Consider the following 144,179-nt stretch of genomic DNA (forward strand, 5'->3'; position numbering starts at 1 on the left):
GACAAGCCCTAAAGTGGGCAGGGTACAATCCTCTATAGCCTTATGCAAATGGCAGATGTTATCTCAGAACCACTGCATCACATCTTTCAAAACTCCTGGAGCACCGGGGAAGTAGCTGAGGATTGGAAAAGGGCTGATGTGGTTCCCATCTTCAAGAAAAGAAAAGAAAAACAGACCCAGGAAACTACAGACCAATATCAATACCTGGGAAGATCCTGGAAAAGATAATCAAAAAGCAGATCTGCAAACAACTAGATGCAAACAAAGATATAATTAGCAGCCAGCACAGGTTTGTTAAAAACAGATCATGCCAAACCAAACTTATTTCATTCTTTGATAAAGTGACTAAATTAGTAGACCAGCGAAACGCTGTGGACATAGTATACTTAGATTTCAGTAAGGCATTTGACAAAGTAGACCACAACCTTCTGCTTATTTAAGCTAGAAAAAGGTGAGATAGACAACATCACCACCAGATGGATCTGTAGCTGGCTGACAAACTGTATTCAGTGAGTAGCCCTCAATGGTACTACATCCACATGCAGAGAAGCAAGCAGTGGGGTACCACAAGGCCATGTCTTAGCCCCAGTACTCTAATATCTTCATAAATGACTTAGATACAGGAACAAAAGGGGAACTCATCAAATTTGCAGATGACACTAAACTGGCAGGAATAGTCAACACCCCAAAAGACAAGCTCAGGATCCAAAAAGATCTTGACAAACTTGAAAAATGGGCCCTGTCCAACAAAATGAGTTTTAATGTGGAGAAGAACAAAGTTCTACATTTAGGCAGGAAAAATCAAAGGTATAAGTACAGATTAGGCGAGACCTGTCTCAAAAACAGTAACTGTGAGAGGGACCTTGGGGTCCTAGTGGACGATCACTTGACCATGAGCCAGCAGTGTGCAGCAGCAATCAAAAAAGCTAATACAATCCTGAGTTGTATAAACAAAGGCATAGAATCAAGATCACGCAAAATATTAGTACCACTTTATAAAACCCTAGTAAGACCACACCTGGAATACTGCAGCCAATTTTGGTCACCATAACACAAAAAAAGATGTTGAGAGCCTGGAAAAAATTCAGAGAAGAGCAACTAAGATGATCAAAGGCTGGAGACTAAAACATACGAAGAAGGGCTGCAGGACTTGGGTCTGGCCAGTCTAAAGAAAAGAAGAAACAGGGAGACATGATAGCAGTATTCCAGTACTTGAGGGGCTGCCACAAAGAACGGGTCACATTATTCTCCAAAGCACCAGAGGGCAGGACAAGAAACAATGGTTGAAAACTGAACAAAAATAGAAGCAATAGAATTAAGGAGAAACTTCCTGACAGTGAAAATTAAGCAGTGGAACCGCTTGCTTTCAGAAATCGTGAGTGCTCCATCACTGAGGTTTTTAAGAAAATACTGGACAGTCACTTGTCTGAAATGGTATAGGTTCTCCTGCTTGAGCAGGGGGCTGGACTAGAAGACCTCCAGGTCTATTCTAATTCTATTTTCCTTTTCTTTTAAGTACCTTTATTTAGCCAAATTGGCTTTTCCTGCTTCATTCCTGAGCAGAGTCCACTTCTTAACATAATCTTCATGCGAGTCTTAATTTTATGCCCGGATAGACGGGCAAATTCCTCCGCCCCCCCCCAAGCCTCCATCCATCTCCCTACAGGAGATCTCGGTGGGATCTTTGGCCCCAAGTTCCCCATTTTCTGGGCTGTATTCCTTGGGTTGCCCACCATCTGTGCTGAGACTCCAAGGTTCCTTTCCTGGGTCCTCCACAATCCTGCAGTACTACACCGCCTGCGGTACTACATTGCCCCCAACAGGTGGAGGTATCTTCCAACCTGCCATCTGCCACCTTATGGTTTTACAGGCAAATGGTTTGTGAGGACCCTGTCCGCCAAAATTTATCAGAGTATGGGCACCTTTTTTCTAGAATAGGGCTCTCCTCAATGATTCTTAGGCAGTGAAATCCTTTCTTTCTTTTGCACTCACTTCTCACACACTTTCTCTTCTCCTCCTCAAAAGGTCCTGCACTCTGGCCAAACCCACTTGCCTTCCAGGGTCTGTTGGTTGAACAGATCTTTTTTGCAGTTAGGAGAGGAGAGGAGGAGTAGGATCCAGCTGTGGCAGATTCCATCTATACATGCTCTTTCACCTCCTGAGCTTTTAAATTAAAAATTTAGAGGTACTCCCCTTGTTTCTAAGCAGCCTTTGAGTTCAAACTCAAAACTCCCTTTTCTACCCTTGAACTAAATGGGCAGGGTCTGGGAAACCCACCCACAAACACAAGGCAAGATGAAGGCTTACCCAGGCCCAGTCCATTGGTGAGGTTAGCTTGATGTCCCATTCTGGGTGCCAAATTGTTGAAAGAAAAATCTTCAGGTTAAGTTCCAAGCTGGGAATAAATAAAAATGGAGGCTAAGATGTTGGAAATAAAGATGGAGGCTGCTTAGAAGAAAGGTTCCAGTTTATTGAGTTGCCAGAAACTTCAGTGACACAGCATGTGTTTCTGGGGTGGCTGACCACATGGAGCTGGGAGTAGTGGGTTTTTATACCATCTAAGGCTTTTGTGTTTGGAGTTGTTCCTGTTCCTGTGGTATGAACTTTGACCTGAGGTTCCGGGGGCCCTTTTGGTATCTAACGGTGGTGGGTTAATCCTATTATGTCCTAAAGGTTGTATCCTGCTTCCCTGTGGCTGATGGCTATGTCCTGTGTTGGATTTGTGGATGAGGGGGTTACTGGTTCTAATTCTATCACTATACTATTGTTAGCTATCAGTTTTGGTGCAAGGGATTTCAAAATATTTTGTCTTGAATGGGCTTCTGTCCGGTAGTCTTTGCTCATGAATGGGGCTTCAATCTTTCTGAATGGATTATCAAATCTGCATTTCTAGAGAGCTGGCCTGCTTAGTTTCTATTTGGGGCTACTAAGAAAACCTGGGCCTGCTTTTCTGTCTTTAAGATCCTTTGAGGAAATATAATATTCTGCCTTTTTAATATTTCTCAAAATATTAAAAATTTTAAAATTAAAAATATTAAAATAATTTTCCACAGAAGTGACAATGATTGTGGCAAAGACTGAAACACTGGTCTGTAAGAAGAGGACAGGAGATTGCCCACAAGGTCTATAAATTGCTGCTTCTTGTGAAGACACAGAAGGATCTCCTATTGGTCTGATGCTGGGAGATGAAAAGAACGGTTGTGGTGGAGCTTTTTAAAGGAAACTGAATTTGCTAGCCTCACTTTCTAATTAGATGTTCCAAACAAGTTTGAAAAGTAACACGGTGAGTTTATCTTCCTTTCTGAGCAAAAATTAGTAATTATTATAAGTGTAAGAATTTAACAAATTGGAAATAAATGGCAAAATGCTAAATTAATAATAATAACAACATGCCAGATATAACATAGAGAACCGAAGTGTACAGCTGATTGATATCGCTGTACCAGGAGATGCCAGAGTTGAAGAAAAAGAACTGGAAAAAATTATGAAATATCGTGACCTGGCTATGAAAACTGCGCAATTATGGATGAAACGTGTAACAATGATACCCATTGTCATCGGGGCACTGGGAACTATGTCCCAAAACCTTGCAAAATACATCAAGAAACTGCAGCTTCCTGCAATAACTCCAGCAATGCTACAAAAAACTGCGCTACTTGGAACATCCTACATTTTAAGGAGGTACCTGGTTGATACCTAGGATGCTGGCAGCAACCCGTGTCAACCATCAGCGCCAGTCAGTCTGAATGTTCAGTTGACTGAGGTTCATATAATAATAATAATAATAATAATAATAATAATAATAATAATAATAATAATAATAATAATAATAATAATTTTGACCAAATAAAGTTATGTGAACTAAATATTCAGAAAACTCTGGAATATGGAGACTTTTGCTATAAGATTTGGGAAATAAATAAACAGCATTTCACAGAAATCAGAACGTTTTGACTATCTTGAATCAGAACAGGAGCTTGAGACTTTGATTTTGGAAATTGGGCACTAAAAGGGAATAAAGTTTTCAGAAAAACAAGAAAAAAATGTGTAAACACCTTTGCTATTTGGTTACCATGGGGATTTACAAAATGGCACAAAACACTATAATTGTATAAAATTCAGGCAATTTTCAAAGAATGGGTCCATTAATATTTACAATATCAGAAATGTCAGCAATCATGTCTGCTTCTATGGATAGATTATGTCCAAAAAGAAATACAGTATAATAATTATAATAATATATTATAAATATTGGTAGGTTTCAATGAATAGAATGATTTTGTAATTATAGAAATGGCTTGAAATGTTGTGAAATATACATTAAAGCAAAAGGCTTGTTGCCTTTTAGGTTTCCTTATTAGCATTTTAAAAGGTGATATTGATACTTTTAACATGGCAGCCTAAGCGTCTTCTCTATCTACAGTATAAGAACACATGTTTTTCTTTCAGCCAAGGTCATTTCTTTAGGTATGCCAGAACTCGTCTTTTCAGCAACCACACAATAGAAAGAGTATTTTGAAAGTCCTTGAGTAAACTTGCAACTTCAAGAAAGATACTAACCTAGCTGGGAATAACTAATATAACCCATAAATTTATCACTTGTGGAATGTTATCTAGAAGCAATGTTTTCTATTATTCAAACTTCACATGCAATCAGTGTTTTTATTGTTTGATCATTTACTTATTGACGTATCACATACACTAAAAGTTATGTATAATTTGTTTCTGTACCCTATAAAAAGACTTGAATCCTCCCCCTTATAAATGCTTTTTGCTTTGCCTAAATTACTTGATGATTCTTATTTTCAGGAGGAAAAGAAACCTATTTGCAAAGGTAAAGGTGTTTTCTCTCCCAGATTCAGGGACTTGATCTTTAGCTCAATGCACACTTGGCATGCCTGAGTTTTGAGGCAGCACCAGGACTAAATTTATGGACTTGCATGTTGATATGGGTTATGGAAGAGAGATTTCACCCTCATAAAGAATGAAGTTATCAAATTTGTTTTTACTTCTTGTGATTAAGATTGGAAGTCATTTCCTATATATAATTCTTTCCTTTTTCTTACTTTATTCTTTGCGTTTTTATTCCCTTTCCTTTTAAAAACTGATCTGCTTTGTGATCCTACAAGGAGAAAATGTGGTGGCATCCCATTTTTGTTAAGTAAGGAAGACTGAGGCTAATTAGAATACATTACTCCATTCTAGACCAGTGTTTCCTCAGAATATAAGACTTTCACCTATTGCTTTCTTGATTTGATTAAAATGATGCCACCTAGAATCACTTCATGTGAGTGGGTGAATATATAAATTTGACAAACACATAAAAAGCCTTGGTGGAGCAGTGGGCTAATGCCTCCTTAAGTAACACCAGCTGCCTGCAATTAATGCAGGTTCGCATCCCACCAGGCTCAAGGTTGACTCAGCCTTCCATCCTTCCGAGGTAGGTAAAATGAGGACCCAGATTGTAATAATGCCGCTTGGGGTGTGTGTGAAAGCCCTAATAAGCAGGCATATACATAGAATGAAGGCTACTGCTAAGCTTGTAAGCTGCCCTGAGTCTTCGGAGAAGGGCGGGATATAAATGGAATTAAAAAATAAAATAAAATAAAATGGAGTTCTCCTGCAGGGCATTTAGGAATGGATTATAATTATAATTGATTATATTGAGTAATGAATAGCTTTTTTCTGCATTATTTTTTTTGCTTTATAAATTTGAAAGTTCCTTCCTTCCTTTGAAACTTCTATGGTTTCAGTGATTTAAGTCACAGTGTCAGAAGATTTGGCAGCATGCAACTAAAATAAGTAGTTCTTTATTGAGGGCAATGGAATTTTCTGCTTTATCCATAATGTATAAACAAAAGATAAAATTGTAATTAATGTTGTGAAAAAGAAACTTCCACTGTAATCTTAATCTGAAATATAAACTAATCTAATAATTTAGACAAATTTAATAACATTAATTTAGATAAATCATTTATTACTACCTTTATATTTCTTGACATGACTAACTGGAATGGAAGGTTAGCATAATCAGGTATCAGCCACATTTGTATAACATATCTACAAGTTACAATCTCAAGTATAAAATTTGTAATAAATACCATTATTATACAAGCCATATTATCTTCAAAATTCTGAATAAGTACTGCGTAAAAGAAATATCTTTTTCAATATGGAATTTCCAAGTAGAGAAACTACTTTTTTATTTTTATTTTCTCCCTTTTAAGTTTTGAGAGTCTTTCTTTAACCCAAGTTTTGGGAGATTATTTATTTACCCTCGGGAAAAGAATTTGTATCCTTCCCAACTAGAATGGGAAGGATCCAACTCTATTCCTCCCGTCTTTTTTCTCCCTCGGAATTTTTTCCCCTGAAAAACTGAACATTTATACGTCATGTTATGTATTTTTAGCTGAGATAGTACAGGCACGGCTTTAAATATGGATTTTTTGGCCAATGCAGATGCCTTCGCTTTTCATTCGTGCTCAAACTTGCACTCCTACTAGAGACTCTTGGCTCGGAAGGCTAGGGAAAGACAAAGCGCGGCATCGGATAACGGCCAAACGAGCTCAATCTTTCAAATAAACCTCGTTATCTTCATTGCGCTATCAACCCCTCCCGAGGGAGAAGGGAAATCTCCAAGAGAAAGCGCGCGCTTACAAGCGGGATAGCCTATTGGCTGATGCCTTTGCTCATGGGCGTATCGGCGTGGCTTTTGTCTCCTTTAGACTTCGGCTCAGTACGTAAATCGCTTGTTTTATGCGCGACTGCTTAAAGCAGAATGCGATAGGTTCTTTCCGAACGTCAATTAAGGATTCGCTCCGCCTCGTACTTTTTAAAACGCGCATCGTCACTCGGATAAAAAAGGTGATTGGGTTTGAGATCTATCATTCAGTAGTGACGTTGGAAGGCAATGGCGGATGGTTGTTGGCTCAGTCGGGCACTCCTGGGAAGGAGGTGTGTCTCGCACTGCCACGGAAGGCGGGCCCTTTGGCGTTTCCTTTGTGTGTGGGCACCAGTGGCTGGCTGCGAGCGCGCCTGAGGAGGAGTAGAAGTCGCCGTCGCAGCCGCCATTTTGTACGTTTCTTTTCCCCACCCCCTTTCCCGTTCTCTGCCGGTGGAGCTGGGCCGACCTCTCCCACGGCGGAACGTTGCCTCGTAGCGCCTGTCGATTTTTGTCCGGCGGCAGCTGCCCCCTACCGGCGGCGGCAGCAGCAGCGAGGAGGCGTCTGACGGCCGCGGCTCCGGCATGGAAAACTCCCAGCTTTGTAAGCTGTTCATTGGCGGCCTGAATGTGCAGACGACGGAAGCTGGGCTGCGAGAATACTTCGAGGCCTACGGGACCCTAACCGACTGTGTGGTTGTGCTGAACCCGCAAACCAAGCGCTCCCGATGCTTCGGTTTTGTCACATACTCGGCTGTGGAAGAAGCCGATGCCGCCATGGCCGCCTCCCCGCACGCTGTCGACGGCAACGTGGTGGAGCTGAAGCGGGCCGTTTCCCGCGAGGATTCCGCCCGGCCCGGCGCCCACGCGAAAGTGAAGAAACTCTTTGTCGGGGGCCTCAAAGGGGACTTGGGGGAGAACGACCTAGTGGAGCACTTCAGTCAGTTCGGACCCGTGGAAAAGGCCGAGATCATCTCCAACAAGCAGAGCGGCAAGAAGCGGGGCTTCGGCTTCGTCTACTTTCAGAACCACGACGCCGCTGACAAGGCGGCCGTGGTCAAATTCCACCCCATCCAGGGCCACCGGGTCGAGGTCAAGAAGGCCGTGCCGAGAGAAGACATCCAAGCGGGAGGAGGCGGCGGCGGCGGCTCTTCCAGGTCGAGTTGGGGCGGACGGGGAAGAGGAAGGGGCGGAGGTGTCGGCAACCGGGACCACAACGGGCTCTCCAAAGGAGGCGGCGGCGGCGGCTATAACAGTTACGGAGGGTACGCAGGAGGCGGAGGCTACGGCTCGTACGGCGGCGGCTCGTACGGCGGAGGTGGCAGCGGCGGCGACTATGGCAACGGGTACGGCGGCTTCGGCAGCTACAGCCAGCACCAGTCCTCCTACGGCCCCATGAAGAGCGGCGGGGCGGGTGGAGGCGGTGGCGGCAGCTGGGGGCCCCGCAGTAACAGTGGACCATACAGAGGCGGTTATGGCGGGGGAGGTTACGGAGGCGGCTCTTTCTAAGCGGGAAATTCCCACCGATCCTTCTGGGGACGTTAGCTTTGTCTGCATGGAGTATGCTCTCCGTTTGTACCGGGCCAGGCTTTCAACACTTCCCCGACACTTCGCCTAAAGGCACCTTCGTACAAAAGGTTCCAGTGATGCGAAGCAGATCTCGAATGTTCCTGGTGGGGTCGCTCTGCTGCCTGTGTCACTTTCTGAAGATGTACTGGGGTCTTTCACACAACGATTTTGTGTTAGTCATTGATGGACTCTATTTTTTTATTGCTTGGACATTAGTCGTTTTTTATACTAGGAACGAGATATTGTTTTAATTTTGGTTTATTTGGGGTCGGGAGGGAAAGTCATGATTCTGAAGTAAAACTTGGGAGGGAAAGGGGATTAACTTTGTAAGGACTTGGAATATCTACACGTTTTTTTCTACAATGATTCCATGGCTGTAAAAGGGGTTAAATCGTTTTTACATTTTTATTTTTTAAATAAATCATTGTGTTCATTGACCTTTACATGTCTTTTTTCCTAGGGTTCATTCAGTACATTTCAAACAAAAGTTTTTTAAGTGGCTACATGTGTTAAGAAAAATTGCTTTATTTCAAGTAAAGAGCCCAACTCTTGCTTCCCCACTACATTGATTTTCTTACTGCTAAAGAGTTTGTGCCAGTTTTTGAAATATGTTGGTGGATGAAGTTGGTTAAAATACCTTATTCTACATCCACAGTTTTTCAGTTGGGCATTTTGCCTTGCAAACACAGTTGGTCTAGTTTTTTTATATAGGGAGTTATTCATAAAAATGTTCTAACTCATTTAAAGCATGTGTTTTTTTTATACATGTTCAAAATGTCAGATTTCTTAGTTTCACATTGTGTTATTTATTGGCTTGTCTGTAACAATCCATTTTTAAAGGGGAGAATACTTTCCCTTATAAATATTTTGTCTGCATAGTGAAGTCATTTCAACTGGATACTATCTTAATTGTTCTTATTAAAAAAGCCAAGTATTAAATAGAGTGCCATCTGCTGGCAGACTAGTTGACTTGTGTAAGTTTTATTAAAACAAATTGGTTCTCAGAACTGTAGACCACTAGATCTTTAGATGGCAAGGGTTAAATTAACATGCCAATAAAATATATTGGCTGAAATGAAATATTAAAATATAAGAAAGTAAAATTATTGATTGAGCAATTTAAGTATTCAATTTTTAAAATTTGTGCTCGGTGAACAATACATAAGCCAGTAACTTAGGCTAATTGTAAATCAAATTTTCTGTAGTCTGCTTGATGTATTTGTAGCCCTTTCACACAGAATTAACGTTTGTTCTATTAACAATGTTCTAGAGAAACTGACTTCCTGAATAGAAGTATAGGTTATGAATATTGCAAATAAAGAATTGAATTCTTCACATGCTTCAGTGAGTATGTATGAAATGACTAAAATACTGATTTTTTAACTCTTTAGTTTTCAACCAAAGTATTATTTTACTTGAGCTGCTTTATATGTCAACATTTCTAAATCAAAATTTTACATAGTACTAAGGTGTTAAAGTTAAGCTAGGTTATATTTAAAAGTTTATTTGACCCAGTAGATTTTGTTAACTAAGCATTGATAATTTTTAATAGGTGATAGTTATGATTGAAGATAGGAGCTAGCTACTGAATGAGTGTCTTGATGTGTCTTTGAACACACATTTTTATTGTCATTTACTCTTGAAGGTCAGTTATATTAAACTGAAACAACAATAAATTGGCTTTCTTTTTATTTGATGCCTACACTTTTTATGTGTACAGTTATCCACTTGACTTCTACAGCAAATATTCAGTGTGACATGGAAATTCATTACATTATGTGCGGCTTTGTTCTACATAAACATTAGCAAAGTTCTAATTGAGCTAGAACTGTACACATATTTTACCCATCAATATGTTCAATTTTCTAGATTTAACAAATTGAAAATTTGTTATCCGCTTGAAAAGTTACGCTGTCCAAAATCTTGGGTTAAAACTGTTTGAAACAAATTGGAACTTGGAGCAGGTGACTTAACCATGTTGAATAAAAACTATTCTGATTCTTTAATTTCATTAAACTTAAGTAATTTACTGGTGCCTTTATCTTTTGGGGGAAGATAAGGTACTCCTTAAGTCAGATCTCTGGGACTGTTACCATTGCTAGAACAAACCCGCTTCTATTTGTCTTGTAGCTATAACTTGTATAGTAACTTAACTTTATTTCTGACTCTTCAGGACCTTAAAAATGCTTTATTTTAGGCTTGATACAAAAGTAGGCTGATTATGCTAAAATTAAATGCAAAAAAATCCAGTGAAAAATTAATGACATTGTCTTTTTGAAATACGTGTGTGGTTGGTTGCATCATTTTCTTTATCTTCAGCATTAGAGTTTACATTTTTTTGCACCTGAGTATGTTTGGCTAAAAGAACCAGGACTACGCATAGCTCTCAATGATATATGTGAACACTCCCGCCATAAGGAGTAAATAAAGCTGTATTAACAGATTTGGTAAAGATATGCAGTGATGTTCTTAAAAATTGTTATGTGCAGAACTTTTCAAGATACTTTTTTTTGGGAAAGTAAAATTTAATTGCTGCTTATAATGCTTTTCTGTTTTCCAAAAGCACATCATGGTGATAAAACACTGTTTTAATAGTAAAAACAGTTGTATATTGCCTGTGATGCTGTCCTCATGATATTTCAAATCTCTCGTGAGGTAATCTCATGTAATGAACTATAAACTTTTAATACATAGTGATTCTTAAATAACAGGTGCTATCCACCCACAATGAGGTTGATTACTAGCAGGAAATATTTTTGAATCCTGAATGTATAAAATCTACCTATGTATGTGGAAAGTGTACATGATTCAATCATACTGTTCATTACTGTTTGGTTAGGTCAAAATATATGGTTTGGTCTAGTTTTCATGTGACAGGCAGTATTTGCCAACTTTTATACATTATAAAAGTATTGAGTATTACAAAGAAACAAAGACTAAAAAGTTTAACAAATCATAAATTTAAATTCCCCTATCTGAAGCTTCAATTATGTTTTTATTGCATATATTATTCTAATTATATAAGCCTACCTTGTTTTGTATTGGATGCAAGAAGCTTATCCTAATATTTTGTACTTTATGAAAGAATCAGTTAACATTGAAGACCACCATTTGGTATTAATAATGGCAAATCTAAGAATTGTAGCTAACCTGAAACTAGTATGTGAACAGTATCATAGAATCCAGTGACACTTCACTTAATTCTTTTTGCAAGTGTTTCAGGATAAGCTGTAGGCTGTTCATCATGTATGGAGTGTTCACTGAAATGAGCGGCTGTGTCTTTATTGCTCATAAATTTGAACTGTTGTTTTGGAAACTAAGGCTGGTGATGTTGAAATAAATTTGCCAAATCAACCTTAATAATTCTATTTTTAGGCCCGGGACTGTTAAATGTCTACGTGGTGAGTTAACAGCATTATGTTTGCTTTCTGTATTTTATTTTAAAGCTATGTTGAGAGAATATGCAGATCTTTTCACAATTTTGTACTCTCCAGATGTTGTGGACTTAAGCTCCAGTGATTTCCCAGAGTCAAAGTCCAACATATCTGAAGGCAGAAGGTTAGGTAAGTGGATGGCAAGCATAATTAAATTATAAAAATACCAGATTGAAATGCCTTATGTGTCTAAATTCTATGGGCCTTTATAATCTCTGACCATAATATTTATGCAGTTTTGGACACTTGTCTATATTAGCAGATTGATCAGCCATAGAAGCACTATGTTTTCTTCTAGCTTGAAACCCCAAATTTGTAATTTGCATGTCTGTATGACTGGGAGAGAGAGAAAAAGTGCAGAGTTATGCAGAAAAAGGTTTTATTAACAGTTCATTGTGACACATTTCATACAAGATGATGTAATTTCAACATCCTGTCATGGCATCCTGAAAGAAAGGTACAGTTTGAGTTCAGAAATTAAGTGAAAAATCTTACTTAAAACTTATCTATGCATTATGTGAAGTTGTATCTTTGAACTATTATGTGTGATTATTAGCTTTTAGTATTTAAACCTTTTGATTTCAGATCTAACAGAATCTGATAGCCTCAGAGAGCATTCACAAGATTAGCAAGTTTCATTGCTCAAAATCCTATGAATATATGTATATGTCATTATAGTGTCTTCAGTTGAATTATAGGCTTCTGCTTCTCAGAGGCTTGGTGAAATAGTTTGGTGCTTGTTCATAAAGTTGTATTCTAAAATTCAGGCACCCTTTGGTTACATTGTATGTTTCAGTTAATCCCTAAGTGAAAAGTGACAGTTAAATAGTACAAACAACAAATTTCTGTAAATGTGAACACAAATATTAGTGAAGAAAATGGAAGCCAAAAAAGTTTAGTAATTTGAAGTATACATGCAAATAACCATGAAATATAAGAAAAAAGGTTTTCAAATGGCCCTTGGATATTACTTAAATTCAGTGGGGAGATCTCATGCTCTTAATATTTCTAAGAATGCTTCTGCAAGGAAGAGTGAAAAATTCCAAAAAGCAATTACTGAGAGACTTAAATGCAGTGACATCTGGTTGTGTGAAGAGTGTTTAACAAAAGTTAAGATGATTGCAGTAGGCCCATCAAGGCCCAGTATAAAATACTGTTGTGTTGTGGTAAAGCATTAAGATATGGCTATATTTGTTTTGTGACCGTCACCTGGACTTATTTGTTTTATATTCTTGCCATCAGGCACTGCATCTTAACTGGCTACCAAAGACATTTTTATTAGATTTTTATTCTTTTTTTTACTTTATAAGTAACTCAAGACGATGAGCGTACTTAATACCCCTTCCCCCTATTTTCCTACAACAACCCTGAGAGATTGATTGGTCAGACAAAGTGATGCCCAAAGTCACCCCACCTGGCTTTCATGCCTAAGGTGGGAAACTCAAGGCAGTGAACATATCCAACACATCTTCCTCCACCTTCTTCCTCTAACAGCCCTGTGAGGTAGGTTGGGCTGAGAGAGAGTGACTGGCCCAAGCTTACGCTAGCTTTCATAGCTAAGGCAGAACTTGAACTCACAGTCTCCTGTTTTTTAGCCTGGTTCCTTATCCATTAGACCAAACTGGCTGTATATGAAGACAGTTCAGTAAATCTTTATTTCAGTTGTCCATTAGTAGTGATCTATTTTAAAAATGCAATATTACACAGAAAAATAGACTAAATCAACATGATCTATAGTCTGTTCTGCTTTATAGATTTTATTACAGTATATGCGTGTATGGAGCAAACTACTGGCAGCTCAGTATTATTACATCTAATCTGTTGGGCAGATGCTAGGTAACAGCATCTTAAAGATGCTTCTGCAGGGAATAGAATATTTTTGTAATGTATGACAATTTGCAGAACAAATTTACCTACCTCATTAGAAAAAAATGCTTTAATTTACATTTTAATTTAATTAAAAAATGTGAAATTCTTAGGATCCTAAGACAGCTTTATTTTATCTAAAGCTTCCCATAGGAACCAGTATGGTAAAAGTAGGGCATGTGTGTACTAAACTTGTTTTCTGAAGATCTGGGCTATTGATAATTCTGTTGCTGAGTTTCACTATAATGCACCCCTCTGCCCACGTCAAACAAGTTTGAACACATAGGTCAGGATCATATACTGAATGAAATTGAATAATCTGTGAACTTAAACCAGGGTAGATAAACATTTTATACTGGTAGATATGTGTCTGGTTGTTGTTGTGAACCCATTACCAGAAAGTTGGTGAGATTGCTCCCTGCCAGCCCACATTCCCTTTGTTTTCTGGGCAGTTGAACACACAAAGCACTGGATTGTGCTCAACTTCTGTTATTTTTAAAGGGTAGCTGTAGGGTACATGTGCTCTGTGGCATAACTGCAAATGAAGATGCCAGAGGGCAGGTGCTTGGTTGCAGTATGTCACCTTAGAAAAAGAATAATAGGACAGAACCTAGCAAGTACTAAAGTTCATATTTATCTCTGTACTCGAGAATTATATATAAATACCAATTTTGGTTAATTCACTTGCTATGTTGCCAGGATGACATGATCCATATACATATACATGTAATTGTTAGAAAGCTAGAAAGCAGAAGGTTGCAGAAATACAGAATAGTTAATTTGCCTGAGAGACATAAAGTATAAATTCCTTCAAAAATTAGTGAGTAAGCAGCCCCACATGATATGGACTCATTTATTGGCAAGAGCAACAGGAGAAGACATTAGGTACGTAAAGGTCACATTTGTGTACAAGTAGTCCTCACTTAACAGACTGCAAGTGGGACTGGCAGCTTCATTGCTACCGTAGACAATGCAGTTGTAAAATGAAGCATCATGTGACCATGCCTGACTTACATTGTCACTTTCAGGTGTCATTAATTGAATCAGTGGTAAGTGCAATGTTACGCGACCACAACTTGTGACTTCCTGTCAGCTTCACACTGATTTTGCCTGTTGGAAACCAGCTGTGAAGGTTGTAAATGGTGATCGCATGATTGGGATGCTGCAATCATTGTAAATGTGCACTGGTTGTCAAGTGACTGCAGTTTCAAGGAGCCATCATAACTCATCCTTTTTCAGCACCACTGTAACTGGTCACTGAATGAATGCATCCATATTTGAGGTGGTAATTAGTTGTATCTTTTCTAGTTTTATAACTGTTCAGCTAATAAATACACTAATATATAATAACTGCATGAGATGGGATTATGAGTGATTATAACTCAGTATGTGCTAATCTAGAAAAAATAAGGTTGGGTGTTTTTTTTAAAAAAAGCACCTGGTTTGAGTGTGTCAAGTAAATACCAAGATGTAAAAATTGTAACATATTTTAAAGTATAGTTTCCAATATGGAAAGCATATAGCAACTAACAGTCTGGTTTATCATTTGTATTTGTATGACCAAAGCATTCAGTAAATATTTAAGCAAGATGTTTTTCAGTCTTCATTCTATTGCTTTAAACCAGCCTGAAGTATAGCAAGGCATCTATATAATTTCAGTTGAACATGTGGCATTTAATCCCTATGTCATGTGACTTGGAGAATAAAGGTATTAAATAGCCTATAAACCCTTTTGATTCTATGTCTTGGTGAGGCTGTGATTTAGTTGAGCTTAAAATGCACACATCCAACTATTTTCTTTACTCCTCTGACCCTGACAGTCTATCTGAAATGTAAGTTGCATATGTGTATGGAAGAGCAAAGAGAATAAAAAAGAGAGTTGGTGCCATTATTTCAGTTGTAAAGGAAGTCCCTTCCCTCGGACCCGTGCTGTACATTTAACAATCTGTATACAGTGCTGACACAAACGCTATCTGGGTTGCCGAAAATGATTTACCTGCTTTCACTTAAGCTGAAAACTGGCCCTAGCGAGGGAAAATGGATGCGCGAAGCTAATCGTTATTCTCACAATAGAGCACATTTTACCTCAACAAATACCTGCAACGGCCCTGCCGGTTTTTAAAAACGAGATTTGTTCCAAAGAATGCTGGCATTCCCCCCCTTTTAAAACACATCTTTTTAAACGTATGAGTTTTATAGGTTGCCCTAGCCCAGGGGTCGGCAACCTCGGCTCTTTTATGACTCGTGGACTTCAACTCCCAGAATTCCTGAGCCAGCTATGCTGGCTCAGGAATTCTGGGAGTTGAAGTCCACGAGTCATAAAAGAGCCGAGGTTGCCGACCCCTGACCTAGCCTAGAGCTTTGGAAAAGGGCGATAACCTAATCCAAACAAGCGCGATGTAAAGGAGCGTGCGTTCCGAAGCAGGCGTCCCCTTCCTAGCCCTAAAACCACGGGACCAAGACAAAAATCGCTCCCTTCCTTTTTCCGCCCTGCGTTTGCTTCGTCCCCTTTGTCGGTTGTTTTTTTTTTTTTTTAAACGAGCAGAACCCCGCCAAAAAGACGCCTCGGGCAAATGCAGCGGCCGTGGCGGTGCAATGTACCTATCCGCACAGCTGGTGTTGCCAGGAGACCGAGCCGCCTGCTCGGAGCGGGAGAAAAGAAAGGCAGAAGGGAGTGGGCTGCCGAGGCTGGAGGCAGAGTGGCGGCGGCGGCGGCGGCGGCAGCGGGGACCTCTGGGAAGGGAGTGTTCTGGCTGCTGCAAAGTTAACCTGCCGCTGTTGCTTTAGGCGTGAGAGGAAGCGGCGGAGGGGCGAGAAGGAAGGCGTCCAAGCCGAGCCGCAGCCAAATCAGGGCGCCGAGCGGCTCGCTGCGGCAGCGCTGGAGAAGCGAGCGGGCAGGAGGCGAAGGGCGCATGCAGCAGGGCTCCGGCTCCGCTCCGGCGGCGCACAATGGACGACGAAAGGTTGGTTGCGGCTCGCTCGGCGTGGCTCGGCTTAAGAGGGCAGGCGCCTTTTTGCTTGCGTCGGGCGGCAGGGGTGGGCGCGGAAGCCTGGCGGAAGATGCCTCGGCCGGATTCGGTAGCATCCCCCGAAAGTTGGCTGCGGTAACCTCCAAGCGACGCCGTTTATTCGCGTCTCTTTCTGGTTCGCGGCCGGAGAGGTTGCCCCGCCGCCGCCCCTCGTTGGGAGACGGTACCTCTGGTGAATCTTCCCCACCCCACCCCCTTTTAGGGGAGGCGGTGGCGTTTGCCCCGGGTGACTTTTATTATTATTATTATTATTATTATTATTATTATTATTATTATTATTATTATTATTATTATTATTATTATTATTATTATTATTATTATTATTATTATTATTATTATTATTTGAATCAAGGGTTCATTCATCGCGAATCTCTTTCATCAGTTTTACAAATCCCCCTTCACACGCGCACAAACACACACGCGCGCACACTTCCTGTCTCCGGTGGCCCTTTGAAAGTGTCTCCCTCTCTCCTTCCGTTCCTCTGGAGAGCCTCAATTTCTAGGAGATCTTCGAAAGCGGTAGTCATTTGGGGAAGCCGATTCCTTTTCGGCGGGGCAAAGCTTTTTAACTTCGTGCTCCGAGTTTTAATAACGCTCGTCGGAAAGATGGTGAGGTGAGGAGTGCGTACGTGTATGGGTGTGTTTGACCATACAAGAGCAGTGATTAGATTCAGTCCTGCCGATTCGTGCATGAATTCGGCTTTCCCTTTTGCCTCTGTTCCCCCTTCCCCCTTCTTTCAACTATTGTTCTGCAATTCACTTTTTAATCCACATATGCATGCCTGCTTAGTGGCTTGGCAATTACCTAGGTGAAAGGTTAAATTGTTTGGGTTTAATGAATCTCAAGCTGCAGGAAATATGTGTGAGTGGGTGCCTTTGCCGTTGCTATGGGAACATTCTTGTGCAGCTACACCGGGGAGATTCACACAATCTGCTTTCTTAGTGTGGGATGCTAGTGACTGCTGTTCTTTAAGAGTTTTTATCATGGTAGTTGCTGACTGAATAGTAGTTCCCAAGTGGGGGCAGTTTCCTATTACGGATTTCCAAGAGAAGCTTCCATATCATCCATTGGAGGGTCCCTAATATTTAACCATAATCATAAGGTATGACTTAAATACAATGTGCATCACAGTGAGTCTTCTTGCTTTGCACACTACTCAACAACAGCAAATTATGCAATTCATTACATAAGTAAAGAACGGAACTCTTGTTTCCAGCTGTGTGCCAAATGATGCCTTCCAAAACATTGTAATCCGTAATTTTTCTACTTTTTTGATGTTTGGCACTTTGATGTTTATTTTGGATCTTCTTAACCTGCACGTTTTTGAGAAGTCTTCAGAAAAGTACAGTATGTTTACAAAGGTATTATTGCAAACACAAAGCCAACGCTAGCTATGACTTGTACGATGCCAGATGAAGAAGCATTAACATCTAATAAAAAGCTGACTAATCTATACCAGAAGGCGTGAGTTTTGGGGCGCAAGGCCATGAGTTATGAACTCAGAGCTAAATCTAAAAAGTTGGTAGGGCCAGAACAATGACTAAATTTGATGTAATTTATGTTTATATTTAATTACAATTAAATTTAATGGAAGTGTTGTTCTTATGATGATTCCCTTTGTCATGTTGCACCTTTGAAGGGAGTCTGAAGGATCCATTTAGAACTTTTGGGGTCAGTATGCAATTGTGGCAACTTACGCTACAGTACTATTAAATGCTCGAAATGTAATGTATGAAATATGATGGGAAGTTATCTTGTTATTTCCCAGTAGTCAAATTAGAAAAGTGTTTTTTTCCTCACTTTGGAAGAATTTAGATTGATGAAGCAGTGGCCATTCCTATCCAATGCAGACTCAAAGCTTGCCTCTCTTGGAAAAAAACAGGATATGTCAAGCACTTCCTCTTTACATTGTTAACTTGGACTTGTTTAGGAAAAAATAACACACAAGAGACTGCTGTACAGTAAGGGACAACAACTGCTTGCCTTTGCTGTTGTTAGTATGGGAAAGAGTGCTGCTATTCAAGTTATTTTAATGCTTGGGAATTAGCTCTATTAAAGTTGGTAATATTGTTGTTGTTAGCTGCGAAGTCCTGTCCAACCCATCGCAACCCTATGGACAACTTTCCTCCAGGCCTTCCTGTCCTCTACCATCTTCTGGAGTCCATTTAAGTTCACGCCTACTGCTTCAGTGACTCCATCCAGCCACCTCATTCTCTGTCGTCCCCTTCTTCTATTGCCCTCAACCTTTCCCAGCATTAGGCTCTTCTCCAGTGAGTCCTTCCTTCTCATTAGATGGCCAAAGAATTTGAGTTTTAGCTTCAGGATCTGGCCTTCTAAAGAGCAGTCAGGGTTGATCTCCTCCAGGACTGACCGTTTTGATCGCCTTGCAGTCCAAGGGACTCGCAGGAGTCTTCTCCAGCACCATAGTTCAAAGTTGGTAATATGCACCCTCTTTTTATCTCTTTCCATGGCCTGGTTCACTAAGGGAGGGTGAAAATGTTTTGGGTGCATTATATTTTGCAAACCTTTTGACATATAGTTTGTGACAAGGTACAGTGTGCGAACCCAGTCAGTTGTAGTTTATTTGGCAAACTGTGATCTATAGTATTAAACCATGGCTTGACAGTGTAGTAGGCAATATTTAAACAATTTCAAAAGCATGTAATTAGGATACAGTTAATTCTCTACTTACAACTATTCATGTAGTGACAGTTTGAAGTTACAGCAGCACTGAAAATGACTTGTGACTAGTTTTCACACTTGGAAACATTGCAGCATCTCCTTGGTCAAGTGATCAAAACTCAGGTGTTTGGCAACTGGCATGTATTTGTGTTAGTTACACTGTCCCGGGATCATCATTTGTAACCTCAGCTGGCTTCCGACAAGCAAAGTTAATGGGAAGCCAGATTCGCCTAACAACTGCATGATTCACTGAACAACTGCAGTCATTCACTTAACAACTATGACAAGAAGGTAAAATGGGGCAACAACTCACTTAACAACAATCTTGTTTAGAATAGAAATTTTGGGCTCAGTTATGGTCTTAAGTTGAGGATTACCTGTACTCATGAGACGGCTGTCATAACACATGAAGTCCATCATAAAATTCCCACTTACCAGAAGAGCCAGTGGGTATATTGGTTAAAGCACCAGGTAGAGAGTAGGAAACTGAGTGCTAGTCCTGCCTTAGGTGCAAAGCTATCTGGGTGATCTTGTGTAGTCCCTGGCTCTCAGACCTAGAAAGGAGGCAGCGACAAGCCACTAACAAAAAATCTTACCAAGGAAATGGCATGGACTTGTTTAGACAATTGCTAGAAGTCAAGTGTGTGCGCTTATATACAGAAGGAAAATTGGCTTCTCAGACTGATCACTCCTAGAGGACAATTAAACATTAAAATGAAGCTAGCTAGCTAGCTAGCTAGCTAGCTAGATAGATAGATAGATAGATAGATAGATAGATAGATAGATAGATAGATCCATGCCTAAACGCCTTTAAAAGCTTTTGTGAAATGACAGGTTCAGGATTTCAGATCCTGCTTCTGAGTGGGGAAGGCTGTTTATATTTATGGAATAGTCTTCGCTGGAAATCAGATTGACCACATACATTGGCTTTCTCTAAGCTTTTAAAAATCAAATTGTTTTGGAGATCCTAAGGAGGAAGAAATTATCTCAGTGATTTGTTCCTTAATAGATTTTATTTTATAATTTTAAATTTTATGTTGTGATTTTGTTGTTGTAAGTTTATTGTATTATTGATTTCATATTGCTTTTGTTAACTGCTGAAAGTTGAAATAGTGGCAGGTATAAATCGAATAAATCAATAAAAATCAACGTAAGTATTTTAGAACAAGCAGTGATTTTACAGTTGTACCATAGTTAACTAATTACATAATTAACATGGAACAATAGGCATATGGGCACATGAATAAAAAGCAGTTATTTACTTCTCCCCATAAATTCAAATTCAAATAATGAAATGGATTGCTCATTTCAGTGATTAAAATAACCTTTTGCATTAGAATGATAACATTCATTTCCTTGAAAGTACAATAGAGGATAATTGTGTTTTAATCTGATAAGTAAAAAACAGATTCCTGTCAGATTCTGCTATGAAAGGAAATCCATACTTTGGGTATGAGAACTAGAGAGGGGGAAGAATCTTATTGTTGTCCACTCATTTTATATATGTGTGTGTGTGTGTGTGTGTATGTATGTGTGTGGCAATTACTCTACTGACTTTTGACAACAATTACTGTAGCACGTTACACCTAATTTTATATTAGCCTGCAGGTAGAGATGGATGACCTGTCCTCTAGAATTCATATTTTAAGATTAAAATAACATATTTTGTATTAAAGAAAGCATTATTTGGATAGAAAAAAAGGTTGCCCTCCAATATAGCTTGATTCCTGGTGACCTAGAATGGACAAATCCATGCAGTTGTCATGGCAAGATAAGGAATGGCTTGCCATTGCTTTCTTCCAGGATGACCAGGGTGGGCGAGGGGTTTTTCGTTAGTTTGTTTTTTTTACTTCCCACATTAACAACTCTGTACTATCACATTATTAATGCATCTTCTTCTGAGTGTCTTGTATGGCTCAGTATATTTACCACTTGTGAAGTGAAGCCACTTTTAGTGAAGCTACTTGTATAGCATTTAGGTAATTCCAAATGGGTGTTTTTCTAAAATGTTTTTGAGGAACAGAAAGAAGCTTGGTTAGAGAAGGAAGAACACACTTTTGTTTCATTTATCTGTTTTTTTTCTCCCTTGCCCGTTACGCAAAACTCTTTTTTTTTTAGTAAATAGACATGTATGTGACTATGTTGCTCTCATTCTGGAGGGGAACAGTTTCCATTATAGATATATGATATAGATATAAATCTACATTTAATCAGTTCATGGCAAGAATCCTAAGCTTGTAGAAGGGTAATCCACTTTGGCTTCTACCACCATTTCATGTTACTCTGAACTGACATTCCAGTGGAGTGTGTCTGTACATGGTTTATTCCAGTAGAAGGTATGCATGGCATGTAGATTGTTTTAACACATCTGCTATCCTTGGAATATGTTTAATAGCTATACACACATAGATTCTACCCTTCATTGCAATGGATTTTCTGTTGATTATGCATTTTGTAGTCCAAAGTATATTTTAATGTTGCCAAAAATATTGGCAGGTTCCCTGCTTTTCAGTGTCGAAAGCTAGTTAATTTTGTTTCTCGCAATTTGGAAAACTGACCGGTGCCTAAAGCTGAGATTTCCCCTTTTCTGCTAATTATTAATATATTGTCCCAATTAGTGAACACAGGAAAAAGAGGCAACTACCATAGTCTCCTCATTTGTAATGAAAACATTTTTTAAAATTATTTAATGTAATTTTAAATTTATTTGTTAGATGTGTAGCTGCCTTTTGTTCTGCAGCTGAGAGTGGTAAATTAGCACTGGATGAAAGTTCTTCAGATTCAGATATTTTTTAAAAAATAATGCCTTCTCTTAACTTTTAATCTACTTTTCTAATAGCTTTTTGTTTTGTTTTGCAATCAGTTTTCCCTAACAATCTTTTTCTGTTTCTTGATTAGCAAATGATTAACTGAATTATCCCAGTTAATCAGTTATATATTCCTATTAAAGGCAAAGTCATTAATATAACATGCATCATTTATAAATTATTTCTATGATTTTAGCAAAATTTAGGACCTAACTTATTGGAAGAATCTCTTTAGAGAATGCAAAGCACCTCCTGATAGAAGAGAATAAGCACATACTGTTTTTTCTACATATCCAAATAACACAACAGAGTACTCATAATTGTTAATTTCCTTTGATAGTTAGGATTTGTTTGCTAAAGCATTCCAGTCTATGATTTCTGTCTGGGATATGTTTATTGTCATCTTATGCTACGATATCTCCAGAAAACATATGTTTTCCGTTGTCTTTTAGTTAAGTTAGTTTGTTCAGGAGGAAGATATCTGAAAAATTGTTGTAAGGTGGTATTTCTATTAAAGGTAAAGGTAAAGGTTCCCCCGCACATGCGTGCTAGTCGTTTCCTTCCCACCATAGTGGTCCCTATTTTTCTACTTGCATTTTTACGTGCTTTCGAACTGCTAGGTTGGCAGAAGCTGGGATGAGTAACAGGCGCTCACTCTGCTACGTGGCACTCGGGATTCGACCCGCCAAACTGCCGACCTTCTGATCGACAAGCTCAGCGTCCTAACCCGCTGAGCCACTGCGTCCCTGGTATTTCTATTAGAGCTGTTTAAATCATACAACACCAAGAAACTTTAAGTTCTTCAGAAGCACAGTGAAAGGAGAGGGAGAAAAATGCTGTAGGAACCCCAGTTTTTCCATTGGAGTGGTCAGTTTACCCTTGGTGCAAAAGAAAAAGTAAGTTACAAGACAAAATCTAAAAAATACTAACAAGAAAAAAATGGGGCAGGGGGAGTTTGACCCAGCCAAGAACATATTACTAGACGGGTCCTTGTGGTTTTAGACAGAAACAAAAAGAAGCAGAAAGAAGGAGAGACTGCAAAAAAAATCCAACTACCCTAAAACAGAAATTCTTCTTTTGTGGCTCTAGAGAGAGGTCTTGGGAAAAATGTTTTCTAAAATGTAAAAGCTTCTAGCCTTCATTCTGGATCCAATCGTTTTAAATAAACTAATATAATAAAACTTTGATTTAATGGACAATTTCTGCTGCATCGGAATTTTGTCCAAATTTTAATCTGTAATACTATTCAAACAATGGATAAAGTCAAAGAAGGTTTGGTGGATTGGTATAAATAGAGTTGTCTGTTTACTTTCAAATGGTTATTAGTTATCAGTAAAATATGCTTTTTCAGGTAAGAGTAAGCTTTTTGTGTTTAACAGGCTTTTAGTTTCTATGAGTTCAATTATATTAATTATTTATTTCTGAGTTTGGGAACTGAATTCTTTTTGCTTTTTAAGTCCATTTCTAAATCAGCAGTGGTTTTGGTATACTAACTATATTTTTTTAATTCAAGTTAGGGTTTTATTCTACTTCATTTCTTGCTGTGAGCCTTGAATACACTGTTAGAAAGGTATTTAAAGTGTTTTGGTTCTTTGTTTTACTTTTATTTGAAATTCACATGGGCAGTATTTTGATTAACTTGTTGCTATCATTTTTACATTTCCCTAAAAACATATTGGGGAAAAAATCAATCCTAATTAAGTCTAGGTGCCTATAATCTTACAGAATATGGGGCAATGAGATTGTCAGAATCCTGGAAGATCTCGACTATTTTAAAATTGGGCTATAGGAGGATTGGTACTTGTTAGCAGAAAAATGTCTGACTGCTGCTATAGGATGCGGCAAGGATTGCCAACTATTTTGTGGCAGTCATGAGCAATTCTTTGAGTTAGTATTTTTCTGCTTACATCATGTTATGATGGAGTAAAAGAGTGAGGCTGATTTTCCCCCCAACTTTTTATATGGTGTATAGAGTCTTGGTTCTTGTTTTTCAACAGTTGAAGCTTAAATTTTAAAATATTGGAATAACATTCAAATGATGGACTACCACATTGCCAATTTTCAATATTTTCTAATTGCATTTCAGTAGTGTTCGTGAGCTGCAGATTGATTGAGATTAAATGCTTCCAGTCCAAAGAGGCATATTTCTATTTTAATACCCTTTGTAGCATTGCTTCAGCTAAGCCTTGGGGTGAAAAAGTGAATTGTTACTGCAGTCTGCAGTGGAATTGAGCATCCATTATGAATTCAGCAGTATATACATTAGGGCTGTCTCCATTCCTGAGATTATAAATAGTAAAGTATAATTTATTTTTTCCATTGTTTCTTTTTGCGTTTTCTTATTTTTGTATGCTGTGGATTCCTGCTGTGTATATCGTGAACATATAGGGTCAGGGTTTGAGTGGAGTCTATGAATTTGAATCCCACCAAAAAAATCTCCTTGCTTTGCTAGGAAATGATTATATTCTATAAATAATTTCCTTTTTACTCATTAGGTGCTATAGTCTGATAGGGAATTATGAAAATTATGGGCTCAGAAAATATGTTTCTATCCAAGGTAGAACAAATTGCTTCTCAGTTAGTGTTCCAAAAATTAAAAATATAATGTTCATATTGTACTTGGCATTTCTTATTTTAGAACTCATCCTTATTTGCTTCCTTCCAATTAGTTCATCTGTTCAGTTCTCTTGCATTTTATTCTTGGCCCAGGATGGAAGCTGTTGGGTTTGTTATGGACAAAGCAGCACACTTTTTAAATACGTTTAAATTTGCATCATGTAAACTGAATCTTAACTTCCTGGCATTGAAATGGTCACAGTCAATTGCAGGTAATCCTTGACTTATGACTACCATTGAGCCCCAAATTTCTGTTGCTAAGCAAGACAAGTTATTAAGTTTTGCCTCGTGTTTTGACTTTTCTTGCCACAGTTGTTAAGTGAATCACCACAGTTGTTAAGTCAGTAACATGGTTATTAAGTGAATCTGACTTCCCCATTGACTTTGCTTGTCAGAAGGTTGCAAAATGAGACCACAGGATCCCAGGATAATGGAACTGCCCTAATTACACGCCAGTTGCCAAATGTAACTCAGTTTTGATCATGTGACCATGAGGATGCTGCAACGGTCATAAGTGTGAAAAACAGTCATAAGTCACTTTTTTCAGTGCTGTTGTAACTTTGAACACTCACTAAATGAACTATGGAAGCCGAGGACTACCTGTAATGAGCAAACCGGTTAGGGAGATCAGTTGGAAGAAAAAGGCTTTGTATGTTAGCTTTACTAAAACTTTTGATCTAATTGGAAGGTGTTTTACTTGCCTTTCAGGATAACCTGAAAGCACATAAATGTAACTTTAAAGCTTTCAAAACACGAATGTGGGGAAAAGAGCTGTTTTTCTACCTCTTGGCTAAGTGGTAAATTTTCCCCACTTTTCTTCCACGTCAAGCAAAATGTTCGAAATGTTTTATGAGTTAGGCCCTACTGAAATATGTCCCATTTCTTCTCATGCTTGGGTCCTGTGGATCAGTTGCTTTCGGGTCAATAGCTGTGATTTTGCTCTTAAAATTCCACTGAAATTTCTCACTCAGCTCTGATAAGCTGCTTTGAACATCTTAGTGTTGCCTCACCAGCAAATAAGACACAGATTGATCTACTAATTAAAGTGCTGGCTTAGAAGCCACAAGGCTGTGAGTTCTGGTCCCGCCTTAGGCGTGAAAAATTGGCTGGATGACCTTAGGCCAGTCACTGTCTCAGCCCAATCCACTCCACAGGGTTGTTGTTGTGGGGAAAAGAGCCTTGGTGGAGCAGTGGGCTAATGTCTCCTTAAGTAACACCAGCTGCCTGCAATTATTGCAGGTTCGAGTCCCACCAGGCTCAAGGTTGACTCAGCCTTCCATCCTTCCGAGGTAGGTAAAATGAGGACCCAGATTGTTGGGGGCAATTAAGCTGACTTTGTAATAATGCCGCTTGGGTGTGTGTGTGTGTGAAAGCCCTAACAAGCAGGCATATACATAGAATGAAGGCTACTGCTAAGCTTGTAAGCCGCCCTGAGTCTTCGGAGAAGGGCGGGATATAAATGGAATAAAAATAAATAAGAGGAATGAATATTAGGTAACTTTGCCACCTTGAGTTACTTATAAAAAATACTAAAGATGGGAAATAAACAAGCAAACAAATATATGAATGCCTATTTTCTAAGGGGCTGAATGTCCAGCTGCACTTTCTTTTTCCCTCTAGTAGCCATCACTCTTATTTGCCATTGTTGCCATCTCTTTTTCCTCCAATCCAAGGCTATCATTCTAGTCCCACCAGCCAAAGTATATAAAAACCACCTTGATTGCTTTTTTCTCCATCCACTGAAGAAAGCCCCACTGTGGGACATTTTGCCTGGTAGCCTGTGCTGGTATTTTGCACAAGCCTAGGAGGCGGTGAAGGGCGAGGTTTGGAAGATGCTGTAGAAGTTACCTGAATGCCAGACTCTTTTCTCCTGTAAGGGGGAGAAGCCTTGAAGGGAATGCCTGATTTTCTTTGGAACCAGGGGGAACTGAATACAGGTAGTCCTCGACTTACAACAGTTTATTTAGTGGCAGTTCTCACTTTGTTTCTCTGCCAGCTGCATAGTAATCTTATCAATGTAGCCAAGGTGATTGTCACATGTCCAGCCATGTTATGGTTTCATGCCTAGAACTGCTATTAACTGCGCATGTCTACAAAAGTTTTCTCACTTTACTTTTTTTCTTCTCTTTGTGTTCTGTCTGATGAGAGGATGTAGTCAGTTAGGAGTTTTCTTTGCTTTTCAATTAAAGTTTTATATGCAGTAGAATATGCCTCGGTTTTGTTTATTTTTACCTGATGTTTACCATGCGTCGAATGAACCACGGTTCATCGCCCTCTGATAGGGGAGTATTAATTTATTTTCCCTGACAAGTTCAAAGTTACAACAGCATTGAAAAAAGTGACTCCTGACCGTTTTTCCATGCTTACAACCGTTGCAGCCGGTCACATGATTAAAATGTGGATGCTTGGCAACTGGGTCATATTCATCCTGGTTGTAGGGTCCCAGGGCCATGTGATCCCCTTTTGCGACCTTCCTACAAGCAAAGTCAATGGGGAAGCCAGATTCACTTAACATCCATGTTAATAATAACTGCAGTGACTCACTTAACAACTGTGGCAAAGAAAAGTAGTAAAATGGGAGAAAGCTCACTTAAGGAATGTTTCATTGAGCAACAGAAATTTTGGGCTCAATTGTGGTTGTAAGTTGAGGACTTCCTGTATTAGAAGAGGGAGACGACCAGTGGGTTATTTCCAGGGAAGACAAGTCTTGGAGAGCTGACATAGGAAAATGTGTCTGAAAGGTAGGCTGGATAGGAATGAGGGCAAGAAGCAGTTCCTTTCCTTAAAAAAAAAACCCAGAGGAGCAGGAGGAAGGGTTCCAGTACCTTGTATATATAAGCAAAGTCACCCAGTCTTCCCAGTTCTCAGTCTTTATTGATGGTGGCTAAGGGCCCAGTTTAAAAGTGAAAACTGGATTTGTGAGCCTGCTTCCCCAGGCTCATGAAGTGGCATCTCTCTTTAGGGAATGGTTCAATTAGCCTTCTGTCTTTTCAGGGAGTGTTTACTTAGAGCTGAATTGGCCAGCGCTGTCAGTGAATGTGTTTTTTGTTTTGTTTTGATGGAACTGGTTTGGCAAGATCCTGTGTTTGTTTCTGAACAGAGTGTAAGTAGAAATGGCCTTGCTTTAGAGCTATTAACAGATGCTTTAGGATTAGGTAGTACATTCATGCCACTAGTCCTCTCCATTTGACCTTGAGAGCGCACTAAAATATTGGAGGGAAATGTATGAACTGCTTTTTTATATCAGTGAATGAAGTGTGGAATATTTTACTTCAGATTGTGGCTGCAGAGTGATTGTTGTTAATTGTATTGCCATTCAAATTTGTGAGTCCTGTGAATGGTTTCAAACACTGGATGTGGGTATTTCGTGGGGAAAAACAAAAACTGTGAGTAGCTAAGTAGCTAAGCCCTTGCTGATTGGACCCTCTTTGCTTTTAAACTGCCAGAGGCTGCTGGGAAAAGCTACAATACCATGAGTTAAGGTGGGTGAGGAGCATAATAGTGGCCCGTGCGCCGTTAACTAAAAATCAAAAATAGTGGTGGTACATTCAGGGCAAGTGCATCTGAGATTCCTTTCATCTCAGCATGTCTGGCTTAGTTCAGTGCAACACTTGTTTTGCAGCTGTCTTTCGCAGCACTCTTTTCAAACTGGGAAAATGTCCTATCTGTACACAAATCACTAGTCTAATGGACAGATTATTTATCTAGAGTCCGTAATTTGTGCTTTTCAGGCAGAAATTAGGTGTTCAGCTCAGCCCTTCTACTCTACTGAGCCTCCGCGCTATCAGCCCCCTGTACCGCAAAGATCCTGCAGGAGAAGGGCAGTGTGGACAACCGTAAGATCTGGCAGGGTGAGAGCTGTGAACCATAAACCCAAAGCTTTCGCTGTGTCCCTGCATAACAGATACAGTGCTCTTGCTGACCTTAATAGGGATATTAAGGAAACAGGTCAAGATAGTTGTGATGATAACTCAAATAAGCAGGCGACCATGATCCGAGATGAACTTGTTTCTGACAGGGAGAAGTGCGAATCAGGTATTACACATCAGTCATGCAAGAAAAGAAAGGTACCCAAAAAGAGAAGCTACCTTCTGGTTGGTGATTCAATTATAAGGGATGTAAATTTAGGAAAGGATACAGAGATTTCAAAAGAGGTCAGGTGTCTTCCAGGTGCTACTGCCAGTAGGGACAAGAAGCATATTTTCAAAATAGTCAACAATGCCAGCAAAGACTGTGATGTGGATGCTATTGTACATCTTGGCACTAACTATCTGTCCCAAAAGGATGTTCTCTGTGTGCAGAATGATTTCCAGAGCTTGGGGCAGGAACTCAGCACAATAGGCTGTAGGCTCACTTTTTGAGAGGTCTTACCAGTGTATAAAGAGCAAAATGGAAAAAGCCAGTGTATAGCAGAATTTAATATGTGGCTAAAGGAGTGGTGTAAAGGAGAAGGCTTTGGTTATATTAGTCATGATGTCTGTAGCTGGTCCAATGAAAAAATGTACAAAAGAGATGATCCGCATCCATCCAAGAAAGGGACTGAGTTACTTGGCAATAAATTCACAGCTTTTCTGGAGAAACATTTAAACTAAACAATGGGGACAGTAAGTTAATTGATACAGAACATCACTGTCCCCCTCAATCTAAGAAAATAGGGGAAGTCAGGCACCACACAAGTTATGTAGCAAGTAAACACAGGGTCAGTCTTAAAGGACTCAAATGTCTATACACCAATGCGCAGAGTATGAACAGTAAGCAGGGTGAACTAGAAATTCAGGGAAATGAGGGCGGATATGATATTGTTGCCATTACGGAAACATGGTGGGATGAAACCCACAAATGGAACACGCAGCTAGAGGGATTTAAATTATTTAAAAGAAACAGAATAAACAAAAGAGGAGGTGGAGTTGCTCTATATGTAAGAAATAACTTTATCTCTACAGAAATAGAGCACAACAGTGATGAAAACTGTAAACTTGAATGCATTTGGGTCAATATAAAAGTTGAAAAAAATGACATTGCCATAGGTATATACTATAGGCCATCCAACCAAGCAGAGAAAATAGATGAACTTTTTGCTAGTCAGCTAACTAAGGTATGTAGGAAGCACATCACAACAGTAATGGGGGACTTTAATTACCCTGATATCAACTGGGAGACAAACTCCGCACCAAGTGGAAGATCAAACAGATTCCTGATAAACCTAGCAGACAACTTTCTCTCCCAAAAAGTAGAGAAGGGGACTAGGGGATTAGCCATATTGGATTTAATTCTCACTAACAGAGATGAAATGATAGAAAGTGTCGAAGCCACAGGAACCTTGGGGGGAAGTGATCATGCAGTATTGGAATTCAACATTCTGGAAGCACAAGCAATAGAACACAGCCAAACTAGAGTCTTGGACTTTAAAAGAGCTAATTTCAATAAACTTAGAGAGACCTTGGGAAGAATTCCATGGATGAGAATCCTAAAGGGGAAAACAACTCAAGAAGCTTGGGAAATTTTGAAAAGTGAGATAATAAAGACCCAGTCTAGCACAATACCAACAAAGAAGAAAAACAACAGCTCTCAAAAGAAACCAGCATGGCTGCATAAAGAACTCTCTGATAAATTGAAAGATAAAAAGGACAAGTATAAGAAGTGGAAAGAGGGGCACATAACTAAGACAGAATATCAGCAAATAGCCCATGCCTGCAAAGATGAAGTGAGGGAAGCTAAGGCTCAAAATGAACTAAGGCTTGCGACCAAAGTCAAAAATAACAAAAAAAGTTTCTTTCAACATATAAAAACAAGAAAAAAGTTAAGGAAATAATTGGTCCTTTAGTGGGGGAAAGTGGCAAGAAGGTGACAAGCAACAGGGAGAAAGCAGAACTGTTTAACTCGTTTTTTGCATCTGTCTTTACACAAAGGGAAAAAAAACAGTCCAACCTAACAAAAAACAGTGCCATAAAAACAGAATAGAAATGCAAGTTAAGATAGGCAAGAAAATGGTAAGTGAGCACCTGTCCACCCTAGATGAGTTCAAATCACCAGGACCAGATGGATTATACCCCAGAGTTCTCAAGGAACTGGCAGACGTGATCTCAGAACCACTGAACTATATTTTTCAAAGATCCTGGAGCACTGGGGAACTACCAGAGGGGACTGGAAGAGAGCTGATGTAGTTCCCATCTTCAAAAAAGGGAAAAAATAGATCCAGCAAACTACAGACCTATTAGCCTGACCTCAATACCTGGGAAGATTCTGGAAAAGATAATCAAACAACAAATCAGCGAACACCTTGATGCAAACAAAGTCATCACTAAAAGTCAACATGGGTTTGTCAAAAACAGATCATGCCAGACAAATCTTATTACATTCTTTGACCAAGTGACAAAACTAGTGGACCAGAGGAATGCTGTAGATATAATTTACTTGGACTTCAGGAAGGCATTTGATAAAGTAGATCACAACCTACTACTTGATAAGATAGAAAAATGTGGGTTAGATAGCATCACCACCAGATGGATTCATAGCTGGCTGACAGGTCGTACTCAGCGTATGGTCCTCAATGGAACTGCATCTACATGGAAGTGTGTAGTGGGGTGCCCCAGGGCTCTGTTCTGGGCCCAGTGCTCTTCAACATCTTCATCAACGATTTGGATGAGGGGATAGATGGGGAACTCATCAAATTTGCAGATGACACCAAGCTGGCAGGAATAGCCAATACTCCAGAAGATAGACTTAAAATATAGGAGGATCTGGACAGGCGTGAACACTGGGCGCTATCTAACAAAATGAAATTCAATGGTGAAAAAAGTAAGGTTCTACATTTAGGCAGGAAAAATCAAATGCACAGGTATAGTATAGGTGGTACCTTGCTCAATAGTAGTAACTGTGAGAGGGATCTCGGAGTCCTAGTAGACAATCACTTCAATATGAGCCAGCAGTGTGCTGCAGCTGCCAAAAAAGCCAACACAGTGCTAGGCTGCATTAACAGAGGGATAGAATCAAGACCGCGTGAAGTACTAATACCACTTTACAATGCCTTGGTGGAATACTGCATCCAGTTTTGGTCACCATGATGTAAAAAAGATGTTGAGACTCTAGAAAGAATACAGAGAAGGGCAACAAAGATGATTGGGGGACTGGAGGCTAAAACATATAGGGAACGGTTGCTGGAATTGGGTATGTGTAGTTTAACGAAGAGAAGGGTGAGGGGTGACATGATAGCAGTGTTCCAATATCTCAGGGGCTGCCACAAAGAAGAGGGAGTCAAGCTATTCTCCAAAGCACCTGAAAGCAGGACAAGAACCAACGGATGGAAACTAACCAAAGAGAGAAGCAGCCTAGAACTAAGGAGAAACTTCCTGACAGTTAGAACAATTAACCAGTGGAACAACCTGCCTCCAGAAGTGGTGAATGCTCCAACACTGGAAGTTTTTAAGAGGAGACTGGACAGCCATTTGCCTGAAATTGTATAGGGTTTCCTGCCTGAGCAGGGGGTTGGACTAGATGACCTCCAAGGTCTCTTCCAACTTATTATTATTATTATTACCATTTCCTGATAGTGTCTTTTTTCCAGGTGCAATAAATAGATCAGTTGTAATTCCAATGACTGACTTTCTACTTTTTAATGCAGATGACATACTGTATTTATCAAAAAGGATGATGACTGCATTTTCCTCAAGAAGATTTAGACAGAAAAACTGATCTGCCGGCATTACCTTATTCTTAGTAAATCTCAGAGTCAGAGTTAAACACATTTGCTTTCCATGTGAATACTTTTTTTAAAAAAAATACACATACATATGCATACTTCTTTAAAACCTCATGTATGCTATCCACAAAGAATTTGTGCATGTGTTCTGAGCACATATTTCACATAGTTACATCAAAAGCATTCACTTTGGCATAGTTGCGATATTAAAATAGGATTCCAGTTATACTGGGCAGGCATAGTAGGGACAGCTGGTTGTGTAAGCTAAACACTTGTGATCACTTATAATATGTGAGAACAAATGAGATGATGATTTCATGTTAAATTTTTTAATCTTAATTTATCTTGGATCTTTCAAATTAAAAGGGAATGTTTATTTGCTTTTCTTTCTTGTCTTTAGCATCAAGAGGTGGCCCCAACCACCTGAGGCAGATGGAGATAAGGATCAGCGGACAGTGGCCATCAATCCTTGTCACATGGGAAAGGCTTTCAAAGTCATGAATGAATTAAGGAGGTACTTTTTCATGTTCAATTTTGTATCTCTGCAATTTATTTAGACACTTGCTGGTGGAGTTGGAGGCATCTAACTTGTAGAACTCTTTGTTTTTGTATGGGGGAAAAAGTTAATTCAAGCATGATCTTCAAATCAGTTGCTGTACTCTTTGAAGCCCCCAAATCATTTGGTGCTTCACATTTGCTCTTGCTGTTATACAAAATAACAGGATTGCTTAAGCAATTTGTTGGACATTGTACCTTAGCAATGTAGCGTCACCGCCTCAGGGGCCGCCAAAGCCCAGGCCTTCCTAGCCCACCCCCTTTAGCTGTGCTTAGCAGCCGTGCTCTCGGGGCGGCGACCAAATATCCCTTTTTTTTCAGTGGGAGCTCACACGGAGTGAAAGGGTGGCATGTTCTCGTTGTCAAAGAGGTTCACAGGAAGGAGCTGCCCCTATCACGGCAGTCAGTGGGTAGCAATGTTCATCAACCCCCTGGCAGTCATGGCAATAATAATCAATAGCTTGTAGCAACCGCTTGGAGGAACAGGGAGGGGGAAGCCCTCTGGCTCCCAGCAGCAACGGAAAACATGGTCCAAGATAGTCAGCGCTCCGCAGCAACAGCTCGCCCCACGAGGGCAACTCCCCGCAAGGTCCTCAGCTTGCACAGATCACAGTTCAAATGGCCGCTGGTCTCCAAAGCAGTAGCAACCAGCCTCTCCTCCTCTTCTGTCAGCACTCGTAGTCCCAGGTCTCTCTGAGCCAAATTCCCCCCCCCCTTTCCTTTCAAGTTAAAACCTAAGTCTAAAAACCCCAGAAAGCTTTCTCTCTTCTCACTCTCACTCCTCCCTTCGCTCGGGATATCCCCTGCAAAGGAAAACGATAAAACTCCGCCTCCTCCCTCTCTCTCTCTCTCTCTCTCTCTCTCTCTCTCTCTCTCTCTCTCTCTCTCTCTCTCTCTCTCTTTCCCTTTATTTCTATGAACAGAATCACATAAAAGAACCCCAAACTCCTCTCTGGTTTCACCTGGTCTCTCCCCCGGCAACAACAACCATCCCACCCCCACCCCTTTCTCCTTCCCTTCCCTTCCCTTTTCTTCCACCCGATCCATGCCCACTGCGCCCAAACCGGCCGCAGCTGTCTGAGTGTCCCATTTCTCTCTCGCCGGCAAGGCTCCTGCAAAGCCTTTCAGCCAGCCCTGCTACAGCAATATTGATATACTTTTTTATTATATACAGTAGATTTTGTATGCTGCCTGAGTCACCAACATAACTTTGGGAATCTGCAAACCAGGACTTCTCTAGTTTTTACAGGGGCCTTGGTAGCCTTGTTTGCCTTCCATCTCCGCTACTGGATTTCCTTCCTTCCCCGCTTCCTCCTTGCTAGCCACATATTTGCTTCTTCTCTCCTTTCTCTATAGCTAGTTTGCTGTTGGTTGCAATAAATTACAGAACTCTAGCAAAAGGGTGATGCTCATCTAGAATGCAACATGATGGCAGGAACAGGTGGTGAGGGTGTGTGGACAGCAGTAAGCACTGACTTGGCTCAAGAGGATCTTGTGTCTGACTGGGAACATTCAAATAGTAGTGTGACAAAGGACAGGAACTCTACAGCACTGCTTTCCATTCCGAGATAGTGCAGTTAAATTTCATTAATGTACAATTGAATGGAGCAGGCAAGACAATTTGGCCAATAATACCAAGGTGGTTACTCTGCAGCAATCACAGGTGGCTCCCTTTATAGTAAAGTGCAATATTGTAGAATAGTACTAGCTGAATTGCCACATAATGTCCAAGGAGGGTCTGTGACAACTCACTCCGGCAAAGTTGCCACTGGACAGCTCTTCATGGCCAACACATAGTGGGGCAACTTGCTACAGGACAAGAGTTATACTAATATTGAAGAAATAGTGGAATTGAATCATTAAAGAAAGGATGCCAAAGCAGGGACAAAATGAAATGTGAATGGCAAAAATTAAAATATTTTTAAAATTATTTTAAATACTTAATTGAATTGTTGAATTGTCCCGCAGCAAGTTGGCCATGATTAGTTTTCCTGTGGTGAGTTGGCCGCGGCAAATTGGCCGTAGCGTTTTGGCTACAGGGAGTTGTCCCATTCTGGTCCAAGAAAATGGCCAGGACATAGACCGAGTCCTTTCCAGAGGTACCTCTGTTGCATTCGTCCCAAAGGTGCTTTTTCACAAGGCAACTGGACTTTCTTTTTTCTGTTTGAAGACATTTTGCTTCCCATCCAAGAAGCTTCTTCAGCTCTGACTGGATGGTGGGGAGTGGAAGGATCCAGTCAGAGCTGAAGCTTCTTTGAAATTTCTTCAAACAGAAAAAAGAAAGTCCAGTTGCCTTGAGAAAAAGCACCTTTGGGACAACCATGACCTGGATGACTGAGAATCTCCATAGACTCTGTTGCATTCCTTGACTGTTCAATAAAAATCAGGAATCTAGCTTCCATACTTTTTAATATGTCTTTTAATAAACCTTGTTAGTAGGAAAAGGTACTACCGGGCTCCTTTTTCCCCCCTCCCCCCAGAGACTAACATAGCTCGCTTCCTGCAATGAGTTCAGCTGTAATGTTTAACAGCTCATCAGCCATTTCTTAATGATACACAGTCCTTGCTTTATTAACACAACAGCCATGCCATTGGATGAACACATGGGAAAGCATTTGTGTACCATGTCTAGGAAGGCACCAGTCCTGAGTGAATTATTTTGCCCATGTTCCTTGGTTTTGGTGTCAACTTGCTTTTGTCCCTTCTTTGATGGCATAGAACAGGGGTGTCAAACTGCCGGCCCACAGGCCGGATGCATCATGACAAAACCGTGCCCACCCCATTGCCGGCAATGGGGGAAAAAGCTCCAATACGTTGCGCGACGTCACATGACGTCGCAAGTTTGACATGTCTGGCATAGAACATGAAAGACTGGAGGACTGGATTGTTTGGTGCAAGGCAGATTAGTATGATGAAATACTAGATTATTCTATTTGTAATTTAATGCTATGGGGAATAATGGGAGAAGACTGACAGCTTTCCTCTTGGAGGCACTAATAGTATATGTTACCTATGATGTCCTTCTAAACAAGCTACACTGCAGCTGTCCTGAAACTCCTCTCGTCTCTTCCCCTTTCCTGCTTACTGCTGATTTATTCTCAGAACTGTTGCTTCTACTGCTGAGCCATTGCAGAACTAAAGTAGGGCACCTGTTGAATACTTTAAAGTGGTAGGTGACAGCTGATTGCCATAGCAGGCTTATGTAGCAAGGTGTTGAGGGGCCAATGAATCAGTGTGGGGACAGGAAAGACAGAAACGCCCATCTGCCTCCGGTAACATTCTTTAAGAAAGGGATATACTGTACCCATGAAAGGAGGAAGAGTCTTAGCTGGTGAGATTTGATGCTGCCATCTGCCCATATAACTTGGGATTCCTTAGTGTTGGTGACATTAAAAGTCAACTGCACTCTTGAGTCTTCCCTGTGAAACAAGCTAGTCCAAGAATGGATGGTTGATTTGACCTGCCAGTTTATTACTGCTGGAGATGGAAAATTCAGGCGCCATTAAATTATGTTTACTTATTGATTATCCTGATCTGGTAAGGTTTGTTTGTCCCCAGATGAGCCCATGCAAATGCAATGTACATGAAGCAGGTTTTTAAAAATGAAATCTATACCTTTGAGCCTTTATGTAGATAAATAAGAAACTCGATCTTTGTATCTTAAAAAGTCCAGCATATGGGTAAATGGGCAATCAAAATAGGAACAATGCTAATTGTGTTTTAAATGAAGAAACTGATGCTACTCAAGTCTTGTCGGTTGAATAACAGTGTCCTTGGGGTCATCCATTTTAGCTTGCAGCAAATATGCAATTCAAATTCAAAATAATATAAAAGTGGATGTTAAATATACTGATGGAAGTACAGGTAGTCCTCGATTTACAACAGTTCATTTAGTGACTGTTCCAAGTTACAACAGCATTGTGTCCTGGGGTCATGTAATCACCTTTTGCGACCTTCTGACGAGCAAAGTCAATGGAAAAACCAGATTCACTTAACAACCTTGTTACTAACCTATCAACTTCAGTGATTCACTTAACAATTGTGGCAAGAAAAATCGTAAAATGGGGCAAAATTCACATAACAAATGGTTCATTGAACAACAGAAATTTTGGGTTCAATTGTGGTCGTAAGTCAAGGACTACCTGTATAGTTTAAGGAGGGAAGACCATACAGTCATGGAATTGGATAATACTGAAATTGGCTTCATCTTTATTTTTGACCAATTGTCCTGCTCTAAACTAACCTTTAAAAACAAAACTGGTAACTAGAGAGTTTTTAGAGAAAGATGAGGGTGAGCTAGTGAAAAATTAATCCAGAAAGATAGAGATTGTAGGGATTGGGAAACTACCTATTTTGGATTGAGTTTTATACCGGATTTTAATCTGGATTGCACTTCTGATGGGCCAAATACTGAGTTCTAGATTTAATACTAACTGGGAAGTCTAAGATAGCAGTGAAAATTAGGTATGCTTTTTACCATGCTTTGTAGTGCAGCTTCTCCAAACTTAAATTGCTTTCGTTGAATTGGAACTGCTGCATCTCAAATTCTTTGTTGAATAACTAGAATCTGCGCATTTTAGGAATTGTTCCAATAACTGTGGAAGGTACCAACTTGAGTAGTCAGAAAATTCAAATGGTGCAAATGTTACATGCTAATACAATGCAACCACATCGTGTCACACTATATCACTTTCAGATTGTGCACAACCACTCTCCAGACCACATTAAGTTGCCATATTTGTAAAGAGAGAAACAGTTTGAGTTAAGATCCGTTGTCCAATCTGCATGATACTCTGTTTCCCCGAAAGTAATTCCCCTAAAAAAGTAATGTTTTAATCTTATGATTTTAAAAATATATTTTTTTCTATTGTAAGTTGCCCCAAACCTCGCCATGTGGATTGCATACAAATATTATATAATCGGTAAATAAAGGTAGAACATATGTTAAATATACATCAAATGATAATATGCTTCCCTACAAAGTCAATTCTTGCTCAATGACAGACCAAGGAGTTAACTCGGAAAGGCAAGAGGAAAATCTAGAAGAGGTCTGTGCAACTTGTAGAAGGGAAAGACCCACACTGATAAATTAAAAATCTTTGTGGTCTGCAAAGGAATGCTGGTGGGCTAATCAATGATTTGGTGACTAGAGGAGCATCTACAGTGTTGGAGCTTGTGGTCATGGTAAGCCATGGAGGCACTAGGCAACATGACTTTCAGGGCAGTGGTGGTGATTTTATTACTTTTTTTTAAAAGTCTGTGCTCTGTCCAAGGGTGCTTGGTAGGCTGCATGTACAGGCCTGGTCTAGAATTTATTTATTCAACTCTAGAGCAGGCATGTCAAACTCGCGACATCATGTGACATCGCACGATGTGTCACACTTTTTCCCCATTGCCAGCAATGGGGTGGGCGTGCTTTCGTTGTGACGCATCTGGCCCGCGGGCCAACAGTTTGATATGCCTGATCTAGAGACATCCATTTTTTGCATTGCAAAGGGCCTTTCATCTGTTGTATATATGGTTTTATTTTTGTGTGCAAAAAGGATTCTAAATTAATTGAGTCATGTCCTGGTGTAAAGTCTGATAGCTTTATAAAAATCTCAGATGACTCCAGTTGTTTTGTTCAAGTATGCTAATGTTCTAAGGTAAATATTATTCATACTATATAATATCCAGATGAGCACCTCAGTAGCATATTGTAGTTCTATGAGGTGTGGTGGGCTTCATAATTTGTTGACTGAAGAAAGCACCATGCCATATGTATGTATGCAACTGCCATTATTTTTCAAGCTACATTACTTGAACACATGGCACACACCACAAATCAGATTCCTCTGTAATGCACTATTTCTTTCCATGACCATAGGACATTTAGAAATGCAATTACGTTCTTATGCTTCCAAAGCATTCTTCCTTATCTTCCTGTTTCATTGATAACCATAAAAATACTCAAGGTCTCTTGGGATAAGATAGAATAAGTATGGTATTTAAGGAATGCAATAGAAAGCATTCACAATGCACAATGTATTTAAATTTCATTTTGTTTGAGGCAACTTCTTATAAAAGAATTGCCATTAATTTGTTTTAATAAAATAATTTAAATCAATTTTTCACTTGATTTCAAATTAAATTAATTATATTGGTTGACAATGAGGTTTTTTTTAGTACAATTGCCAAGTGCAATAAACTGGTTTTAGGTATATGTGTGCACTAATTGCTTCAACACCAATACATTTTAACAACATATTATATTTGTAAAATGAATGCAAATGCAAATTATACAATTTTTTGTGCAAAAATAAAACAAAATAACAGATTTAAGAGCTGTTATCATTAGTTATCCTTAGATAAAAAAAATAATTCCATCATCCAAAACTTTGTTATACTGTATTTAACAAACAGATGCTTTGGGATTAAAAAAAAAAGACTGACTACATTTGATTGTGTATCACCATGGCATTAAACAAAAATTGAACAGTGTATGAAAAATAAAGGTTCCCTAAACGTCTGCAGGCTATATCCATACATTTTCCTTGATAACACTCTATTGCCTTCTTTTTAGCATTTTTTTCAACTTCCCAGCTTAAAAAAGGCAAGGCGTCCCGCACCAGGAGCTGAAAGTTTGTTTAAGCAGGTTGCTGGGCAACCTGTTCACACTTGGCCCTTCTTACCCTCCCACTTTTGAATTAGCCTGTACGGATCGCATTTCCTTCAATTTGAGCCATCTGAAGTTCCGTCGCTGCGATGCATTCTGGTGCTCTGCAACCTGGTTGCCTGAGGAGAATTTGGCTCTCCAGAACAGTTTCCTTCAACTTTTTTTTTTGTGTGTGTGCAAAAAAAAAGGTGCCGGAACGCCATTCTGAGCATACTATGGTAAAAAAAGCCCTGCTTACCGGTAGGACCGCCATAGCCAGGCCTTCCACACCATTGCTGTTGCTCGAGGCAGGATGCTGCGTGCTCCTTTGGACCAAGCAATGGCAACAGCATGAAGCAGATGCGGTGTCCTGCCACGAGCAATGGCAATGGCGTGGGAGGCCTGGCAATGGCGGTCCTATCGGTAAGGTAAGTGGGCAGGCAGGCTGTGTGCCCTTCCCATGCCAGGTCAGCCACTGCAGCCCTGGGGCAGCCATGCTGGGCAGCAGCGAGAAGGGCACCAAGGTGGGGGTGGCCAGGCAGACACTCCTCTAGCTGGAGGGGGGCGCCTTTGCCCCGGGGATCTGGGGAAGCCGCCTTAGTGGGCAGGCGGTATGCACGTGCCCTTCCAATGCCAGCCTCTGTAGCCCCGGGCAGCTGTGCTGGGTGGTGGCCAGGCTGACCAAAGTGGCAGGTGGAGTGCTGGAGGCATGGGGAGGGAAGGTGGTGAAGTGAGCTGGCATCCTGCCATCAGCACCCATGCTGGCTGCCCCTTCCCCATGGAGCTGTAAAGTTTGCTACGCTACCTCCCAGATGACCTTGCTTCCCTCAGGAATTGCATTTCTTTCCTTACCTGACTTTCAGCCCTGTCCTCTTTCTCCTTCGCGAACCTCCACTGCCGCGTGCAGGGAAACAAAAGAAGTTTTTTTTGGGGGAAAAAAAGATCAATGAATTCCAACTTTGTGAGATTTTTCCCCCCCCGCAAGAAGTTGGAAGTTGCAGGAGGTGGCCTGACATGAGAAGGCCATGCGCCCCGCCCGCACTGGTACCATACCTGGTCCGCCACATGCTCTCGCCACCACGTTGCTTCTCCATCCCATGCACAGGCCCTGCCCCACCCCTGCGTGCTCACGGCCTACTGGTACCGGCAAAAAGTAAGCCCTCCCCGAAAGTAAATCCTGGTGCTTACTTCAGAGCCCGAAAGACAGTAAGACCGGGTCTTACTTTTGGGGAAACACCATAGCTGGCACTGGTGGCCTGTTTTTGTGCTCATTATTCATTTCACCAGATTGAACTATTTCTCATTTATGACTTGCTTGTGGCATTGCTTTCCACGTGATGTTTGTTAGACCATATCTCTCTAGTCCTCTTAAAGCTTACATGACTATCTTAGCCTGTAATTGAAACTGAATTTGGTGAAGGGTACTGCATACATGACACTGACTCGTTTGAATTGGGGACTGGTGGGTTATTGTATAATTGTTTTTCTTATTACGTTATATTTTTGTAATTTTTATTATCTGGGAAGATTTATTCTAATAGGTGGCATATACTGTAGCTCCTAATAAAAAGGTGAACAAGCATGGCAACTATAGCCTACATTTACTTAGTATTTAGTTAATAGTACTGTATTTGCCAGATTGGTTCTTAAACCATCACTGTTGATATATTCACAGCAAGCGGCTTCTTTGCGATGTGGTAATCGTTGCTGAAGACATTGAAATTGAAGCCCACCGTATTGTCCTTGCAGCTTGCAGCCCATATTTCTGTGCAATGTTTACAGGTAACTTTGTTTTCCAAACAAATAACTATTTATTATTTCGGGAAGAGTAAAGAGAGACTGTTACTTGGTGGTGTTACATGGGATGCTGTTATATGGATATGTGATGATAAATGGAGGCACGGCCTTTATTAAAAAGAAGGAAAAAGGGGCACAAAGTACATTGCTTATAGTATAAGCCAATATTCCTCATTGTTAGTGAATGTCTCATAGCTATGGAGCTTCACATTATGGATTTGATTGTGGAGATAGTGTAAGTTAAAATCAATATACTCTTCTTGGTGTAGGTTTTTTTGTCCTTTGCATAAAGGCTGTCATTGGACTGACTCTGATAGTAGAGCATGGGTGTCCAGCATTTTGGCTTGCCTGAGCCGCATTAACTGAAGAGGAATATATAGTCCTTGATTTACAACAGTTTGTTTAGTGATTATTCAAAGTTACAGTGGAACTGAAAAAAGTACATGACTGTTTTTCACAGTTACGACCTTTGCAGAATCCCTGTGATCATGTCAACAAAATCCAGACGCTTAGCAATTGGTTCATATTTATGACGGTTGCAGTGTCCCAAGGTCATGGGATCACCTTTTGCGACCTTCTGACAAGCAAAATCAAAGGGGAAGCCAGATTCACTTAACACCGGGTTACTTACTAATCAACTGCAGTGATCCACTTAACAACTGTTGTATAAAGGGGCAAAACTCACTTAGCAGATGTTTCACTTAACAACAGAAAATTTGGGCTCAATTATGATTGTAAGTCAAGGACTACTTGTAGTTAATGTATATAAATCACATAGTATTAAAAGTTTACAATCTTGTGGGACCGCATTACTAGATGTCTAGGGCTACAGATTGGACAGACCTGTGATAGAGGATAAGACCCTTATTTGAGCACAAAGGTGGTAACCGGTACTTATCCATTTAAAACAAACATAAGCTCTGTGAACTTTTGTCTCTCTTCCCTTCTCCATTTTTTGCCTTTATCACTTGTTTATGGCAACTGGGGTTATGATTTTTACCTCAAAAATAGAAAAAAATCTTTCGGAGTGTAATATCACCTTTTGGGTGAATCCTCTGCAGACCATAATTCACTAAGTATCTTACTTGTGTTACTATGTTCCATCAGCATAATATTTTACAATTAATAATGAACTCTTTTGACTTTTGATCACAGTCATTAAAAACCCATGGTTTCTTTTTGCTTGAGCAAATGAAGAAGTGGAAGTGTACATGTGCATGTGTATGACATTTGATAGATACAATCCAGCTATTTTTAAAACATTTTACTTGTATGAAGTGATCTTTAAAACATTTAAGTATTTTTTAATGGCTGTAAATTGCAGTTGTACAGACTGACTCGGTCGCCTGCAAAGTGCTAAATAAGAAACCAATCTCCATTTCTTCGTTGTTCGAAGTACATGAGTACAGAAGTGTTAATTGATCTACTACTAATTAATCCTACCTATCCTATAAATTGTTACAGTATTTTGGAACCAATGGGGGGGATGTGTGTGAAAGATTATATTCTTGCTATTTAAGAAATATTCTCACTGATAAATGCTTGTAGTTCTTTCCAAACAGTATGTGCCAATTTTATAAGGCTTTTTTAAAAAAACCAAAAACCCTAGTTCCTCTTTTTTGTGCACATGCCCATAAAGTCTGTGCAGATTCAAAGGGAAAAAAGCTCTGAAGCATGTTTGGTGCTCTTGTTCAGTTTGTCAGCAAGTCTTTAAAGCAGGTGTGTCTTTTCCCTCCCGCCCATGTATATTCCCCATTGCCTTTTTCTCTTTCTCAAATCTACTCTGTGCCATCCTTTGAAAATGAAAAAGCCTCCCCAGATAATTACATTAGATAATAAATTGCCAATCTGCTGTTGGTTCCCCCCCCCCCCAGATCAGGCAATGTTTGCTAGATGTTGCCACACATTACAGGTGACATCAGCCATGGAACACAATAGTGAACAACATTAAATAGTAAAATAGTAAAATATTCAAACTAGAAAAAATGTTTTCTCCCTTTAGGGTTAAAAACAATGAAATAATATAGAGGATTCTCTTTAATATGAATTATGATAATGATTAATGAGTTAACTGAAGTATATATTATTCCCAACAGCAAAGAGAAGCAGAGATGGTCAACTTGATTCTTTTATCTGATGATGATAACTTTATTGTCACTTTGAATGTACACCAATCGGCATACATCAAAATGAAATATATCTATATCTATATATATCTAAAGAATATATCTAACCTTGTTTCTATTTTAAAATTGCTTCCGGATTTTGTGTTTGCAATGAAAAAAAATGAAACTTTGATTTTGTTTTTGCTAATTAGATAGGTTTATTATTATAGAAATGGCTTGTACATACTGTTGTGTAAAAGTAAAAGTTACAGTTGCAATCTTCTACTGTGCTAAAGACAGTCAGAAGTTGGTGCCTTTTTCTTTTCCCTCTTTAGACCATTTCCCCCCTGCTAGTTTTCTATTACTTTTTCGAATTTCTCTTTGTATTTTATATTTTGATAAACGAATGAACTATTACTATAGCGAACAATAGGGAAAGTTTCTGTGCTGAAATGCTTTGCCATGATAATACAAAGTACTGTTTGATAATGCAGATTATTCAACTGCATGGGCAAATATTTTACTACTTGGTGAAGGATTTGCTACATATCTGAATGTGTGACAGAAAAAGAATAAAGTTCACACATCCTGTTTAAGTGATTTGGTAGAATATTTCCTGAGTAAATCCATTGCCAGTGATAGGCTAGAATTATGTTGTCCTCCATGATTAAAACTCACTAGTGATAAATCCAAAGGAATTATCTACTGCCAGGAATGCAGGGATTTGTCCTCATTTTTAGTAATAGGCAGAATCACTTTTTGTGAAGAAAAGGCAAGAAAATATTTTTCTCCTTCCCAGGAACATCAAGCAAACCTCAGAATATACAGTTTGTTTTCAGATATAATCATACTATCCTCAGTCCCCCCCCTTAATTTTTCCCCTAATTAAAACCCATCTCCAAAGATATATGGCAGGGGTGTCAAACTCAATTTCATTGAGGGCCGCATCAGCATTACGGTTGCCCTCAGGGGGCCAGGTGGGTGTGGCCTACTGGGTGGGTGTGGCTAGAGTGCGTATGGTTTACTGGGTGGGCATGGCCAGCTCTACATCGTTCGCATCAAGGGTGCCTATGGGGGCCTGGCAGGAGTGGAACAGATCTGAGGGTCTCTGGCAGGAGGGTCTCTGGGCCAGGGCCAAGGCAGTGAGGGCCGTTCCCTCACTGTTTCCAGGATGGCTTCGTGGGCCACATGAAACCACTTCGCGGGCCGGATCCGGCCCCCGGGCCTTGTGTTTGACATGTCTGATATATGGAATACATCCCCAAATGCTGTATTCTTCTCCGCTCTGGTTTTACTCAGACTATCTGTTATGAGGTTTAGATATAAAAGAATACAGAAACTGAAGAACTTTTCACTATGACAGTCACAATCATTGTGTTCTTAATCAGAGGATAAACACAGTTACCTAATTTTATAGGCATAAAAACACTCAGTTTATCATTTTAGAAAAGAAAAACATGTTGGTTTTGGCTTTTTGTTTTTGTACAAAATTATGCAGAACACTACAGATTCTAAGAGATGGAAGGGATTTGGGAAATTGTCTAGTCCTAACCTCTGACCATTCCACCATCCTCAAAACAATAGGTAAAGGTAAAGGTTCCCCCGCACGTGTGTGCTAGTCGTTTCCGACTCTAGGGGCCGGTGCTCATCTCCGTTTCAAAGCCGAAGAGCCAGCGCTTGTCCGAGGATGTCTCCGTGGTCATGTGGCCGGCATGACTAGACGCCAAAGGCGCACGGAACGCTGTTACCTTCCCACCGTAGTGGTCCCTATTTTTCTACTTGCATTTTGACGTGCTTTCGAACTGCTAGGTTGGCAGAAGCTGGGACGAGTAACAGGCGCTCACTCTGCTACGCGGCACTCGGGATTCGACCCGCCAAACTGCCGACCTTCTGATCGACAAGCTCAGCGTCTAATAATTGGTTCAAAAAGAGATTTGTTCACTTTCCCAAATGTATTTTTGGCTATTCAAAAGGTGGTTTTGAAAATAAAAGGGAACCTAATGGCAACTCTCTGAGCTCAGACTCGTGACTGCCTCTTAAAATAATTTCTAAAATTGCATTTCAGGAGACATGACGGAAAGCAAAGCAAAGAAGATAGAGATCAAAGATGTTGATGGACAAACCTTAAGCAAGCTAATTGATTATATCTACACAGCAGAGGTAGAGGTCACAGAAGAGAATGTCCAGGTGAGGGAAGCTGGGAAAGAACCTCTTGGTTCCTCTGTGGTTTTGGCAGATCATTGAAGCTTCCTGGCCTGCAAATTATTTTTCAATCAACTGTAGAATACCTTCTATCGTACAAGGCTTTTGATGACGATTTTCTGCTGGTTCTTAATTGTATTATTTAATTAAAACGAACCAATGCATCATATTTCCTCGAGTATGAAATATGACAATGTAAGAAAACAGTTGAATGTTTAAAAGTATATAAATCTGAAATCTTAAGAAATAGAGCCATTTTAAGCATCCATGTTCAATATTATTATGCAAAAATAGCAGGAAGCTAATATGTTTTCAATATGTTTTCAGTAAGTTTTCAATCTTATTGATATAAGTAAAACACAGAGATTAATTTTGAACAAGCAGTATTTATCGATAGCTAGGATTGAAATGAGGGTCCTTGGTGTACTCTGAACTTGGTTGTTTTCTTGCAGATGTTTCATTGCCCAAACTATATAACTTCATCAGAGAGTACCAAGGATGCCTCAAGCAACATTTAAAGAAAGTTTGAGTTCTCTTTGTTTACTCTTGAAAAAAACTCCTTCAGCCAGTGGTCTTTCTCATGTGGTTCAAATTATTGATCTGAATATGTGTTGCAGGATCCAATTTGGGTTGGTCACCGGCCCCAAAGGACCAGATTGGATCCTGCAACATTATGCTGGGGCACATATATTTGCCTTCATTCCTGAATATATGTGTATTTTAGTTTTGTAAAATTTTGCTTAAGAAAATACTATGTGTAAATTATTGGGAACGGTGGTCAACAAACCTATGGTAGAATTTATTAGCAGATATTCTTTTTTATATTTTGTTTCTTCTCATTATTTTGTTGCTGTTAGTACCATTTACAGTATTATCTTGTACACATCTCAGTCAAAAGATCCACTAATCACAGGAGGGTTTATCAAAAGTAGAAAAAAGGGATTGTTGCTTTTTTTATGTCAGCCACTTTGGAAAGTTTTCATTTTTTAATGTTAGCTGTAAAAAAACAGTAAAAATACAGAATACATTTTGGATTGAAATTTAAAACGAACCATTGTCATTTTATTTATTATACTCATGTGTGCATGAATGTTCACACACAAAATTGGTACTGTCTTTTCAAAATTGAGCATCTCTGAAGAGATTAACAAATACAGAATGTACTTTTGGAGCACTACATTTGACATGACAATGAAAATACAATAGCTTGGTCTAGTGCAGAGGTAGGCAACCTCGGCTCTTTTATGACTCATGGACTTCAACTCCCAGAATTCCTGAGTCAGCTGACTCAGGAATTCTGGGAGTTGAAGTCCATGAGTCATAAAAGAGCCGAGGTTGCCTACCCCTGGTCTAGTGTGTTGTTTGTTGTTTCAGTTCAGGCAGAGTTTAATGAGGATAATGAAAGTTGAGGGCTAAAGATTTTAAATGAAATTTACAGTCCATTGCAGTGTGAGTTTGGATGCCCAAAGGTTAGCATTCAGTTCATATTTATCTGTTTTTGTACATCCCAACTCCTGGTGTTACATTCTAGCTGAGATCACTTTGAGGCCCTCTCCAGGCATTATAAAATAGGACATATGGATGTGAGCATGGTAACAACCCATCTCCATCTCTTCCTGATCGCTTGAATTGGCAGGAAAAATCTGCATTGAGCTGTAACTATCTTCACCTTCTCAGAGTCATTATTCTCCAGAGAGTCAGGAATTTGCAGCTTAGGGTTTCCAGTTCCGTGGAAGACGATGAAGAAGAGATGAAACATTTTTAAACTTTTCCTCTCAGTCTGAGAAGATCTGTGAAGAGGTTTCTAAAGGATAGAGCAGGGGTCCCCAACCCCTGGTCCGTGGACCTTTACCCGTCCGCGGCATGCCAGCAACTGGGCTACACAAACAAAGCCCCATCCGTGGGATGCAGGCAGCACACGAAACCATGCCCCCTCCGGTCCATGGAAAAACCTCTTTCCACAGAACCAGTCCCTGGTGCCCAAAAGATTGGTAACCTCTTGGTAGGATAGGATATTGAGAGTCCAGTTTGCCAATTATGAAAGTGCTGGCTCTTGTTCTGTGATACTCCAATAATTTAACCATTGAAATATGACATAGATGTGGATGTTCCCCTTCCTCGGAAGCATGCTGTTAATTACATTTTCATTTTGTCCTTCATTGTTTGAGAATATTAAAATCCTGAAAAACTGATGTTAGCTAAAAAAAACCCAATTATTATTAGTTTCTCTTTGCTAGGCAAGGGCTAATCTATTCTAAGAATCAAGGTATTGAGGCCTTGAGACTGATTGTTTAATTTTATTGATGCCTGTTGGGGTTAGCGCTCTCTAAAAAAGTTACTGATTTGTGATATTCCTGTGTGATCCAGCTGGGTTGGATTGTTCTTGCTGGAATAATAGAATGAATGCACCTTGGGGCATGCTGCAATTTTATTCTTCTGTTTGGCTGAAGTATGTTGAAGAAGTAGAGAAATATAGTTCTATTCTTGCTCAGGTGTGTTGTAGTTTGGTTAGTCTTTAATGCTTTTTAGAATCGTGTTTCAATGTGGTATTTTTTGGAGGACCTGACGTGGGACTTCAATTGTTAATTGTTTTGCTTTTTCGAATTTCAGGTTTTACTGCCAGCTGCCAGCTTGTTACAGCTGATGGATGTTCGTCAGAACTGTTGTGACTTTCTTCAGTCTCAGCTCCACCCCACAAATTGCCTTGGAATTCGCGCCTTTGCAGATGTGCACACCTGCACAGAATTATTGCAACAGGCCAATGCCTATGCAGGTGATTGTAACAACCTCAAGATGTTCCTGGTTTTAAAATATGAAAATATTGACACCTTGAATACTAGTACTCATCCTTCAATATAAAACAAAACAACAAAGGGGGAGAGAACTAATTTGCTGTTTAAGCTTGTAGGCGATCCTCTTGCGTAATAAGAGAACTTTTAACATATAAAATGCTAATTCTAACCAGTAAAATTCAACTGAATACTTATATATTTTCATTTTTAATGTATATTTTATTAATTTTTTACAGTAACAGTCTTTAGTATTTAATAACACATTGTCTGGGTTTATGTGTTTAACATTAATAGCAATACAATTTCCATTCCTACCCTTTATTCCATTTTCCTAACCATTTATTAAAAATTTTCCCATGTTTGAAAGTATTCTGAATCTTGCTTCGCCTTCATTTTCAATGTGAGCCTATCCATTTCTGCACAGTCCAAAATTTTCTTAATTATGTCTTCTTCAGATGCCATTCATTTTTCCAGTATTGAGCAAATATAATTCTCACTGCTGTTAATATATGTAGTATCAAGTATACACATTTCTTATCATAATTTTCTGAAATTATGCATAAAAGAAATAATTTTGGTTTATAGTCTACATGTGCTCCTATCATCTTTTCTGGCCACCTATATATTTTTGACCAATAGTTCTTTGCTTTGGGGCATGTACACCAAAGATGATAATACATGCCTGTATTTTGTCTGCATTTCCAACAATTGCTAGACACATTTTAAACATTTTTGCTAATCTTGCAGGTGGTAATATATTTACCGGTATATATTTTCAGTTGAATTTTACCAGTTAGAATTAGCATTTTATATAATCTAATTCCCTCAAGTATAGGAAGGCAGCATGGCATCTCATGGATATTTCAGGATGAATTTTCATAATTCTTGAATAATGATCATGCTGGATGAAGTATATCAAAAGTTGTAGTTTGGAGGTCAATATGTTTCATACTCTTAAGCTAGCACAGTCACCCCAATCTAGATGCCCTTCAGAAGAATGGACCTCAGCTCTCCAAATTCCTTGCCAGCATGCTGAAATGTCTGGAGGGACAAACATTGGAAAAAGCTGCCATTAAGATATTATCTCATCTAAATATCCATCTGGTACTTTAAATACACCTTTTCATGCTAGATGTTCCAAACAGACATGAGAATTACAAAATGCTTTCAACTTACAAGCAGGCAATTTTTACAGAATTTTTTACAAAAAAATTTATACCAATGTTTTGAAACGCCAATGTTGAGTGAAATGACCATTGCATATTTAAGATATACTGAAAAACAATCAGCCTTATCCTTCCTAATAGTAATTGTCTGCTCCCTAGTCAACTCTTAAGTTAATACATCATTAAGTAGAAAAGGATATAGGGGGAGTTAGAAAAAAAGATATGTGGCTAGGTAGAATGTTGAGGTTCTACTTGGGCGCATGTCTTTGCTTTCTTGGACATACCCACTGAATTTAAAAAGTCAAAGAACATTTTATCTTTTGAGCAGAAGGCTGTGGAGTCAAGTCTGCATAGGAAAGAAACACCATGATGGGTTTTTAGGGAAAAACCAGAGAATGTTAAGAGAGCTATGGAGGAAAACAAATTTATAGCCAGGTTCTGATGTAAGATTAGAACCATTTGGAAGAAGAAAAGTACATAAAATCTAACAGAGAAGTAACAGAAAGACCAGATGTAAGTGGAGAGAGCAAGCTACAATGAAGAGCTTGTATCATGAATAAGCAGATATTTGAGTTGAAGGAGTTACAAAGAGGTTTTTATCATGTGTAATTGGTTGAGTAGAAGGAGTTGAGTAGAAGGAGTTGAGTAGAAGGAGTATTAGGAAAATATAAGGACAGGTTTTTAGTGAAAAAGTACTGTTCTTTTTCTGTTGCAAGCTTGTCTCAGCTCTTTCAGAATTGAGAAGGTAGTGGGAGAATAGGGAGGGGAAGTGGTTTTTGAGCCATTAGGGTGCCTCTTAGTTGAACTTACAACTCTTGAAGCCAAGTGGTTGCCTGCCATTGGCCCATTATATGATTAAAATGTAGTATTTTTCTACAGCTATAATATTAAAGACTTTGTACTCTATTTGCTGGAAGTGAATATACAGTATTTAAGAGAAGTTGTAAAAATGTAGTCTTGTTCAATTTCCAATTGGCAGGTTTCTGATATGGGGAGTACTTAAACCACATGGTCTTGTTTCATGCTTTCAGAAGGATAAACAATTATAGAAAGTTATGGGTAAAATAGCCAAGAAGACAGTAGTGAATCTTAAAGTATCCTCCCACTATTGTTATTTATAGGCTCTGAAGTCCAATACTTCAACAGATCTGCAGAAAATGCCTTACACTGAAGCAAATGGTTTTTCTCTAGAGATTTAAGATCTATTCCCTAGTCCCATCATAGCCTTCGTCATAATTGTCCTTACCATGAAGTGCCTTACCCTAAAGGAATGGAAATGGTGTCCATATCAACGATAGAGTCTTCTTTATTGATAGTAATAGCAATAGCATTTAGACTTATATACCCCTTTACAGCTTTACAGCCCTTTCTAAGCAGTTTATAGAGTCAGCGTGTTGCCCCCAACAATCTGGCTCCTCATTTTACTGACCTTGGAAGGCTGAGTCAACTTTGAGCCAGTCAGGATCGAACTGCCAAACTGCAGGCAGCTGGCAGTCAGCAGAAGTGACCTGCAATACTGCATTCTAACCACTGCGCCACCATGGTTCATCATGATGATGATGAAACACAGTAGGATAATAGGATGATTCTATATACCGTAGCTGCAGCTCTATTTCTATCCTCCTTGTCCAAATAAATTGGACTTGACTGGTATATAGGACATTTTAAGTGTGAATCAAATTAATTTGCAAATCCAGATACAAATATTTTCTGCATGTTTTTAATTGATGAAATGCAGCAGGCATGTGCTAAGAGGGGACAGATGCTCTGACATAATGGTAGCTGGCTAAACTAATGGAAAATAGAGACAATTTTCATATGCCAGGATGTCTTGAAGACTGACTAAAAAGGGGGATTTTTGAAACATGACAGATAGGGCTAGGCAAACATGGATGCATTCTGTGATATGTGTAGAAAAGAAAAGGCGTATTTCAGGCTTGGAGGCATTAGGAAAGGAAGAATGGAAAATGAAATAACTCATACAGGCATCCCTTATTGGCACAATTTATCTGCACTTTTGTATTGACATGGACACTAAGCAAACCAGATCTAAAGGTTTTGCATATCTGCAATGTTGATCTTGTATTTTGTTCCTTTACTTAAGTGCAGACGGCCTTTTTTCACATGCACAAAATACCTTTTTGTAAGGTCTTGTTACTGATGTAATGAAACGAGAACAGAAGCCCTATTGATAAGCAGTTCAACCAGTGTACCACTTCATAATATATCTTTGGTGATACTGCACTTAGAGTATGCATACAGGTATTCATCAAACCTTGGCTAATTTGAAAGCCGGGAAAGATATAAACAAGGGCAGTCAATATCATTATGGGGCTAGAGCAGCAGTCTTATGAAAAAAGCTACAGTATTTAGACTGGTTAGCTTTCAGCAAACATGTTAAAGTAGTGTTTTCAACCTGAGCAAATCCAGATCTGTAGACTTTCAACTCTCAGAATTCCCTAGCCAGCAAAGTCATTGAAAAGAAATCTGGGAGTTGTTCACATATCTAAATTTTAGCTAGGCTGACAGAACTGGGGGTCCTTTAATATAGTGAGATTCAACCTAATATGGAGAGATTTAGGACCTGTAAAGAAAGCACAGCAATAACACTTAGATTTGTATACCACTTCATAGTGCTTTACAGCCCTCTCTAAGCGGTTTACAGAGCCAGCATATTGCCCCCAAACAACCTGGGTCCTCATTTTACCAACCCCAGAAGGACGGAAGACTGAGTCAACCTCGAGCCAGTCGGGATCGAACTCCTGGCAGTGGGAATGCAGAGTCAGCCTGCAGATATACTACACTCTAACCCTGCGCCACCACAGCTCCTTAAACCTTGGGACCGGTGATGATGGTTGTCAGTTTGGGTGGCTGTAAGGCAGTCCTTGACTTACAATCATAATTGAGACCAGAATCTCTATCGTTAAGCCAGGCGGTTGTTAAGTGAGTGGTTGCAAAGCAAATCACTGTAGTTGTTAACCATGCTGCCGTTTAAGCAAATCCAATTTTCCCCATTGACTTTGCTTGTTGGAAGCTGGTTGGGAAGGTTGCAGATGGTGATCCTAGGATCCTGCGAGGGTTGCAAATATATGCCGGTTGCGAAGTGTTTGAATTTTGATCACGTCACTGGTGGGGATGCTATGTCGCTTGTAAGAGGGAGAACTGGTTGTAAGTCTTTTACAGGGCTGTAACTTTGAACGATTACCTAATGAATGGTTGTAAGTTGAGGGCTACCTGTAAAAGTTTCCAGAGAAATTATGGGTTATCATAGTCAACAAAGATGTTTGTTATAACCGACCTGCCTTGAAAATCAGCTGCTAAATGAAGCCTGTTGCTCTCTTATCCACATTTCTGAACTTCTTGAATGTAGGGCGTTCAGAGCTTTGCTTACTTTCTTATATCTGGGACAAATAATTACCTTTAAATGTTTGATTTTTTTAAAAGTACCATTTAATCTTTAACCAGACCAGCACTGAATAACATTTAATTTAAATCTGGTTTAATTGCAAGAACTGCTCTTGAGGTTTTGTTGCCCTTCATGAGGAACATATTACTTTAACATCCCCCTGTGAAATGTTAATGGAAATATTCCAGAAATGCATTCAAGATTCCTTTGGCTATACATTAACTGTGTACATTGAAATAATTTACATTTTAAAGCAGCAGAAAGCAACCAATGAGCTCATTGAATACCTTCTTTGAGAAATGCCTAAAGCCGATAACTTGTGTTAACACTATGATTTATTTGACTTTGGTTTAGTGTGTTGTATAGTCTACAGTCTAGTTACCACTAGAGTGTAAATGTTTGCCTTTATATAGCTTTAAATATTTCTTCAGAACATTATATTTTCATTTTAAATATTGCTTCCTATAATATTGAATAATCTGTGATAGTTCACTATAATTATTAAAGTTGGGTTGAGATTTGTGTTCTCAAGAGCCACCTGCTGGCGACCAGAAGTATTTATACAGAGCCACTTTAAAGAAATACTCGGTAATAACACTCAGAACTAATACTGTAAATGAAAAGAGCAGAAGGTAATATCTGTATTACAATTGTTCTCTGTTTATATATGTATTGATATGATAGCAACAGCTTCATTATCATATTGCTTTTCATCTTGAAAAACAAGCTAGATCCCAATCTATTATGAAGTACTTGTCTAAAGAGAAATTCAGTTTCTTTGTGCAATTTTTCACACTAGTATCAGAAGCTGTCTTTCTTGGATCTGCCCTACATTATTCTACCAATGTAGAGTTTATTATTTTATATGTGTAAACAGTGTTTACAATTACAGGCTTTATAGGGTTTTTTTTTTGAGCCAAGCACTTCCCAAATGTGTTGGACAACAGTTCTATTACCTACAGCAGGGGTCTTCAAACTTGGCAACTTTAAGACTTGTGGACTTCAACTCCCAGAATTGTGAAGTCCACAAGTCTTAAAGTTGCCAAGTTTGAAGACCCCTGACCTACAGTCAATGTAACAGGTTGTACATTGGTTGACAGATGCTTCCTGCAGGGTTTCAGTTAGATATTTCTTCTTGTTGTTTTCTGTACATGATTGAACCTGAAACCCCTTGCATGTCAAGCATGTTCTAAGCTGCGGCTCTTCTGCAGTACGACTGTGAAGTTCAGAGTTTCACACACTCATAGCAGCAGGTTATACATTTCCTGATGTGACAGTGGAGCTCATTTTCCTTTACTGGTGTCACTCCTCAGCATCAGTCAATCTGTTCTTCTTTATACCCTCCAATCCCATGGTTCAGCTATTGTTGCTAGTCCTTTGGGTTGAGTGAAAACGTGGATTTTCATTATGATCTTCCTTTTCTTAATTTCCAATTCTTTGGAACAGAGCAGCATTTTCCTGAAGTGATGCTTGGCGAAGAATTTCTTAGCTTAAGCTTGGACCAGGTTTGCAGCTTGATATCAAGTGACAAGCTCACAGTGTCATCAGAGGAAAAGGTATTCTTGATTTGTGTCTTCTGTAATTGTGAAAATAGAGCAAAACCTGCTTCACTACGTAAGAGAGAAGAGAAAGATCTGAGCTTTCAGAGAAATGACAGCTTTCGCTGGCTGTCACATTGATATGAAATAAATGCTCTTCTTTGAGAAGAGCCTCCCCTAAAGTTTGCAAGGCACAGATATGCCAACATAGGGAGCAATGCTTCCTTAGGTATTTGGATCTCAAGCTAATGAGGGCTTTAGAAGATTGGCACAATTGTGTTCTAAAGCAGAGATCCTCAACCATTTGGGTGCCAGGGACCGGTTATGTGGAAGGAGATTTTTCCGCGGACTGCCGGGGGCGTGGTTTTGTGTGTTGCCTGCATCCCACAGATGGGGCTTTGCTTGTTTGTGCGGCCCTGTTGGTGGCATGCTGTAGCCCAGTACCGGTCCATGGACCGGGGGTTGGGGACCCCTGTTCTAAAGCATCTGCGTGGTGCTGTCCAGAAGTGGAATAAACTCCAGCAGGCTTTGCAATTTAACCTAAAAAAAAATTCAATGTACCTAAAAGCAGAAGACTTCTGTAATCAGGAAAGGGATAGAGCAAAATGGCCACTAATGAAGCTGAAAAGATGAGGCATATAGTTCAAGGCTCACAATTTAGAACATTGCTAAATGAGTATTTGATTAACCTTTTGTAGAAAGTATAACAAGCTGGATAGAATGCAATTAGTGCCACTTGCAATTTAATGTCCCATCTCTAATTTATACTGGCTGAAGGATTTGGTTTTTTAAGCAGAACAAGCGTACAAATGTGCACAAGAGCCATCGTCTCTTTAATCTGGACATCTCGTTGGTGACTTCTTCCTACTGCACTTTCATTAATTGAAGCTCCTTTTTTCATCAGCATTCTTTCTGATGCTGTCAGATAATATTTAGGTTTCCAGCCTGGAAGTTCCTTATCAGGCACAACTCCTGTACTGAAAGAAATTTGCAGTTGCTGGTGATTGGAATATTTCAAAACAAACCAAGATTTGGATGTAGAGTTGTTATAGTTATGTGACCACATTTGCAACCTAAACTGTATTTGATTTTCTTTCCCTAACTCAAAACCTATTCTAAACTAAAAAGTAGAATTTTCAGTGGTATACATATTTGTTCATTTCATAGAACTTGTGATTTTCCCCCCCCAAGTCTTATTCTGTTACCATCCTCTGCCTTTAAAGAAATGTTTAACTAGTTTCTGCAGACTTACTATTACATAATTTATGAAATCACTGCTTTCAAATTTGGATTTCGTAATGACAAATTATGTCCCCAAACAACTTTTGCTGTTTGCAGGTCTTTGAAGCTGTCATTTCGTGGATAAATTATGACAAAGAATCTCGCTTGGAACACATGGCAAAGCTGATGGAGCATGTTCGCCTTCCTCTCTTGCCCAGAGATTACCTTGTACAGGTTAGTAGTCATCAGATCTTTGCACAGTTAAAAATAATACAAGCCCCCAGGTGCTTCTTTATGACTTGACATCCATTCATTTATCTCCCTTAGGAATCATAATCTTTGCAGCCTTCTTGCTAGGTGAGCCCAATGCTTTTTTCACATGACGACTCAGTTGAATAGAACAGGGATTACATTTATCTACAATAAATGATGTAAGAAAGGCTCCCGTTTTATATTCGAATGATACATGAATTTGGAATTTTTAAAACCAACTTCACATTGTATAGGTGTTTTTAGTGGTGTAATAGATAGAATTATTTATTGGCCAAGTGTGGTTGGACACACAAGGAATTTGTCTCTGGTGCATATGCTCTCAGTGTACATACAAGCAATAGTGATAAAGCACGATCCTAATCAACATAAAGATACATTCATCATAAATCATAAGATACAACACATTCATCTTAAATCATAAGATGCAACACTTAGTGATAGTCATAGGATAGTAGCTAAGCAAACAACATAAATCATACTAGGATACTAAATAAACAATATAAATCATAAGATACAAGCAACAAAGTTATAGTCATAAGAAGATAAGGATAGGTAATAGGAAAGATGAGGAGAATAATAATAACACAGTCTACTAAGTAGTTTGACAGTGTTGTAGGAATTAGTTGTTTAGCAGAGTGACAGCATGGGGGGGAAAACACCTTGTGTCTAGTTGTTTTGGCGTGCAATGCCCTGTAACTCAAATACCTCTATGCATGTATGAATGTACAATATGTTACTATTGTTCTTGCTGCTGTTAGTTGCTTTTCAGAGAAAAAAATTTCCATGGCAATATATAGAATAAGATAATACAGATTTCAGTGTTAATAAAGAGCAAGTTAATCTTTTCCCAAAATATGAAACACCAAGCAAATGCTGTTAAAAAATTAAGATTATAGATTACAAACTAAACTTTTATATCTCTATAAAGACCTGTAGAGGTACTGTTTGAGAAACTTCCAATATAGGAGTACTGTAAAAAATGATCCTCTCCCTTGTGCCTGCTATCTGGTTGCAGTTTACAATTTACGTAAATAGTCACCGCACAGTTTATTTAGGTAGTCTTTTGAAGATAATTCGAATATTTCCTACTGTACAGAATTCAGTTTCCCATGCCTTTTTTCTATCTCCAAAAACTCTTGTGTATTCCATTTCAGTGTTTGCCACCATTAACAACTTTTAAGATGTATGGACGTCAACTCCCAGAATTCCCCCGGCCTGTGATTTGAAGTCCACACATCTTAAAAGTTGTTGAGGTTGGCAAACACTTAACGAAATAAGACTGTAGCACAATTTCATGTATAGAATATCCATCAATAATGGCCTATAGCTTCATACTGTTACATCTAAATCTTTCAGAACAGATCCAGCAAACATCTCTTGGCACATATTTTTTAATGTTTACCACCTATGTTCATCAGTGAAATGCAGCCATTGCACTAACCTGTTCTGACATTTAGACAGTTGAAGAAGAAGCTTTAATCAAGAATAATAATACATGTAAAGACTTCCTCATTGAAGCCATGAAATATCACTTACTTCCTCTGGATCAGAGACAACTGATAAAAAATCCTAGAACCAAACCAAGGACACCAGTCAGTCTGCCAAAGGTAAACAATCCTACCTTTTTGAAAAAAATCAATTTTTAGTTAAGAATTCTAGTATATACAACAAGCACTGGCTGTGATTTCAGCCCAAGCATAAAAATATGTTGGCATTGTACTCCAGTAATGAACACTTTTCCTATTCAAATGTTTTTCTATTTAGTATTGATTCGGTCTTAAATTACCCGAAGGAATTTAGGATACATTTACTCTGGTATAGAATATGTATAGTGCAAAGAAAGCACAAATGGAAGGATTACGTATAGCCTTCCTGTAGATCAGGGGTGTCAAACTGCCGGCCCATAGGCTGGATGTATCACAAGGAAACCGCGCCCACCCCATTAAGCTCTGATATGTTGCGCGACATCACATGATGTCGTGAGTTTGACATCTCTGCTGTAGATGTTAAATGTTGGCATGTAGTTGGGTGACGATGAATATCAGTTCAGATTAGCCAACGTGGAGGAACAGTTTAGTTTTGGGCAAATATGAGTTTTGGAACTTTTTTAGATAGGTGTATTATTTATTTGATTTCTATAGTGCCTATCTTAACAAGTGACTTACATAAGAATGCAAACAAATATTAAACATAGATTTAAAATGTGGAAATACTGCTTTTTATTAGCTTGATTTCATTCTGACTTTTTTCACATTCCAAGTTCCTCTGTGTTAAAAGTACTCTCTTCTGATGTTAATCTCCATGGCCAGGCATTCATAGAATTGTCATATGTTTCCAGGCTGTTAACAAAAACCTGTGTTTTGGATTCTAAATTACTGATCTTTTAAAAAGCAATATAGTTTATTAAGCCAAAGCGCAGAAGCCTTAATCCAAAGATAACAGCAGCAACTTTCTGGCTGTACTTTTAATTTTAATATTTGGCATATGTCAAAGTGCCATGCTTCTGTTATAAAACATTTTTTTCTGGAGCAATTATTTTTACTCCGTTTAATGCACTCAGCTATTTTGGGAGACAAAGCAGTTTAAGAATTCTATTTTCTAAATGTGTATTTCTATTGAAAAGGCCATGATTCTGCGTGATTTTTTTTACCAATAATTATCTTTTCTTTCTCACCAAGATAATGATTGTAGTGGGTGGGCAGGCACCAAAAGCCATTCGAAGTGTAGAGTGTTACGACTTTGAGGAGGAGCGATGGGATCAGATTGCAGAACTTCCTTCTCGGAGATGCAGAGCAGGTAAGTTTTTTTTCTTTACGATGGTCTCAATCATTATTTAAATATTTGTTCTATTATTTACGTATTCTGCCACCTATCGGTAGTTATGTAATATGTCCATCACCTTTCTGCTTTTCTGAGTAAGCAGTATTATGCAAAGTACAAAAACTAGTAAATTTTGTAAGGAAAGAAATTGGACACAAGACAATAAGAAACAGAGCTTATTCTTTTTTTTTTCCTGCAACTGAACCACTTTAACCTAATTAATTTGTTGTGGTCACTCACTTTTAGACTTGGTCTGCCTTCAATCAATGTTGTTTTACACACAGACTTCTTAAATAACCAATTCTCAGTGCATTCTGTGTTGTTCGTGACACATCTAGCTATCGTTTCTTTATAACAAAACAATTTGCTCTTACAGATAGCAATTATTGGTTTTATCAACAATCTGCATACTACCTACACCTTCCCACTAGCATTTACACATCTTTATCCATTTCCCCATAATTAGCATGTGAGGTACTCAGATTCCTTTACTTGCTGTAATGTTTTATTTTTGACTTCATGTTCTCTGTTGAGCTATCTCGACATTTAGTACCTTAATTTTTGAGATTTATCAGTCAGCCCTAGAGTGGAGGGAAGCGTCTCCGTTCTGGAGCTGAAAATCGTCTGTGGCTGAAAATCCTCCTTGGATTTCAGTAGGGAGTTCTTTCAGCCAGCCCCGGAGTCAAGGGGCTTCCTTGTTATTTCTGGGGGCTGGCTGAAAAAGCTGCTCATGGAGTCCAGGCTTCTTATCACATCCACCTTTAATAGTTTCATTTTACAAAAAGTCAAGTTGTAAAGCCAGCCTCAGAGGTTCCAGACCATTGTTAAAAAGTAAAACAAGTAGTGCTTTATTTATTCAAAGAATGTGTGTGGCTACTCACCTTAACAAGATAACTTTGGGCAAGTAACAAGTTCATAAATCATACATTATGTGAAACAATACAAAGGAATAGCAACAGCACTTAGACATATATATGGCTTCACATGCTTTATAGCCCTCTCTAAGCAGTTTAGAGAATCAGCTTATTGCCCCCAACAATCAGGGTCCCCATTTTACCGACCTCGGAAGGATGGAAAGCTGAGTCAACCTTGAGTCCTGTCAGGAATCGAACTCCAGGCTGTGGGCAGACTTTGCCTCCAATACTGCATTCTAACCACTGCGCCGCCAGGGCTTCTTAACATAATTACACAATTAAAAATAGCCTTATAGCACAGAACACAACAAAACACATACCAGGTTTCACTAACATCCTGGCCTCAGTGACTGAAGGAAAGCCAGATCTTCAGGACCATCCAGACTTTGGTGGAAGGCAGTTCCATAGGATGGGGGCTGTGACAGAGAAGACAAGCCATTTGGGTCCCACTGGATGACTGCTTCATAGAAGGGACACTGACCCTGCCAGGTCTGATGGGACAGGCCGAAACCATGGAAAAGAGGGGGTCTTGCAAGTAACCTTCCCCTGAGCCATGCAGGTCATTAAAAGTGAAAACCAGCATTTTGAATTGCACTTGGGAACCAGTGCAGCTCATTAGGAGTGGTATTAGATGGGCATATCCACATACCCCTCTGTTAAGCCCCAGATTGTACATGCTGCTGCATTATGGACTAGTCCTGGATTATCACCTATTTGGTGAGGATATGCTTTCCAAACTTGCCTGCTGTTCGCCCCCCCATTTTTTGGGGGAACTACTGTAATGAAAATTAATAATAATTAGAATTGCATTAGGTTCTACCAATAAGTTCTCTAAATACATTACAGCAGCTGCTAAAAGCTATTTGATACGTTGCGCTAAAATTATGCAATTGCAGACGCTTGTACATTATTCAAGGAAAATTCGTCAGAATTTACAGGTGCTTGTTGAGAATACTTGGGGTCCAGTCTAGATTCTTATTTGTATAATATTTGAAATAACTCATATGGGTTGTTATCAAAGGTATCTGTTGACTGGTGGATTATACCTACTGAATGTAGATCATGTCACTGCTAAAAGCTGCCAGAAATTGATAACACACAGGTTAACGTGGTGAATCATGCAGTCAGAAGCAGTTAGATGAACAAACACCATCAATGTTGTTGTTATTTTTTTTAATGATCCTTATGCGGCTTCCTGAATGTAAGAAGTCGGAGTTTTGTGGTAGGCAAATGACAATTTGCTTAAAGCTTTGGTCTCTCTTAATTTATTTTTAACAGGGGTGGTATTCATGACAGGCAAAGTCTATGCAGTGGGAGGTTTCAATGGCTCTTTGCGAGTTCGGACGGTCGATGTGTATGATGCAGTGAAAGATCAGTGGACATCTATAGCTAGCATGCAAGAAAGACGAAGCACTTTAGGAGCTGCTGTGCTCAATGAGCTCCTGTACGCCGTTGGTGGATTTGACGGAAGTACTGGTAAGCTGATGCACAAAAGGCAGCCCGAGTGGAAGAATACACAGCTCTTTATTCCCAAGACTTTCTTCTGGAGAAAGTTCCTCCGTTCATAAATACAAACTTTGGCATTCTACAGCTACTTGTGTTATGCCCCCATTTATTTTAATAATGATCTCTCAGGAGAATGGCTGGAACTGAAGCCTAATTTTTAAGGATGGTTAATTTTGGCCTGTCCATGGGAAGAAAAACTAAATGTTTACTTAAGAAAATACATTGCTTCAATTTGCCACCATAATGTAATTAATCAGATTCTACAAAACCCCTCATTGAACTCCCTGTTAGGAGGTGGTTTTAGAATACCCCATTAAGCATAGATCAATAACAAGAACTGGGATGCTGTTCTCGGGGGTGGCTTCTCATTGCAAACTCATGATGATTGCAATAGGTAAGGGTAGTGTTAATGCTTGGAAAAGAAGCTTCCTGATTAGCAAAGGAGCTCTGACTTCCTTCCTTCCCTTTGTATGCCTGGAAGGGAAATGATCATTATGAGATGAATTCTGTGATAGGAAAACCCAGTGTTATATGTTTCCCCTTTTCATGTTTTCAAACTAGGTCTGGCATCTGTGGAGGCTTATAATTACAAGATCAATGAATGGTTTTTTGTGGCGCCTATGAACACAAGAAGAAGCAGTGTTGGAGTTGGAGTTGTAGAGGGTAAGGATTCTCTGTTTTGAAGTCACTCATATTTTATTTACAGCAATGCAACATTGCAACTATCAATATAAAAAAAATTCAGCAGACTAAATGAGTTAGATGATGCTAGATGTTTTTTCTGTAAATACATCTCTGTCTGTTTTACAACTGTGTCTGAAAGCTTAGTTGGTCACATTTTCCATGTTCCCATATTTTCTTCTTATTAAGGGTGGCATATTTTTTTTATTCCCTGTTCTGGATAGAAATCAATAAATTAGTGAAGGAAATAGTTGTTGAACTGGTTAATGTGTTTCATGTAGGTAGTTCTCAATTGAAAACCATTCAACAACGATTTAAAGTTACAACAGCACTGAGGGGAGCTTAAAACGGGTCCTTGAGTTTCGGCCAATTTTAAAGTGTCAGTAACTAATACACTTCCATTCTCCATTTTATAATAACAAAAATAGCTGAAATGATTGCTGCTTGTAGCTGGAACTTTTAAAAAAAACTTCTTGTTTTGTAAGAGTTTCTCATTGCTTTGATATTTCATTGGAAATGTCTAATAGAAGTCTGTTATACCTACTGCTACCAAATTTGTAGATCTTCAACAGGTTTATGTCCAGTATGTGACAATCAGATGAGCAGTGATTAAAAACTGGTTATTAAATATTCACCATATATTTTCCTTTAATTGATCCTGTTGATGGCTGATGCTGAAATTCTAGGTAAATTGTACGCTGTTGGTGGATACGATGGAGCATCACGTCAGTGCCTTAGTACTGTGGAGCAGTATAATCCAGCTACAAATGAATGGTCTTATGTTTCCGATATGAGTACTCGGCGCAGTGGTGCAGGTATTCTATCCCAAATCATCATTATTTATTTATTTAAAGTACTAGACTTCTGCAACATGTCAATATTTCTTTTTATGTTTTTATTCCTCAGTTCTTTATGTCAGCCTCCTTGTGGTCAGGTTGATAGGCATTCAGGTCAAAGCAGATAGCCTCATAACGGGCTGGAGTAGATAAATATGGACCATCTAAAGAAAAGTATTGACTAACAAGTTGGGATGTTCAGTGGATATAGTTCTGTAAACTTCTGACGTGATTATTGATGACTAACCTGAAGTCTGCTTCAGATTGACAATTCAGTCTAGACAGTATTAGGTTTGGTAGTAGCCAAGACTGACCTATTGACATTGGACATGGAATATTTACAGCTACAGCAATTCCTTTTCACAAATGCCCTTACAGATGTCATGAACATGATTAGAACATAGAAGCAACTGTGTACTTGCTAAGGCTGCTTCCAGAGAGGTTTTTTTTAACATTATCTTCACTTTCCATGATATACATAATGAAATTATTATTATTATTATTATTTATTAAATTTATATACCGCCCTTCTCCCGGGTATATAAATAGAAATACAAAAGTTAAAAAAGGATTAAATAATTGCCCAATTAAAACAATCACAATATAAAACCCATTAAAACCCTAACGTTCCCCCATCAGGCCAGGCCAGCTTGTTCAAATAAATGGGTCTTTAGCCCGCGCCGGAAGGAGCGGAAGGAGCGAAGATCCGGTGCCGTCTGGAGCTCAACCGGCAGTTGGTTCCATAAAGCCGGGGCGCCCACAGAGAAGGCCCTCCCCCTGGGGGCCACCAGCCGGCATTCTCTGACTGGATGCACCCTGAGGAGGCCCTCTCTGTGGGAACGCACAGGGCGGAGGGAAGTCGACGCGGGCAGCAGGTGGTCCCCGAGGTATTCCGGACCCATGCCATGTAAGGACTTAAAGACCATCACCAAGACCTTGAACCTCACCCGGAAGACAACTGGTAACCAATGCAGCTCGCGGAGCAAAGGTGTAACATGGGAGTACCGGGAAACTCCCAAAACAACTCTCGCGGCCGCATTCTGTACCAGTTGGAGCCTCCGAGTGGTCTTCAAGGGAAGCCCCATGTAAAGAGCATTGCAGTAGTCCAGACGAGAGGTCACGAGCACATGAGTGACCGTACACAGGGCATCCCGGTCCAGATAGGGCCGCAACTGACGCACCAGGCGAACCTGAGCGAAAGCCCCCCTAGTCACGGCTACTATGTGATCTTCCAAAGTAAGCCGTGAATCTAGGAGGACTCCCAAGTTGCGAGGCCTATCCACGGGGGGTAAAAACTCACCCCCCATAGAAAGAGATGGAACATTTTGAATGTCCCGGGATGCCGGAATGTACAGCCACTCAGTCTTGGCCACTGTGGGAAGCACAGCAGTTACTGGCTACAATATTGTTGCGGAACAATTAACATTCCGACCAGAGGAGGATGGACCGTGGTTCATTTGCGTGGTGAATATCAAAAAAAAGAAATCCAAGGTATATTCTATAGTAAAACCTTTAATGAGAAAACAAAAGACCTAAACTGACTACATTCTCTCATCAGGCAGAAGAGAAAAGTAAGAAGTAACTGTGAGAAACTTTTTCTAGGCATGCGCACAAAACAGTCTGAAACCATAACATAGCTGGACATATGAGAGTCACTATGGTTACATGATAAGATAGTAACACAGGTGCAGAGAGCAGGGGAAAATGTACAGATAGAAACGAGCGAAGCTGGCAAAACTAAAAAACACGCAGTGACATCCCCTTCTTTTGTCAGCGAAGCAGAAAATTAGATAAGGCACATCTTGCGCAGATACTCGTGTTGGGCTGTAGGAAGTGGTTTGTTCAGCATATCAGCAATTTGATCATGTGTAGACACATAACTGCAATTTAACAAAACCTTGTTTAACTGCTTGTCTTATGTTTTGGTAACGGATGTCAATGTGTCTAGACCTGGAACCTGTAAAGCGATTTTCAGAGATATAAACTACAGATTCGTTGTCTTCCATCACAGTGATCGGTCGACTTGGAGGTGTCCAGATATCTGTGACTAAGGCATCAAACCACGTTAGAGAATTACATGCATCTGAAACACAAGCATATTCAGCTTCTGTAGAGGAACAAGAAAAAAAATTCTGTTTACGCACATGCCAGTAAACAGGACATCCATTTAAAAACATCATATAACCTGAAGTGCTTTTACGTGATTTTTTATCACTTGCCCAATCAGAATCTGCATAACAACATAACTCTGCATAGTCAGTATGTGTGGGTTCTAACAATAACTTCATGTCTTTGGTGTGTTGTAGGTATCTCAATAATTTGTTAACACATGTCCAATGAAACTGTTTTGCCTTGCCTACGTGTCGTGATAGGAGATTAACACTTAATGCAATGTCAGGTCTAGTCCAACTACTAATATATAGCAGCGACCCAATGACTGAGCGATAAAGTGTTTGATCCTCGAACTCAGGACTCGGTTCATGTGTCAAGTTGTGAAAGTCGGTTTGCATGGGTATACTCACTGGTTTAGCATCCTTCATGTTGCAGTGATGCAATAGTTGTTCAATCTTATCTTCTTGTGTAAGGCTGAACCCCTTCTGAGATTTGGTAACTTGAACACCTAAATAAGTGTTAATATGTCCTAAAGACCTCAATGTGAAAAACTGTTGTAAAGCTTTAGCAAAACATTCACTCATCTGCTTATTTGGACCAATATAAACAATATCATCAACATAAGCAAGGATTATCTCATACCTCAAAAATAGCAGATTTTTGTTTTCTTAACAGTTAAAAATAGTAAAAAAAAAAAGGACAGGTCATGCTGTTTTGCCTCTTAGTTCCTCTCAGATTGGAAACTTCGGCCCACTTTTGAGAGGGTTTCAGCAAGGGTTAAAGATCCTTTCAAATGCCTAAAATGGCCCCCAAAGAAAGAAAGAAAAGAAAAAAGAGCCTAGAAATGTCAATTCCCAGAGGCTGGAAAAGTCTCAGTTTTCCTCCTCATTCTAGGCCAATTTTGTCATCCTTTCAAGATGGATTAGACTAGAAAACCAAAGTTATGAATGCTAACACTATTTTTATTATAAGGGTATAATTACAGAGTCTTGCAAGCCTGTATGTGCTCCCCCCTCCCTTTATCTTTATGAGAACTAGAGGGCATTAAGTCAGATGCTTTCTCAGATTACATTTTTGCCCTGGACTCAGATTTTTTTTTAATCTGACCATTGTTTTGATAGTGGCTCTTCCTCCTGTTCCTCATGGTTATTGTTTCTGCCTCTTACAGACTCTTAATTTTATGTAATAGCTACCCCAGTGGATACTGTACTGTTTAGTGCTCTGTCGGGGCTATGCTCTTGGCACAGCAATTTATTATCCCTGACAGGAAGTTGATTTACAATAGACCTTAAGCTCCCTGTTTGGCTTTTTAGGGGTTGGCGTTCTTAGCGGCCAGCTATTTGCCACTGGAGGGCATGATGGTCCTTTGGTGAGGAAAAGCGTGGAAGTATATGATCCTGGAACAAATACATGGAAACAAGTAGCAGATATGAATATGTGTAGAAGAAATGCAGGTATTTCCCTCCAAATTTTCTGTATCACTATTCAGGTATAAACAAAGCAATTAATGGAAATATTAATACCAAGGATATGCAATAATAAATGTGTGCATCTTTAAAGCTGTATATCACTTTTAATGACTTTAGCAATAAAAAGGTCATGATGTCTTATTTTAAATTAATGTTTGATTAAGTCTACATTAATCTAGCAGATTTGAAAATATTTGTAAAAGCAGTGTCAAATAAGGGAGTCTTCTATACATCTGTAACTTAGTGGGCAACCAAAGGGTTAGGAATCCAACAAGAGACCTGATTTGCAGGACATTTAATATATTTTTTAATTACAGGTTTCTATATCTTGGATTTGTAAAGAAATATGTTAAAATAAAGAGACACAGAGAGAATATTAAAATATTTTAAAATCACACTTTAAAAATGTTAGGATAGTCTGAAAGTACAACTTGGAGTTTACAGTAAAATATAATTTAAAAGCACATGTACAGAGTTTGGTAAGAGAAGGGATAAAACTGTAAGAATTAATAAATTTATTTTAAAGTATTTCCAGATATCTGAAATTTGACACTTTTTGTCTTGTGAAGCTCATCATTTGCTAGGTCTCAGAACAAGCATTTTAAATAGGGTGTACTTGTTTATTTTTAATTAATTAACTGTTAAACTTAAGGGGTATATAGTTCAATTCATACTTATTGCAGAATGGATGCCATGATTAACAAATGAGTAATATGTGGGGCTTCATTCTGTATTTATTTAATTCAATTTCAAGACTGTTTCAAACCTATTCCTTACTAACTCTGGGCAGTTTAGTTAGAAGAGGGAAAAAATATAAAGGCTTTTGTTAATAGTTTGTTATTTTATTCCAGTGTTCCACTTATGAATAATTATAATTGTTATTGAGGTCTCATAGCTAACAATAATTTTTAGATCCATTTTTCATTTTTATTATTTTTCATTTTCATTTTTAATATGGATTACAAACACAACTATTAGTTGTCATCATTTGTTATGCCTGCAGGTTGGCTGGCTTTTCACAAATAATGTTTTCTTAATGGTTAGAAAAAAAGCAAAAAAAAAAAAAGGGTGCAAGCAGAAACCACTAGTATGACTGACAGAATGTGTGTGATTTCAGTAAATTGCGGAATAAAAGGTGTTAATAATAAAAATCAATTTTAAATTTGCCCTTCTGTCTTGCCATGACAGCAGCTATAAAAATTAGGACTTCTGCCGTACTGTTTTTCTTCTCTCTGTAGGTGTGTGTGCAGTGAATGGACTTCTTTATGTAGTTGGGGGAGATGATGGCTCTTGCAATTTGGCCTCTGTAGAATACTATAATCCTGTCACTGACAAATGGACACTATTACCAAGCAACATGAGCACTGGAAGAAGTTATGCAGGTAAGCAGTGCATTGGTTTAGATTGGTATAGAATAACAAATTGATTATATGTTGTTTTACTTCCTGCTATGGCTCTTGTTGACGACTGCTGATCATTTTCTTGACTGAATCGGATAGAATCCCAGATCTTTGCTATCTGTTTGTGTCTTCATTAGATTTATCCATCGGCAATTTAGCATTGTGCCATTGACATGTACATAACTATGTAATCTCCCCTTCAGGTATATTGAATATTAAATTGTTCTGGGTAGCCTTAGAATTTGTATGATTAAACTTTCAGTGGCACTCTTAACCTTTAACTAGAAGAATGATGCCACATAGGCCACCGATTGTTGAACCAAGGTATTTCAGATAGGCTAATTTACAGAATGCCTCTAAAATCTGGGACTCATGGCTCTTGAGGGAATGAAATATGGGAAAGTAGTGGCTCCTTCAGTTCTACTAGCTGCTGCAGTCATGTGATCTTCATTTTCAACATTAAATGACAGTTTCCCAGCCAGTCCCTCAATCCCTTTTTCCTCCCCCAAACAGCAGCAGGCATTTACCAATCCACTAGAAAAGGAAGGAAAGAGAAATAGGGAGGAAGTAACCTCCACACACACTTCCCAGTCCATGCCACCTTCTTGTGCAGTTCCACAACCTGTGCCAGCCCTGATCCATGCCATCCCCACACACTCTCCCTGACCCCATGTACCTCCCCAGACCCATGTAGCACCTCTTGTGTACCCCCACAAACGCTCCCCCCCATGCCTGTCCTATATGTCTTCCTCTTGGTGCACACACCCTTCCCAACTTACATGACATTTCTTGTGCACCCCCACATACCAAGTCTTGATTGAATGCGCCCCACATACTCTCTCCCTTCCTCATTGAGCAACAGCCACTTTCCTACTTGCTGGCCTTGGGAGTTGCAACTTCCTGCTGGCCTCCTCATATGCTTTCTTCCTGCAAGCTTCCCACAAGTAAAATGTGAAGTTGGCAGGAATTGGAGGGAGGGAGAGAGGGAGATTTATGATGTACGCTGCCAGCTTCCCACAGGGAATGGGGAAGTTGGCAGGAAGTTGGAATTCGTTCCTGTTCCCACTGCTTTTTTGCCCACCCATGATCATTCTGTTTCTCTGTTTAAGTAAGGAAATATCTCGGAAACAATGGCCCAACAGGGAATGGGCTGCCTAATGTTTTAATAAAGATTGAAGTAGCCTTTAGTAAGAGTCAGAATAAATTTACAATATATTAGTACTTTCACAGTCTCACCTGGTTTTTATAGCAAATCTTGAAGATTCTCTCTCAAAATAGATAGAAGGGAGAGACCATTAAGACAGGCTTTGGAAAATGCGTAAGAAACTTGGGATAAATAAGTGATCTGTTAACTTTTCAAGTCCTAATGGCAATCCTTATGGAAGAGGCCCTATCAGAGCACATGGCCTATATCATCTGACCTATAATTATCCAGTAATATTAATAAAGAAGAGCCCAGTTGAAGTCTACTAAATAAAATGACAAGCCAAACTATAGCTTTGACTTTCAACAGTTTAGTTTCTGTGTCAGAATGTATCAGGGACACATCTAGGAGTAAAAAGACATCAGAAAAAGACTGCCCTTTTTCAAAAGGAATGAAGTTAGAATAAAGGCCTTAAAAAGAGATCTTAAAAAGACTGTAGTTTTTCAAGGGGGATGAAGTTAAATAAAGCTCTAATTATACCCCATGCAGTAATTACATGACAGCAATTGGAATGAATAATAATTTGATGGCAGCTGGAATAAAATTGTCTCCCTGCATCCACTAAAACTGCTGGGATGCTTTTGGGGTCACGGAAGGTGTAATTCATTATAGAGGCTTGAAAAATATCTCCCACAATTTTTAAAACATCTCACCTGCTTAGTGTCTTTAGACACAATGAAAAGTGTATCTAGAATAATTTACCATTCAAGTCTGTCACTAACACATGGTGGTGATGTTTTTCAAGCCTTTACAATGAATTAGAACTTCCCCATGACCCCAACAGACCATATTTTTTCTATTTTTATTAAAATGCAAATTCTTAATTAAAACACAATGTATTTTTTCTTAGCAGTAACAGTATAATAGAGTTGGGGATTCGTTGTGTACCATAGCTGTGGGGCTGCCAGAAGCCCCTGAGCTGCAATGAAAAGGCTAGTTCTGCCCAGTGCAAAACTGCACCCGGCACAGGGAAGCCACAGCCCAGCTGCAGTCGACGTTGCCACCCTGCACTCGGAGGCCCCCGCTACAGTCCGCCACCCCAGCTGACTTTCAGAGTCCTTTTATTCCTGCTGCTGCATGCCTGGCCTGGCCTGGCCTTTCACAAGGGCATATGAGGCCCTCTTTCCCAGGTTTCATAAGGAAAATGCCATGTCTGATCTGGAGAAAAAAAAACCTCCTGTGGCCAGCAGCTGACTCATGAAAGGCCAGGCGGAGCAAGAAGATGGTGAAGGTTGGCTAAGGCAACAGGGCCTGCGAAGTGGAAGCAGCCAAAAGGGCATAGATGGCAGGAGAGAGGTGGATAGAGGGAGTTGAAGAATATAAATTTATGAAGGGTTAGTGTTAGGGATAGGTGTTCTGTACCAGCCTGCTACCGGCCCTGCAGAAAAGGCAGGGACAACCCCTTTACAAACGGCAAGAGGCTGGAATTAAGCCTGCCAAATTTATTAAGATAAAACAGAGCAAAACAAGACACCAACCATGAAACAGGAGCTATGAAACAGGAACTAATCAAGTGGTTGCCTTCAGCAAACCAGCCCTCCCACGCATTCCCCTTTTATACAGTTCAGGGCGTGGCTTCTCTCTGCCTCCTTCCGAGGTGCCCCATTGCCTTCCTCTGTTTACTCCTGATTGACTGCCTCCTGCGTCGGGCGTCCTTGAACAGGGCCAGCTGTCGGTCATCTTCATCCATGCTGTCAGGCTCACACAGCTGGGTCTCTGTCGTGACCAGGTGGGAGGGGCCTGGCTGAGGGCTCTCATCAGCAAGATCTTCAACCCCCTCAGCAAGCTCTTCAACACCCCCCTCCTCCTCTAAGTCGTCCGACCCAACTGCCGAACCCACAGACTGACCCTGAATCACAACAATAGGATTAGTGTGGGTGGGCTTCTAAGCACCTGAATTTTGATCACTACAACAGCCATAATTTCAGGGACTGGTTTGCTAGCACTGCCGTAATTTTGACAGATCACTGAACAAATGTCTAGGACTACCTATATGGTTGTTTTCATTGTTTTTCATTTATCATTTTATAACCAAACAATCTATTTCTTAAAGGAAGCAAGTTAGCAATTTCTAGCAATTACTCAGTGATTAATTTAAAAACGGTGACAATTTTTGTTAATTCCTTCAGGGCAGTACAATATTATGCTTTCAGTCAGTAATAGCTCCCATCAGTGGTATACGTATGGCAGAATAATATGCCTTTTTGGAGTCTATCTGCTGCAACAATGATAAGCAAAGGAGACTTCATTTGTGAAAGACTCTCTAGTTGAAGACTCGAGATCTTGAATGTTGAAGTGAAAATTAGTCTCTAATCAGCTTGAATGGAATGCATTGAATACACATTTACTATCTCTCATGCAGGTGTAGCTGTGATCCACAAACCATTGTGACACCTATTTGTGTGAATGCAACGCAAGAAACGATGTCCGTCTAGCTTGAGGTGTTTTGGAAGAAATGGAGGATTTTTAATTGCCATACTAACACTGCACTTCTAGCCTGACAAACATATATACTAAGAACATCCCTTTCTGTTCAACATGCCACTGCTGGGAACAAATTCCAGAAATAAGGTGTTGCTTATTTTGTGGGTGTTCTGTTCTGTTCTTGTGTGAGCTGTTTTATGTACAGCCAGGATTGAGATTGAAGTGAATTTCTCAAGAAAGAGGATATGTTTCTCTACAGCTTGTGACTGGGAGAAACTTTTTTAAAGAATTCTTTACTACTGACAGTGAATTGAGTATTAGATATAATTTTTTACTTGGTTATAAGTACTTAATTACACCCACAGAAACTAGAAATTTAAAAATACCCATAAAAACTCTCCGGGAAGCAGGCCTGAAGTTTATTTGCTGTATTGTATCCAATCTGTGTACATATCCTACTTAACTACTGTAAATGTATAATTTTGGGTGCTGGAAGTATCCACTATATGATTTTTCTCTTGAGGAAAACCCCAAACTCATCAAATTGGCTTGATGAGCCAAATAGTATGTTTCTCTGAAGTTCAAATGCCCAAACACCAGAGACACCACTGAAATGTTGAGAGAGACCTACTGCTTTTTGAACAGACATTTTTCTTCAAGGTTGACTTTTTAATGGAATGATGGGGGAATGTAATATATTTGTTGGCAACAATTGAAAAACCAATCAGAAAAAGCAAGCTGGACCTGCAGTCTGTTTTTTGCTACTGTGATATTGCTTCATCTTCAACACTGTAGAATGATGGAAATATGCCACCAAATTCCAGAGAACTTTGCAACTTTTATGATGATTTGGGGATTTCAGGTGGGACCATATGCTACTTCAGGAACAGAAGCAGTAATGTGCCAGGATGATAAGGTACTACCAAGTAAAAGGGCAGAGGGAATTTGGGGCGAGGGTTTTCTGTGGAAATGCATCTTCAGAAGACGAAATAGGATATCAAGAAGACTGGAACAATCATCTAGGAAATCCCAGCTAAGCTTTGATTAGAAGGAACTGGATTCCTGCATATACTTCTCATGCATTTGACCATACATCATCAGTTGGCCAAGATATTTAGAACTTTTAGGTGTCTTCCACTTCATCATTTAATTCTTCCAGCTAGAGCTATCATTTTAAATGTTATCCATACTTTTACTGTTCTTTGTGTAAAAAAAGTTATTTGGAATTAATTTATTCTAAAAAGGAAAGGTAAGTGACTCTTCGGAATAGGGAAAATATCCAGCTATACAACTTGACCTGTATCCGATTCCATTCTAGCTGTTTTTTAAAAAAATCAAAATTATTATCACATGGAAAATGATTCTTCCTAAAAATATGTTAGCTATTTACTTCCAATTTTTCAGTCAGCTAATATTCCCCAAAGCACTATTTCCCTATTTTTCACTATCTTTTTCTTAAATACATTTTGTTTTATTTTGATTTAAGAAAAGCATTTGTCTTTCAGCAACTGTGAAACATTAGTGAAGCGGAAAATGCAATAGAACATAATTTTCAGTAGGTGTTTCTAAAGGCAAGACTGGATTATTATTTTTATGAGGGATTTCTTTTTTTAAAAAAAAAACACCTCTACATCTTAAAGTTACTTTTTGTATATTGGAAGAAAGGGTATAGTATCAAAGGGTAAGAATGCACATAGAACAATCCTAGCTGCTATTTAAAACTCTTTGAGCAGTAAACTGATTATTGTCTGTTTAACACATACATACACATACATACATACATACATACATACATACATACATACATAAGGTAGAATATATAGCATTTTCTTCATTTGAGTTTCTTCCTTTTTACTAAGGTAGCCTGTCACTAAGGAATTGTTTTTCCGAAGCTGGGAACAAATACATTGCATCAATTGCATTTTCTGTACAGAGTTTGAGGATTAATGAAATACAGCTTCCTTTTCTCCACATAGGAGTTCCATCCAGAGTCATTGAATATGGACCTCCTGTGGCAAATCTCTAGTTCTGAGGAAGATTTGGGAATTCTGTGGAGATTTTGACAGGGCTTAGCCAGGCCTGGCTTGGATGTTTATTGCTGAGCAATAATGAGTTGAGTCAACATAGTTTAACTGAAAGCAAATAAGTTATATCCTGCCTGAAAATTAAATGTGAATTAGGACTTTGCATGTGATGGTAGTAAATAACATTCGGTGCTTTATAAACAAATAGACATGGAACAGGATTTAAACTTCATATTTTCCCCTCATTGCCCACACAAACCTCTCTAGAAGATCTACTGGACATCATAAATTTTGATCAAAAATCTCCAGGGTGTTGTCTGAGTACAAATCTAGCTGTCCCCATTGGGCGAACATCTGGGTGTGATTTTGTTAATCCTGCCTGTAGCACAGGTGAATCACTCAACAGGTGGAAAATGCTTCCAATAATCTGCACATGAAGACCACAGTATGTAAACCAGTTAAGTCTTTGAAATAACAATGAGATTTTTTTTCTTTGTTTTTGCTCTATGATGCTAATTGAGGCATTTGTGCAGTAGTAAGATGTCATATTTACCTCATTTGATGATGCAAGTATTTCTACAAATGTATATGCATTAAAATCCAATTTCTTATCAAAGCTATATGCATACTACATTCCACCACTGATAGGCAATGTATTTTGCTGTCTAGCTCTACTATAAAGTGGCCCCTATGATTGCATGTGACAAACTGGGTGTGTGTGTGTGTGTGTGTGTGTGTGTGTGTGTGTGTGAATTAGAAACTCGTATGCTGGCTGTTCATAAATGGCATTGGTTTCAACTAAGAGCCACTTATCACTAGCAAATGGTATGTGTCATTCTTCTGTGGGTAAACTTGCAGGGTTAATGCAAGCCAAGTGACCTCATTTCTCAGCTATGCAATATTAATAATTGTGACACAACAACCAGCTGCAATTGCCCTTTCAAAGCGCTTTTGAAATAACTTTCATTTGCACCATGCCAATTCTGAGCTGCAGCTTTTCAAAGATTGCCTTTTTATAGGGCTTGAAAATACAGCTTTAGAGCTGGTAAATTTAAATGTAATTATTTTTGTAAGATAATTCTTAATGAGTTCTTGGATCTCTTTTGATGTTGGTGGCAATTATGATTAGTGTCTAATCCTTACACCATGGGCCCAATTCTCATCAGCCATTTATTTATGATGGCTTATGGAAAGGACACAATCCTGCTCAATGTTAATTAACAGTGGACTGTTACCTCTGTATTAGTAAGATTTTGAGCCAAGGCACATAGCTATGCCTGCATGTTTATTGGCTTTTTTTTAAATAGACATAATTTGGCTTCATTTTGTATGTCAGGATTGCTTTATTTTTCTCTTTGGTTCTCTAGTAACAATGTGCTCTGCAGCTAAATGCTAGAGACAAATTTAGAAGTAAAGTTTCTTTCCAAGAGGGCTTTGAGAGAGCTAATCTTATTCAAATATTACCGACTGAAGCTGTTTTACAATCTCCTGTCCAAAAGCTGACTCAGTGATTGTGAAATGATCTTCCATAAAACTTGGGTTATAGATGAAAAACTTAAAAGCAAATGCAAAAGACTGTTTTTACGTCTGTGTTCAACATATGCTCCTAAACACTGCAGATTTTCCTTTTTGGAAGCTTCTGCCATAGAATCCCCCCCCCCCGGACTTTAAAGGAAATCTGTATATACCAACTTAATTGGCATGGATACACTATTTCCTCTTTAGTTTTCCCATTTTGGTTGCTGTTCTAGTTTTATTAGGTGATACATAAATGGGCTGCAAAAATCCAGAGTTTTCTGTATGTCTCTGTTGCCATCTAGTTGCTGCCTGGATTATTTTTTTAACCAGAGATCAATGAACAGCCCAATTCCACTGATGTTTCAAACTTAAGAACTTTCAGCAGTTTAGAGGTTTGCAAGCAGTGAGCTCTTTGGACCAGCTTATGTCTAGATGTTAAAGCACAAAGTACTACTGTATTTAAAATGAATTCAGAAGCAAGTGCTGTATATGTGGCATCTGTAAATGGAGCTAGTTTCTCTGGCTAGTATTATAAATTAGCTGCTAGTTTTATTTGAATTTGGGTATAAATTGGCTTAGGTCTGTGGTGTCAACTGCATCATATTGAAACCGTGCCCACCCCATTGCCGTCAATGGCAAAAAAGTCACAATACGTCACTTGACATTACAAATTTGACACCCCTGGCTTAGATAAATCTTAGACAGGTTAACTGAATTGCATTTGTATGTAACTAGCTTTAGCCAGATTCTGTTATATAGATGTTCAGTAGACCCTGAATAACACTGCATGATTAAGCAGTAAAAAGGGAATTATTTTTATTTTTTGCACTATATATATACTGAAGACTTGGGATATTATATTATTTACCTTTTCAATCGAATGCACATGTCCACTACTTTAATGAGCTTGTTTCCTATTTATGGGTAGGAATCAAGACTTACTTGAAGGCACTGAAAAATAATTTTTAAAAAACCTTTTTTTTTAAAAAAAAATCACATTTGGAGCATAACTCAAATTAACAGATTGGGGTAATATAAAGGGGCAGGTTGCCAGTAGCTCTTGCACAATATTTGTTTCTGAAAACACGAAATGATTACTTTTGGTTGAATTTCAGACATTCAGAGATTGTCTTGCAATCCAATTTCCAACTGGATTCCATAGTTTGTTCCTAAATTATCACTCCAAATTAGAGTTTAATCCTGGATTATGGATAGATGATGATTTGTTGCCATGCAAAATCAGGAGGGAACCTGTAAGATGCTGCTGGTGCTTATAATGGTTTGGTTAAGGATGACATCTGAATGTGCTCAATATAAGTACATGATAAGAATCCAAAACATTCTTTGTTTCCAATATCCTAAATTATTTTTCTGTGTGGTAGAAATAAACGCTAAGAGGTTTAATTTATAAATATAATGTTTAAGATACAGTTTAAGATTAACAGAAGATTATAAAGGCAAAGCTTTTTTTTAAAAGAATAAACTAGACTGAGATACAATGTAGCTGTGATCCTGTAGTATTTACAGCCCAATCCTCTGCATGTTTACTCAGAAGCAAGTTTCATTTTAAAGAATGGGAGTTAATTCAAAATAGAACTGCACAAGATTGCAGTTGTAATTAGCTTAATGGGTTGTCCCCTTCAATCACATTGGCACATGACATTGATTTGATGACTCTTTATACCTGATTACTGCTGTGGGAGGAACTGGTTGCTGGTGCGATTCTGTTTTTCCCACTTGCCTTTCTTTCAGCTTCAAGACTTCATAAAACATGTTAACCTGTCAACAGGAAGTTATGTGTACTTTCTAGCACATTGAATTTTGGTTGAATAAAGTTGAGCAAATGAAACTGATGTTTTATTTTTTCTGATCCTGTCAAAGATTTCAGTGAGAGAAAATGTGTGGAAGTGTATTTTTTTCCCAACGATGAAGCTTCAGTACTATCACTTTCTGCATCCAGGCAATTACAACACATGCACCTTATAACTTAGCTAGCTCTATGATTAAAAACTCTTGCCTTTCCTGTTCCTTCAGGTGGCCAATAGAAACATTTTTTTTGGGGGGGGGGGAAATTATATTAAAGGCTTTGGTAAGGTGCCCATTGCTTGGAATGAGTAAGAAAAAGGCAATGAAAACGTTGGCTGAAGTGAATTCTGTCTGCAAGAGATCTTCAGGAGAAACTGCTTAAAGTTGGAATGAAAAGTGGCAAGCTGTAACTGCACTGCTGTGGGAATTGATGGGTTGAGAAACATGGATACAAACAGCCTGAGAAAGTTTACAAACCAATCTCTTGAGAGCTTTAGTTGCTCCAAATTTCATTGCTTGTGGAAGTTGATCTGCAGTCTTCCAAAACTCCCTTTTGAGTACACACTAAATTGTCTATGGCAGGGATAGTCAACCTTGGCTCTTTTATGACTCGTGGACTTCAAATCTCAGAATTCCTGAGCCAGCATAGCGTAGCTGGCTCAGGAATTCTGGGAGTTGAAGTCCACAAGTCAGAAAAGAGCCAAGGTTGCCTACTCCTGGGCTATGGCAATGAAGAGCAGTTGTGTGAATTAAGCATTTTATATATTTATTCATAACTGATGCACACTCAATTGTTCTTATGCTCAGATGTGCATAGCGCTGTAATCTACATACACAGTTGTGGAAAAAAAACATGTCAGGAAGTAGTTGAGGGGATCTCACTATATAGCTGTTTCTTGTATTAGCAGTTACATTGACAACATGTATACTCCACAATATTCTTTGGGGAGAGGCTCACAAAACTACCCCAAAAAGAATACCCAGAGGAATGTCCACCTGTTTCCACTGTTGATTAAACTGAAGGTGGTTCTTTCAGAAAAAAAAATGAAGATATGTCCAAATGCCAAGACTCCCACACTTATATGAATAAAATTCACCAGCCCAGCCCTTATTTTAATAATAATTTTTAAAGGATTTTACAAAACTATGGTTAAAATGAAAAAAAAGGTCCTTTACCACAGATAATTTGAAAAGCACCAGGCTAAGACACACTTATGGACAACAATATTTTTAAAACATCAGAATATATTCAGTGAAAAAGCGATATGTAGAACAGAACCTATTCTCCATCTTTCTTACTGAAATTTTAGTTATATACCATGATTCCTTGGAAATAATGTTCCCCAATGATAATATAATTTAATACAGATCTTCACAATGGGCAGTGCAGGTTCAAGTCAAATACTTCCCATATGTTGTTTAAAATTTGCCATTTCTGTGAATCCAGCTTTGTGTAGCTAATTTTAGACAAGTTGTGTATCTAAACCTAATTTTAACAAGTAACAATTAGAAGTCAACTGGGCAATTAACCAACCAATCAAGAATGATTCAAAAATAGCCTTTTTAATAAATTTATATATTTTTATATTATAAAAAATATAATTCTCACTTTATAGTATGATAGCCAGGGGAAGATTGCAGTACCGTAATTTAAGGAGAAAGAATTTGCAACCAGACACTAGAGGTCGCTAGAGCCAAATAGAACAATATGATGCGTAGTGGTTGCAAACTGCTTCTGGTCCTCCTTAGGCACAAAGCCAACTAGGTGACCTTGGACCAGTCACCTTTTCTCAGTTCTGGAAAGGGAGCAACGGCAAACCACTTTTGTAAAAAAAACCTTGCCAAGAAAACTGCAAGGATTTGTCCAGGCAGTTTCCAAGAATCAAACACAGTTGAATAGAAGGAAACTATAACTCATCTCTTTCTCTCTCTCTCTTTTTCTCTCTGTTCTATCTGCTGGCAAGTTGGGCAAGATCCATAGATGCTACTCTGGCATGTTCAGTTTCATGTCCCTGAGAAGTCAACCTGTTATTTGTTTCTGCCATTTGGTGAAGGCTAGGTAAATGATTTTTCATTTAAAAGCAAGTATTTATATTTTATTTGCAGCATATTTATTCCAGAAGTTCTTTACACTTCTGCTTTAAAAAAATCTTTCTCTTTTAGAGCTGTGTTACTCCTATAAGGTAAGTACAGTAAACAGGTAGGAAGGTAAATATAGCTATTACCATTCACTTAAAGGGTAAGAGAAACTTCTTCTGTCAGGGATATCTGCAGACTGGGGGGGGGGGGGAGGAACAGTCAAGGATGCCATCAAAGCATTGGCGTGACGGTGATCGCACCTCTTTTGCTACCACCTTGTCCTTTTTTAAAAAACATAACTTGCAGATGTCCCAAAGGTGCTTTTTCAGGAGGCAACTGGTCTTTCTTGTTTTTCTCTGAAGACATTTTGCTTCTCATCTAAGAAGCTTCTTCAGCTCTGACTGGATAGTGGGGAATGGAAGGATTTATATTCCTTGCAGACAACTGGTCATTTGCTTTCTTTTAGACAGGCATTAAAAACATCCTGCAGCCAAGAAAACTCCACACACATTTGGACTACTTAGGTGACTCTGAGGACCCAGGTAAACCTCCAAATGGCTTAAATGACTCTCTTAAAAATGCAAATGACCAGCTGTCTGCAGGGAATATAAATCTTTCCATTCCCCACCATCCAGTCAGAACTGAAGAAGCTTCTTGGATGAGAAGCAAAATGTCTTCAAAGAAAAGCAAGAAAGTCTTGAAAAAGCACCTTTGGGACAACCATGACCTGAATCTCCATAGACACATAACTTTCAGATATCTCTGTATTTCATGAATGGGTGAAGAAAATGAGCTATTCTTTAAAAACAATAACAGGGGAACCTGTTAAAAAATGGAAAATAAATCCTGTTGCCATGACTCAACCTCTAGGCAATTTTACCTGGATGACTGAACATCTTCATCGAAATAACACGGGAACCTATTCTGGTGAGCATAAGAAAAATCCTTAAACCTAAACCTACAAAGTTCCTTTGACATCTGAAGACAACATGTACCATTTCAAGTGCAGCTGTAAACAAGCAGCGCTCCAGGTAATTTTGGACTATGCCTTCCTCTCTCTCTGAACATCGGTCACACTGACTAAGGTTCATGATCAGAATTTTGTTCTCACTGAACAACAGGAATGTAAAGCTGCATTGCAGCAAATCTGTCCAGAGAGTAAAAGTATTTGGTGGCTCATGTCATAAATAATATTATTCAAACATTTTGTCTCCCCTTCTTGGGAACTCCAGCTTAGGGAACCTCAAATATTGTTTGGATCTGTTAAATTTAATTGAAAAACATGGTTTCAAATGAATGATGTTATCATAATAGTAAAGTTGGAAGGGACCTTGGAGGTCATCCAGTCCAACCCCCTGCTCAGGCAGGAAACCCTATACCATTTCAGACAAATGGCTGTCCAGTCTCTTCTTAAAAACTTCCAGTGTTGGAGCATTCACAGCTTCTGGAGGCAGGTTGTTCCACTGATTAATTGTTCTAACTGTCAGGAAGTTTCTCCTTAGTTCTAGGCTGCTTCTCTCCTTGATTAGTTTCCATCCGTTGCTTCTTCTCCTGCCTTTGGGCGCTTTGGAGAATAGCTTGACTCCCTCTTCTTTGTGGCAGCCCTTGAGATATTGGAACACTGCTATCATGTCACCCCTAGTCCTTCTCTTCATTAAACTAGACATACCTAATTCCATCAGCCGTTCCTTATATGTTTTAGCCTCCAGTCCACCAATCATCTTTGTTGCTCTTCTCTGTACTCTTTCCAGAGTCTCAACATCTTTTTTACATTGTGGTGACCAAAACTGGATGCAGTATTCCAAGTGTCGCCTTACCAAGGCATTGTAAAGTATTAATACTTCACGTGATCTTGATTCTATCCCTCTGTTAATACAGCCTAGCACTATGTTGGCTTTTTTGGCAGCTGCAGCACATTGCTGGCTCATATTTAAGTGATTGTCCACTAGGACTTGGAGATCCCTCTCACAGTTACTACTATTGAGCAAGGTACCCTCTATACTATACCTGTACATTTGGTGTTTCTTGCCTAAATGTAGAACCTTACTTTTTTCACCATTGAATTTCATTTTGTTAGATAGCGCCCAGTGTTCAAGTCTGTCCAGACCCTCCTGTATCTTAAGCCTGTCCTAGAAATATCTGCAGTCTGGCACTTGAAAGAACTAATGACTGAGAAGCCACCATGAGTGGATCATTGTATCCTTTTTAAAAATTCTGTGAGTCTAGGAAACTCAGAATCTGTCTCCTTCTCCTTCTCAGGGTACCTGTGACTAGGATAATTGAATATTGGTCCTGATCCTTTGCTTATTCATGGAGAACAACTTTAGAAATAATCTTACATTTCAATCTGGTATGTGTGTGTGTGTTTTGTTTACCTTTTCTACTTTCTAATGCATAATTATTAGTTTGCCAGCACCTGAAAGCTGAATCTTGCAAGAAATAGCTCAGCAGGTAAAATGAGTTCTAAAATGGCCCTCGTTTGAAAGGGCTTTCAAAAAATGGCTTGACTAATTCTGTCCAGCCATCTCTACAGAGCTTGGAACCAGCAGTGGTGCTGAAGAACCACTGTCCTGTTCACATGCAGTCTACTTCCTTCCCAAAGATGGTCATGCTACTGAGGCCTTTGCTTCTTCTGAAAGTTAGACAATATTCAGGCCTAGAGCTCCATTGCTGTCATGCTTCAGTGAAATAAATTTTAGCTGTGGGTCGGACAACTTAAAAGGCAGGATTTATTGTCCTATTTTTGGAATACAGGTATCCTCAACTTACAATCATTCATTTAGCAACCTTTCAAAGCTGAACTGAAAAAAGTGACTTATGATCTGTCTTTGCACTTGCAAGCAATTGGTTGCTTCTTTGCATGACCAAAATTTAGATGTTTGGCAACCAGGCTGTACTTAATGATGGTTGCAGTGTCCCAGGGTAATTTGATCACCATTTGCAACCTTCCCAGCTGGTCAACCACAACAGTTGTAAAATTGGGTCCAACTTCCTTAAAAAGTGCCTTGCATAGCAACAAAAATTCTGGCCCAACAGTGGTCATGAGTCAAGGACTACCTGTCTTTAGATATACTAAAAGCCTTGCACTTCATAGTTTTGCTTCCTGCTTCTGATAAAGCTTTTATATTTTTAATAGTTGCATGATATGTAAAGGTTGAATAGGTGAGGCCACCTACATTTAATTTATTCAGTTTGTATTTCCTCAGGCCCACCCAAAATTCCTCCACAGGCTTCTCTGCAGGCAGAGCAGCATCCAAAAAGTGAAGAGGGCAGCTGCAGTTGCGCTATTAAAGCTCCACCCCTTCTTACAAATACAGGTAGTCCTCGACTTGCAATGGTTCATTTAGTGACCATTCAAATTTACAATGGCACTGAAAAAAGTGACTTACAACTGTTTTTCATACTTGCAACCGTTGCAGCATCTCTATGGTCATGTGAACAAAATTCAGATGTTTGGCAACTGACTTGTATTTATGACGGTTGCAGTGACCTGGGGTCATGTGATTGTCTTTTGTGACCTTCTGACAAGCAAAGTCAATGGGGAAACCAGATTCACTTAACAACTGTGTTACTAACTTAACAGCTGCAGTGATGCACTTAAAACAACTGTGGCAAGAAAGGTTGTAAAATGGGGCAAAATTCACATAACAAATGTCTCACTTAGCAACAGAAATTTTGGACTCAATTGTGGTCGTAGGTTGAGGCCTACTTGTGTTGCATGTAAAATGGAGATGGAATTTCAATTGTGTCACTATAACCCCATGTTTCGTTTAACTTCTCATGGATGTGCCTGCTCTCCCCTCTTAGAGATCCCCTAAGATTACATTTTATTCTTTAGCTTTTACCATCAAAATTGAACAATAGTGTCGAACAATTGCTAGATTTAACACACTTTTTAATAACAACTCTACATTCAGAAAGAGCTAAAATAATTCTCCTTGCCCCTGTTAGTATCACTGCATCATTACATCACATGCCCTGTAGCTTTTCAGAACAACAAATACATATACAAACTGAATTCACCATACTAGTAAATTGTGGTTGTTGGTCACAAAAGGTTGACTTAATCTTCTTGTAAAAGGCTATAACAACCATTTCTATTATTTGGATTCAATACAAATAGGTTGGCCAAAATAACCTATATAGAGAGTGTGCTCAACCTTCACCAAAACAAAACAAAAAACAAAACAAAACAAAAAGTCTTCAGAAAATGTCCTTGTCTTTAAAAGATAACATTACAAAGGAGATTTTTATTGTGATGTCACAATGACCAAGAGTAGATCTGTGTTCCTCTTGCCTTTAAAGACACAACTCTATAAAATAACCAATCTGATTAAAGTGCCTAATTGGCTTGATAGCATATAAACATAAGAAAGGTTATTAAACAGGAAAAAGTTATTATTATTATTATTATTATTATTATTATTATTATTATTATTATTATTAATTTTATTTGAGCAGGAAATTAGCTTAATGCTCTCCATTCACATGAAGCTGTGATTAACAGACTGCTGGGAGACAAAGTGTGTGGCTGCAAGGTAAGAAAAACACCTAACAGCTGAGGAATGGAAAATTACACTGGGGCATACAGACGAGATGTCACAGGCAAGGAACCTTTGTGATAATGACAACTTCATCATTTAAATAAATGTCTATCCTACTACTAGAACAGCTTTGGTGGAAAAATGATCTGCCCTTCTGGTGTCTCTATCTACATTATCTGAATTTGGATTTTAGGTGGAACTCTTCCCATCTTCATAGCTGGCAGGGGAAGCTATTGCCATGACATCCAAGAATCTGGTAATGATTATTAGTCCAAATGCAGATGACACATCTGGAAGCTAAGGGCAGTGAAGAAGGCAATCTGGTCAGGATATGGAAATTGGCAGGATAGAGTTGAAATTCTGCAAGCAGCATGGTCTGTAAATACCATTAGATCTGTTTGGATCAAGATGGCTGAATTTTAATACAGGAAAAGTGGTTTTGAACTTGGAAGCTAACTGCAGTGGGAATCAAATAATATTTCTGCTAGAAGACATTATTGATTCATTGTGATAAATCACAAGAGACGTGAGCAGAATGCCTATACCAGGGTTGAAATTTCACAAAGTATCAGCCATGGGTATCTTCTGGTTTTTGTTTTGTTTTAAATGAGCTTAATTATTGTCACAGGGTGGTTGCTATCTTATTTAAGCCTTGGTTAACAAATATGGACAAGCCTAAGAAAAACAAAAAAAATATTGACAGCTGGTATTATTGACATCACATCCCACCTTCAGCTACAATTACACATAATGCAGATTGCTTCTTAAAAGGATCACGAAACTTACAGATAATAACTTTACAGAGAGCTCTCCGCAACGTTATTTGAAAGAAGCTTTCCTATTTACTAATGCAAATATTCAACCAAATACCTTTATACCTCTATATTTTGCTACATACATGTCAAACAGTTTGCAGCAGCTTGGAAAATGGCTAAGTGTATCTTGGTCAATGTTTACTAGTGAATATGATAGAGTGGGGATTGTGTACAGGTGGTCGTGGGCTTACAATAAATCATTTAGTTTGACATTCCAGTGGCATTGAAAAAAATAACTTATGACCAGTCTTCTCATGATTCTTATGACATCTCCATGGACAAGCAAAGTCAATGGGGGAAACTGGATTTGGTTAATGACTGTTTGATTCAATTAACAACTGTGGCGTAAAAAGTCATAACATTGGTTGCAACTCACTTAGCAACTATCTTGCTTAGCAGTGGAAACTCTGGTGCCAGTTGTGGTTAGTGAGAACCACCATCCATTTTCATTCTCAGAAGATTCCATCATTAATGTACAAAAGTTGGTGTGGGTGAGGCTTTGATTACATTTTTCCTTTTAGAGAACACTCTTTTTTCCTTTTGTCTCCATATAATAGCATTGATTCGGAGCTTATATTCCTACATACACACCAAACGTTTAACTAGTGTTTGTCTCAACTGACACTGCTGTTAGGAACTGTATAAAAACTGCTTTGTTCTGATCTAAACCATTTTTAAACAAGCAGATATTTGAAATTTTAAAAAGGATGCAGGAGCATAAGAAAGTAATGAAATGAGAAGAGCTTAATATGCTGACAGGAATAAGATGTCCTTCAATGGAACAAAATATAAGATACCTTTAGGGTGAAAAATAAATGTAAGTTATTGTGAGGATTGTTTTCTTCATGAAGGACTGGACACACCACAGCATAACAGTTCTGCATACAATGCTTTATTGTGGCACACAGCTTTAGTGACAACAGGCCCATTAACGCCATCTTTCTAGGCTTTGCAAGTTGATGTTGCCATGTAAACATAACTTTAAAAAACATGAGCTATGCTATGTTTTGGGGAAGTGGGGACGAGAAGCATTTCTGCCTGGCTGCCCCTGTTTTTCCTAAATACAGATAGCAATCCCAGCTTCACTTCCTTTCAGACACATAAGCACATACACAATATAGCTCAGAAGCACCACATTGAAAAAGACCTTGGGTGTGGTCATTGACAACAATCTGCCCTTGAATCAGCAGTGGGAGATTGCTGCCAGAAGGGGTGATATAGTTTTGGGCAGCATCAAAATCATGCCAAAGGTGTATGAAGCTTTTGTTCTTTTTCTGTTTATTCTGCCCTCCATGAGATCTGGAGAGTTATACACAAATCTAAGCACCACATTTCCAGAAGAATGTTGACAAGTTCAGAATGAAGCAACAAAGATGACTCGGACTTGAGGACATACATGCCTTCTGAGGACAGTTGAGAGGAACCAGGGATGTTCTGTCTGGAGAAAAGAAGACCACAGGGAGATATCAGTGCTCAGGTACATAAAAGAGAGTCATATGGAAGATGGTCATTGCTACAGAAACAAAGGAACAATAAAAATGACTACAAATTACAGCTACTTAAAATTTTATTTAAATATAAAGAAGAACTGCTGGTAATATCTCCTCATCACTTAAACAGTCTACCCACAAACGTTGTAGATTCTCCATTTCTAGATATTTTAAGAAGAGTCTGGATAGCTGCCTCTACAAGGATGATTTAACTGCTTTTTCTGCACATTTCAGAGAATTGGACCAGATGATCCTTTTGCTCTCTTCCAACTCTATAATTCTGTGATGCTGAAGAATGAAACTCTGTTGTTGGCAGCTAGTAGAGTGGCATGTTTCAGAACTGCATTGAAATCCCAGCTGAGGTTGCTGTATTGCTCCATTGGCTCCTGTCCCCAGCAAGATTCGGGCTTTTATAACTTAAAGTCAGTAGAAAAACTGCTGTAGGAAGGCATACATTAGTTGCTTCCTTCAGTGGTGTGCTGGAGTTTTTCAAAGGGGAAAGACCTCATTTGCTTCTGATTTTCTTGACAGAAGCTCTGGGGTGACAGGAGCTGCAGAGCAGGCAGAAACTCACCAACTGCATCTGGTTGCCAGAGAAGGCACAGCTGCCTTTCCTGCAGCTCTGGATGGAATGGAAATTGGTGGGAACATGGTTTACCCATTCTTTATTGGGAGGGCATATTCTAAATCAGAGGTCCCCAACCTTTTGGGCACCAGGGACTGGTTCTGTGGAGAAAGGTTTTTCCATGGACCAGGGCGGGTGTAGTTTTGTGTGCTGCCTGCATCCTGCAGATGAGACTTTGCTTGTTTGTGCGGACCAGTTGCTCACATGCCGTGGACCGGTACTGGTCCATGGACCAGGGGTTGGGGACCCCTGTTCTAAACTATATGTTCATAAGACTAAGTTAGGGACGCGGTGGCTCAGTGGGTTAGGACGCTGACCTTGTCAATCAGAAGGTTGGCAGTTTGGCGAGTTGAATCCCAAGTGCCGCGTAACAGAGTGAGCGCCTGTTACTCGTCCCAGCTTCTGCCAACCTAGCAGTTCGAAAGCACGTAAAAATGCAAGTAGAAAAATAGGGACCACTACGGCGGGAAGGTAACAGCATTCCGTGCGCCTTTGGCATCTAGTCATGCTGGCCACATGACCATGGAGACGTCCTCGGACAAGCGCTGGCTCTTAGGCTTTGAAATGGAGATGAGCTCCGGCCCCTACAGTTGGAAACGAGTAGCACTCGTGTGGGGGAACCTTTACCTTTAAGACTAAGTTAAACAACTGCTCTGCATCCAGTTTGCAGCCCGTTCGTTCACTGTCATCTGGGCCACAGGCAATAAGAAATCCACAGAGATAGGAAATGCAAGGTATCTACTGTAAGTGTACATAAAAGATTTTCATAAGATGAAGAAAACTCCTGGGTGGGTTTACTTTTGGAAAAAAAACCACACATTTGTACTAAAGCAAATATACTTTTCTTTTCTTTTCTTTTTTTAAAATGAGTTGATACTTTCAAGATTTCTCTACAATGGCTAAAAACATATCCTAAATTCTGTATTTTGTACATAATTCCATAAATCCTGTTTAATGAAGATTTGCATGCAAGCATGTTTTTTCTTGGCCTTCTTCTCTTATTGCTATGTTCAAGGATCAAGAACCACTTTAAATTAATCACAGTTTCCTACTAACTATGGAACTATGGAATTGTGGCTTAATCTTGTTTAAGAGACTGGAACATTTTACTCTTCCTTTGTTAATCATTGTTAAATTAGAATTCCTCTGTTCACGTGTAATGGAAAAATCTGGCTTGATGCAAGCCAGGATTTCCACAACAGAAATCAGAGAAAGACATATGTCCATGGCTTGGATGACTGTCGCTACAAACCATGCACTTCACAGGTATAAAATGAACACTCCTCTGCCTGTAATTTTGATTACATTCTCAATGTCTATAACATGATATGTAGAGCAATTTGTAAACAATTCCCACTTCATTTTTATTGCCTATAACAACCACTCGTTGTATTTTTTTTTCAAAAAAATACTTTACACGGTGGATATTTAAACTTAGTGCTGAAAGGGAGAAGCCAGCCTCCAAAAGAGAATGACACTGAGCACATCTGAATGTATTTCATGACTGAGAAAGCACAGCAAGTGGCGTTGTTTCCCAAGTGGAATATGTTCAGCCTTGGTGGACTCTTATGTTTTTTTTAAAAGCTTATGGGATATTTGCTGAAAAATAAAAATCCAAATATCTTTTTGGTTTCTTAGAATTTCTTATAGTGTAGAATTTATATTGCCACCCAGTCAGCCAGTAATTTATGTGTTATCTCTACATGTTATGGATTAGAATTTTGCAGTATTATGAATATGAGTAAAATTTAAGCTGTCAGGAAGAGCGCCTAGGTAGTTGCTTTACCTCTCAGGTATTTATTCTTATTGTCTGACAATTGCTATTATTTTTAGTCTGCCTTGCTAGCAGTCCATCAAGAGAAGATATTATTGCTTCTGCTTCCTCACAGCATTTACTTCAAATGCAGAACATATTGCTTATATATATGCTTTTCATCTCATTTTGAATAGCTGACTAAAAGTGTACTTTATCATGACTACAGAATTATGCACAGTATGCAGAAGAAGAGTTGATCATGTCTGGAAAAACTGTCCTCTAGTGCTGGGATAGATGTTCTTTCTGGTTTTATCTTTGAGCAAAACAAGTACAGGAAATCTACCCATTTTCTTAAGTGCCGCTTTCGGCCATTCCTGCTGTTTTACAAGTGAAGGTTGTGATTAATGAGTCACCAGTAAAGAAGGTATAAATAGCAAAATGACTGGTAGGGCTTCAGGCTGATGATGAAACGTTTGAAATATGGTCATGGTCTACTCCGGGATTCAGATTTTCTCAGTGGTATTTTTAATACCCATATACAGTATAATAAAATGCATCTGTAGGCAATTAATTAAACAATGCCCGCGTAAACCTTCATGAAGACAGCATTATAGATAGATAGATAGATAGATAGATAGATAGATAGATAGATAGATAGATAGATAGATAGATAGATAGATAGACAGGTAGGTAGGTAGGTAGGTAGATAGATAGATAGATAGATAGATAGATAGATAGATGATAGATAGATAGATAGATAGATAGATAGATAGATAGATAGATAGATAGATAACCTTTATTGTCATTTTTTACTGGGGGCACAATGACACACATTAAAAATAAAATTTAGTTGCTTGCTCTTAAAGTGTACACGTACACAATATACATTTCAATATACTACATACAACATATGTATAGACCTACACCCTTACATATAAATAAAATATAAATATTAATCACTGTCCAGATGAATACATAATAGAAGGAGGAAGGAAGGAGGAAAGAGAATATACATATACACGTAAAAGTAGGAAAAGCATCTTTTATCACAATCACTGTAGATAAAACTGGTTTTGTTCTCCCACACTGGATTACTCTTAGCAGCCTTCTGGTGGAGCAGATGAGAAGGAAAGACGGGCACTACCAAGGCTGAATTGTTCACATTTATCTATGTCATGCAATTTATCTTTGTCTCCTATGAAGGAAGCAACCATCACAATAGCTCCCTCGTGAAAGGCAACACACATAATGCTGGTAGTTCTGCTCCAGGAGAAATGCACAGATCTTAGTCATATGGGAAGGATAACTACTGAATAAAAAATTCAGCTCAAGTGAAATGCACCCAAAGACAGCACTCACTGCCTGCAAGCATCTCCTCCTTGGCTTCCTTGAGCAAGGAATGGATCAGAATTGGTGACTTGCATATGTGAACGATCAAGTGCAATACGACAGGTGAAATGTGTATATACTGTATGCAATGCTTTTTAATGAAAACAATTCGTAAATTACATCAGGCTCCAAGAAAAACACATGGTGATTCTTCCAAACATTTTTTTTATTGCTCCATACCTATAGATCAGACATGTCAAACACAAGGCCCGGGGGCCAGATGCGGCCCGCGAAGTGGTTTCATGTGGCCCGCGAAACCATCCTGGAAACAGTGAGGGAACGACCACCACTGCCTTGGCCCTGGCCCAGAGACCCTCCTTCTGCCAGAGACCCTCAGATCTGTCCCACTGCTGCCCAGGCCCCCATAGGCACCTTGATGTGAACGATGTAGAGCTGGCCATGCCCACCCAGTAGGCCATACACACTCTAGCCACGCCCACCCAGTAGGCCACACCCACCCTGGCCATACCCACCCGGCCCCCTGAGGGCAACCGCAATGCTGATGCAGCCCTCAATGAAATTGAGTTTGACACCCCTGCTATAGATAGAAACATGCCAAACTACAAGCATATACTCTGACAACTATTAAGGAGGGGGTTGCCTTCACCCTGTTTCTTTCACATAAACTTTCTGAACTGAGCTGTCTCTTACTCAGAATAACAGAACTGGAAGGGACCTTGGAGGTCTTCTGGTCTAACCCTTGCTCATTTCAGACAAATGGTTGCACAACCTATGGAATGCACCCTCTCCCTCCTTGGAATCCAAACTACGTTCCATCATAAATTGTTGATTCAGTGATGGTTAAATTAAGTGATGTTTAAGAGTCAGAAATTCAGAGTTTAAAAAAAACCATACTAGATCAAACCCAAGCTGTAACTAGTTCAGTGTTCTATTCCCATGGCAATGATTGTCTATGGAGAGATCACAAGTTAGACAAGAGCACTATAGTACTCCTCCACCATTTTCTGATATTGAGAATATTTTGGATTTATCTAAGATTCATCTGATAATTTTGTAAATCATCAAAGCCCACAGGGTTGAAGAACTCTTATACAGTATATTAGAAGCATCTCTATTAACTGCTACCAACAGATTCAGATAAAGCTAAAATGTCATAGTCTTTATAATACTAATTAGAGAACTCTTCAAGTATTCCTTGTTTAATGAATGCCGCATTTAGCAACCATTTGCACTTACAATGATGATGAAAAAGTAACTTTATTATCAGTCCTCACATTTACAGTATGACCTTAACAGGTCTGTAAAGTAAAAGAAAACTGCAGTAAGATTATAAATACAGTTCCAGGTTTTTTTTAGTGACTGCTTTGCTTAATGACTGATCTGCCAGTCCCAGCTGTGGTTGTTAAATGAAGACTGCCTGTATTTATATTCCTCTATATTAGCATTTGTTTTCTATCTATCCATGCATGAGGACCTTTTTTAAAATATAAGACTATTAAGTCTACTCTGAAGACTTTAGGAATGATATTGTAAAAAATCCTTTCAGGGTAGAAGTACACAATCTCTTGTGGATGTCTCCATGTCCACAACTGTTCACATCCATAGATCCAGAATTGACTAATGAAACCACTGCAACAGTATTACACAACACACCAAACCTAGGACAACACAAAAATTTACTTAGGGAACTCACCATCTACTTCCAATTTGTCCAAATATAAAACAAGTCAGAGAAACAAAATGGGATTGTCCATCTTAGGATTCTTAGTAGAGCTAATGATATAATGTGTTGTGTTTTTTTTCTTTTTCTTTTGTGGAACTTACTCAGTGGAAAATGCTGTTAATGGTTTTGTAGGAGATGAGCAAGCTAAGCCCAAGGGAGGTGTCTAACTCATCATAAATCTCAAGTCCTGTCACACCCTCAAGTCCAGCCCACATTGAATTCCATTGACTTTCCTGACTGTGAGAACAATTAATCAGTGGAACAAAGTTGTGAATGTTCCAACATTGGAAGTTTTTAAGTACTGTAAGCTTGCAATAAACCTTTATATTCATTTGACTTGTCTGGACTTCCGATTTCCCCACTTTTGATAGGTTTTATATGTGTACTTTAGTTGATCTTTTTTTTTTTGATAATAACAAATTTGTCCTTCACGTAATGGAGCCATATTTGGTCTGTATCTATGGGAATACTGTTTTTAACAGAACTGACTATGTTTTCTGATCTTACATATCAGCAGGAAAAATAGCAAACTAGAAACCAAAGTGTACTGCAGAAAACCATGCTGATCAAATAATTATCACAGCAAAAGTCCAACCCAACAAAACACGAAGCCATGTAAGAACTTCAGAAAAGCAAAAACATATTGCAATAATAAAGAACTCCAAAAAGCTGACATAAATGCTCTATATAATATATTCTAATAGCATGGATATCCATGCAACCATCAAAAAATATCTTTTCCTGCAACCAACAAGTATATAACCTATTCTACCCATGAAAAGGATAATTCTAACATATACGAAAAACATCTCTGAAACTACCAAGAGACTACTACAATCCTCAGGCATCACAAGTAGCTCATAAACCAACAAAATGTATCCAAAGCATGTTACGCAAACCCAATAGCCAAAGAAGGACAAAACAGGAGTCATTTACAACACACAATAATAATACATAGACTGTTAACACCACTAAATAGACAGAAAACAACAAGAAGAAAAAATGCATCCAAGAACATCAACTACAGTGAGAAGACACATTGAAAATTGCTTAATTTTCATAACAGACTAACCAATTCATCCACAGTTTTAACTGGGAATCTGTAAAAAAAGTTAGAGTACTCCGGATTCAAAAAGGCAAGAGAGTTCTTACAGGCTTGGTACTCTGACAAATCAACTATTAGTAGATTTATCTACAAATCAATAAAAAATGAGGGTTCTTTGTGCTCTCTACTGTGCTTGGTTATTTTCTTGCAGATGTTTCATTACCCAAACTATGTAACATCAGTCCAATAGGCAGTGGGGCTTGATTGCAGCTTATACTCTTGTGGTTTGTCCTGTCCGTGTTCGTGAGAGTGGTTTAGGAAGTTCTTCAGTTGGGCTGTTTACTGTTGGCTTCCTTGATTGAGGTATTGTTTAGTTCTTGATTGTTGGTCTGATGTTAATCTTGGTGTTAATCTCTGCTCATCTGGGTGTTCATTGCTGGTGGGGAGGTGTTTTAGTCTACATCAAATAAAGTAAATAATAAAAGAATTTAGAAGCCAACATTACAAAACCTGTATTTTAGAAAGATACTCTGCTAGTGAGGATTGGTCACTGGGCTAATAAAAACATACTTGATCTACTGTACAATTAAATATCGTTCAAGCATTTAAAATATTAATTAAATAATACATCAGTTTAGTATCCAGATTTGGGTTAATTAACTGAAGCTACAGTCCAAGCATAACTGCAGTCAATAATTGGCAACAGCTAGCAACATCCATATAAATGTAGATGAGGGTAGAAAAAGCAATTTTTTTTAAAAAAAGCTATAAATCTAAAATGAAATCAAATAATTCACACACTCAAGGCTTCATTCCCATCCCCCCCCCCTCTTTGGCAGCATTTGATCTCTCAGGCTCATCTTACTTTGAGTTAAATACCATTGAATGTATTTAAGCAGAGATATATATGTTTATATGTTGGTCTTTTGCCTCTCCACCACATGATGGCACCAGCATACAGGAGCTATAGAAGTCTTTTTTTTCATAAAAAAGAAAATTGAAATAGGCGGTTTATTTATAACATGAATTTCTCTATAAAATTGGTTTCCAGCCGTGTTATTTTTAATGACATGTTTCAATTAAGAGTGTTTTTAAAAATCATATGACTCGTGTTTGTCCAAACAGAATAGGGGTGGATAGCTGAAGAGCTGAATAAAGATTCCTTGCTTTGAAACCAAGTACCCTGAATTTACAAATTTAGCAGAAAAAAAAGAAAGCCAGAATTTTAAGTGAGGGGTTAATGACAACATGCCCTCTGCCATTCTCAGTCTTAAAGTCTCCAACTGCCAAAATATGTAATCCCAGTCACATCCTTTGCGGTGAAGTAATCACATCTTGACATAAGCGGCTGTGGCCACCTCTAGAGTAGCTCCTCCTACAGTAGAATAGCGATAGGAGTGGCACTTAGACATCATCATCATCATCATCATCATCATCATCATCATCATCATCATCATAGTTGGAAGGGACCTTGGAGGTCATCTAGTCCAACCCCCTGCTCAGGCAGGAAACCTTATACCATTTCAGGCAAATGGCTGTCCAGTCTCTTCTTAAAAACCTCCAGTGTTGGAGCATTCACCACCTCTGGAGGCAGGTTGTTCCACTGGTTAATTGTTCTAACTGTCAGGAAGTTTCTCCTTAGTTCTAGGTTGCTTCTCTTCTTGATTAGTTTCTATCCATTGCTTCTTGTCCTGCTTTCAGGCGCTTTGGAGAATAGCTTGACTCCCTCTTCTTTGTGGTAGCCCCTGAGATATTGGAACACTGCTATCATGTCATCCCTCACCCTTCTCTTCATTAAACTACACATACCCAATTCCAGCAACCGTTCCCAATATGTTTTAGCCTCCAGCCCCCTAATCATCTTTGTTGCTCTTCTCTGTACTCTTTCTAGAGTCTCGACATCTTTTTTACATCGTGGTGACCAAAACTGGATGCAGTATTCCAGGTGTGGCCTTACCAAAGCATTGTAAAGTGGTATTAGTACTTCACTTATACTTATATACTTATATACTTTATACTTATACTTATATACTTTACAGCCATCTCAAAGTGGTTTACAGAACCAGCATATTGCCCCTAACAACCTGGGTCCTCATTTTACTGACCTTGGAAGGAAAGAATGCTGAGTCTGTGAGATTTGAACTGCCAAACTGCTGGCAGTCGGCAGTCAGAAGAAGTAGCCTGCAGTACTGCATTCTATCCACTGTGCCACCACAGCTCATTTGCTCTGCACTAAAGACCAGTCATGCATCTTGGCATCACAACTAAGTGCCATGAATTGCTGGCTGTTGCTTCAATATTATTTCAATAATATCTATTGGTACTGTTAAGATTGCTTCATAGTTTGACACTAACACTTGCTTCAGCAGGCATTTTTTCAAAATTATACCTGCTCGTGGACAGGTGATGACACTAGGTTGACAACACTTAGGCAAGAGAAGATTTTAGATTAATGAATTGCTATGAAAGCCAAGTTTTTATGTTTGTTTTTAGAAATTCACTAGTCAAAGAAGCAACTAACTTTTTTTGTCTTTCCTCAGCGTTCATCCCAAATGCTGAGGCTTTTGTCTTTAGACTGAAGTCTCTCAGATTTCTTCCTAAAGATATTTTACTTTGGCTTCCTGGGTCGACATGTTATCCTCTAATCTTAAGGAGGACTATTATCTTGGAAATGGTAAGAATTCTTTTAAACTTGTTTTACAGAGCCAGATTCTCACTGCGATACTGTTCCCTGTAATTAATCCTGCAGATGCTGAGAATCCATGAGGCATATTTACTGATTATCATGCCTCAAAATGTTTAGGCAATTTTGTGTTCATGCTACGAATGTAAATGTTTATTCATAAATATATGTACAGCATGGAGATAAGCTACTTTCATGGGCATGCTGTGCCTGCTTAATATGTCTATAAAAAGCTTAAAGAACAGCTTCTTGAATTCTGCATGCTTATGTTTTATTTGCATTAAGGTAAAAGCTATCAGAATGTCTCTTGGCAAATACTAAGTGTAAATAAAATACATCACACAATCCAGACATGTATAGGATGATATGGTACCTTCTAGATCAGTGGTGGCAAACTTATGGCATGCGTGCCAGAGGTGGCACTCAGAGCCCTCTCTGTCGGCGTGCGCACTGTCACCCCAGCCCTGACTCTCCCCCATAGCCCCCTCTACATTAGCAGCCCACCTGGAGGAGAGTCGCCCCCAGGCACGGAGCAGCACAGCCAAGCACATGGCAGCTGGGCTGCAGGGACAAGACTCCTCCCTTGCAACCTGTCACACGCAGATGCTGCAGGGCGCAGGTGGAGGGCGTGGCCACCATGGTGCTGCAGGGCCACATGAGCGATCTGCGGTGGGCCATGGAGGTGGTGGGTGGCCTGGCAGGTGGGACAGGGGCTGGGGTGGAGCGGGTGGTGCGGAGCAATGGGGGGCAGTTTTTGGGCACTCAGTCTCTAAAAGGTTCGCCATCACTGTTCTAGATGATATGGTACCTTCCCCCCTCCCCCTAGCCACCACATTGTGATCCAGCTCCAACCATGAAGTTAACAACACATTTATCAATGAAACCAGCTCTCCTCTGTGTCAGGTCCCTAAATCATTATTGTCTCCCTTCCATATGTATATTTTTTAGCTTTGCTTTGGGACCTGCCATTTAACTGGGAGGAGGGGGGATATTTGTTTTCGCTTGGGATAATTTTCGCTTTCCACTTTCCTTCTTTCACCTCTATCCACTTGAGGAAGGAATGTGTCTCCCTTATCAGGGAGATGGCTACAGAGAAATGAAAGCTGGAGAAGATCTTGAGATGCATACAAACTGTACCAGTGATCCTCTCATTTTTTCACCTGTGGATTGGCTGAATTTCAAATGGACATTATGACTTTGGTGGGAGGAGGAATGTTGCTGGTTTAATTATACCATTCAATTGGGATTTTCTCCAGATCTCGCCTTGACTTTCCTACTGTCACTGCGATGTCGCGTGGTCGCACAGAGAGATGGACATTTGAGCTGGGTAGCAACGTTTATTGAGGTTAGGAACGAAGCTGGGGCAACTGGGTTACCTGGTGTCTCTTTATACCTGCCCAGGTGAATCGCAACCAATAGATTCAAACCTGGGCTTCCCGCCAGTGCAGGTGACCAATGGATTTAAACCCTGGCTTCCCGCCAGTGCTGACCATGCCCTGGAGCTGTCAGGCTTGCTCCATTCAGGCTTTCCCGCCAAAAGCGGTTATAGCCTGGAGCTGTCCAGCCCCCTGCTGTGCTGACATCCTGTGTATGCTTGAGATGCATACACTACAGTCACTAACCCCTAATAAAAGTATCCTTTTGAGACAATGCCTGTTTCAAGAGTTCTGCTTTCTTGGGTGGTTAGCTGAGGTGGGTCCTGGGTAAGGACACATCTGGTTAATCAAAGGAAACGGATAAAAGTCTCCCCTTACCATGGTTATGAGATAATCATCCAGTATCAGTTTTGGATCAAGGGAAACCCAGAATGCAAATCTCATCCCTCAGAAGGAGTGCTACCCATTCAGGATTGCATATTTGCCAATCTCTGAATACCAGGCCACGGAAACGGCAATAACTCTGTTTGGCTGAATTCACCTTGCTCTGTCACTTCCATATTTGGCTCTTTACTTCCTGGAGGCCTAATCCTAAACTCCAAAGAAATGAGAATTGCAGCTGTACATTGTGAGTATAGAAATAGTAGGTAACTCCAAACTTCAGAAAGGCTTTTCCCAGCGGCTTCTTATAGGTGATAAATAACACGATAGAATGAAAGACATGATAGAACCTACCAAGGCAATTCCCAAATAGATGTTTCTCTGGATCATCTCTTGTTGAGTCCAAAGAGAGACTGAAAAGGTATTCTAAAAGAATACTGGGGTCCATATTGTCAAAAGCTGCTGAGAGGTACAGGGGTTTGTCACCTACCATTATGATGATTAAGACACAGCACACTCTCTGTCCTCATTTGATTGGTCAGAATAAGTTATATACCTAAAAATATGGAAGTCTCAAAGATGGAGCCTGGAAACTGAGACGGATTCTTTATGGGACATTTGCACAGGGAAAAATAGTCACAGAAAAGAAAATCTCAAGGGATACAGGCTAGCCTTAACAGTTTCTTCTCTTTCTTAGCGCATCACATCATTTCCCATAGTTAAATTTTACACATCTTTTAAGCTGAAAGGCAGGTTTTAGACATCCAGATATATAACAGTTTATCAGAATTACTGTTATTTTAAAATGGCTAATGGCCCTTTTAGCACCATGATTCCACAATTGATTTGCCCTTCTTGCTAACCTTAAAAATTATGTCAAAGTTTGCAAATTACACAAATTGCTTCCCAAATATCTCCTTATTGGCCTCACACTTAGCTTATTTTGCAACAAAACAGGCAGAGAATATATGCTTCAATATGTGCATTCAATATAGACTGTACATTTCTTGTAAAAAAAAAAAGCAAAAGCAAATCACTTCACAACATTATCATTTGAACATTGGTTAAAGTCTGGTGTGCTCAAACTAATAAGCATTTTCTCCTCAGCCAGCAGCAGAACAACAGAATAATTGGCACCGGGAGCAGCAGTGCTGTGTCACTGGAAAAAGGCACATGCTAACAGGTGATTCACCTGGTTCTGTTGTTGGCCAGAAAAGTATGAAGGAAGAGCTGTATCCTCCAGGTGCCTCGCCACAGTTTGAATTATGACTCAGAAGCAGAATGCAAACAAGTAGAGGGCAGGACAAGATGCAATGGATGGAAACGCCGCTGGGGTGTGTGTGAAAGCCCTAATAAGCAGGCATATACATAGAATGAGGCTACTGCTAAGCTTGTAAGCCGCCCTGAGTCTTCGGAGAAGGGCGGGATATAAATGTAATAAAAATAAATAAATAAATAAATAAACTAATCAAGGAGAGAAGCAACCTAGAACTAAGGAGAAATTTCCTGACAGTCAGAACAATTAATTAGTGGAACAACCTGCCTCCAGAAGTTGTGAATGTTCCAACACTGGAAGATTTTAAGAAGAGATTGGACAATCATTTGTCTGAAATGGTATAGAGTTTTCTACCTGAGCAGGGGGGTTGGACTAGAAGACCTCCAAGGTCCCTTCCAACTCTGTTATTCTATTCTAAATCATTGGGGACCTTGTGACTCCCATCTGTTTTTCCCTTTCCCTCTTAGATCATGTAATAATATAATATACAGGACATGACCCAATTTTGAAAGTTATTAATTTATTAATGGCTGTCAGTGAAACGGCAGAGACAGACGGGATACTTTTGATATGATCAAAAATCCTAGGGAGGACTACAGTTTAGTTCTCCTGTAACTGATAATATGATTGTATTGGACATCCTCTTGAAGATGAAATTATCCAGGATGATAAGGAATTTGAGAAATGATTTTTTTGTTCCTCTGGAAAGAGGGGAAACTGCTCCTCAAATTAACTTTTCCTATGCATTATTTTGTTGATTGCCCTTTATGGCAAAATGGTGAGCTATATATTCTGGAATACATGCAAAAAGTAGAGAATTGGTGGATGCACACACAAAATGCATATCTTTGATTTCTATAGCCAATTATTCTGGAGGCCTGTCCTGTGTTTTGTAGAATATCAATCTTCTAATGTAATGCATAAATTTCTTCATATGCACTCAAAACCATTCTCATCCCTTTGAAGTCAGTTGTCCCAAGAAAACAAATTTAGACAAACATAATTGTTTAAACAGGGATTAGATGAGAGAGATATTCTGTGTCCTTTCACTGTTTTGTGTTCAAGCTGTTTGCTGGCCATTTCAGGACAAATTTCTTGAATGTGACAGCTTCATTTCAGCTCTGTCAGTATGTAGCAATTGGGTATGTAATTACACTGCTGGGATACTGTGTTTTATCATACCATCTTAAATTGGGGGGGCATGCTTTTCTCATTGAACATATACTGTATAGTACAGCCCTTTCTGGATGGTATCATTTCAAACCATGTTGGCAATGCCTCATATTTAAAGATGCTCAGAGAAATCAAATGTAAAACTCTTAAATGGCATTTCTAACCAAAGAAATTATTATAGGTTTGCCTTTAAAAAAAGCAGAAGGAAAGTATTCTCTGTAAATTTTATGACAATGTATTCTAGATTGTCTAAAAACTAAGTGATGGTAAAAAGAATTAAGTGGCTAGAACAGAAGCAAATAATCAATATGAAACATTGCTAAATGCCTGAATTCAATTAAGAGTAGTATTTTGATATTATATAGATTGATACTAGATAACAGTATATTCTGCTTTCTTAGCTCTGTATTCTCCCCTCTGGGAAAAAAAATCCTTTTTCATACCATTTTAATATGGGTATGAACTGAAGTGGTTTGATAGGAATGGACTTTAATTCCTCAACATTGTCCCTCTCAGAGATCTAAACGCATTTGCATTAACCAAAATGGGCATATATAATGCTGTTTTACTGTTAAATATAGTATTTTATTATAATAATAGTGAAGAACATTGTATGTCATTCCAAAGCCAGCTCATAAGTCCAGCCGTATCTTTTCCATAAACTGTGAAGTTATATCTACCACCATGGGACTCACATGACTATGTATTTGAGATAACAGAAAATGGTTTACTTTATTTAAAACCTTTAAATTTGATTCTTATATTTATTGTAACTTTTTGAGTGAACTTTATGCTTGAGTTGGTATATTTCTTCTTAAACTGATTTATATGCAGTGACAAAGAATTGCTGTGCACAGTCTGGTTTTCTTTTGTGGATAAGAAATTTCCATATAAGGAAAATATACATTAAGTGAAAAATAGGTTTCTGTTGTTATGAAAGTAGGGCTGTTTATAGATATAGAATTAGGAATTTGTTGTCTTCCAATGTGGTCTTCCAATAGTTCCTGTATCACTGCCCAGGACCCCTCTTTGAGGGAGTTGGGAGGTTTAGAAATATGAAATATAAATAATATATATATATATATATATAGTTCCCAGAAATTCCAACCAGTTTCACTTATAATAAAGACACTGTATGCACATAGCAGACCATGGTTAAGTGTCTTTATTTTTAGATAGCACAATAGAAATACTCTATTATAATGCAGTCTAAACTAACTTAAATACACCATATGGCTCAACTATTTTATGGACAGTTTTTATGACACACTGTTTGTACTAAAAAGCAAAAGGATAAACATTTATTTGAAAATAAAACTTCAGGTACATCTATGCATTTTTAAAACTTTACATAATGACTTTTGTCCTTTTTACTAGCAGAGTTTCACTAAATCTATCCTATGGCAGATATGGTACCTTAAATCATCACCTTCCATTTCTCTCCAATGAACCACATAAATCATTTACCAATCCGCTCCGGCATGGTCCAAATCATTTTCAAGTTTAATACTATTTCCTCTAAAATTGACAACGATTTGTCCCTCCAGTTTGTGCCATTATCCTGTTCTTTATCACCTTTCTACATAGTTTTTTCCAGACCAGTGATACAAAAAAATGAATAAAACTTGCCTTGATGGTAATCTTTATAACATTTTCCAAAAGAGCAACTTTCATCCCCAAAATGCACTGAAATGAATGTCAGTGAAATGGATTCTATCATACATTAAAATGCATTAGCCTTAGGTTTTACATGGCAATGTCACAGAAATTACAATGACATAATATTAGAGACTCACAAAAAGGAAAGGTGGACAAAAACGCATTTATATTTTCTAGCAATGGTCAGTCTCTTCTGATCATAGATGATAGTGGGTTTTTCCCCGGGGGGTGGAGGGGGCAAAATTCTATGGGAAATAGGAATTTTGTTGAGAATCAGGATAGCTGCAAACAAAACCAAACAAAACAAAAACCTCACAGGTAGAGAGCTGTGCAAGAATATTGTTAATATTAGGAGTTGCTCGCTTCTGTCTTCCCGGGTGATGTTATCCTAATGGATCCAGACCTAGAGAAAAAAATTAAAACTGTATGTAATACAAGGAATTGCAGTAGAATTGGGAAATGAATGAATTTGATGCAGATTAGTAGGGATTTGCCAAAAGTTAGCCTGGCCAATATCTACCAACCTGCACCAAATTCATTCAGTTAAATAAAAATATAACTGCAGAGGTCAGTATTAGAACTCAGGGGTATAGGAAAGAGATTTTTCAGATACTAAAATAAATAGGAGAAAAGAAAGATAACTAGGTCATAGGGAGGAGATAAGGTGGGACTTTAGTAGTTTGTGTGAAGTCTACAAGGTTATTAACATTTGGGAAACCCACAAAGGGTGGGGGATGTAGTCTTGAAGAACTGAGAAGAAAGAAATCAATTCAGGGTGAGGACATAAAAGTTGTACAGTTGTAAGTGCAAAATACCTTACTGTATGTTGACAGACACATTGGGGAGAAAGAAGAGAAGCAATCAATAACCAGTAAACAAGCATTAGCCAGGATAAAACAGGAAACCATTAGCCTAGAAGAAGAGGCAAAGATTCCACATTCAAGGAGAGACACAAAATCTTACTTGTGAGTAAGAAAGAAAGGAGAGAAGACATGAGGGTTTGGTATGTAAGGAACTGCATTTTTCATCCCTGAGGGGATTCTGGACATCATCTGGAGTGAATTGTGTCTGAATGAGAGGAAGAAGAAGAAGTGGAGCAGACTTGATCTGGATGGGCCTGCAAGTAGGAGGTTACAAGAAGAACCTAAAAGAGGAGTGTAAGATAACAATTCTGAGGGACATGGCAAGGGCATATGAATTAACAAGAAGAGGTGGAAGAGGAGTGAGAATTGAATTGTTTGGTTATGTACTATGTTGGGCAAGAGAGAAACTACTATCCCTGAAGCAACCAACCTCAAGAATGGGTTTATCATTCATTCCCACTGAGTTAATCAGTTAGTATTTGGTTAAAAAAGAAAAAAATTCTAAACCCCTGTTCAATAGACAAAACTGCAGTGATGAAAACCCAGGCTGCATTCAAGTGAATGTTTTGTTTATTTTGCTTTTAGTGTCTCATGGAACCCACTCAATTTTTTTGCAGGAAGCCCTAGGGTTCTTCAAAAGACAAATTGAAATTATATATACCCTTCTTTCTTTCTTTTTTTTTTTAGATTCTCCCCCCCCCCCACATTTTTATTATTTGTTGTGATTCAGGGTCAGCCTGTGGGTTCGGCATTTGGGTCGGATGATTCAGAGGAGGAGGAGGGGGGTGTTGGAGAGGTTGCTGAGGGGGTTGGAGAGCTTGCTGATGAGAGCCCTCAGCCAGGCCCCTCCCACCTGGTCACGACGCAGACACAGCTGTGTGAGCCTGACAGCGTGGATGAAGATGACCCACAGCTGGCCCTGTTCAAGGACGCCCGACGCAGGAGGCAGTCAATCAGGAGTAAACAGAGGAAGGCAATGGGGCACCTCGGAAGGAGGCAGAGAGAAGTCACACCCTGAACTGTATAAAAGGGGAATGCGTGGGAGGGCTGGTTTGCTGAAGGCAACCGCTTGAATAGCTCCTGTTTCATGGTTCATGTCTTGTTCTGTTTGCTTTTGTGTCCATAAATTTGGCAGGCTTAGTTCCAGCCTCTTGCCTTCTTGTAAAAGGGGTTGTCCCTGCCTTTTCTGCAGGGCCGGTAGCAGGCTGGTACGGAACATTATTTTTATAAATAACTCAAAGTGGAAAACATACCTAATACTCCTTCTTCCTCCTATTTTCCTCACATAAACAAGCCTGTGAGATGAGTTGGGCTGAGAGAAAGTAATTGGCCCATTGTCACCCAGCTGGCTTTCATGCCAAAGGCAGGACTAGAATTCACCATCTCCTGATTTCCAGCCTGGTGCTTTCACCAATAGACCAAACTGGCTCTCTAATAAATTTTGTTGTTTTGAGAAAACACTTTTTCCAGTTGCTGCAATACCTGCCCAAATTATTGCATCATACATGGATAAAGAAAACAGATTACTAATCTTATGATTAAGGATCTGAGATTATCCTCTGCTGATTTCATGGATGAAAATTAAACACTGAACATTATGCAATGGATAAATCATATCTAAAAATCCACACTACGTGTAAAAATATAATTTTGTTATTTATTTATTTATTAAATTTATATGCTTCCCATATCACTATTAAGCTACTCTGGGACTCCCTAATGCAATGGTTATAATGCAATCAGTGATTAAATAATATCAATTAGACTTTGTGAGCTACTTTTTAATATGGCATTATTCAAATTTATGTCCAACTGTTGATGCTGTACAAAAGGAATTGACAATTTTATAGTTGATTTCAGTGTAGACAGAAAGTAGACAGAACATGCACATAAGAAGTGTTGTTTGTATTAACTGGAATGCCAGAGTTGAAAATATTGTAGAGAACAACTTAACTGGATGGTATAAACTTGCAAAGAGAAAATAAGCAGGATAATGGTTTGTTAGTTCTCTTCATAGGAAAGAGAAGAGGAAGATGCCAGCAGCAAGGTGGATGGATTTGATTACAATGGCTATAGTCTATTGTTGGGAGACCTGAAGGACCAGCTTTGGGATAGAGCATCTTGAAGATCTGTCTTTGTGGTTGTTAAGACTTATCCCCAGACTGATAGCATATAATTAATAAAATCTTATTTTGTTGGGGGGGGATGTTTTGTTATCACACAAGGCGGAAAATGGGGAACAGTAAGAAAAGGAGAGAAGGGAAATTAAATGTAAAAGAAAATACTAGCCTGTAGTGAACAACAAACCCATAGCTAGATATTCATCATTCTACATTTTATTTTTCAATCAGTCCTATAGTATTGCACAATTCGATTGCATAATTAGCTGAGAGAAGAATAGAACAAGGAATGCATTCACAGATTCAGTTCAGCATAATTGTTAAGGCTGGCAGAACCAAAACCAAAACCAAACAAAGTAGCTCTTAAAGAAAGCTTGCATACCAACCATGAATTTGGCTAGGAGAAGGTTTTATGGTAAACTCATAGTGAGTTTAGTTTAATATAGTTTAATTGCTAGTTTAGAAACATTATTACCTAGTGGGCTGATTATAACATTTCCATCTCTGCAGCTAAGCATAACATGCAAATTAAATTTATTGGAATAATTTGCTACAAGTTTGCAAAGCAGATCATTGTTACACCTTATTACATATTGTGTGTGGGGGGTGTCATTCTGAAAGAGAGTAATTTACTGTGCCTTTATAATGCATGGTAGATCTTTAGGTAAATATTCTCTCACTACTGAACCTGTGAGATGATATCAATTGTTGTTGTTAGCTGCGAAGTTGTGTCCGACCCATCGCGACCCCATGGACAACGTTCCTCCAGGCCTTCCTGTTCTCTACCATCTTCTGGAGTCCATTTAAGCTCAGGCCTACTCCTTCAGTGACTCCATCCAGCCACCTCATTCTCTGTTGTCCCCTTCTTCTATTTCCCTCAATCTTTCCCAGCATTAGGCTCTTCTCCAGTGAGTCCTTCCTTCTCATTAGGTGGCCAAAGTATTTGAGTTTCAACTTCAGGATCTGGCCTTCTAAAGAGCAGTCAGGGTTGATCTCTTCTAGGACTGACTGGTTTGATCACCTTGCAGTCCAAGGGACTCGCAGGAGTCTTCTCCAGCACCGTAGTTCAAAGGCCTCAATTCTTTGGTGCTCAGCCTTTCTTATGGTCCAACTTTCACTGCCATACATTGCAACTGGGAAGACCATAGCCTTGACTATACGCACTTTTGTTGACAGGGTGATATCTCTGCTTTTTAGTATGCTGTCTAGATTTGCCATGGCTTTCCTCCCCAGGAGCAAGAGTCTTTTAATTTCTTGGCTACAGTCCCCATCTGCAGTGATCTTGGAGCCCAGGAAAATAAAATCTGTCACTACCTCCATTTCTTCCCCATCTATTTGCCAGGAATTGAGAGGGCCGGATGCCATGATCTTGGTTTTCTTAATGTTCAGTTTCAACCCAACTTTTGCACTCTTCGTCTTCACCTGCAACAAGAGGCTCTTTAGTTCTTCTTCACTTTCTGCCATTAGAGTGGTATCATCTGCATATCTTAGGTTGTTGATATTTCTTCCGGCAATCTTAATTCCAACTTTTGATTCATCTAGCCCTGCCTTTCTCATGATGTGCTCTGCATATAAGTTAAATAGGCAGGGCAAGAGTATACAGCCTTGCTGGACTCCTTTCCCAATTTTGAACCAATCAGTGGTTCCGTGTCCAGTTCTCACTGTTGCTTCTTGGCCCACATATAGGTTTCTCAAGAGACAAATAAGATGGTCTGGTATGCCCATCTTTTTAAGAACTTGCCACAGTTTGTTGTGATCCACACAATCAAAGGCTTTAGCATAGTCAATGAAGCAGAAGTAGATGTTTTTCTGGAACTCCCTAGCTTTTTTCATGATCCAGCGTATGTTGGCAATTTGATCTCTAGTTCCTCTGCCTCTTTGAAACCCTGCCTATACTTCTGGTAGTTCTCGATCCACATACTGCTAAAGTCTACCTTGTAGGATTTTAAGCATAACTTTACTAGCATGTGAAATGAGTGCAATGGTGCGATAGTTTGAACATTCTTTGGTACTGCCTTTCTTTGGAATTGGAATGTAAACTGATCTTTTCCAATCCTGTGGCCACTGTTGAGTTTTCCAAATTTGCTGGCAAATTGAGTGTAGCACTTTTACTGCATCGTCTTTTAAGATTTTGAATAGCTCAGCTGGAATACTGTCACATCCACTAGCTTTGTTGTTGCTCAGCTTTTCTAAGGCTACAATAGGCTACATTTAAAAGTACATTTTAAATTTTGAGTTCTTTCCAGGTCAAATCAAGTTTTTAATTTAATGCTACTTGGTACTATAGCATGGTGAAGCATATACTGGCTGTAAAACATTTATTTATTTATTCATTGCATATTATATATATTAAAGCAAGGATTCCTATTTAAGATGCCAATTGTTTTCAAGCTCCTTCAGTCAGAGACTTGGGTTAGCAGCTTTAGGGAAAGCTGAAGAATTTTCAGAATTGCATGTTAGGAGATTTTTGGGTGTGTGAGAGAGACAGCTATGAGGGTAAAATACAAAATGAGGATAGAATATTTCATGAGGACATGGAGCACTGATGGTTGGGGAAAATCAGCTGTACTGTTTAGAAAAGGAGGTAGAATGTAGAACTGGAACATTGCAAGAAGCGTAAGACTTTCCAAATTTTTGCTGCTGACCCCACAGACTTTTTACAACTGGTATTAGTCAAATATTAATACTTGCTCAATTCCCAATCTGTCCACCCTACTGTTATAAATAATTTTGCAGCTGTATGCATGCTGAGTAGTCATTTTTCCATTTCTCAGTGTCTTGATGCCACAAAAATGCTAATACATTCATTTGAGTCTATATGAAGTTTGTAGATGTCCATTAATGTTGGACATTCATTATGTATGAAGTGGTACTAATTGAATTAGTAAATGTACCCTTATATAAAGTAAAATTGCATTTATTCAGTAAATTAAGAATACTCATGTCTTTATAACATTCTCATTTGTAAAACTGCAGGAAGAAAAAGGTGGAAGTGGACTTGAATAATTCCCATTAAAGTTTCTTGCTTGGCTGTTCCTGTCAGCATTGGAGCAATTGTTCTTATCCCAGATGAAAGTTTCTGAATTCAGGGTGCTTTAAATCCTAAACAATGCATTTGTTAAAAGAAGGGTATTTGCATTTGGAAGAAAAAAGGTAAGATCTTCCCTGGCCTCATTCTATTTTTCTCCTTTTACTTTTGGTTAAGAAAAATGTTTTCCAGCTTGCTTCCTGAAACAAAATAAAACCATAAAAAGATAATTCCTTTAATTTAAACATTTTCTTCTGCTACGTAAACATATTTGATAGCAATTGATAAACTGAAATGCATTTCAGCCATGCTACTGCTTAGGAAATAACATTTGCTTATAATGATAGTAAAAGGGATACAGCAAGCTTTGACATTTCACATAATGCTGAGCTAAGGAAATACATTATAATTATTTTAGAAAAATAGGCTGTATGTGTTAGGAGAATATGATAAAAGAGGAAGCTAAAGGCGAAAAATATTGAGTCAGGAGGCAGTGTCGGAACAACAAGCAACAAGAACCAAAACAATACAGACAATTTTTTTATTTACATTTTATTTATATATCAAATTTAGAGCCTGTCCACCTCATTCACAGAGTGACTCTGAGTAGTGCATAATTACCTAAGTTATAGGAGACCTTGAAAAAAGCTAGCAGTTGTTAGGTTCCTAGCCATGTGCTCATTTTCAGAATGAATCTAACTCTTAGAATGAGGAAGTTGGTCGGTCCCAGGGCTTTTTTTCTCATAGAATGCTCAGAACGGAGTTCCGGCACCTTTTTTGGATGGAACTTTGTAGGGTAGGCAAGGCAGGTTGTATGACATGTGTGAGTTCCGGCACCTTTTTCTTTTACAAAAAAAGCACTGGTCGGTCCTAAGAGCATTGCCACTGATAGACAGTGGCAACTAAGAGATTGGGTACAGGTAGCGTAACTGTGATATGCCTGAAGAGATCATTCTAAAAAATAACAAACAAAAGTTTAGGAATAGGTAAAATGTTTCAAATTCATTTTGGGCTGTTTAGACCACTTTGAATTGAAGCACTATTGAGTTTGACACTTTCCAAAAATGGCTGAAACAATGACTTTAATCTGGAAATAATTGGAATTCAGAATGTTTGCTTCACCCCTAAATTTGCAGAAGAAACACTATATTCTGATTCTTCACACCCTTGAATCCATCACCTATCAGATGGGTGGGGATAAAAGATTTGTTGTTGTTCATGGAGTTGCAACTCTTCATGACTCCACGGACCATAGCATACCAGGACCCTGTCCTCCACTGTCTCCTGGATTTTGCCCAAATTCTATCTATCTATCTAACCATATTATATTTTGTTGTCCTCCTCCTTTGCCTTCAATCTTTCCCAACATCAGGGTCTTTTCCAATGGATTCTGTCTTCTCATTTGGTGGCCAAAGTATTTTAGCTTCAGCTTCAGAATCTGCCCTTCCAAAGAGCAGTCAAGGTTGGTTCCTTTAGGATTAATTGATTTGATCTCTTTGCAGTCCAAAAGACCCTCAAGAGCTTTCTCCAGCAGCACCACAATTCAAAAGCATAAATTCTTTAGCGCTTAGCCTTCCCCATCGTCCAACTCTCACAGCCATACATTACTACTGGGAAAACCATAGCTCTGACCATACGGACCTTTCTCAGCAAGGTGATGTCTCTGCTTTTTAATATGCTGTTTAGGTTTGTCATAGCTTTCCTTTCAAGGAGCAAGCATCTTTTAATTTCATGGTTCCAGTTGCATAAAAGTTTACAGAGCAATATTAAAACATTTTGTTTATCTTTTTGCATGTATTCTATAAGATCATCAGTTACATTACTTGGAACGTATGCAAACATACATTGGTGGTCTGTTTATTCCTCTGAAAATCTTTTAGCCATTATGCTAAAAAGAAGAGCGTTCAATTTTTTCTCTCCTAGCTGTTCAGCGTAACCAGCACAGGGAAAACATAAACTATGGAGAATACAAAGGGAAAAAATAGTATTTCACTCTATTCTGCAGATGGGTATCACCCTCATGGGATCACAACATTGTGGCTGGCAGGTATTACATGGAAACCCTGAAATATTCAGACAGACTTTTTGACAATGGCATCCAAGTATTTGTGGGAGTAATGCTTTTTCCTCATTTTTCTGCTAGTCAATAACCTGCTTTAATATACCAAAGCTGATATATTTGCTTTAATATATCAAAATTGATAGATTTATCAAGTTTAAAATTCTGTTTTTTTAAAAAAATGAAATATATCAAAAACAGTATTCAGGAAGGTAATTATTTCAAGTACGTGATGTAACTCATTAGTTACAAAAGCTCCCTTGAAAATTGAGTTTTTCCATTTCTAAATTGAAAAGACTATGCTGCAGTGCAAAATGGATTCATACAAAATTTATTTATGTTTGAGAAGTGTTTTTATATAAAACAATATGGCCTTATGGCAATGTTATAGATTGCTAAATTATCTAATGATAGTGCATAGTTCATATTTATGTTTCTTTATATAATGTAATAATACTGTAATATAACAGCATGCACAATTCTTGGTGCAATTCAAAGCATATTCTGTTATTACATTTTAATCTATAATTCTGCCAATGTCTGTAAGATAAGTGAACAATTTTCAGATCCTTTCTGTATCTTCAGACCTGAATGGGGATGTCAAAGGGAGTGGAGGAATACTTACCTTGGAGACTGGCAATGTTTATGAAGTTAAAATCACTTCTACTACAATATTTGTAAACTATGGGTTGGATCCAGACTTGCGCTGATCTGATTTAAATATGTCTTTTAAAAAGTCTTTAAATCTATTTCCATTCAAACTGCATACCTGCTGAATTACTAAATGTGATTCCAAATTAATTGTCACCTGGCAGAGAAAAATGTGTGATCCACAGTTTTCACTAATACTAGTACCCAATAATCCAGAGTTAGCTCAGATGAATCCTTGTATCAGGAAGTTCTCTAAGTAATGACATCAAAGCTAATAGACAGAACACCACCATTCACATTCCTTTGATTCTGTCACCCCAATACAAAAAAGATGTTGAGGGTCTAGAAAGAGTGCAGAGCAGCAAATATTAGGGGTCTGGAGGCTAAACCGTACAATGAACAGTTGCAGGAACTAAGTATGTCTAGTTTAGTTGAAGGGAAGATTGAGTGACATGATAGCAGTCTTCCAATATTTGAGGGACTACCACAAAGAAGAGGGGGTAAACCTATTCTCCAAAGCGCCTGAAAGCAGGGCAAGAAGCAACGGATGGAAACTAGTCAAGGAGAGAAGCAACCTAGAACTAAGGAGAAACTTCCTGACAGTTAGAACAATTAACCAGTGGAACAACCTGCCTCCAGAGGTGGTGAATGCTCCAACACTGGAGGTTTTTAAGAAGTGACTCGACAGCCATTTGCCTGAAATGGTATAGGGTTTCCTGCCTGAGCACGGGGTTGGACTAGATGACCTCCAAGGTCCCTTCCAACTTTATATTATTATTATTATTATTATTATTATTATTATTATTATTATTATTATTATTATTATTATTATTATTATTATTAACAAGGCACCTGAGAGCAGGACAAGAAATAACAGGTGGAAAATTATCAAGGAGAAATCCAATCTAGAATTAAGAAGAAATTTCCTGACAGTGAGAACAATTAATTATTGGAATGGCTTGCTTGCAGAAGTTATAGGTGGTCTATCACTGGAGATTTTAAAGAAGAGATTGGACAACCATTTGTCTGGAATGGTACAGGGTTTCCTGCTTGAGCAGGGGTTGGACTAGAAGGCCTACCAAGTCCCTTCCAACTCTGTTACTCTATGATTCTATGACATACTATAGAGCAGGGGTGTCAAACTCGCAACATCACATGACATGTCATGACGTATTGCGACTTTTTTCCATTGCTGGCAATGGGGTGGGTGAATGATGCATCCGGCCCGTGGACCGGCAGTTTGAAACCCCTGCTATAGAGTATTTTGACTTGGCAGAAAGTCCTGGTAATTGTATAATGTTGCTATTGTCCCTTGATTCTAAGTATAAGGGATTGAAACATCTTCAATGTATCTAATTTCTTTCCTTTACAACTCAATTAAAGATAAGGTTGGAAGTATTGCATACCATAACATCAATATTCTTGTTAAACGTCAGCAGTTTCCTCATCCAACGGATGTTTTTATTATCAGTTTTCATTGCTATTTTTATTCTTGGCAGGAATCAGTCCCTTGAGATGTGCTGGGTGAAGCTAAAGGGAAAAGTGAGGGCTTCACAAAGAATATATAGCCTGCTCAGACTGCATTGCATTACTGTATGCAGCTTAATGCTACGGTAGCTATTGTGTGGCTTGTTCTGCTTCAATATTGGCATACACATACTGCATTGTAGGCCTCAGGGACAAGAAGACTGCTGGAGACTTGATAAAGATTTTATTTTCTCCAAAAGCAGAACATATACAAACCCTGGCGTAGTCCCCATAGATCTGAAGTGTGTGGAATAAGCAACAGATGCTTGTGTAAAACTGAAACCTAATTAAACCAAGAACAATCTCATATGCCCAGAAAACAGATTCTGGATTGCCATAATCATGTGCTTTGGGTTTTAAAGTATGGAACACATTTGTGTTTAGTGTTATTTTTAGCTTAAGATGAAAATGCTGACCCTTTTTGACTTGTAGAACATAGACAAATGCCTTGCTTTATAAAACAGCTTCATTGCATTAACTTATTCCATCATGTTCCATTTGAAAAACAAGTATGTTGCAAGCATAGAATCTGGGCTGCTTTGTTTAACAAATGTCAAATAGCTGCACTAAAAGAGAGCATGATAAATAAAATTCTGAGATATTTTTGTAGAAATCTGTCATATTTTTACATTGATTTCTCTTAATGTGCAATTTCAGTTCTGTTACTATAGTCTATAATCTACCACTATACTGCATTTTTAAAAAATTCTGAAGTAGAGATTAATATGGCATTTCCATATCCCATTCTATTCCATCTATTTCTAGTTTGTGCAATTTGCACATACCTGCAAGAAAGTGAATTTGCTTTCTCTAGTTGAAAATAGTCTACTCACAACTTGATATAATCCTCTAGATCAGGTCTCTATGAATTTGGATGAGAAAAAATTACTTTGCCCCCCACTAATCTCTTATTGAAATTTAGTTGTTCATTCAATAATATAGCGTGTATAAGCAACAAAGTAGTTTATGGCTTCTTGGCTCCAAAAATGTTAACTTCAATTATTCTCACTATTTAAAATTATTATACCCTAAAAGGGCATTATTTTGTTATTTATTTGTTATGGGTTATTTTGAATAGATTAATAAAGAAGCACAAATATTACTGCAATGTCCTATTTGATAATGCATTTGACTATGGGGATGCGGCAACGGTCATAAATGTGAAAAATGGTCATAAGTCACTTTTTCAGAGTCATCGTAACTTTGAACAGTCATTAAGCGAATAGTTGTAAGTTGAGGATATATAAGGTGTTTGATTTCTTAAAGATGGAATGTTAAAATATAAAATATATTAAAGTATTGATAAATGTAAGAAAGCTACTTAATAACTGATGGATAAAAATAAGAAGTATGCTTATTTAGATAAGAGATAATATGTATCAAAGGAAAAAAGAGAGGAAATTCTGGTTATAATAAATTGGAGATTTGTAATAATATGTATTTGTACAAAATGGAACTATTGTAACCAAGACACCACATTGCTTTTTAAATATACTATTGTAAAATTGGAAAATCAATAAAAAACTTATAAAAAAATAAAAGTTATGCTGAGAATTGAGGCCTTTGAACTGTGGTGCTGGAGAAGACTCCTGCAAGTCCCTTGGACTGCAAGGCGATCAAACTGGTCAGTCCTAGAGGAGATCAACCCTGACTGCTCTTTAGAAGGCCAGATCCTGAAGCTAAAACTCAAATACTTTGGCCACCTAATGAGAAGGAAGGACTCACTGGAGAAGAGCCTAATGCTGGGAAAGATTGAGGGCAAGAGAAGAAGGGGACGACAGAGAATGAGGTGTCTGGATGGAGTTACTAAAGCAGTAGGCGTGAGCTTAAATGGACTCCAGAAGATGGTAGAGAACAGGAAGGCCTGGAGGAACGTTGTCCATGGGGTCGCGATGGGTCGGACACGACTTCGCAACTAACAACAACATTAGATGTGTGGATAAAAATAAAAAAAATTATATAGAAATCCCCAATTGGCTATCCATATTAGAGATTTTCATGCACCCCAAATTCATAAATTTAGGAAGTGTAATTACATATAAAGATCTCTTAGATGAAAATGGAGACCTGAAAACAAGAAAAAGATTATCAGAAGATGGTGTAGAGTTGGAATGGTGGGCATACTTACAAATACACTCACGATACAGAAAAGACAAAAAAGAACCAGGGATAAAATTAGAGCATACACAATTAGATAAAATTCTTCTAGGAACAGAAGATCGATTGATAAAAAAGATATATCAATAGTTATTAGAACAGGATTTCTTAGAAGAACAGGTAAAAGAAACAATGTTAACCTGGACTAAAAATTTTGGTTATAGTGTTGACCTAGATAATTGGCAATCACTATGGGATAGAAACAGGAGGTTAACACTAGCCACCTCCTATAAAGAGAATCTGTATAAGATGTTTTATAGATGGCACCTTCCTCTTACAAGGTTAGCAAAAATAGATAAAAAAATCTCACCAATGTGCTGGAAATGCAGAAGGCTTCCAGGGACTTACTATCATATGTGGCGGGAATGTTCAAAAGCGCAAAATTTTTGGCAGCGGATAAAAAATTGGTTGGAAGAAATATTAGTACAAAAAATTGATTTAAAACCAGAAACCTTCTTATTAGGGATTATTAACGATAATCTCAGTAAAGCATCTCTCTACTTATTAGTACATATCTTAACGACAGCAAGACTGGCATATGCCCAAAAATGGAAAAGAAAGGAAACACCCACTGAAGAAGAAATAATAGATAAAATTTTATCCTGCGCCGAAATGGACAGTTTAACCCTAGAGATCAAAAATAAGACTGAAACGGAGTATTATGAAATTTGACAAAATTTGTACAATTGGTTAGAGATAAGGAGGATCGCTGAGACGACTATTGTTTGATTGGTTGATAATGTAAGGATTTCTTATCAGCACCTATATCAGGACACAACTGAAAGATGTGTAAATATAACGTTGATGACTGAAAGACAGTTTACTAAAAATTTACAGATGTTATATGTACAGTTTGTTATACTCTGTCCTGTCATAGAGTGTATTTTAAGTTTTTGTTATTTCTTTCTGTAACATAAGGTAATACTAATAGTAGTGTTGTAGCTAGGGAAGTTGAATCATGTCCACTTTTGTTTTTAAATGTACATTTAATAAAATTTTCTATATAAAAAAATAGAAACATCTTTAGCAAAGTAGCCATTGTATGAATGTGTAAGGAAAGGTAAAAGGTAAAGGTAAAGGTTCCCCCCCACATGTGTGCTAGTCGTTTCCGACTCTAGGGGCTGGTGCTCATCTCCGTTTCAAAGCCGAAGAGCCAGCGCTTGTCCGAGGACGTCTCCGTGGTCATGTGGCCGGCATGACTAGATGCCAAAGGCACACGGAATGCTGTTACCTTCCCACCGTAGTGGTCCCTATTTTTCTACTTGCATTTTTACATGCTTTTGAACTGCTAGGTTGGCAGAAGCTGGGACAAGTAACAGGCGCTCACTCTGCTACGCGGCACTCGGGATTCGACCCGCCAAACTGCCTACCTTCCGATCGACAAGTTCAGCATCCTAACCCACTGAGCCACCGCGTCCCTTCTATGTAAGGAAAAGGTAAAGGTAAAGGTTCCCCCGCACATGTGTGCTAATCATTTCCAACTCTAGGGGCCGGTGCTCATCTCCGTTTCAAAGCCGAAGAGACAGTGCTTGTCCGAGGACATCTCCGTGGTCATGTAGCCGGCATGACTAGATGCCAAAGGCACATGGAACGTTGTTACCTTCCCACTGTAGTGGTACCTATTTTTCTACTTGTATTTTTATGTGCTTTCAAACTGCTAGGTTGGCAGAAGCTGGGATAAGTAACAGGCGCTCACTTTGTTACGCGGCACTCGGGATTCAACCCACCAAACTGCCGACCTTCTGATCGACAAGCTCAGTGTCCTAACCCACTGAGCCACCGTGTCCCTTTATGAATGTGTAAAAGCCTGCAATAATGGAGACTATCACACATGGAGATGCTGTTGGTTTCCTGTTCCAACTGCCTATAAATTAGATTTTAGTTTCAAGGCTTTGTTGATCACTGACTTACTTCTTCTCTATGCTATCACTAATAGTGTTCTTCGGCTTAAGTATTTAAACATTTGCAAAGGTTGACTGATGTCAAAGGACCTTCTGTTGATTGGTGTCTGTTATGTATCCTAATGTTTATGTAACATCTCATTATGTGAGATTTTTGTGTAATCATGCTTAATTTTGATTTACTCGTGGTGGAGAAATCTAGCTGTAAGCTTTTATTTCTTCTTCTAAGCTTCTGATTCTGTCTAGGTTTCAACTGAACCCTCTTTTGCTTGCATAATATTTGATTTAGCATTTGTGCAGCAGAATCTGGCATGCCGTTGTCAAGAGCTTGCCCTCCATTAGATCTGTTGATCCTCTGTTGATCTTGAACAGAAAGCGGAAGGGATGATAACTATGATAAAAAGTAGTGATCAGGATAAACATAGGGTTATAAAAAATGGATATTTGATCTGGGACCAATTAGAGTTAATATTTGGGATGATTTGGGATTGAAGCAGTGGTAAATTTTCTATGAGCTGTTTTTTTAAAAATAGAGGGTTTTGGAATTTCAATCTTGTCTTTCTCTTATTGTTGTTCACAATTTTTATTACTTTTATAATTTTATATCAGATTATTATTATTGTTTTTTTCTGTTAACTATTTTGTTATTAATATAGTTTATAGATGACAGGCTAACAATTTGTAAATAGATTTAGTAGTTTAATAGTTTAAAATACTTCTGGCCCGTTTCGCAAGGGAGTGGGAAACTGATATAATTAATCAGCATTCAACTAGGGAGGATGTTATGTATATATGTATTAGTCTTTGTTGTTGTTTTTTTAAAGACACGTTTTCTTTTTAATGTCTTCTTTGTTCTGTTTTTTATTCTTTTATCCTTTTTTAAAAAAACTGTTTTTGCATTTTGTGTTTTAATTTTCTTTGAATAAACTAAAAAATTCCCAGAAAAAAAGAATAATGAACATAGGATAAGCACACGCACGCAGACACACTCTTTTGCATTATTGAATGAAAGGGCAATAGTAATAGCAATAGCACTTAAGACTTATATATTGCTTCACAGTGCTTTACAGCCCTCAGAAGGCTGGGAGGCTGAGTCAACCTTGAGCCTGTGAGAATCGAACTGCTGAGCTGCTGGCAGCCAGCAGTCAGCAGAAGTAGCTTGCAGTACTGCATTCTAACCACTGCGCCAGCACGGCTCTTATAAAATATATCTAATATAAACGTTTGGATCATGGAGAAAGCTAGGGAGTTCCAGAAAAACATCTACTTCTGCTTCATTGACTATGCTAAAGCCTTTGATTGTGTGGATCATAGCAAACTGTGGCAAGTTCTTAAAGAGATGGGAGTACCAGACCATCTTATTGGTCTCTTGAGAAACCTATATGCGGGTCAAGAAGCAACAGTGAGAACTGGACACGGAACCACTGATTGGTTCAAAATTGGGAAAGGAGTCCGGCAAGGCTGTATACTGTCGCCCTGCCTATTTAACTTATATGCAGAGCACATCATGAGAAAGGCAGGGCTAGATGAATCAAAAGTTGGAATTAAGATTGCCGGAAGAAATATCAACAACCTAAGATACGCAGATGATACCACTCTAATGGCAGAAAGTGAAGAAGAACTAAAGAGCCTCTTGTTGCAGGTGAAGAAGGAGAGTGCAAAACTTGGGTTGAAACTTAACATTAAGAAAACCAAGATCATGGCATCTGGCCCTCTCAATTCCTGGCAAATAGATGGGGAAGAAATGGAGGTAGTGACAGATTTTATTTTCCTGGGCTCCAAGATCACTGCAGATGGAGACTGTAGCCAAGAAATTAAAAGACGCTTGCTCCTGGGGAGGAAAGCCATGGCAAATCTAGACAGCACACTAAAAAGCAGAGACATCACCCTGTCAACAAAAGTGCGTATAGTCAAGGCTATGGTCTTTCCAGTTGCAATGTATGGTAGTGAAAGTTGGACCATAAGAAAGGCTGAGCGCCAAAGAATTGAGGCCTTTGAACTGTGGTGCTGGAGAAGACTCCTGCGAGTCCCTTGGACTGCAAGGCGATCAAACCGGTCAGTCCTAGAGGAGATCAATCCTGACTGCTCTTTAGAAGGCCAGATCCTGAAGCTAAAACTCAAGTACTTTGGCCACCTAATGAGAAGGAAGGACTCCCTGGAGAAGAGCCTAATGCTGGGGAAGATCGAGGGCAATAGAAGAAGGGGACGACAGAGAATGAGGTGGCTGGATGGAGTCACTGAAGCAGTAGGTGTGAGCTTAAATGGACTCCAGAAGATGGTAGAGGACAGGAAGGCCTGGAGGAATGTTGTTCATAGGGTCGCGATGGGTCGGACACGACTTCGCAGCTAACAACAACAACAATATAAACGTTTTACTCATATCTATTTCTCAGCATAAGCAAAAGTTTAAAATCTGTCATTCTAACATTCTCATTGTCACCTGTGAAAGTCCGCCCCCCCAAAATTGATTTTTCTTTTATAGAATTAAATACCATGCTTTGAAGGAGATGGCACGAGAGAGGAAATATTGGATTCAATATTCCTGACTTTCTGGAATAGTGCCCCCCCTGAGATTTCTATGGCTGAAACTCTGTTGATGTTCCAGAAAGCATTAAAAATGCAGTTATTTTCCCAGGTTTGGGAGAAGGATGGTGGTGAGTCCTTATAAGATTTAGTGTGCTCGATACCATTCCTTTTTTTTAATGCGCAACTCTTCCTTCTCTTACTTTATTTTTCTGGATACTATAATGGCGTAAAAGACCCATGGTCACAATGAGTCAGATATTTCTTAAATTTATGTAAATAATGTATAAAACAAAATCAGGTTAGAATGGCTGCTGTGATCTGAACATTCTAATCAACCCCTTGTGAGGAGTTAGGGGAACTTGTCTTTTGAAAAGGCAAAACAAAAAACTTGATTTGCATTTGTCAAATATTGTTTTTCAATTTCCATTCGAATTAGTTCAGCTGTTTATTCTATCCCAACTCTACACACAGAAAAATTAAAGGCATTTTATCCTAGGATGGGGGGCTGGGGGCTGGCAAAGCTACAGTTTTCAAAATCCTGCTTTTGATTTACAGAAGAAAATTAACTGGACTTTCATCAGGCTGACTCAAATCAAATCAATACTTTTTGGAATTCTATATCTCCGCCAAAAGCAGTTGAAATGGTTTCTGTACATAGTATCTTTGCCTGAAATTTATATTTTGTTATCGACTGTCACTACATTTTGGTAAATTGATACAGATAAAACTAAGGACTTCCTAGCCCATATGTCTTTAGATTTTACCTCAGTTTGGAAATTACTTCCAAAATGAATCCCAGAAATTCTTAAAAATAAACAAAGGCATGAACGATTAGTGATATAGTGAAATACACCACAGAATTTTTCTGCTCATCTAAATCTGAATTCTGTATTAAGCAATTCGTTTCCCAGATTTAATATTGTTCAACTTTTTCTGTGTCAGTCATTATGACTTTGTAAATGTGGAAGCTGGATTCACTTAACGACCACAGCAGAAAAGGTAGTAAATTATTGATGTAATTATTGCATTGCTTAGCGATGGAGCTTCTGGTCCAAATTGTGGTCATAAGAGCCGTGGTGGCCTAGTGGTTAGAATGCAGTATTGCAGGTTAGTTGTGCTGACTGCCGACGGTCAGCAGTTCGGCAGTTTGATTCTCACAGTCTCAAGGTTGACTCAGCCTTCCATCCTTCCAAGGTTAGTAAAATGAGGACCCAGATTGTTGGGGGCAATATGCTCACTCTGTAAACCACTTAGTGAGGGCTGTAAAGCACTGTGAAGTGGTATATAAGTCTAAGTGCTATTGCTATAAGTCAAGGACTACATGTATAGCTTTTTAAATGTACTTATGTTACTGTTTGAATCCAACTGATACCTATTAAGTTCTTGGGTCAAAGGAAGTCCTATTGTATTGCATTCCTCTTTAAGCCATATACATGTGTGTCCATTGCCATGAAAGGAGGAAGTGCTCCTTTTCTCAGCCATTATTTTGGCAACTTTATTTGCACAGTATTATGTGCATTGTTTAGAAGTATGACATGCAGAAACAAGCGGTATCCATTTATTTCAGCTTGTAATCTACTACAAGAGGTTCATTTGTTTTCCCTCTCCATTGTTCATTCTCTCCTGGAAAGCAAGTTCTTCATTTTTTTCTTTGACATTAACAAATTCCTTTCAAAAAACAGCTAAATAATTCAGAGCCCCCCCAAATTCATTGGGGAGTGAAACTTTTAAACAATATTCTTAGAAACTTCACCCTCTTTGCTACCGCATGTTGTTACTTTTCCTGTGAACTGTCATTGATTTCCCCTGATTTATGGGAATGTTGCATCAGTGTTCTCCTCCAATTGACAAATTGCTGTCTTTCAGAAAATTCATTTTCAACATTTTTCTTTGATGCCACCATCTTCTCTTTCCTCTCATTCAATCTTTAATCAAACCCTTTGCAATCTTGCACACAGTCTCTTTGCTAAGCCTGTCCCCAAATTTCTCCTCATTCTGAATTTTATAGTCCAAGTCAACATCTCTTTCATCTACACAGATCGACCAACCTTGAATAGGCAACTGTTTGTCGTGCACATTATTTTTTTCCATATAGCTTTTCCCATTGTTGGACAATGCTATCAATTCACTTTTCCTCTCTAAAATGGGTCTTTGCTGATTGAGAATACTTTACAATGTTAGATAGCTCCATCATAACTCCTACTTGCTTAAGGCCTGATAATATGCTTTAACATTTGACTCTAAAATATGATGTAGTGTAAGATAATTCTATTTTGTTATTGCTCCAGAGGCTACATAAATCATAAATGTAGACCATTTCTAACAGCCTGCTTTAAAAGTAGTAGTGATTTGTTTCACAGCAGTTAAAGTAACCTATTACATTTGAAAGGGATGGAACAATGCAACTTTGTCTTATGTGCATTTTTTCCACACTCATCTAAGCCTAGTACTTTGGACTATAAGGATTTAGGACTCCCTAAGAATAGGAAGTTAAAGTTGTTCAGTGAATTTTTGCACAAGAGGTTGTGCAAAAACAGCTGTGTTTTCCATAAGAGGTCTCACAACAAAGATATTGTGTAGTACAGTATCTCAGTATGCCAGAGGTTGGGCTCCAGTGCAAGAAAAATCAACCCAAAAAAATTTGCCCTTTTCCAGCCACTTCTAGGGAATTAAGGTGAACATAATAAGAACTTTCAGAAGTGGGCCTAAACTGGGGAAAATGAATATAGTCATTCTCCCCCACCCCATGACATTCAAATTTGGGGTAGGGGGTTAAAATTGATAGAAAGAAGATTCAGGACAATCAAATGAAAGTATTTCATTATATTCTACATAATACGATCAGTAATTTGTATTTAAATAAACATGAATGAATTAACGTATTTATAGAATTTATTTGAATGAGAATATGGTGTTACTATTTTAAAGGTAAAAGTAGAGGTTCCCCCGCACATGCATGCTAGTCGTTTCCAACTCTAGGGGTCAGTGCTCATCTCTGTTTCAAAGCTGAAGAGCCAGCGCTTGTCCGAGGACGTCTCCATGGTCATGTGGTTGGCATGACTAGACGCCAAAGGAGCATGGAACGCTGTTACCTTCCCACTGTAGTGGTCCCTATTTTTCTACTTGCATTTTTTACATGCTTTTGAACTGCTAGGTTGGCAGAAGCTGGGATGAGTAACAGGCGCTCACTCTGTTATGCAGCACTTGGGATTCAACCCACCAAACTGCCAACCATTTGATCGACAAGCTCAACGTCCTAAACCACTGAGCCACCGTGTCCCTTGTTACTATCTTATCAATTGACAAATCAATTTATAGAAAATAAATGTGCAATGACTACTTTCCTTCTGGGCTTTGTGAAAATATTTTGTTTACTTTTTAAAAATCATGTAACTGTCTATTATAGGGCACTTACTTGCAATGTGGTATTTATTCAGGTACGTATTTCAAATTCAGAAACTTCTTTCACATGACATCTAGTTATTATTTCAAAATCATCTGGAGCTACGCAAGAACAGAGCAATAAATCCTAATCACAGGTACAAATCTTCCTTCAGTATTTTCTGAGCACTAAATCAACTCTCTATCTTTTCCTTTATTATTTTTCAGAATAGACTCCGAAGTAGAAAGCAAGACAGAGATAGAAATACTCTGACACAATCTACTGTAAACATATTTGTCCATTTAAAGATTAAAGTTTTGCCTGAAAAAAATGTCCTTAAAGTTAATCTGAACTTACCTTTTTCAAAACTTTAAAATGGTTCGATGATGGCACCAAAGCAACGCAGCCAAGAATATAAGGTTAACTTACATCCTCTGTGTTCCATCTTTTTATTCTAATTAGATGCAACAAAAAATTCAATTAATAGGCATATTTGATTTGGGGCTTGCTTTTTATATTTGGGGTAGAAATCAGCAACCGATGGAATCCTTAAGTCCACTGATACAGGATAAAGCCTCTAGAACAGGGGTGTCAAACTGCCCGCCTGTGGGCCCGTTGCATCATATGGAGGCTGCACCAACCCCAGCTCCAGCAATGCAAAAAAAGTTGTGATACATCTTGACACATCATGTGATGTGGTGAGTTTGACACCCATGCTTTAGAACAATCATACTTGGGCCTGCAACTTTCATTTCCAGTCTTTTGACGTACTCTAGAAGTCTGAACTAATCTCTAAGATGAAACAGCAATGATCAAGTAAGAGGGAAGTATGTCTAGAAAAATAGGATACGTTATGATAAAATAGCACCTACAGTTTAGAGAATTTAATGGCAGCGAGATAAGTGGAGAAAATTGATACTCTTCCCTCTAACAGTCCTGAAGATTAATCTATTGATGGTCAACTTGCATTACTGTTTTTTTCCTAGGTGACTTATAAGTTTAAAAATTCTTTGTCTAACCTTCTTGATACAAAGAGAGAAAAGCCAGCTCCCCCATGAACTAGAACCTCACAATGCCTTATTTTCCTTTAAACAGCAATATTGCTGAGCGAGGAATGCATGAGTAATATGTGCCCCTATTGGGCTGGTGGTTTCTCAGTCCACTAGTCCACTGAGGCTGACGTAATTTACTTGGGGCACATTTTGATTATTCTATCCCAACTGCTTTTTGATGCTGATTTTTTTCTCCTTTAAAAACGACAATTTTCTTATCTGAATTTCTGATTTATTGTGCACAAAAGTTTTATATCATAGAACTATGCCTATTTTCAACCAAAATGTTGAGAAAATAATTATTTCTCTTTTTAGGTCAAATCCTTATTGAGATCTTTGACTGACTTGAAAAGGCTTCAAAAAGGAATAAAAAACCAGTATCACTAAAATCTAAGTTAAAAACTATGAAATTAAAATTGATTACAGGAATATTGGTATCATACATAGAACAGAATGCATGTATACAGAGCCATACAAACAGCCAGTTTTGTCTAGTGGTTAAGGTTAAGGCTAGAAACCAGCCTTGGTGGACCTGTGGGGTAATGCCTCCTTAAGTAACACCAGCTGCCTGCAATTAGTGCAGGTTCGCGTCCCACCAGGCTCAAGGTTGACTCAGCCTTCCATCCTTCTGAGGTAGGTAAAATGAGGACCCAGATTGTTGGGGGCAATAAGCTGACTCTGTAATAATGCCGCCTGTGGGGGGGCCGAAAGCCCTAATAAGCAGGCATATACATAGAATGAAGGCTATTGCTAAGCACATTGATTTGTGCTTTAGATTGTAAGCTGCCCTGAGTCTTCGGAGAAGGGCGGGATATAAATGGGATTAAAAAACCCCCCAGTGAATTCTAGTCCCACCTTAGAAAGCTGGTCATTGTTGATTTCAGAAAAGGCAGGCATAGCCACACTTCTCTGTGCATTAATGATTCACCTGTGGAGAGGGTTACCAGCATCAAATTCCTGGGTGTGCAGCTAACGAGTAGGCTGGCTTGGTTGCACAACAGTGAGAAACTGGTGAAGCGGGCACAGCAGTGCCTGCATTTTCTGCATCGCATGAGAAAAGCACATCTTCCTTCCCCTGTCCTGACCACTTTCTACAGGGGGACAATCGAGAGCATCCTGTCATACAGCATCACAGTCTGGTTTCGACGCATCGCTGCTTCAGACAGGAAGGCGGTGCAGAGAGTGGTGAGGATGGCCGAAAAGATCATTGGCAGTTCCCTCCCCTCCATCCAGGACATAGCACAGAAGCGTTGCTTGAGCAGGGTTGGTAAGATTATCTGGGACACTACACGTCCTCTTCACGACCTGTTTTCCTTGTTACCTTCTGGGAGGAGGCTTCGTGGTATCCACAGCAGTACATCCAGATTCAGCCATAGTTTCATTCCATACGGCATTAACCCTGTGAACTCTCAAGCTTCCTTCTTCCATTATATATTCAAGATGGACAGTATTTAATATTTATTTGTCATGTAATGTAGGGGTGTGGGTCTATACATATGTTGTACATAGTAGGGTTAGGTATGTGTCATGTATGTGTTTCACTTTGAGAGCGGGCAACTAAATTTCATTTTTGATGTGTGCCGTTGTGCCCACAGTAAAACAATGTCAATAAAGGTTATCTTATCTGGTTGTGACTATGGGCCAGTCAATCTCTCCCAGTCCAACCTACCTAACAGATTTGTTTTTGAAATCAAGGTAGGAGTGTTAGGTATGTTTTGGTGCCTTGAATTGATCAAATTTTATTTTAAAAAAGAGGAATAAAAATCAAATAATAACAATATAGCATTAATCCAGTTACAGTATTTGTCTTGATACAGAACTTCTCAACCATATTAACCGGAGATGACCCTCAAAGGACTGCCTACAGAAATATCTTCAAGAAGGGTCTCTGAAATAAAATCAGTTAAGGAACAGGAACTCCAGTATAATCCTGTAGCACAACACTGGCTTCATTGAAAACTGAATTGGATTTTCCAAACTTTCATAAGGAACAACCTCAAAAAAGTCTCAGTGAACCTGAGGGGACCAGAGTCTTGTGAAGCTTGCAAATCAAGCAATGGAAACAGAGGTTCTAGAAAGAAGCAGCGTTTCTTTTTATCAACAGGGTTGATAAAGAAGAGGTATTTTCTTAAAAGCTTGATGCTTTAAAGGAGAGTGCCTAATTTTTTTGTCTTTTGTCAGTTGTTTAAATTTTTTTTTTGTATCTATTTTGGACAAAATCTCACCCCTATATTTTGCATGCAAAGGAGAGCTTCACAATTTACAGCTTTCTGGGATTAGGCTAGTATTTGAACAACGAGGTAAAAAATTTTATGAAATAAATTTAATGAAGGATGAGGTTGTATATTATAGTGATATTTCACTAATTTGTGCTTCCCTTTTGCCTTCGGCTCTCCACTGAAAGCTTTTCCAAACCTCATTGTGGCCAAGGAAGCAAACCTTGGAAATCTAAGTAGTGCTTTGAGTCCCATTAAGAGGTAATGGAGGAGTCTCATTTAGAGAAATAGAAATCTCACTTTCAGTATTTATCTCAGGACTATGAATGAAAAATTGACCACTTAGTAGGATACACATATTAAATTTGAAATTGCCTTATACGGGCTGAATGGGCACAAAACTTGGCAGAATACTTTGTTATACACTGTAATTAGTCATGGTTACTATAAGCATTTTGATGAATTTAGAAAGTGGCCCTCTGATGAATTTAGAGTCTTTATTAGAGCAGAGGTCACACTATATATTAACTATCTGAGAGAGCAGCCTAGCTTTATCCAGACCAAACTGCAGCCAGGAAAAAAAAATACAGCATGCTCTGAAGAGAGGCTACACCACAGATGTAATGTTTTCTCTATTAGATTTCTACTTGTCACTAAGATGATGGCCACCTTCTCAGTTAAATGAAGACAGCAAACAATTTCAAAATATCCTGAAACAATGTTTGAAGACATGAAATAATGAGAACTTAAGGAAGAACATTTGATTTCATCTTGATGTGATGGTTGGAAAGACAGCGTGTTTAGGATTTTAATTCCCCAGACCTTTTGTATAATTTTTCCAACAATTCTGAGACTATTCTGAACAATCTTTGTATCCAGATGAATTATCAATAAAGGAAGAACTGAGAAAACAATGCAAATGTGAAGATATTGCATTTAAGGAACAAAAATTTGCAGAGAATTATATTTGCTACAGTACAGATCTGCCTGGCCTTGATGTCCATTGCAGTTCAGAAAGAATCTAGGTTTTCATCTTATTCTACAGTGCTAAAAAGAATCAGACGTCAATGCTTTTCTTTCCTTTTCCTTCTTCATCCTACATTTCTTTCTCTTCCCTTTCCCAACCCCGCCTTTCCAATTATTTTCATTTTCTTTTATATTTTATATTATGATAAGCTTAATACAATTTTTTTTTAAAAAAGAAAGAATCTAGGATTTCTCAGAACTCTGGTTTAGAAAACCAGTCCCTGGTGTAGAATTAAAAATGAAATCAGTAATAAGTCAAAATCATACTATTTTTCAACTGATGGATTCATGTGTGAATGAATCCTTAAGAAACCCTGAACAGAATGTGATAGATTGTTTTTAAAATATGGAAGCTAGTGAGCCTACATTTTCAGAATGTTTCTTGTGAATATCAAAAATATAAAGCAATATATATGCAGCAGCATATTCATCCTCGGCAGGACCAGCTAACTCAGGTGTAGTAAAACTGGATTTGATGCTTCTGTTTCTCTACAATGTGTTGGGATTAGGGAGCACAGGTAGTAAAATAAATGTAATTTGACTGATATTTTACCTTATGCCAAAGTAGGAGTGGCATCGCTTATTTTGCTGGAATCAATATTTAGTAATTGAGTAATGAACTGATATTGCCTGAAAAATACAATACAGTGTATGTAGCTTTTACATGCCTGCATATATACTTGTTTGGTAGAATAATTGTTTTTTTCTAGATAAGAATGACAATGTCCTTTATCTTGTTATTCCATGCTCTCAGTGGATTGAAGGAAATTACTTTGTGATGTTGCATGCATATAATGACTCCTTTCCAGCATATGATCTGACTTGGTTGATCACTGTGATTTAGAACCCACTATTTTATTTTATTTTATTTGTTGGAAATGGATTTAGGAGAGGCAAGACTGAGTGGCAATGTTTCTTGCATCCTGATTGCTAATGAGAATGATGTATTTGGGACAATAGATTGTATGACGCTCAATGAGTATGAATGACAAAATTATGTGGATTCAGCATTAAGAGGAGGGTTTGTAACAGATTCCCCTGAGTAAACTTGAATTTATAATTTTTAGTTATCTAACTGCAAGTAAATAAATCCTCTTATGTCATTGGTGCTGTACCAATTTGGGATCATGGCTTTTTCAGCTGGGAAACTCCAAACAGACTGTGTAATCTTCATCAATAGTTTTACTTAGCTTCACATTATGCTAATTGTATGATACCTCCCCAATTATATAAATAGTACTAATAATAACATTCCATTAATGACAACACCAACTGCTTTTCATTGAAGACAGGAGGGGAGTAACAGAGCACCCCCTGAAAAATTTAATTTGCATAACAATATTAGTGAATCAAATAAGGAAACTAAGAAAAAGCATCTGCGTACAGAGATCAATATAATGAAAAACATTCTGGGGATAACATACATTTATAGAGGGAATTACAGAATAATTATTGAAGAAAACACTGTACAGATATTCTAGCTACAGGCAGCATTTTTTTCTTTGGAAATCTATTTTGTAAATATGCAGTACATTCCAAAGATTTAACAGAAAAACATGTTCAGGTTTAACAGAGAAGACAGCATTATCTCAAGGAACCTGCTCATAAATATCTGTCAAATGTGAGACATGAACTCTTAAGTAAATATGAGATTAGGAGAAATGTAAATGGAAAACTCATGCGGAAACCACTTTAGTTACCCTAACTGGATATTTCAATTCCTTTTTATTCACACTTTAAATTGACTGTGTAAACAAGTCAGAATGAAACAAGGAAAAATGACATAAGAAAAGCTATAGCAGGATTTTGTAAAGCAGGTTCCTTCAAAAACCTTTATTTATTTCTTTTTTCAACCCTATTTTTTTTTCATTTGAGAATTCAAGGGAGTCTGTGCAAAACCACCCCAGTCAAGATTCTCTTGCTTTGTTTGATTTCTTCCTCAAACTTTGGGTTCACGTAGATGTAGTTTTTGCCGGGTAGCGTGGGAAAGACCGTTTCCATTTTTCTTAATATAGTTTAGTAATTTCACTCCACACACTAATAATCTCTAATAAAAATATATAATCTGCCTCATTGCATGATATAAACAGGGAGGGAAATAATTCTTTGAATTCATCTGAAAGCAACTGGGAATTGAATTGCTTTTCTTAAAAAAAAAAGCTAAAAGAAATGTAAATCCGCTCCTCTGCACGCATTCAACCTTGCCACTCAGCCTTATTTCTACAGGAAAAGATTATCACACAAAGTTCCCTCTTTCCTTGAGATAACTCAGATTACCAGGATCATTTTATTTTCTTTGATAAAGCATGACTGTAACAAGTAAAGCATATTTAATCTAGATTCCCGAGCACATTGCTATAAATAAAATGTGGGAGGTTTTATTTACAAAGCAATGAACATGTTTATACTTGCTCCCTTTCGTCTTAGCTGCACTCTGCAGTTCTAATGGCTTCCCTAATTGAATTTTTACTGGCATTTTACTTATCATTGTGATTCATATTGTAACAGGGTCTAAGAACCTCCAGTATTAGAAGAGAGACTATCAGTTAGGGAACGGTTGCTGGAATTGGGTATGTATAGTTTAATGAAGAGAAGGGTGAGGGGTGACATGATAGCAGTGTTCCAATATCTCAGGAGCTGCCACAAAGAAGAGGGAGTCAAGCTATTCTCCAAAGCACCTGAAGGCAGGACAAGAAGCAACGGATGGAAACTAGTCAAGGAGAGAAGCAACCTAGAACTAAGGAGTTAACACAACTGGCACACCCATCATCTCCTAAGGCTAATTTTAAAAAAAATATGTTTAATAATAGGTTCAGGAAAGAAACAAAATGCACTGTATTGTGCATTGCTAATCTGAAAAGGGTTACAGGAACAACTCATCTAGGTCTTTCACCAGTTCCAAATAACACCAAAATAGTGGTTTTTTCCGTCAGATATGACCCACTCCCTGGATTTCTCTGAATGTGTGTGTATGTGCTTTTTTACACAGAAGCAGATGAGTAAATTGGAGGCTTGAAATGGACAATGGAATTCCTTAGCTATTTTCCACTTCATCATGTTTAGCAGATGTAGCTGTCGTAGTAAAAAATAATAATAATAATAATTCAGGAGTTGCTTCATGAGGGAAGTTAATCTCTGTGTCATATGTAATGAGTGCATCAGGACAAGATGGAAATGGACTTTAATCCATATCAACACACAACTCTTGGACCCAGAAACAATAGGATAATATTTTGTAGTTACCCTGGAATCCAATCTAAATATGTGATCTATGCATCCATCTAAAGTTTTATGCCTTGGGGCACATCGAGGAACATTACATCCCACATTTTTTACTAGTACTTGTTCCTCTAAGAGCTGAGCAAATATAGTTTTGCTGAGGTATTGGATGGAAGTATGAGCACCATGATGTCTCTTCAGGCCCAGGACACTTTAGATAGCAAAACAGAGATCAACATACATATCTTCACTTATATTCTCCCACTGTGTTCCAGTAATGACAACATGAAGCTGCTGACAAAATAGTTTGGCTCATTGCCACCTTTTCTTCTCCAACACTGGAAGTTTTTAAGAAGAGACTGGACAGCCATTTGCCTGAAATGGTATAGGGTTTCCTGCCTGAGCAGGGGGTTGGACTAGATGACCTCCAAGGTACCTTCCAACTTCTTCTTCTTCTTCTTCTTCTTCTTCTTCTTCTTCTTCTTCTTCTTCTTCTTCTTCTTCTTCTTCTTCTTCTTCTTCTTCTTCTTCTTCTTCTTATTATTATTATTATTATTATTATTATTATTATTATTATTATTATTATTATTATTATATTTTTATTATTATTATATTTATTTATTTGTTTTTAATCCCATTTATATCCCGCCCTTCTCCGAAGACTCAGGGCGGCTTACAATTTAAAGCACAAATCAATGTGCTTAGCATTATTATTATTTTATTATATTATTATTATTATTATTATTATTATATGAATACAATACACACTCCTTTGACAAAATGGATGACAAAATTATTGATATTTGGAGTAGGAAGATTTCATTAATTTGTGCATAATGCTCATTACTAAGCTGGTAAAACCAGTATCTGGGATATTTCAATAACTGTTTTAATAGAGTATGAAGTTACTTTCCTAATATAAATATAAATATTTATTTATTTATTTATTTGACTGAACTTCCTTTTGCATAGCATTTAAAGACGCAAAAGACAAATATTTAGTTTTATCACAAGTGCCTATTGACACTCCTAGTAAGCTCAGTTGTAAATATAAGCTTTCTCCCCCTTTCATACCAAGCATCCAACAGTTGATCGGAATGCTGCCTGTCAAAGCTTTGACAGACATGTCCAGCATATACTGAATGGACAACCAAGTAGTGGCATTGTATACAGGAACATCTGTACAATGTAGGGGTTAGACCGCTAGCTAATTTTTAGTTGCCTAGGCCCAGAATGGACTTCCAGAAGCGGCATCCACACAGAGAACTGGTTGTTCACATATTTGAATCCCACCATTGCTCATAACCATCTATATGTATATCCCCTATAGCTTTTGAATGTTTCAAGTTTCAAACTCTGATTGCAATAATAAGAAAAGCCATATCAGGCCAAAGCCTATCTTATTCCAGAAGTGATCTGTCTATCTTACAGTGATCTTTCTGTGATGATTACAAACAAGAGATGGAGTCATATCCCCCTCGTATCTTTATTGCCCTATGAGTGTTATCTAGAGCAGTGTTTTTCAACCACTGTTCCGCGGCACACTAGTGTGCCGTGAGATGTTGCCTGGTGTGCCGTGGGAAAAATTGAAAAGTAATTATAAAATACTTTCTTTGTGTTTATTTGATTCCTATTCAAGAGAATTACTTTATATATAGTCAATATAGGCACAGAGTTAAATTTTTTAACATTTTCTAATGGTGGAGTGCCTCGTGATTTTTTTCATGAAACAAGTGTGCCTTTGCCCAAAAAAGGTTGAAAAACACTGATCTAGAGGCATGCCTTAGCTAATTTGGAGGAAACACAAAAATCTTCAAGACAAACAGCCCTCAGCATATCTCCCTGCATGAACTTATTCAATCCAGTTTTCAAATCATGAAGAACCTGTTAGAGAAGTGAACAATTTATGACTTGAGAGCCTTCTATTAAAATCCACTAAGTGATTGATAGTTTACAAATTAGTTTATAAAGTTCTTGTGAATTAATTATATAAACAAATGATAAAGTCTTCCTAATTTTAGTAGTTTCTAAACTTTTTTGGGGGAAAACTTCATGTTGACAATGAAATCATGCAATAAACCAATATATATATCAAGATTGCCTTCTCCACAGTTCATCTCTTCTCCCTCCACCATCCCCAACAGTTTTGATTTTTACTTTAAATCTGAATGCTTCTACTTATGCAAATTTTTAAAAATGCTTTTTTGTCCACCATAAAACTTTCAAAATATATTCTCTGCTATAGCCATCATCACATGGGAGCAACTAACTCTTGAATAAGTAAGTCTGGATGAAACCGGGCAGCATAAAATCCATCATTTCTTCAAGAAAATCAACTGTATCCACCTTATTTCAAAGCTCTTTATAAACTACCAAGGAAACTATATGAAAACGATATGCCCAGAACTAAGGAAGTCAAATTATTTTCTGTGCTTTGATAGCTATATATGGTTTGCACTGTAGAACTCTTGTGAAATTTAGAAAGAAAAGCTAGAAGAATTGATAACTGCTGCTTAGATAATCTGGAAAGATGAAATGGTAGAAATGGCTCTTTGAACTCAGAATGTGTTTATTCTTTTTTTTTAAGAAATGGAGTTCCATTTATATGTTTAAAATGAGGTATCTTTATAAAATGTACTTCTCACACAAAATACAATATGCCAAAGAAGAGTGGAAATAAATAAGTTCTTGGTATGCTTTTAGACTTGCTATACCTCGGATACACATTTTAATTCAGAGGCAGAAGTTTTCCAAGTATTTTTTTTTTCATCCTGTAATTCATCCAAAGGGCTCGGGACAAAGGCACAGTTCTTTCCCCTTTTATCCTGGTAGGAATCCTGTGAAATAGCTAACAACTAAAAGAGATTGATGCATCTCTCAATTTTTATTTTCACAGTATTTTAAAATCTTCACGGGCTGCTTGTTCCTGAACTACTAAATGCTAAGGACAAGTACCTGGATCTTTTCAAATGACAGAGCTTTGTCTAGATGAGCACATCTACTGCCGTGCACAAATTTATTTATTTATTTATTTATTTATTTTATTAAATTTACAGTATGTGAATGTATTAAATAGTAAATACATGCAATTATATTGGCTCAATTGGGCTGATAGTTCAACACTGTGAAATGTCTGAAAGAAACACTGAATCATAGAATCATAGAGTTGTAAAAGCACAGTGGTGTGCTTCCTGGACACCTCAGCTAACTGATTTACAAAAAGTTCATCTATATTCAAGGTCCTTTTGGGTACCTGGATATATTTTAGAGACGTTTTGGAAAATTATTGTCATAAAGAAATTATTGTCATAAAGAAATAAAACCACAAATAAAATTATTCTGCTAGAATTTTTTTAATCTAGAAGGGTGAGCTAAAAGGACTTGTCTTTTTTTGGTCTGAACTTGGTAGCAGCTCTTTGTCTCTTGTCCTTCAAGACCATTTCCTTTGCACTGTACAAAACCCAACTGGGTCCATTAGGTATCTGGAGTGGACCGAGTGAATAGTTCCCACCTTCCTGTGCCAGTGTGCAGCTTTATTGTACTCCAGAGCACTCATAAAATATTCCACTTTTAATAAAATAACAGAATAAGGGAGGGGACTTGGGAGGTCTTCTGGTACAACTCCCTGCTTTGGCAGGAAACCCTACACCATTGCAGATAAATGGTTGTTCAATCTCAAATTTCCTGGCAGTGAGAACAATGAGCCAGGGGAACAGCTTTTCTTCAGAAGTTGTAGTTGCTCCATCACTGGAGGCTTTTAAGAAGAGACTGGACAGCCACTTGTCTCAAAATGAGCCTTGGTGGAGCAGTGGGCTAATGCCTCCTTAAGTAACACCAGCTGCCTGCAATTAGTGCAGGTTCGCATCCCACCAGGCTCAAGGTTGACTCAGCCTTCCATCCTTCCGAGGTAGGTAAAATGAGGACCCAGATTGTTGGGGGCAATTAAGCTGACTTTGTAATAATGCTGCTTGGGGTGTGTGTGAAAGCCCTAATAAGCAGGCATATACATAGAATGAAGGCTACTGCTAAGCTTGTAAGCCACCCTGAGTCTTCGGAGAAGGGCGGGATATAAATGGAATTAAAATAAATAAAAAATAAAATAAAATTGTATAGGGTCTCCTGCTTGAGCAGGGGGTTGAACTAGAAGACCTCCAAGGTCATTTCCAACCTACAGCTCTGTGATTCTTCTTAAAAACCTCCAGTGTTGGAGCATTCACAACTTCTGGAGGCAAGTCATTCCACTGATTAATTGTTCTAAATGCCAGGAAATTTATCCTTAGTTCTAGGTTGCCTCTCTCCTTGATTAGTTTCCATCCATTGTTTATTCTCATGTATATTTTGCAAGATGGAGGGTTTGTTGTCACTGTGAGTTGTGGGGGGGGGGAGCACGAAGGGAGGCTCAGCCAATCTCAATGTATACATGGTTGTACTTTGACAATAAAGGTTCATTCATTCATTCTATTATACATCATTGTCACAGCATTCAGCCATCAATCATCAGTTCCACCTGAGCCCATTCACTTTGTCATAGCTTTACTTTAAAGAATAATAGTACAATAAACTTTATTTCTCACATGTATACAATACTCAGTTGCCTACAGAAGGCCAAACATCTGTTTGGCACATACACACACTTATATCAGATTTAAGTGACAATGTATTTCCCACATTTCGCTCATTGTTTCTTTGCAAGATTCTGCCAAACATCTTCCCAGGTACACATATTTAACAAAGCAGTTCTCCCATAGTTTTTGCATGTACCCTTGGTACTTTTTTCTTTGTGTAGGAACAATAGCAGCATTCTTCTAATCATCAGGCACAGATGTGGTTTCACACACACTCACTAAACAAAACACACAGCTATTCCATAATAAGCAATAATATTATTTTAAAAATGTCTGCAGTTAAAGAACTAAGTCTTGAGGACAATGGCTGGTGATGGCTTAATTCATATCTAAAATTAGTCTCCTTGGAGGCTAGAAATAAGCCAGTATTGTAATTAAGTGTTAGCTTTCTAAATGTACCAAGTTACAAAGTTTTATGCTGATAGGCTAGTAGGACTTGCCAAAACCTTATTTTGCCCAAAAGTCAATAACAACAATAGAGTGTTATTAGCAGACTCTTCTTTGACTCTGAGTGAGAAAAGAGGAATAAATGGAAACACGTTTATGTTAATGCTGTGGACATACTTGGCATTGACAAATCACAGGGAGGTGTTCTTTCTGTTCTTTTGTTCAGGTATGCTTGAACAATGCTTCTTGTTTGTGCCTTCCATGCCCCCGTCCCCCCAGGGTTTGTGAGTGAGGTGTGACCATGGTAAATAATATTTAAAATAGACTGCTCTATTTTGGTGACTCTACCAATCTGCGTATAAAGTAGAGACATTGAAATTATGGCTGGCATTTGGATGGACTCCCAAGAGCCCAATCTAAAGCTTATGCTTGCACACCAAGCCTGCGAACTGGCATTTTCCTGAAACTTAAAGTGAGGATTTTTTTTTTGCATAAACAGATATAGTTTGTTCTCCCTTGAAATACTTTGGATTTCTAAACAAGCATCATATAACAAATCAGCTCTCAACTGAGCTGTTCCAGCCTTTGGATCAAGGCTCAAACCCACCTGCCGAATGCAAATGCTTCTATTGGGCAAAGGTGGTGAAGAGCATTGTCAGGACAAATGAACATCAGATAAGTTCAAAGACAGCGTTCTTAGTGGGGTCTGCAAAAATGGTCTGTTCCAAAGTGATAGAAGTTTGAAAAGGGAAAGGGAAAAAATTGTCTTCTGGGTGAGGGAAAGAGGAGAGGCAGGTTGCAAGATTGAAAAAAAAATGATCACAATATTGTAAAAATAATAATAATAATGGATTTGCCATTCTGTTCCTTTAGAAAGAAGAATGAGGGTAGCTAACATTTTGTCTTAAATCCTGTGTTTAATGCTCCTTAATTCCTCTAGAGGGAAAAAAGATTGATTAAGGAGAGAGATGAAAATCCTTCTAGATCTGGTAATTTCTTCTCATCTCTATTAAGGAAAAAGAGTTTTCTTCTTCAGACTTGAGCACTAGATGAAGTTTGCTCATTCAGCACCACAGTCATTTGCTAATGGGAGTCAGCTTCAATAAAATCATTTGTTTCATTTGTTCCTTAATTTCTTCCACCCATATAATTTCAGTCTGATATAATTTTTCTTTATTTTTTATATTACTATGTGCTGAATAAGCAGTTGAAAACTCTGTACCAAAAATGAACTGTGTGACTATTGAGGTTGAAAGCCTCATGTATGGTACATTGGAAATAAATAAATCTATGCTACTGAACTGCAGTATTGGCTCCATCCACACAGCTGGATCATAGTTCACCACTTTGTTCTCTCAGAAGACTTGTTCAATCATACAGGAAATACATAATGTACATCCAAGTCTAACCAGCTACTACATGATACCATAAGACAAAGTACAGTTGGTGGGATAGATGTGGTCCACCATCCAAAATCATTTAGCTCATGGTCACAAAATGGCCCATCATTTTGAAAGCTTCTCTAGTTGCCTTGGGGTAGTGGAACAAAAGTGCTCCAGAAATGAGGATGGCAACAGGATGTCTCTGGCTTCAGTGTAGGAGAAGATAATCAACCTCTACTGTAGAAGAAAGCTGTGTTAGTCTATGACACGTCAGGACTTTCCCATTGGCTAATACGTGGTGCATGATGAAAGCACCAGACTAGAAACCAGGAGACCAGGAGTTCTTCTCCCTCCTTAGGCACAAATCCAAATGGGTGATTTGGCTCACCTCACACTCACTCTCTCTTTTCTAAGAAGAAGGCAAGAGCCAAGCAGTCTATGCACTAGGGATGATGGTAGAAGAGAGGATGTTGCTTCATGTAAACTTCTATAGGTTCCAGAATGAAAAGCAGGATACAAATCTAACATGTAAATGAATACATGTATGGAAATTTAGCCCATGTGTGTCATTTTCAAGGAAGGTGACATTTCTAGACTCAGGGCGCTTTATAGCCTACCTTTGGAAAAATAAAGAAAAATATTTTTGAATTTTTTTTCTTTTCTTAGAAGATTCAATATTTTTGTTTTCTTCTTCCTTTTAACTGCATAATTGTGCTTCATTCCCTACAATGAGTTTATTCACAGGAAAAATGCACAGATACTGCTTTCGGGGCTCAGCAAAAGGATGTGTCCATTTCTTACTTGAAAGTATGCTAAGTCATCTAAGAACAATTGCTAATCAGTTACTCAGTTGAGTAGAGAGCTGAGGTAAAATACTTCTTAGTATTCTCTCACACTAGCTGGGGAATTCTTTGAGTTGAAGTTCATACCTTTTAAAGTTGTCGAGAAACATGGCTCGTGGATTTTCACAGTAGCTGTGATAGTAGAACAATTGCATCCAACAACTCTATCTGTAGCCATGGGCAAATAAGCATAGACTTTCACTGTGTTTACCTGTGCCTGGCTCAGATAGTGATGATGATGATGATGGTAATAATAATAATAATAATAATAATAATAATAATAATAATAATAATAATAAATAATTAATAATAATAATAAACATTAGAGAATAAGTTACACTTAATAAGTGGTAGATATTTGGGAGAGGAGAGTCAAAATGTTCCATCATTGCAACTTTGCTCAGTCACTCATAAAGTTATACAATCAGTCCATCCATTTATCTCTAAGTACATATGTAAGAATAATCATTAATGTTCACTCATGTAGAATAATCACACTACATTAGCTGCAGTCCTATAAATACAGCAGGTTCTCCATATATATCACATGAATTATGGCCCCATAAACAAATAGTCATTGATTTCTATAATGCCCCCTACACAAAAGAGCTTGCAATATAAAAGGAAAGTCCCAGTGTTTTCCCTTCTCATGTGTGATTATGGAAGATAAAACCATATATATGAGTGCAGGTTTATTGAGAGTGATTTTATTTAACAAGGACGCATACCTTTATCAACAATAAGATTGATTTTTTGTGTTGCTGAGTTTAAATATCCTGAATCTCTGCATAGAGTTTGGAGCATGGCACTGAAAAATAAGTCCAAATAAATAAACATCAGTCGCACGAGCACATCTGAATTATTAGCTTCTGCTTCACAATTATTCTTCTCAAGAAAAAATGTCATCATTTTGGAATCACATTGCATTACATTTGTTTACACTCTAAATATCCTGAATGCTTTACAAATCAAATACAATTCAGTTGCAATAACAACTGGAAAGCTTTGCAGAGTTTGGAGGCTATAAAGCCAAATCTCTCCTGAGACTTTGTGGTGGTGTTTTCAGTATCCCCCAATCTACCTACTGGTTTCCTGCTGGTCCCCTATCTGAGTACAGGGGCACCAATGGTGTCCTTTTTGTGTGATTAGAAAAATCAAAGTGGCAGTTGTGATGTGGGATTGAAACCCTGCCTGTTTGCATGTGCATTGAAAATTTGAAAGAGCTGGAGTACACAGTATGATGTCACATGCTACTTTTGTCATCCTGATAAAATACCCATGACTGCATTAAAGTAAACAGAACTGCTGGTCTTCTCATATAAAATAACACACACACATACACATCCATACACACTTACACACACCATAGCCCCCCCCTTTAAATATTATGTGCCATCAAGTCATACAAAGAATTTATCCAGGAGCATTTGCCCCCCAACCTGGTCAAACAATCCTTCAATGTTGTTCCCATCACTGCTGTAATTGAGTCCATTCACCTTGATGGTGGTTGTCCTCTAATTCTCCTTGCTTCCACCTTTCTCAGCAATATAGACTTCTCCAGAGAGCTAAGTCTACCTGATGGTCATCTGAATTAAATTCACCCATTCCTGTCCATTTTAGTTCACTGATTCCTAAGATGTCAATGTTCAGTCTTGTCATCTCTTGTTTGACCACGTCCAGCTTTCCTTGATTCATGGATCTTACATTCCAGGTTCCTATGGAGAAAAAATCTTTACAGCATCGGACTTTCCTTTCACCACCAGACACATCCACAGCTGAGTGTCCTTTCGGCTTTGTCCCAGTCACTTCATTCTTTCTGGCGCTACTAGTACTAACCCTCTGCTCTTCCCCAATAGCATATTGGACGCCTTCTGACCTGAGGGGCTCATCTTCCAGCGTCATATTGTTTTGCCTTTTGGTACTGTCCATAGGGTTTTCATGGCAAAGATACTGGAGTGGTTTGCCATTTCCTTCTCCAGTGGATCACATTTTGTCAGACCTCTCTGCTATGACCTTTCCGTCTTGGGTGGCCCTGCATGGCATAGCTCATAGCTTCATTGAATTACGCAAGCCCCTTCGCCATGACAAGGCAGTAATCCATGAAGGGGTTGCATAATATTACGGGAGTATAATAATTTGAGTCTGGTCATTCTCAATGAGAATTCTGGGTTGATTTGTTCAATGATCTTTTTTTCCTGGTTATCCATGGTATTCTGAAGAGCCTTCTCCAACTCTAGAGTCCAAAAACATCATACTTTTTCCATTCCATTTCTTCAAGGTTTACCTTTCTTAAGAGGAATATGCTGTATGTAGTACCTATAAAACAAATAAACTAAGTTTAGAAGTCTATAGTTATGCTCTTCATTGGAGAATGCCATCATGGAGGGACAGAGATAACTCCTGCCATCATTTTGTATCATTGTAGCTATAGTACCCATTGTGGTTGCTGTCTGTTAGCTGTCATGCCTAGGTCCATAAAGACATGATATGGAATAGGGCAGGAGAATGCACAACCCTGTCAGCATGAGGTAGTGAACCAACTGGTTAATTCATCTCATTAAAAAACATAGCAAAGGATTGCTATATACAGTGGGAAATATTTTGCTGATCTAGAACATGGTCTGTTTGTGAATGTGGTCCTATTACAAGTAAATATTAATGATGATGGAAAGGAGTGTTTGAGCAAAATAGATAGTCTGAGACAGGTAGCAGAAAATATGAGGAGAATCTGTGTGACAATAACCTCTTCCACTCCAAATTGTCTGAGGTCTTTTCACAGATACACAGACATAGGCTACAAATACTGTATACTCCTAAGTGGGCAAGCTATTTTCAGACTCTCTTGAAAGGTAATAGTAGCCCAAGTCACCTAACTGAATTTGAGAAATATCTGAAGATTGAATAGATCACACATGTCAAAGTACAAGTAATGTTTGATTCAGAATAGAACCAACATTCCAGACCGTAACAAGCTATGTTGTGTGTGACACAGAAAATTGATGTGCCTTTAGACATGAATTTGGGAAAGTACAAGTATTTCCTGAAATATGTGTCTACACTTGCAGAATACAATCTTCATTTTCCAGTTGAAGTTCAACTCCCTCCAGAGCAAAAGGTATCAGTGTTACTTACAGAACATGACACCTTTCTTCTTAATAATGAATAATAGTGGTGGCACCAGCATCAATAACTCTGTATTCCTGCTTTTCTGCTAGCTGCTTTTTAAGATTAATGTATGTAGCAGACCTTGTTCTTCAGAGCTCAAAGGTAACTGAGCTCTGATGAAAAGATGGCCACTTCAAACACTATTTTCCACTAACAAAAAGTGGTTTCTATAGAGCCGAGTAATCGTGCAAGCAAAGCATATGGAGATCTTTAAAGATGTCACTGTAAAATTTATCCAACCGCCCCTTTTTTGGGAAAGTGACTGAGAAGCCAGTTGTGCAACAGCTTCAGAGGATTTTGAATGAAACAGATTATCTGGATTCTTATCAGTTGGGATTTAGGCCTGAGCATGGAATGGGAACAGCAGTGGTCATGCTTTTGGATAACCTCTGGCATGGATGGAACAGTGGATGTGCACCCATCCTTCCTTTATTTGTCCTCTCAGCTATTTTTGATAGTATCAACCATGGTATCCTTCTAGATCAGCTCAGAAGAAGAGAGGTGGGTGGCATGGTGTTGTGCTGGTTCTCATCCTTTCTCCGGGATTGGTTCTAGTTGGTGGTGATTAGGGAAGAGAGACCCCACCTCAGCATTTACTATGCAGAGTGCCAGAGGGATTCTTTCCTTTCACATCCAAATTTACATGATATTGCTGGGTAAGCCCATCCATCACCATGTATGCTGATGATGCCCAAGTATAAATCTCTTGCACTCATTCCTAGATTAAAGGGCTTTACTCATGGTCACTCCTGCCTTGGCCACCACAAAGTTGTACTATTGCAAGGCACTCTACATGTGGCTGCCTTTGAAGACTGTTTAGTTTTTGAAGAAGTATCCTACAGATAGACAAACTATCCCGATACCTTTACATTATTTTCAAACAAAACTAAGCTAGGTCGGATAGAATAAAAAAGAAGAAAACGTACCGCTTTATAAAGCCCTAGTAAGACCACACCTAGAATACTGCAGCCAATTTTGGTCACCGTACCACAAAAAAGATGGGGAGTGTTTGGAAAAAAAATTCAAAAAAGATGACCAGGGGACATACGAAAAATGGCTACAGAACTTGGGTCTGGCTAGTCTAAGGAAAAGAAGAAATAGGGGAGACATGATAGCAGTGTTCCACTATCTGAGGGGCTGCCACAAGGCAGAGGCAGCCAGGTTGTTCACCAAAGCACCAGATGGAAGGATGAGAAACAATGGTTGGAACTGACCAAAGAGAGAAGCAACCTGGAACTAAGGAGAAATTTCCTGACAGTGAGGACAATCAACCAGTGGAACAGCTTACCCCCGGAAATCATGGGTGTTCTATCACTGGAGATTTTTAAGCGGAGACTGGACATCCACCTGTCTGGTTCCCCTAATCAATCGGGGGGATGGACTAGGAGACCTCCAAGGTCCCCTCCAGCTCTATTCTATTCTATTCTATTCTATTCTATTCTATTCTATTCTATTCTATTCTATTCTATTCTATTCTATTCTATTCTATTCTATTCTATTCTATTCTATTCTATTCTATTCCATTCCATTCCATTCCATTCCATTCCATTCCATTCCATTCCATTCCATTCCATTCTATTCTATTCTATTCTATTCTATTCTATTCTATTCCATTCCATTCCATTCTATTGCAGACTATCGGTGACTTCTCCGTAGTACACATAAATAGCTGTTATGCGTACAACTCTGGATGGAGCATGAGAGGCTGAAAAAGCAGCAGTGAATAGCTGTATAATTCCACTCTGATTCTTTGCATATAATTCTTGTTTCTCTTTTTGTAACAGCTTGTCCTGCAAACCAGTACTTGTATTGCCACATATACAAATTCATTAGCAATATTGGCTTGTTAGGTTTTTTTTACCTACCTTTCTCAAAACCATAAAATTAAACCAAAATTAATTACTCCATTAACTAAGGACCTTACTTGGAACTGAACAATGTTTTAACTTTCACACATTTACTGTGCCTTAAATGGCACAATTTCTTAGATACAATGTTGGGCAACAGAGCAAGTCCAGACAACCTTTGAATAGTCAGGACTGCAGCCACTGAGTTTTCTTACTTTCTGAAGGGATTCAGCAGAGGGCACAGTTGCAGGAGGTTGACTTTCTTTGTGCATGTATGAGATTAGATTCCTGCTCTAAAGGAAAGGAAAGGATTAGTGAAGCACAGTTTACAACTATAATGGCAAGAGGATTTATTTGCAGAATTAGGATAAGCAAAGCAACTACACCCTATCAGAATGAGAATCCAAGATCATGTATTTCCATGAATGTTCTTTGAAAGGAAGGCAGAAGGAAATTACCTCAGACTAGCAATCCCTGAGATAAAGAGTAGACAGAGTGCTAGAAAAGAGTCAGGATGATGTAATGGCTAGGTGCCAAGCTAGAAATTGGGAGACTGTGAGTTCTAGTCCTGCCTTAGGCACAAGTCAGTTGGGTGGCCTTGGCCAGTCACTCTCTCTCAACCCTGAAAAGAAAGCAAGGGCAAACCAAGGCAGTTGCCAGGAGTTAACACTGACTGAAAGAAATACACTCCCCCCAAAGTTGGGGATCTCTAGAACATAAATGCTAATATGCTTAGCTGTAATCTTTTCCCATCTCCCCCTGTCTTCAATTGCTTAAAATTACATTGCTGGAACTTGGGCTGTGGTCACCAAATTTCAGGGTGCAATTTAAGGGTACTTGTGGGGTTGATGGGGGTTACACATAGGCCACTGGGATGTACTAAAAGCTGCTGATTTAAGAGTTATGATGATTTTTTTAAGAAATCCCATTTCTTTTTCCCATGCTAGGACTTAACAACCTTAACAATGAAAATAGGCTTTTGAAAACTCATGCCATGATTTATGTTTGATAATATTGAAGAATATTATTTATTCTTTACACATCTAGGCAAGGGCACAGGAAGAACTTCATCCATTACTAAAGTAAGAAAAAGGTGGAAAATGTTCCTCTTGTCCCAAAGAGATTAATGTTTAGCCTGTTCGATGCCATGGAGAGAAGACAAAGGTGCACAAATTTAACCCTTGATTTCACTACATTTTAAATTTTTATTTAATGCATCTCCAAAATATATGAACAAGGATGTATGAAACAAACAGAAACGAAGGAAGAATCTGGAATAATTAAATTATGTAAACATTATTACAGCTTAGTTTTTTTCACTAGCTGAGAAATGACACAATTCATCGAGCCAAATGTTGACAATGGGTACACAAGTGTCTTATCATGAACATATCAAAATCTTTTTGGCAAGGTCCCAGGCATGGTTGATCCAAACCTTTTCAGAGATATATTGCAGATTTAAAGGACCTACATTTAGCAATGTATGAATATCTCTAAATTTAGCCAGAGGGATGGAAGGTGCCAAGTCCAGATCCAGAATGACTCAAAGACCGGGCAGGCTTTAGGACCCTTTTTATCACCTAAGGTCCTTGTTTTGTTGATTTACAAATATGGTGGCTATCAATAAAATTGGTGGGTTTTCCAAATGCTCAGCATCTAGCCTCCTTTGACTGTCTTCTGTTGACATTTCTTCTTTCATCCTTAACCATTTGGTTTCCTCTTATCTATCTCCTGAAACAACCTTTTTGAAAAGATTCCTGGCTTTTGTTCTCTTGGCATCCATGCCTGCTCCATTTTTAGTTATAGCAACTTTAGCCTGGTTTCAACCCCAGGACTGACTTATTTTTCATACCATACTATGTTTCACCAACATTTTTGAGTTTAAATAAAAATAATTGGAATCCACTGAGATCATAATATTTTCAAATGAGTTACACTGTGGTCAGGGCTTCAATGAAAAAAATATAATTGTAATTCTACGTGCCACTAGATCAGGGCTTTTCAACCAGTGGTACAGGTACTACCTGTGGTACATTGGCACCTGGCCATCGTGACCATCCTAGAAAAGTGGTAGCGGGGGAGGGGAATGAGCTGAACTGGTGGTAGCACCACACAAGCCTGAGCGAGAAATGCCTGGAGCTGCAGGGCTATCAGGGCTCAGTGGAAGCGCCAGGATCAGCGCCAGGCTCCAGCTGGAGTTCAGCACTGATCCCGATACTTCTGCTGAGCCCAGAAGAAGCACTGATCAGCTGGAATGTTGCAGCATCTCCAGGGTCTTGTGATTTACATTTAGATGCTTGGCAACTGATTCATATTTATGATGGTCACAGTGTCCCAGGATCATATAAAGTGACCAAAACCTGCTGCAACCACCCAGCAGACCAGGGGGGGGGGGGGAGAAAAACCAAACACCCCACCCCACCCCCCCTGCCAATCCTCAACAGAAATACTCAAAACAATGGAAACCTCGGACAGGAGTAAGAGTGCCGCCAGGCGGGCAGGCAGGTGTCTTGCTCGGCTGTGGCTTGGGGGGCACTTTTTTTAGTGCCATTGTAACTCCAAACAGTCACTAAGCAAACTGTTGTAAGTCGAGGACTACCTGTACTTCATCATTTTTTTCCTGTTTTTTTGGGGGGTGTCATCAAGTTTTTGACACCTTGCTAGACGACTGGTGGTACTCGAATGTTGCCATATCCTAAAAGTGGTACAATGGGGGAAAAGGTTGAAAAGCCCTGGACTAGACAGCCACTTGTCAGAAATGGTATAGGGTCTCCTGCTTGAGCAGGAGGTTGGACTATATGACCTCCAAGGTCCCTTCCAACTAGTCTAGTCTAGTCTAGTCTAGTCTAGTCTAGCCTAGTCTTTATTTAAGCACCAATATTGACTTTAAGTTTTCTCCATGCCCTGTCTGGGAGGCAATGCAGAGGAAAAGGGTGGTTGTTCCACTTTTTTGTTATTTTGTGCTTGTGTTAAAACCGTAAGGGCCACAGAATTTAAGCAGGTACTGCCAATTGAACAGAAGTGCTACTATGCAATTCTGGTAGACCATCTGTGCATCCAGCTCTTTGGAGATGCAGATTGGAAGCTAACAAGGCTGCTCAGGGACTAGAAGAGAAAGAGTGTGTCACATCAGTCTGAATGGCCAATAACTTTGCTCTGATTTCACCCAGCCTCAGCCAGCTGCTTTGCCTGCAAAATAATAGGTGGGTGAAGCACAATCATTTTTATCTTACCCTATCTCACTCTGCAAAGAGACCCACATTGCAGCTAGGTTTGGGTTACTCTTGACTTAAATGGGAAAACACTCCTTTATAGGACTCATGGGTTAGGAATAAGAGTATTTAGAGACATGGTAGAAAAAAGATTGTCAGAACACTTTTGTACCATCATTAGGTGCAAGTGGAGAAAGGCTGTCAATGAAAACCCCGTGCTCATTTACCTCTGCTGATCCAAGCCAACATG

At 38.7% G+C, this 144,179-nt stretch overlaps 2 protein-coding genes across 2 annotated transcripts; both read left to right on the forward strand.

Moving 5' to 3' along the window:
* Positions 1-6,971: 6,971 nt before the first annotated feature.
* HNRNPA0 (heterogeneous nuclear ribonucleoprotein A0) lies at positions 6,972-8,668 on the forward strand. Its single transcript, XM_083351747.1, has one exon. The coding sequence runs from the start codon at positions 7,247-7,249 to the stop codon at positions 8,168-8,170; it is 924 nt and encodes a 307-aa protein (XP_083207873.1). The 5' UTR covers positions 6,972-7,246; the 3' UTR covers positions 8,171-8,668.
* Positions 8,669-8,914: 246 nt separating this feature from the next.
* On the forward strand, positions 8,915-76,804 carry KLHL3 (kelch like family member 3). Its single transcript, XM_083351738.1, has 16 exons — positions 8,915-11,793; positions 16,318-16,493; positions 32,765-32,878; positions 41,229-41,335; positions 45,521-45,642; positions 48,268-48,430; positions 54,468-54,577; positions 55,898-56,014; positions 57,511-57,660; positions 58,732-58,849; positions 61,066-61,263; positions 61,855-61,956; positions 62,661-62,789; positions 66,236-66,376; positions 67,630-67,773; positions 71,358-76,804. Exons 2-16 carry the CDS (start codon positions 16,480-16,482, stop codon positions 71,384-71,386), a joined length of 1,758 nt encoding a protein of 585 aa, XP_083207864.1. The 5' UTR covers positions 8,915-11,793; positions 16,318-16,479; the 3' UTR covers positions 71,387-76,804.
* Positions 76,805-144,179: the final 67,375 nt, after the last annotated feature.

This window comes from Vipera ursinii (assembly GCF_947247035.1).
Source record: "Vipera ursinii genome assembly, chromosome: 2".
In the NCBI taxonomy this organism is placed as follows: Eukaryota; Metazoa; Chordata; class Lepidosauria; order Squamata; family Viperidae; genus Vipera; species Vipera ursinii.

Excerpts from the sequence above, each read along its gene's own strand:
- KLHL3 (XM_083351738.1), top strand. Across the intron at positions 32,879-41,228 it reads GTCATGAATGAATTAAGGAG|CAAGCGGCTTCTTTGCGATG; the intron begins GTACTTTTTCAT and ends ATATATTCACAG. Across the intron at positions 61,264-61,854 it reads TGGATTTGACGGAAGTACTG|GTCTGGCATCTGTGGAGGCT; the intron begins GTAAGCTGATGC and ends TTTTCAAACTAG.
- HNRNPA0 (XM_083351747.1), top strand. The coding sequence starts at position 7,247 with ATGGAAAACTCCCAGCTTTGTAAGCTGTTCATTGGCGGCCTGAATGTG.